The 144,179-nt window shown below is 40.6% G+C and overlaps 1 protein-coding gene across 4 annotated transcripts; it reads right to left on the bottom strand.

Annotated features, from left to right (window-relative positions):
- Positions 1-25,227: 25,227 nt before the first annotated feature.
- On the bottom strand, positions 25,228-105,375 carry LOC309666641 (uncharacterized protein). 4 transcript variants are annotated; one of them, XM_082474284.1, is made up of 8 exons: positions 104,918-105,375; positions 51,506-51,708; positions 36,738-36,955; positions 33,541-33,736; positions 32,883-32,988; positions 32,457-32,566; positions 27,079-27,201; positions 25,228-26,007 (listed from the first exon to the last, which is right to left on the bottom strand). In XM_082474284.1, exons 5-8 carry the CDS (start codon positions 32,927-32,929, stop codon positions 25,922-25,924), a joined length of 366 nt encoding a protein of 121 aa, XP_082330410.1. In that variant the 5' UTR covers positions 32,930-32,988; positions 33,541-33,736; positions 36,738-36,955; positions 51,506-51,708; positions 104,918-105,375; the 3' UTR covers positions 25,228-25,921. The 4 variants fall into 4 exon arrangements, with proteins under 4 accessions (XP_082330410.1, XP_082330409.1, XP_082330407.1 ...); XM_082474283.1 differs by lacking the exon at positions 33,541-33,736; XM_082474281.1 differs by lacking the exons at positions 32,883-32,988; positions 33,541-33,736.
- Between the last annotated feature and the right edge of the window lie 38,804 nt (positions 105,376-144,179).

Here is a 144,179-nt window from a genome sequence, read left to right as displayed (position 1 = left end):
AATAGACTTTAGAAAGCATGAAGTCCAACGTTGGCATTGACTCATGAAGAAACACGTTTAAAGAGTTTCTTCGATTTTGTGACAATTTGCTCTTTGGTTTAGCTCGAATCTAGCTCCCAGCCCCTAGCTCTGTGCTCTTTCCATGATGTGGTGTCACCTTTTCTGTATGTGTATTTTCCTAAGTAGATTCAGGTTGGAAGATCTGTTAAACTAAATGCTAAAGTCTCCCTTTTTATTCACCCTTTTGGTTGAATTAATTAAGTAAATATTTTAGTTTTGGAGTCATCTGTGTGATAAATGTTGGGTTCTGTGATTTGAATCCCATCTCCACGGTTGGCCATGTGGCCTTGGGGAAGGTCACTGATACTCCATGAGCTCCAGCTTCTTTGTCTGTAAAGTGGGGACAATAATATTCACCTTGGAGGAAACTGAAAGTTATAGAATTGCATTGTTTTTTCGTGACACAGAGCAGTTAATAAACCATAATTGTTGTTGGTATTTCTTAAATATTTGTGGCTTCTGAGTTTTTCTTTGAAAGGCCAAAATTTAAAAGAGAGAAAGATGGGGGTAAAGAAGAAAGGGAATAAAGAAAAACACAGAGCCAGATCTCTGTATAACATTTTAGATTGCTCTTTGCTTTGTCTTTAGGGTTGGGTTCCTGATTAGATAACACCTAATCCTTCTTTATCTAATTTGATGGTTAAGAGGAAAAATGGATATCACAGAAGAAGCACTGTGTAAGTTAATGTGTTATTATTAAATTTGTAATATAATTCTTTCAGGAATCTTGAATAATCTACTTTTTAAATGAAGGAAAATCTATAAACTACCCATCAGGGGATTTGGTGAGAGGAATAAATAATATAATATCTGATGGTTCAGAAAGTCAGTTTCCTCTTTATCATCAACATTTTTGTGTGCAAAGCAAAAAGATCAACGGGTAGTTACGGTTCCCAAAAGTGTTTTCAAGAGAATTTTGTGCATCTAGGTAAAACTCCGCTGATAAACATTTCTCGTAATCTTTAGGCTCCTACAAGTGCTCCGTAATTACACAAATGCTATTGCCGATTCAAACTAAAGTATGGGAATTCTGCGAAAAGAAATATCTAGACCTAGGAAAAAAATTTCTAAGTGTCCATTACCATGATAAATTAGATAATTTTTGAGTGGTAACTCCACATAGATCTGTAGATGGGGGAATCCATAAAAGAGCTGTTTTCAACTTTAAAGACCTAATTGTCTTAGTAAGTAGCTTCGTTATTGATACCGGCGAGACTTGTTCACGTCTGCAGTCTCCCTTGAATGGGGTGGAGTGAGTGTTTATCCAGAGATATCTTTTTCTAATACAGCAGGGAATTATCTTGTAACTTGAAATGCTTCCCACTGGGAATGACCCTTTCCCCATTACCACCCCTCCTCTACCATCAATTTGAAGAAATCATTATTCTGGGAATTAAGCTAATAAAACTAATAAATAATGGAAGATTGCTTTCTGCAGTAGACAACTTCTAAGGCAGGCTGTTTGAAGTACTGAGGGATAAATTTAACAAAACATGTGCAAGATACGTACATTGAAAACTACAAAAGATTGTTAAGAGAAATTTTAAAAGACAATAAAAAGGAAAGATATTCTGGGACTAGAAAACTCATTGTTAAGATGTCATTTTTTCCCAAACTGATCTATAAATACAATGGAAGCCCCAGGACTTCTTTGTAGAAACTGGCAAACTGATTCTAATGCGTATATGGAAATATAAAGGACCTAGAATTGCCAAAATAATGCTTAAAAACAAAAATAAATTTGGAGGACTTCCATTTCCTGATTCTAAAGCTTTACTTCAGAGCTAAAGAATCAAGACTGTGGCCTCGGTGTAAGGATAAACAAATAGGTCAATGGAATGCAAAAAGGGGTTCAGAAATAGACCACCATTTACAGAGTCAATTGATCTTTGACAAACGTGCCAAGGTAATTTGATGAGGAAATAATAGTACTGTCAGTAGGTAGTGCTGGGACATCTGGACATTGAAATAGAAAAAAAAAAAAAAAAAAAAGTGAACCTTGAATGTTACTCATACTGTGCACAAAAATAAACTCAAAGTGGGTCAGAGACCTAGAACAAAATCTAAGCGTATATAACCTCTAGAGGAAAACATAGGAATTTTTCAAGATTTGGGGGCAGGCAAAGATTTTGTAAAGAGAACATAACCCTATCCGTAAAAATTTATAAATTGGACTTTGTTAAAATTAAAACCTTCTGCACTTCCAAAGATACCACTAAGAAACTGAATGAAAAAGCAAGGCACAGATCAGAAGAAAATATCTGCAATACATATGTCTGAAAAAGGACATATCCAGACTATGTAAAGAACTCTCACAACTCAAAAATAAGACAAGTGACAATAAAAAGTGGGCAAAAGGTTTGAACAGACACTTCACACACACACACACACACATACACACCATATATATATATATATATATATGGTGAGGACAAGAAAATAAAGACATGAACACATCATTAATCATTAGTGAAATGCAAATTAGAGCCACAATGAGACACTACTACAAACCTACCAGAATGTTAAAATTGAAAAAGATTGACAATATCAAGTGTTGGAAAGGATGTGGAGCAACCAGAACTCTCCTACACTGCTGTTGGGAATGTAAAATACTATAATACTTTAGAAAACTTTTTGTCAGTTTCCTATAAAATCAAACATAAATTTCCATATGACTCAAGCTTAGGTATTTCCTTAAGAGAAATGAAAACCTATGTCCACAAAAAGTCTGTACATTAATGTTCGTAACAGCTTTATTCATAATAGCCCCAAAATGGAAACAACCCAAACATCCAGTTACAGATGAATGGATAAACAATTTGTGGAATATTCATACAATGTATCCAGTAAGTTACAAAGAAGAAACTATATATGTAACAACGTTGATGAATGTCAAAAACATTCTGAGCAAAAGAAGCCAGACACAAAAGAATGTGTGTGTATGATTGTATAATATTTCCATGAAGTTCTAGAACAGGCGAAACTAAATCCATAGTCTCAGGAGTCAGGTCAGCAGTTGCCTGAGGATGGGTTGGTGTTAGTTGCAGAGTTAGGAGGGAATTTGGGGGCCGGGTGGTAATAGGAGTGTTCTGTATCTTTTTTTAAAAATTAATTAATTAATTTATTTATTTATTTTTGGCTGCGTTGAGTCTTCATTGCAGTGCGGGGGCTTGTCATTGCGGTGGTTTCTCTTGTTGCAGAGCACGTGCTCTAGGTGCATGGGCTTCAGTAGTTGTGGCACACGGGCTCAGTATTTGTGGTTCACGGGCTCTAGAGCACAGGCTCAGTAGCTGTGGCACATGGGCTTACTTGCTCTGCGGCATGTGGGATCTTCCCAGACCATGGCTCGAACCCACGTCCCCTGCATTGGCAGGCAGATTCTTAACCACTGCGCCACCAGGGAAGTCCAAGGAGTGTTCTGTATCTTAATTATGGTGATGACTATACAGATGTATACATTGCCAAACGTATCAAACTGTACATTTAAAATAGGTGCATTTTATTATATGCAGAATATAGTTTGATAAAATAAAATAAATAAATAAATGGAATAGACTACCTCCCCATTTAAAATCAGGAACAGTAGTGCCTAGACGGTCCCTCTAACTTGGAATAAGTGTGAAGGACTGAGGAGTAGTTCTCTCTCTGTCTATATCCTCTTCATAAGCAGGAGGCTCCTGCCCCCTTCTCAGAGTTTCAGGTTACTGTCTGTTGCAGCTTACAAAATAGTTAAACACCTTTATAAACATCAAATCAAATGGCTAAAATTCAATGCATTTCTAGTCATTTTCAATTTCATTTTTTTGTTTTTGGCTGTGCCCTGCAAGGCTTGCGGGATCTTAGTTCCCCGACCAGGGATCGAACCCGCGCCCCCTGCAGTGAAAGCGCCAAGTCTTAACCACTGGGCCACCAGGGAGGTCCCCTCATTTTCAATTTCAAATGTTCTTTGTTCTGTCAACTTAAGTGTTATGTTTTGTTGCTTCATCATTTTTTCATGAATGGCATCTCCAATATAAGTGATTGGATCATGTTCAACACAGGGAAAAGAATTCCTTGAATTTGTTCCTTATTGGTAATCTCTTCCACATCTGTCTTGTCGTCCTAGCTTTCTAACTACTTTCTAACTAGTCTCCCTACCCGCACTCCAGTCTACAAACCACCGTGTGAGTAATCCTTCTGAAGTCTGTCCTTGATCAAATCACCCCCCTTCTCAGGACCCCTCACTTTGCTTACTGAATAACAGCAGACTAATTTGTTTTCCCAGTCTGGGACCTTACTATCTTTCCCAACTAACCTCTCACTGCTCCCCTGTGAGTGCCATATTCTAGCTGAGCCTGACACCCAGTCATTCCTTCGTTACATCCTTTCCTCCCTCCCCCCTTTGCTTATGCCCTCTTTCCACGTGGGATGCTTTTCCTCCGACCTGGCCTTTCCACCTCTCACCAACCTTCCACGCCAGCTGGCAGGTCATCTCCTCCGCCATCACTCACGGCTGATGTAGCTGCACCTGCCAGAGCATTTTCCTTCCTGCTGCAGCCTCTCCTGTGCTTGATTATAAACTCTTAGAGGCTGGGGCTCTGTCTCTGACATCGATCCAGTAGGAAGAACACACAAATTGAATGAATACGAGGAAAGAATCATGCAGGCGCTGGTGATTGAGAAGCAGAAGAGTGAAGACCAGACTTCTATCTCCCTATTCCTCACTCTATTACTTTTTACACCAGGGGTGTTGGGAAAATCCTCCACAGGACTTTGAATTGCCTCCAGGACAAGGACGAGGAGAGTGCATTGCTCCAGACATTCAGAATTGCATCCAAGAAGGCAGTGGAACTTTCTCAGGGAGCCATCCTAGCAGAAAGATTAGCTTAGATGCCTTTTCTTCTTCTAATCTCGCAACGTACTGGAGCAAATGGACTATAAAGTCCCCTATGGGAATTGTGACTATTCATTAGATCTTTTTATATACACTTTTTTTTTCTTTTTAAATGGAGCTTGGTTGGAGACTTATAGAATATTTTGCATGTGGTCTGTATATTTTAAATGGGTCTCAAACTCTTTTGTGTTCAAGGAATGGTTTCACAAAACAGAATTTTGGATGGCACCTTTTCCACCTGCAAGCTCACTGGCACACTCCCAAGGCCGCCCTTTGACACCACGATGCTGTTTGGGAAGAGCCATGTTCCGTCCTGACCAGCTTGCTTACACCCTTGCATGTCCCAGTAGAAACTCTGTCTGTCTTGGCTTTGGTTCTACATTCCCTAGAGCTACCCTACCTTGCACCAAATTGTACCTCATCAACCTTCTATCTGGCAGTCGATACTAGAAAGTGTATAGGCTTGGTTGTAGTAAAAATGCATTTCCTGTGTGGATAAAAGGTGGTCATTTGCCTATGATGTGACACACACGTGGATAGATGCTACTTTTAAATGATTAACGTTAAGGCAAATGGACAAAACGAACACCCCGTGTGATGGAGGCTGTTGGCTGTCTTCGAAACTCCTTCTCCCTTTGTTCCACTGGCAGCAAGTGGTAGCTGGACCCACGGTTCAGCCAGAGTCTCACGTCTCAGACTCTTTACCACCCCGTGAGTCCAGCAGGGACGGTGCAGCTCTGGGTGGGTGTGGGGCGTGGGGCGTGACCTTGTACTTGGGCGTGTGCTGTCTGCCTTTCACAAGCTGGAACTTCCACATGCCCACGACCCAGCTTCCATCACACAGCCAGGTCCACACCCCAGAGCAGAGGGGGGAAACATCTTATGTCAAGGGGTGAACAGTAAATATTTCCAGCTTTGCGGCCAGTCTTTGCCTCGTGTTGTGAAAGCACCCAAAGAAGACACATAAACAGATAGGCATGACTGGATTCTAATAAAATGTTCTCTACAAAACAGGTGGCGGGCCAGATTTGGCGCACAGGACTGCAGTTTTCTAACTCCTGCCCTCCGATGGACACTCTGTGGAAGGAAAGAGGTGGCTCGATGAGGGTCCGGAGCTGCCCACAGACCAGACCCCTCACCTCGGTGGCCATTTCCCCAACCAGCACGTGAGCAGACTTGCTGCCCTTCTTCAGAATCACTTCACAAGGAAGCTTCCGCTGGGCTCCAGCCTTCTGAGATGGACTGTCTCCACCTCTTACTTCTCCCAAGAAGCTCCTAAGTGATTCCTTCCTCTCTATTCATTTTACTTAAGGAAGAGAGACTAGTGTCCTCAGACACCACGTGTCCATTTGGCCTTTTGTCTCACACTTTCTTGAAACAGATGCACGGATTCCCAGGGGCTGTTCTCATGTCTCCCCAGCTGCCTGAGGAACAGGGTCACATCTGGACAGAACATGTGAAGGAGGTAAAATCTTGGGGGCGGGGGACACTTTCTGTTTGCTCCTCCATCCAAAGGCCTCTGCCCTCTCCTCGATGTCTCTTCTATATTCTTCCCTTGGAGCATTGCCTTCTCCTAGCTGTGAATTAAAGCGATGGCTCATAAAACTTCTCCCCGTTTGTTTTGTTTTGCTTTTTCTGATTATAAACTATGGCGTCTTTAGAGAAAATTCGGAAAATATTAAGTTTATGCACGGTACAAGTCCCACACATAATCATGGCTAACAATTCTGGCATAGTTTCTCTTCGTTTTTGGCTTGTATTTAGGCATAATTTAAAGAGACTCTTCAAAATCCAAAGGGATGAGATTCAGTTGTTAAGGCAAATGGGATTGGTGAATAACACCCAGCCTTGTCAGTTATTTCTGTCTGAGGGTCAGAGAGGGCTTGATGGAAGGGGTGATATTTCAGTTTGGTCTTAGATTTTAGAAAGCATTTTGAAGGACAGAGAATAAGGGGAAAAATCCTATGATAAAAGAAAAACATAGAAGCACTAAAGTATACATGTATATGAATAATTTAATGGCTGACTGTGGTCTTGAGGATATATTAAATTTTTGTGCTCCAGTTTGTTTATGCACTGGGGATAGTCATATTGCCTTTTCATCCTCCTAAAAATAGAATATCTTAAGATAATCCATTTTCAACTACTTCAAACTTCTCAAAGGAACGGCACCTAAAAATCCGCAGCATAATTAAGGTATCAGATTTTTGTCACTCTTTCTATTATGATTTTATTCACTATAATAATATAAAATAATCCTTCTCCTAGTCATTTCTATGAAAAATTTATAAGAAAAATGTATTGCAAGTTTTTAATAAATATTTGTTTTATTACCCAGACTTTATTCATAAGGAAAAGCTATTAGAAAATCATACTTATTCTAGGTTAAATGAGAATAACATTAACAATTTTTCTTTGTGTTTCTGGATGTTTCTGATTGTGATTGTAGTGCCTCACAATAACTTTGAAGTTAATTCTCATTTTCAATCATGATTAATTTGGGTCTCTCAAAATCAGGCTGTATATTATTCAACTACCACTCTTCAGTGTCATGAAAACACTTTACTGCTGTGTGTTCAAAAATAAACATTTCAGTTGCAGACACTTGCAGGTAGTTCAGAGTAAGTGCTAATGTGACAGCAGTTATATTTCTTTCAGGTATGTCTGCTTCTCACGTTAAAAAAAAAGAAAAAAAGAAAAACAAACACCAATCTAAAAAGCAGTGGAACAAAGAGAAACCATTGATTGACAAGTAATCTTCTTAAATACTCACGTGAATACTTGGAAATGTCAGATCTTTACTCATTATGATCTTGAATTCCCCATGTTTTATGTGATGAGAATTATAGCCTATTGTTAAGAACAATATCATATAAAAATGTACGGGATTACATTCAAATTTAAGATCGTATTCTAATGTTCACATGGGCTAAATAAAAATCTTGTTTGGACCTACACAGGAGTTACCTCACTGTCATTCTGCAAGTTCAATTTTATAGTTTCACTAATCAAAATAGGTTTATTTGGAAAAGGAACTTCATGTGTCAAAGGTGTGGGAAGTAAACTCAAGTGTACAAGAAACATCCCAGGTCTTACTGCCTTTAAGTCAAATGAAAAAGACTGACTCCAACCCTATCAGACTCCAGGAACCCCATCTCAGTCAGTGTCGGCGTCCCAGATGCTCCTCAGATCAAATCAGCATCCAGGGGTCACAGGGAGTGGGGTCAGGAAAGGGCCTCTAGTTGCCAGGCCACCGTGGTCCCGGCTGACATATCCTAGTTAACTTTCAAAACCGGTGCTGCCTTGAATGTTCCGGGCTCCGCTCCACAGCAGTGGGGCAGGGGGTCCAGTACCCGGGGTGCCTCCTCCCTCGGTGACCAGTGACGATCCCCAGATCCCGCTGCATCTTCCTGGGTCACTGGGCAGTGGTGCGCTTCGTGTCCATCTGCACAGAAGGCTGGAGGGAGGGCGAGGGGCGCAGGGCCTGCACGCTCACCAGGCCCCGACTGGGCGTGGGCTGGACAGAGACACATCTGCTCAGAAGCCTCTTCCTTTCTGCCCACATCTTTGTGGGGGGTTGGGGGGAGAGTGGGGATGGAAATGGGGGGGGGTGTGGAGCCATGGCTTTTCCTGCTGGAAAAAGGCTTCTGGTGCCGACTAGCTGCACTCTCTCCTCCCGGCCTTGCATCCTCCTGCACTTCCTCCTCCTCCCGCCCCTCCCCCTCCCGCCCCTCCCCCTCCCGCTCTTCCTCCCCCTCCCGCTCTTCCTCCTCCTCCCGCCCCTCCCCCTCCCCCTCTGCCTCCTCCTCCCACCCCTCCTCCTCCCACCCCTCCCCTCCCGCTCTTCCTCCTGCTCCCACCCCTCCTCCTCCTGCCCCTCCCGCTCCTGCTCTTTCTCCTCTTCCCGCCCCCCTCCTCCTCCCACCCCTCCCCTCCGACTCTTCCTCCCCCTCCTCCAGCTTCTCCTCCCCCCACCCCTCCTCCTCCTCCCACTTCTCCTCCCCCCGCCCCTTCTCCTCCTCCCGCCCCTCCCCTCCTCCTCCCGCCCCTCCTCCCCCCGCCCCTCCCCTCCTCCTCCCCCCGCCCCTCCCCTCCCTAATGGCAGCAGAGCCCAGCGCCAGGTGCCTCCCTGCAGGGCCCTCAGGACAGGTCCTCTCCCCCCTGCCCGGGAAGGGAGTCCCTTCTCTCAGCCCCACCACTTCTCACGGGCACTGTTCCTCTCTCCTTCTCTTCTGGGACCCCCAGGGCAATCTCCTTTGAGGATTTAGGACTTTGCAAAAGACTTAGAACTCCTTGGGGTAGGGGGTTTGGCTCTCTGGCCAAGTCGTCATGGAAAGTGGTCGCCAGGACAGGTCACCAGCTTGGAACAAGGGACAGGGGAAAACTAAGAGTGCAGCACGTTGAATCCCCACCACACAGGTAATACGGGGCAATGTCCAGGTATAATGTTTATGATCTGCAGCTCCTCCCACCTCGAGGGAGGAGGGACCGGATTTTGGCCAGACGGTCTGTCTTGGACTCGAGGGGTGCTGTCCAGGGTGAGGAGGAGGGGGAGAGAGCCCCGAAGTCAGAAAGGATGGGAGAAAGACAGGAGCCCAGCAGAGAGGAGAGCAGAGGTAGAGTCCTGAGGAAGAAGGGCTTGACAGCGGGGCTTGGGAGGGGCGGTCCTGAGTGTTCCTGCAGGACATCCTGCTGTGCATTGTGTGTCCTGATTCTCTACCTCCTTCTCGAGAGACTAGGTGGAGGCCGTGTTGCTTTTCCAGGCTTTTGGGGTGGGATTTGTTATTTTTCGGCCATGTCACTGTGCTGGGATTGTCCTCCAGGTGGCCTAGTGCAGTTGGGCAGCTGGTGATCCTGTACTGTCACCAGGGAACATGCTGTACCTTGCAGCCACGGAGAAAAGTGTTGGGTTTATCTTTATCAGAGATGAGCTAAAATCCCCTTATGAGAATGGCTACAATTTACAAAATGGAAAATGTCAAGTGTTGGTTTGGCTGTGGAAGAACTGGAAAGCTCCTTCACAAACAGTAGGGTGTAAACTGGTGTAACCACTTTGGAAAACCATTTGGCAGCAGCTGCTAATGCAGAACGTATGTATACCCTGTGGCCCAGCCCTTGAACTCCTAGGTGGATGCCCAACAGATGTGCACATATGTGCGCCAAAGGACATAGACTATTCATCACAGCCAGACCGCCCATCAAACTGCCATTAAAAGTTGTCAATAAATGGTAGTGTATTTAAGAATGGGATTCTATATGGTAATGATCAGGGACTGTTTACAACTGTACATGGCAATAGAGCTGATTCTCACAAACAGAAAGTTGAGTGAAGTAAGTCAGATGCAAAAGAGTTTATCCTCTGTGACGCTATCCCATAGAGACAAATACAGGCAGAATCATGTCAGTGGGGCTGCAGGTTGGGGTGGCGGTTACCATCGTGGAATGGCTGGTGACAGGAAGAAAGTACACAATGTTGCCCACGTTCTGTTTCTTTATCTGGGTGCTGTTTACAGTTTGTGAAAATACAGCAAGCCGTATAGTTATTACGTGTGCATTTTTTTCTTACGTTTCTCACACTTCAAATAAAAGGTAAAACCAGAAAAAAATGGGTTTAAACTTTGCTGTACTTTACATACTGGCTTTTAAAATAAGACAGCCTTTCTCATAAAAATGCTGAGTAGGAGCAGAATTGAATACAGAGTCATTTTGTATCCATCAGCCCCTGATACAAAGAACTGAAAAATATCATTAGTGGAGGAACTTGGGAAATGGAATTATCTGTTCTTAAAGAGTCAACATCAGATGTTGGCTGACATTTTTGTTTCTCCCACAGCAATGCAAAGATAAAGGCAAAGATGAAAGGAGATCGTATAAAGGATAAGCACAGTGCCTTGCATACAGTAGCTCTCAGAAAGTGGAGCTGTCTCTATTTCTAAGGGCTGTAACTCTGCGGTCCAAGCAGAGAGGGACACATTTACCAAGACATGTCTCATTTAGCCTGATTGCTGTTGCCCACCTGTACCTGAGGGCTTGGCCCTGTCACTAGTTCCAGTGTGTCTTGGGGCCCCAGGCACGGTATGTTGTAATGAATTTGCTTTTAAGGAATCTACATGAGCAGCTAATGTTTGTCCACATTTATCGAGTGTTTTGTGCCAGGCATTGGTCAGAGCAGAGCTGGTTGGAAGGAGGGAAAGCTGGTACAAATTACTAGGAGCTAGTGGTCTGCAAGGAGGCCTAGGGTGTGTGGATGTTGTTTATCAGTGCAAATCTTAGATACATTTTATTTTTAGTTGGATGACCCTGTTGATGGGGTCTTTGTTTTTGTTTGCTTGTTTTGGTTCCCAACGTTAGGTAGTACTGTATTTCACAGAGGAGAAGAAGTCACAGAAAGGTTAAATAATTTGCTCAATGTCACACAGCTAATAAGGGGCCTAGGATCTGAACCAAGAGTCTGACTCCAGGGTTTAAGATGTTGGCATCAAAACCATGCTGTTGAGTAATGGTTACTTGTTCATGTGTATGTCAACAAGTCCAAACAGAGCAGAATGGCCCAGCCACAATTCAAAGGCAGAAGGGTCCAGATGTTAGAGATTAATCCAGACAGGAAATGATGTCTAGCTCAAGGAGTCTTGGAAATCTCTGGTGAATGTTTTGCTGGAAGGTTTTGTAAAAAATAATTAATAAACAGAAACCTAAATTAGAGTGCGGAGACCAGTAGGGGGCGCTCTCGCACCCTTTGATGATGGCAGAGCCCAACAGGTGGGAGAAAGAGTCCTCTTCTTTCCTGACAAGGTCTCAGCCAATGAAAAGCCGTGGATGTTTTGTTTACTACAGCCCTCCCGCCTTCCTTTCCCCTCTATAAAAGCCTTCTCCTCCCCTTACCGTGCGGGGACTTCCACGTGGCTCACCACGGTTGCAGACCCCGAATTGCAATTCTCTGTTGATCCTGAATAAACCCATGTTCGCTGGAGAAATACCTGGCAGTTTATTTGTTTCAGGTCAACAGTTTTAAATATAATTGAAGTTTATTTCAAAGTCTAAAATAGTTTTACAAACAAAAAAGGCTCCATTCTCATCAACTGCATACATATTAATAGCAAAAAGTCACTTAAGCGATTCTGTCTTATTTGAACAGTTTAAAATCAATATAATATACTTAAGTTGCCATACTATTTCTTTTTGCGTTTTTTAGTAATTTAAAGTATTATTTTCCCTGTCAGCCAACATTTAAAATACATTTCTTTCCCATTAGAGGAATTTCCTGAGCCTGTTAAGTACCATGTGGAAATAATCAAGTCCCATTATGAACCCAACACCAATTTTCAAAGCAGCTTACCCACTTAGCACCAGCAGCTGTGCGCCTTTTTTTCAATTTATTTTTGGCTCCATTGGGTCTTCATTGCTGCACATCGGCTTTCTCTAGTTGTGCCGAGTGGGGGCTACTCTTTGTTGCGGTGCGCGGGCTTCTCATTGCGGTGGCTTCTCTTGTTGCAGAACACGGGCTCTAGGCATGTGAGCTTCAGTAGTTGTGGCACGTAGGCTCAGTAGTTGTGACACCCGGGCTCTAGAGCACAAGCTCAGTAGTTGTGGTGCACGGGCTCAATTGCTCTGCAGCATGTGGGATCTTCCTGGACCAGGGCTCGAACCCATGTCCCCTGCATTGGCAGGCGGATTCTTAACCACTGAGCCACCAGGGAACCCCAGCTGTGCACTTTTTAACTCACAGTTGAACTTTTGAAATCCCTTTGTTGTCATTTTGAGTCCACTTCTTTGATGTAAGTTAATTGCTTTGGCAGGATCTGGACCATGCTGGGGTTTGCACCACTGGGACCAGCACTCAGTCCACCAGGCAGCCGGCGGTGGATGGTGTGGACGGTGTCTGGGAGCAAAGCTTAGTGTTTCCTGGCAGACGACCAGCTTTCTCTCTTTACTTATGGGTCTCCCATGGACTTTTTCAGATCGCTCAGGCTCAGGTTGGGGAGTTATTTCAGTCACTTAGAGAATGACTGCAGATCTCACACTAGCCCCATTCTCTGGTGGAGCCCTAGCTGAGTGAACCTGGTTCCTTGACCGTGAGTACTGAGGTTGAACCTCATGGCAACCTCCAGCTTACTTTCTTTCTCCAATCCTGACACGGAGTCCAGGGCAAGGGACCCTGATTGCTGGCAAAGGCGACACTCATAAAGGGATACCAGAAGCCTGTCCAGGGCACCCACAGTGAGCCCACAGGGGCCTGAGTAATAACCCCGAGAAGGTCTGGACTCACCTGGCCTAGCCTCACCTAATGCCCTTAGTTGGGTGTTACCCAAAGAATTGACAGCAACAATTTCAATCTGGGACATCGCGGCCCAGACAAACCCAGACTACCTTCTGGAAAAGGGCTCCATCACTTCCTGGCTTGTTTTTGGAGCAGCTGACTTAACGTTTCTCTCACAGGGGAGGCTTGCCTGCCAGGGCGCCGGCCTCCAGCCCGCCTTGCTGACTCAGGTGCCTTCCTTCTTCATTCTGAGTTTAAGGAACGCTGTCCTCATTTACAAAGCCCTGTACCTGCATCGTCAGCATAAGGCTCTCCCCATTGTCCATGGCTCTCAGGCTGGAGGCCAGCTCCTTGTCTGCTGACATCTGGTCTCTGTGACTTTCCCCTCTGGACACCCACCCCGATGCTGTCCACCACAGCCAGCTGGCCTGCTGTGTGCTCTGTGCACTCTGCCTAGACTCTGGGCACACAACTTTGTCCTGCTCACAGTATGGTATTTTAGAAACTAGGTCTCATTTTGAAATCCAAAGGTTCCATAAAAGAACAATAGAGAAAGAAATTTTCCGAAGACTTAGTATTAGGACAGATGAATTTTTTTTAAAGGAATAACATTTCCTAGTTAACGAAAAAGTAGCTTTTTTTTTTTTTTTTTTTTTTTTTTTTGCCATTATAAAAGCAATTCACAATCTCTGTAGAAATCTCGGGAGATGCTGGGGGAAATGGTACTACACTCAGCACTGCACGTGGTCACTCACTCACTCATTCATTCATTCAGCACTGGGAGGAGAGCAGCAAACAAGTTAGGCAACGTCTCTGCTCTCCTGGATCTTGTATTCTAATGCAGTAAATAGGGAACAAACAAACAGATGGCTGTAGACAGTAAGTCAGTTGACCAAATTATACACCGTTAAGGAATAAAGAGTGAAGGTGTGGGCTCTGCTAAGGAAAGAGGTGAATTGTGAGAAGGCAGCACTCAGAGACCTGAGTGATAAGAAGCCGTGAGCCAGGCAAGGACCCCGGGTCAGAGCATTCCAGGCAGGGGAAGAGCAGGCAGGAGGCGCCTGAGGTAGGAATGGACCTGAGGTCTTCGAAGGGCAGAAGGAGGCCAGTGTGTGTTAGAGTTTAGACATGAGCTGGGGGCGAGGAGGATACGGGAAAGGCAGACCAAGGTCATGAGCGCCCGTGGACGGTGGCGATTAGAGGCCTCCGGGGAGTTTGAGCAGGGGGTGACGAGGTGCGTCATGCTGTAGAAGGTCACTTGGTGTGGTGTATAATGGGGCGTCTGGGGGCGTGGTGTATAGTGGGGCGTCTGGGGGCGTGGTGTAAAATGCGACGTCTAGGGTCGTGGTGGATAATGGGGCGTCTGGGGGTGTGGTGGATAATAGGGCGTGGTGTATAATGGGGCGTCAGGGGGCGTGGTGCATAATGGGGCGTCTGGGGGCGTTGTGGATAATGGGGCGTCTGGGGACGTGATGTATAATGGGGCATCTGGGGGCGTGTGTATAATGGGGCCTCTGGGGGAGTGGTGGATAATGGGGCGTCGTGTATAATGGGGCGTCTCGGGGCGCAGTGTATAATGGGCCTCTGGGGGCATGGTGGATAATGGGGCCTCTGGGGCCGTGGTGCATAGTGGGGCATCTGGGGGCGTCGTGCATAATGGGGCGTCTGGGGGCGTGGTGTAAAATGAGGCGTCTGGGGGCATGGTGTATAATGGGGCGTCTGGGGGGTTGGTGTAAAACGGGGCCTCTGGGGGCGTGGTGGATAATGGGGCGTCTGGGGGCATGGTGGATAATGGGGCATCTGGGGGTTTTGTGGATAATGGGGCGTCTGGGGGAGAGGGGTGATGGGGGCTTGGGTGTTAGCAGTAGAGGTGGAGGAGTGAGGGGTGCACGATACTCTGTGGAGGGCGAGGCCACAGGAATTGTGATGGGTCACATGCGGGAAGTGAGGGATGGAAGCCACGAACAGAGTGAAACCAGGGATGAGCAGCGCGGTGAGTAATAGCCAGATTCCTGCGATGAGAAAAACCTCCTGTGTTCCCCGCAGTGGCCCTTTGTGGTGGGTTCTGTTATCCCACCTAATCCCATTTTATCCCATCCTAGATCTCAGTGTATCTCTATATCTAACCCCTATCTATCCTATAATATTCCTATAGCGATTACAACACAGAGAGGAAAATTGAACCTGGAAGGGCTGGAAGGTAACTTGGCCCAGGACCTGCAATTAGAAAGCCGTGAGCGGGGTCTGAGCCTGTTCTGCCTGGATCTAGGCTCCGTACCTGTCTCCCCTCTAAGATTACTTTTCACTTACCAACCACCAACTGCCATTGTCAACATTTTTATTTCCTTTCAGCCTTAAGATGCATTTCTGTCTTTTAAAACAGACCTGTGACATATAATCTTATGATCTTTCCCATCAACCACTTTGAGAGGATTATTAAACATTCTCCATAACATCTTCCATGCAAACCATCATCTTTCAAATGTTTCTTTTCAAGAGAATAAGACTTTTGAGCAACAGTGTTTGGGGGAGAAACAGGTAAACGGCCTAAGAAAGTTTCCTCAAGGGCAGGAATAGCGGGGGAAAACAAATAAATGTTTTGTTTCCCCGATTAAATGTGTGTTTCTCTAAGATTTTCACTTGAATATATATACAGACATTTGAAAAATCTGTGATTTTACATAAAGCATCTTGTACATTATATATTAGTAAACTATTTTAAGATTTACAGTGTTGTGTTAGTTTCAGGTGTACAGCAAAGTGAATCAGTTATACATATGCATATATCCACTCTTTTTTTTTTTTTTAAGATTCTTTTCCCACATAGGCCATTGCAGAGTACTGAGTAAGGTTCCCTGTGCTGTACAGCAGGTTCTTGTTGGTTGTCTATTTTGTATATGGTAGTGTGTATATGGCATGTAGGATCCTAGCTCCCCTACCAGGGGTCGAGCCCACACCCCCTGTAGCGGAAGCTTGGAGTCCTGACCACTGGACCGCCAGGGAAGTCCCCAGCCTAGCCTACCTTAAACATGCTCAGAATCCTTACATTAACTTACAGCTGGGCAAAATCATCTTAACATAAAGCCTATTTTATAATAAAGTATTAACTACCTCATGTAAAAAAAAAAAGGGATCATTTACTTTAATTCTTCAAAATTACCTTCAAACTTCAAAACAAATCTTTAGGTCTGAGCTCTGAGCCATAGACTAATTCACCTATTTCTTAGCATCTAGTTTGAACTTATAACATGTACTCTGCCTCACTGTTTGATTCTGGATCCCATTGTTTCAGGTAATGGAGACCCAATCAAGCTAGTTCAATTAATAATAAATAGTAGCTGTCTTACACCGAGTTATCTAGAGATTGAAGCAAGCAGGAATTTTAAAACCTGAAGTTGATTTGGGAGGTGCAACCCCAGGGGCGCCAGAGTGGGGAAGAAGGAAGCTCTGCGGGGAATGGTGAAGGATGGGGTGTGAAACACTGCACCTTGGCTCCTGCTTCCTGGGAGCCTGACAGACACAGCAGGTCTTCTAGGGACCCCCCCCCCCCCGCCCCCAGACAGGTCCAGCGGAGAAGCTGCACCTCTGAGGGTCCAGGATGCAGGAAGGAGGGGTTTGTGTGCCTGGCTCCCCTCATCCTTTCCCACTGATCAGAGTCTGTCCCCCCAGGGCGCTGACTCTCTCTTTTGCAGGTTGTCAGGAGGCATCTTCAGCAACTGCTCAGGAAGTCTGGTGCAGCTGCCTGGGGTGTCGAGTTGGCAGGGCGGGCCCTGCATTCCCAGCAAAGCAGGCTGTGTGGTAGGGAGAATCTAAGAGGTTCATGAGGTTTGTGACTGATGCATCTGAATAGCATTGGGCTGAGCACTATTCCTGGATTATCTAACTGAAAGCTCATCAAACCCTCTGACGTAGCTAATCTGCACCTGAATTTATGGTTAGGGAAATTTAGAGTAAGAGGTGGAACTGGGATTTTCACGTACGAAGGCAGACCCTACAACTCACACCTTAACCACTGTTCTTTCCTTTTGAAAGCTCTGGAAGAGCACAGAGGGGCTTATTAAAATGATGGCATTCCAGGGAAGTAGTCAGTGGACTCTCCCGGGACAAAGGGTTGGGAGTTAGATCCCCACTGGGAGCCAGGCCAACTCAAGGGTGTCAGAGTCATGGACCTTTGTGGCACATCTGCTCCTTTCTGTGATTCTGTGATTCTGTAAGTCCTTGTTCTTACCCCGTGAGTCAGCTTCCTCTGCCCCTCCTTGCCTCTGACCAGTGCATAATCACCGCCTTCCTTCGCTTCTGTGCCTTCTCTGGCCCTTTTCTAACTCATGGCATCCTCTCAGACTTGACCCTCGCAGACACTATACTGTGTCCTGGTTTTCCATTTCTACGTCTTGGGGAAGCATTGGCCTGACATGGTTGTTAGAGTGTGTTGGTTGTAAACAACAGATGATTAAGTTCTATTTAAAATGAATTCATTAGAAACTATGGGTAGATCACAACAGCCCTGTTTGGAACTTACGGGATCTACGCATCTCCAGAGACCCTCCAGAGGGCCTCAGAAGCAGGAGCCAAAGGACACTCCATGCATATGCCAGCCCTGGAATGTTCTTTTTCTTTTTTTGCCTTTGCATAACATAGCCTGAAATTCAAAGTTCTTGAGAAGAGGCACTGATTGGCCAGGTGTAAGTGATGTACCAGCCCTTAGCTGTGCCAGGAAGTTTTACCAGGAAGTTAGTTGAAGGAGCTTCCAGTGATGCCTGGATTCAGTTTCCCTGCAGGATTGCACGTGAGAAGGGAGATAATTACCCAGGAGGATATTAGGATGCTATAAGGAAGCGGGGGATGAATGCTGGGTAGACAAAATATGACAGATGTTTCCCATGCCCAGTTCACGTTTTCACTCACCACAGCACACCACTCCTCATTTGTTGGCTGGTCTCTAATGGGCTGTTCTGTAAAGCTGTGGCCAGCCTTAATATTGAATTACTGAAGATTGAGTTATTGAATTATTTCTGCCACCACTTCCTTCCATTTGCACATCCTAGACCTGATTGTGGAAAATGACTCTGTTAGAACCATTTATGTCAGACAACACATTGGCACGGCATTTCTTCATTTACAAACACCTCTGCAGCATTGGTCTTTGATTCACTACTGCAGTGGGGTACTGTGAGAGACAGAGAGACACAGGATGCGTTGTGATTATTGCTTCCTGGGTGCTGAGAATTGGATATGAGAAACATAATACACAATAAATATATAACATGGTGATAATATAATGTAATATCAAGCAGTGCATAATCTAAGATAAAAATATGTGTGTATGGCGGTAGCAGGGTCGAGAGCTTAACTTGTACTAATGTAACAGGAGCTAGGTGTAATGTATAATATACATTACACCTGTATTACACTTCAAAGACACACTGTACACACTTGAAAGAATATATTTCACACTACTCTCTATAAAATAGATAACCAACAAGGGTCTACTGCGCAGCACCGGGAACTCTACTCAATATCTTGCAATAACCTATAATGGAAAAGAATCTGAAAAAGAATATATGTTGAACATATACGTGTAACTGAATCACTTTGCTGTACACTTGAAACTACCACAACGTGGCAAATTAACTATAATTCAATAAAAAAATAAACCAATCTTGAAAGAATACATTTGACCTGGGAAAGAGAGAAATTTGTGGTGTGGCAACTAGATGATCTATGTCCAGGCTAATTAATCTAAATTATAACTTTTGCTATGAATGTGTCCCAGAAGCTAGGCTGGAGATTGGTTTAGAGTCTGTCTCTCCTTCCGTGTGCTGGCGTACAGGTGTTGTCCCAGGTCGTCGCCTTGGCCGCAGGCCTGCTCTGCACCTAGCAGGGCGGCCACAGCACTGCCATTTGTAAACTTGCAGGCCCGGTCCACCTGCCTCCTGCTATCCTTCCACTGCTAATGTCACGAAACGCCTCTGGCAGGATAAGTAACTTTATTACTAAGCTGTAAAGTAGAGCAACTTATTAATATTGTATGAATTGCATTCTATCCCATTTTTCCCCCTCTAATGGGGAGAGGTCTCATTAAAACTGCTGAGTAGCATGTCTTGCATGCACTGAGTTAGGAAGCCCCATTGCTGCCGGAATTTTGATTGGAAGCTTGTTTTAATAAGTTCAGGTTTACTTCTGAGATGCTCATTTTCTTTCGGAATTCAATTGATTAAGGCATCCTGAGTCTCAGCGGTAACTACAAGAAATTAGATTTTGCTGGGAAGTGTAAACAGACCCGCGACTGATGATCCGACGCTGTGAGCGTTGTCAGGAGGCCGGTACACGGCTTTGTTGGGGGAGGTTATTGACACCGAAAGCTTTTGGAAATTAAGGTTTACAGGAGCAGGCCCAAGTCAGTGATGTTTGATTCATCCTAGGTTTTTGAATAAGACGTTAGTTGGCCTGTTCTGGTTACGAGGCCCAAGTTTAGCTAGAATACTAACCTCCCCAGCCACAGCAGAAGTTAAGTAAGAAAGAAGAAAAATAAAATGCCCTCCAGGTCAGTACGATTACTCTTTGAGGAACAGGGGAGAATGGGGTCTGCAGACACCACAGACTGAGCTCCGTGTAATACGGGTTTATTGCCCTTGGGCCACGCATAACTACGAGTTACATTTTCTCCTTTCTCCATGTTTAAAGATCGAGAGTCTATCCTATCCTTTTTCGTAAGTTGATTAAAAGACGAAACTCTCTGAAAAGCCTCAGGACGCAGGGGCGAGTCCTGGCTTTTCCACCAGCTCACGTGATTGTCAGCTTTGGGGCCCCAGTGACAGGAGGCACCTGACTTATGATATTGACGTGCGCAGTCCTTCCCCAGGCTGTGCCGGGGTGGGGGGGGGCCACGATTCCCCGCTCACCGGCAGGGAACAGGCTGACACCCTTCTCTCTCACTAGCCAAGTGTCACTGTTGTGTGTTACTGGTGACAAACTCCAGTGACACAGCGCCAACGGATGGTGATACACCGGGTATCTTCACCCTGCTGGGATCTGCCCCCCCAGGCAGTCTGGCTGACCATGAATGGATCACTGATTTCTCTGGGTTCTAGTTTCCTTACTCGTAGGCCTCTCCCAGATTAACAGCTCTACAGGCATTGTGGTAGCAGTGACCAAGCCAAACGTGGCCTCCGTATATTTATATCAGGCTAATGTAAGGAATTTCCATGCTTATTAAATCTCACGGTTCTTCCAACACCAAATTCTGCATTGGACAGTTGCCCGGGGATATGATTTAGAGCGTGTGGTTATTCTCTCTGGTATTCAACTATATACTACAATATATACTACAGAGTTATGGCTGCTCCCTTGAAAATATTCTTTCTTTAATGTCCATGTTGGATCTACCAGTCGTTAATGCATAATAAACACATCCATATTATGATACAAATATTAGTGTGGGCTAAATAAAAATGAACAGTTGCAATGCATGCCAGCCATCAGGGCACTAGCCTACGAATTCCATGAGAGAGTCTAGCCTTTGGTCTGGTTCGTTCACATCCTCAGAGCCTGGCACAGAGGGGATGTCCAGGAATATCTGTTGAGTCAACTAACAACTTCTATAGTAATGACTGTATATAAAGTAATGGTGTCTTTTATTTTCTGTTTGATCAGACTCTTTGTTTACGTGGGAAAAAAACCCCAACTTGAGTGAACTTAAGCAGAAGGAAAGGGTGCCATCATGTCACCAGTCGTGGGATGGAGGGTGGAGGTCTGGCCTCGGGAGAAATACTCAGGGACCCAAATCCACAGGCTTCCTATCTCCATCCCTCATCCCTGATTTGTTCTGCGTCCTCCACGAGGAGACTCAGGGCCACTGGCAGCACCTCAGGTCACATTTTAGGTTCACCGTCAGGGAGGGACCACCTCCTTAGCTTTAGTCTGGCTCACTTTTTACCCAAACTCATAGGGGCAGCGCAAGGTTCAGTAGAAGACCTTTTATCAAGAATTCGTTAGTTCATGTTTAAAAGCAGGTTAAAGAAGGGAAAACTTTAGAGGATATTTCTGAAACATTTCATTTTAACTTGAATTAATTTGCCGATCTTTTGATGTAAAGCCAAGACTTTTTTTTTTTTCCAGTCTGGAAATAGTCTAGATCTCTATCCTGTTCTTGAAAGCAACCAGACCTTCATGCATTATCCTGTTCAACTGTGATTTCTTTAAGATGGAGCAAAGACTTCAAGATACCTACAGTCGGTCTGAGGACAGAATCCTTCTAGATGTTTGAGTTCCCCTCAGCTGTGTAGAGTGGTATTTCCCATTATTTATCTGACAGCTCTGTGTGTGTGTGTGATTCACCTTCATCTACTTTTCCCCAAAACTTTCAGGATACATTTCACAAAAATAAAATTTTCATTTCTGCTGCACTCATTTTATATTTGCTTAGTGTTTAAAGAAATCACACACTTACAATAACTGTAAGCCTGGTGGGAATAAAAGAAACTGACTCTTGATTAGTATACAACACAGAAGGGGCGACAAGGGCGTAAACATTGTGAGCAATGCCAAGCAGCCACAGCGCATAGCAGGCCCTGGGTACCAGCAGATCTGAGGAAGGGAATGAAGAACATTGTTGAGTTTGACAAAGGTAACGTCCCTGCCTTTGAGTCCTCACAGCGAATGGAGGGACAGACACGCTCATATGAAACATGTAGTGCAGACTCTGACGGCATCTTAATAAAGAGCAAAGGGGAGGGGATCGCTAATTCTGCGGTGGGTGGGGGGAGGTCAGTTGGACCTGCTTCTTTAGGAACAGCAAAGGGAGGAAGGAACAGCAAGGACCAAAGCAGGATTCGGGTTGGGGTGTGTGAACGGACAGCAGAGAGCTCGTGGCCACGTCCAACTACTGAAGGTCCCAGATTATAAAAAACTGAGGAAATGCCAAAACAAATTTATGAAAATTGTGACGTATTTTGAATGTTTACATTTAACAAAACCATGAACACCCACACCCACAAAAAGTGCTATTCACTGGAGATCACAGGATTTATTTTTAAAAACCACCCAGGCCCAATGGGCCAGCAAATGGGGCATGTTTAAAATTGCGTGACCAAGAGTTGAATGATGAATACCCTGTCGGTGTATTTCTGTGACTCTGTGTATAGTGTCCTTTGGAGATAATCCCCACAGCCCAGCTTGGACATGGTTATGGATTTTCCACCATAATTAGAGGGCGCTCCTCTAGGCATGCCTTCTTGCTCATATGCACGTGGAGCGTGGCGTGTTAAGGTAACTGTTCCCCTCTCTGAAAAGAGCTCTTAGCAGTCACAAGCCAATCGTTGCATTTTCCCTTTCTTTATATCCTTTTCTTTATAAGACTGTGATCCTCTCCTAAAAATATCAAGTGGGTTCAGAATTAAATACTGAATTATTGTGGACCCATCAGACTAGATAACGAAATACTGAAAAATACCCTTAGTTGAGTCACTTGGTTTGTGGAATGATCTGGGCTTAAAGATAAAAGTTTGGCTTAGGTTGAATATGAAAAATGTTCAAGAAAACACTCAACACTTGAGCTTTGCACAAATTCTGATCTCGATAAAGCTTTGTAGAATCTCCCAGTTTCTGCTGTTCTCCACGCTTCCACCACCATCACTCACCCTGACATAACCTACAAGGGATTTGGCCGTCAACGCCTCTCCCTGTGGTGCCATAGCTTTACCCTAACAGGTACGTGGTGATAGATGTCATAAACACACGGAGACAGCACCAACATAAAAAGGCTGTGGTGTCTCAAAGAAAAAAATAGTGGGCTGAGTGATGCTAGCTGTCAAAGAATGTGATGATCAAATCTATTTTCTCTGTCCACACTTTCTTCTTTTTTATTGTATATTCCTGAGTTACTTTTTTTTTAATGTTTAAAACATTTATTTGTTTTATTTATTTATTTTTGGCTGCATTGGATCTTTGTTGCGTGCGCGGGCTTCTCATTGCGGTGGCCTCTCCTGCCGCAGAGCACGGGCCGTAGGCGCGTGGGCTTCAGCAGTCGTGGCTCGCGGGCTCCAGAGAGCAGGCCCGGCAGTCATGGCGCACTGGCCCAGCTGCCCCGCGGCATGTGGGATGCTCCCGGACCAGGGCTCGAACCCGCGTCCCCTGCATTGGCAGGCGGACTCCCAACCACTGCGCCACCAGGGAAGCCCCTCTATCCACACTTTTTAAAGAAAAGAGGAGCATCCTTTTGGAAACATTTTCAGGGAGAATAACCTTTAATTGAAGGAAGAATATCTGACAGTCATGGATGGATTTTTAAGAGGGATGGATGCTGTTATAATGAGGACCCATAAACTGGAAGGAATCACGAGGTACTTGACAGCTTTCCGTGCATTAGAACTTTCCTTTCAGCCTCCAGTCATAGAGTTTGTTTCTTTCAGGCCTGACCAGGCACTGACAGTGCTAACATGTTGACTCTCAACACGACTGACTGAATGGATTAAGGAAGATTTAAAAATCAATTTGACATTTCTAGGAGTCATGCAAATGTAAGATTGTTTGGAATTTTGATTTTTTTTACTTATCTTGACTAATTTTATTTTCCATAGGAATGAAAAAATCTAATAGAAATAACTCAATTATAGGATTTTACGTTTCAATTATTGATCAGTAACATGATAGGATTTTAAAAGCCAGGCAAAATGGTAGATGGGGTAGAGGCAATGACATGAAGGTCATACTTTGAGATCTTTGCGTTAATGACAGACTCAGATGTCTGAATGGGCTTAGAGGTGATACTCTGTTTGGCTTTGTTTAAGAGAGGCAGTTGTGAACCAAGGCCTGTGTGACCTGTCTGCATTTTTTTTTAAACTGAAACAACAGATTATTTTATTTTATCTTTTATTTATTTTTTTAAATTTTATTTATTTTTTGGCTGCGTTGGGTCTTTGTTGCTGTGCACGGGCTTTCTCTAGTTGCGGTGAGCGGGGGCTACTCTTTGTTGCGGAGCACGGGCTCTAGGCACGCAGGCTTCAGTAGTTGTGGCTCGTGGGCTCTAGAATGCAGGTTCAGTAGTTGTAGTGCATGGGCTTAGTTGCTCCACGGCATGTGGGATCTTCCCGGACCAGGGCTCCAACCCATGTCCCCTGCATTGGCAGGTGGATTCTTAACCACTGCGCCACCAGGAAAGTCTGACCTGTCTGCATTTACCACTTGTCCCTTTTGAGCTAAGGGTGTCCAGCTCTGCCCAGTTACAAAAGAAAGGATGTATCTATTTTGTCTGTTCGACTCATGATGAATGGATTGTGAATGGAATGGTGTGAATGGAATTGTAAATAAACATCTTGCTCTAGATGTTTCTCCTTTGCTTCTACCTCTTCTAAGTTGTTTTGATGGAGATAAACTTCACATTGTAGCATGTGTTGCTACTCCCTGCTTACCAACACTGGTTTTACAGATATTAATCTATTTTCAGGTGAATGTGGTAGTTCAGCAAGGGCAGTTGTTTTTACTATGACCCACAATAAGATATTTATTATATACCAATATATATAAATATAAATTTATAACAAACGTATTCCCATAAACATCTCTATATATTATATAAATATTTGTGTAATATAAATAATATTTATATAAATATATATACAAATTATATAAACATACGTATGAAACAAAAGTCTCACAAAACAAACTTTATTCTTACCACTAGTGATGCTCCCTGACAGGGACGGATAGCGTATGTAGGGCTCCCAAGTCAGTGTGTCAGCACCATCCCGGCAGCTCAGTCTCTTACAGTCCCATGAAAGAGATGCTGTGCTGTCCAGCAAGAGCAATTCCCACGCCAGCCCAACTTCCAGAACCAGGGTCCAGCCATGGGGCTCCTGGGTTACCCAGAGGCATGAGTCTTGGGGGCATGTGATCGACCCTCGGTGGGGTGGAGGGCTGTAGAATGGAGCACCCCATAGGGATGGGGGTGGGATGGGTCCCTGTGGTCCACAGCAGGCCCTGGCTGTGATGGTTGTAGGCTCGGTGAGGAATCCCCTCCAATGTGTGTGGGGAGGAGCTGAGAGTTTTAAAAGAACGCCTTACGACTCTCTAGATGGACAGTTTCCAATCTTTGTGTGCCTTTCCGTCTTTCCATGTGGTGTCCTGGAAGAAGAATTTAGTCAGCCCAGTTTGAATGACGTGTCTATGCCTGTACTGATCAGCTGTGGACAAGCACTTAGCCTCCTGCAGTCCAGAAATGACCATCTTCTATGACAAACCTCCTGCATCACAGGGGCTAGTTGGGGGATCCTGTGAGCTAGGCAGACACCCCAGGTGGCATCCATGAGAAATACGAATATCCTTGGGATTTTGGATCCCAGTGCTAAGCTTCTCAAGGGCTCTCCAGGGTGTATTGACAAGTAGGAAGTATTATCTGATTTTGCTGGAGGAGAATCCAAGAAATAAAAGGATGGGTGACTTACTCAGAGTGTCACGGGCTGTCCGTGGAAGGGCCAAGGCTAGATCCACGGTTCCATGTTGCTTGCTCAACACAGTGGACCCAGAAACCTTACTGGTATTAAAACTGCTTTGTTCATGTCATTAAAAAAGCACCCCTGCATAACCCTAGTTAGTATCATGTTCTCCAAGAAGTTATGTTCACAGCTACATGTACAGTATTGTAATGGCTTGTTTGATCATTCACTCTGGTATGCACAGAAGTCCAGCTGTCTCTAATTTCCTGGGATAGGGACTGCATTTCCCTTCTTTCATCCTCAGAGGTTTTTTGTGTGTCCTTTATAATTCCTCAGAAATCTAGCAGGGTGGCTCTGTAGTGACAACAGTACAGCAATTTGTGCTCCTTCAAAAAGATGCAGTACAAGTAAAAGTTATGACTCTGTGTTAACAGAATTACAGATGACACCTCATGTATTTTACTCTGACCCTCACGCCCACCACTCTGGCTTCTGCAGAATTATGTTTATAAAAGTAAATTTCTAAAATGTGCAATAGACATTGGTCAAACTGGAAGAAAAGATTTTTATGCTTTAAAAAAAATTAGAGTCAGTGGGGTTACGCCCATGGGCATTTGGGGAGCATTAACTGCTATTGGTTGAGGACGTTGGCAGCTCCAAGCTGCGAATTCTATAACCCTCTCTGGGTCGCTGTCCTGGTTTCTCAGTAAACAGACTTCTTAGTAAATAGATAAAACCCAAGACGAGAGCCCTCACTTGGTCTAAATCATTATGATGACCATCAGGATCTACTCCATTAGATCTCTACGGTGAAGAATATTGCTTGAAGAGTGTGTGTGTGTGTGTGCGTGCGTGTGTGTATTTCAGAACAGATGCCTTCACTCAGAATGAAGGTGAGTGCTCCTTTTAGAAAAAGAAGGTTCTGGTAGAGAAAGAAATATAAGTAAGGAACTCAGGTGGCCAGGAAAGAACTTTGCTAGAGGTAACAACTGTTTTGTCAGAAGTTAGTATCTGCTTGTCATCATTGCAGAGAAATCTCTGGTTTCTACTTCAAAAGTCTGAGCACAGTCTTTCACTCTCCTCTGTTGTTTATTACCCCTACCTGGCTCTCCATAGAAAGGGTTTCAAATGATCTAATATTTTCTAAAACTTACTGGATTTAATTCTCCCCTTGGTGGCTGAAAAGACAGCAGCCTATACGTCTGTTGCCCTCCCCAGTCCCCAACAAAATCTCTTCTCCAAGTTTTCCAAGGATGAACTTGAGCTGCTTCCTAAAATGATCATACAATACTACCAGCGACTGAGAAGTTGAGAGTACTGAGCAGGAGTTTTTCCATCAAAGTAAGAGCCAAATACATTCAAAGGACATTTACTGGCAGAGGGAGAGAGTTCTGTATGTGTCCTTAAGCCGTCTGATGTTCACGAGTCTACCCTTCCTTCCGGGGAACTTGCTTTACCTTGGAAGGGCCTGCCTGTTCCAGCATGACAGTGGGCTGGAGGGCTGGTCTGTGGATTGATCTGCTGGTTCTCTCCGCAGAAGCCTTTTTCACATTTAAATTGAACCTGGAAACAAGATCCACCTGCCGAGGGAAGAATTCAGAGTGCAGGGCTGAAGTTGGTGATAGCAGAGCACAGACGTCTGGGGGTGTCTAGACAAATTATCCCAACTCACCATAAATACTCCACTGGATTCAGGGGTAAAGTTTTTCCTTTCTGAGAATAGTTTCCTGTAAAGGGCAAGTCATGAGGGTTTGGCTTTTTACTGACAAATTCGATGGTCCCCCAGGTGGGATGGGAATGTCTCCTTAGGAAGACATTACATCCAGGTTGAGCTCTCAACAAACCGTTTCCTGTCTTTGGTCTAATTAAAATATACACATTTGGGGGAGTATAAAATAGAGATGCTGACATGCCAGCATTTATGCTGCTGACACAAAAGTTCTGAGCTCAACTGATGTAAGTGGTGCTGACATAAACCTTCTCCTTGAGAACAGCTGCTAGAGGTAATTTCCACAATCTTCCAGTGGATTAACTTGAAGCATCATCTGGGCTGAGAGTTGGAGCATCTACCAGGAGATTTGGCCCCCTGATATGAAAAAATAACCTATTGCTTGTTCGATGACTTACTTCTTTCATGGAATAACTCCTTAAATTAGAGCATGGCTTTTTAAAGTTCAGTATCAGATGAAGAATGCAGTACTGATTATCTTTGTACGAGAGGCTTAGTTTGCAGGGATCTAACAATGACTGAAGCCCCTTTAGTTTAGGGTGGAAAGTTTTATAACTTTGTATAAAATAAGTTAGTTCATGATACAGATTTCATGTTAACAACTGCTGAGTTCACTGACAATTAGTTGCCTCTGTTGATAATTCTGTAGATGAATGTGATGAAACCTATAGGTCTTCAGGCAGAATTGCACACACACTCAACATAATACGCATATACTTAACGGGTCTAGGACCTCCTGAAGTCACCTTGCAGCCCAGGTCAAGACCTTCCTTGACTGGTTCCATTACATAACCAGAGATGGCGTTTGCCACCTACATTTGGGGGTGCATTATCCCCAATCAGGCTTTTAGAAGCTATCGTCATCCATAGTAACTTTCTTTAACATTGATAATCAAGGACTGTGTGCTTACCAGGAACTACTGGCAATTGGAGGTATACTTATTCAAATCTTCCAAGAAGCTAATGCCAAGACAGGGTTAGACGGGCAAGAGAGTCACTGGAGGAGTGCCCATGAAGGAGAAACGAGAAGGGGGCAGGAGGGGGCAGGTGAACCTTCAGACCTGGAAGCAGATCTGATGCCTGTGAAAGCAGAGAGGGAGGGAAGGCTTGGACAGGAAGAGTCTCCACTGCAGTGCTTTCTAGAAAGTCTCAGCCAGCCAAATGGAGTCCTGGAGCGAAGGCTCTGTGTTAGAGGAGGTCCACGCTGAGCGAGCTGGCTGCCCTCTAGGAACCCCGCCTGCCCCATCTTCGCCTAGATACAGATAGCCACGAGTGCTGGGGCAGATTCCAAGATGCTGGAGGCTGTCAGTCAAACACGTTCCCCAGGCAGGGTTTCTTGGAAGGGGATCTAAGCAGTGGTCTCCACGGCCACCACGCTGGGATAAGAGGGTCTCTGTTGGTGCCAAAGTGCACGTCCTCCTTTTTTCTCCTGCTTCCTCACATTTTGAGAGCTGCTACTCTTTGGCTAGTGTGACTCTGCCCCACCAAAGCGTCACACAGGGACAGGTAATATGATATCGTAAATTTGTGGCTTAGTTTCCTGTCTCCCTATAATACTGTAACCACTTTAATTGTTCAATAAGGGGGTTGGGTGGAGTGAACATTATCCACAGAGGTTAAATACATGGCTTTTTACCATAACCTTTACCTTTTGTCTTGGGGCAATCGACAAGGTCATCATCAAGATGACAGCTTGCTGTTTAAGTGTAGAGCCCAGAATACTCAGCAACAGAAAGCAGGCTAATAGACCCAATGTCTCTCAGCTTGTGGTCTCAGTGGAATTATGTCGTAAGACTGGTGTCCAGGTTTGTTTTTGTTTTTTTAATCTCCCTCCCTGCCTCAACCAAGACCCTGTGGGCTATCAGCTCCTTTCTCTCGCTTCCACAAAAGGCAGGTGAAGGGTGCCCTTTCCTAAATGGTAGAGCAGGAGATGGACCACTCTCCTCAGGACTCTATTCTCTGGGGAATGAGATGCTTCAGATGTGTGCTGCCTGGGAGAAGAGAGGGGTTCTTAGAGGGGAACGTAGCCAGGATGGGGGATGCTGAAGAGGGCTTCTCTGTGGTAGGAAAGTGCAACTCTCCTGGGACTTGGGGATTTGTCGATTATTCATTTACACGTGCTACAGCTGTGGGGCAGTTAGTATGTGCCGGAACCTGTTCTGGGTGCTAGGGACCCATCAACGAACTAAATAAACATTCCTGCCCTTTTGTAGCCTACATTCTCTATTGGGGAGACACTAACGTGTACATAAGCAATAAACAAAATCTACCAGTAAATTATATATCTAAGTAAATATGTTACATATAAAATACAGCTTTTCTTTAAATTGGCTTTTAGCAGGAATTAGCAGAAGCAGAAGCCCCTTCCTTCTGTCTTCTTAGCCCCTTTTAGGGTCTTTCATCTTGGCTGCCTGCTTCTTTCCCTGGGAAGGAAATACTTCCTTTGTAAAAATTCATCAAGTGTAATTTCCAGGAAGTCACTGACAGAGTGAGACGACCCTGAATATATTATTTAGTTAATATCTTTGATCTCTGAAAATCCTGTTTTTTTTTTTTTTAAACATCTTTATTGAAGTATAATTGCCTTACAATGGTGTGTTAGCTTCTGCTTTATAACAAAGTGAATCAGTTATACATATACAGTATGTTCCCATTTCTCTTCCCTCTTGCATCTCCCTCCCTCCCACCCTCCCCATCCCACCCCTCTAGGTGGTCACAAAGCACTGAGCTGATCTCCCTGTGCTATGCGGCTAAAGCCTGGTTTTTAACCAGATCTTAATAAGTTTCCCAAAGTCAGTTCAGCAAATGTATTGAAAATATAATTGGCTAAACCCAAATTAAAACACCCAGGTCTTCATCCTAAATTCAGGAGAATAAACCTACCAAGATGGGCGTGGACTGGATACAGGTGGCCCCCGAGTCCCACTGATTATGATCTGAAATCCATCTAAACCTATGATCTCCTCTATAATAACTAGGCAATGAGACAAAAAAAAGTACTCAAACTGTGAGGAAGGCAGACATTTCAATCCTCCCTTTGCCACATTAAACAATACAGCCTGCAATCCAGAGTGACAGAAGGAGGAAGCCAAGTGAGAAATGATGGCTTCAAGAGTGTCGGACTCACAACGCAACCCTGACCCCATTTCAGGGTCCAGTTCCAGAGCAGTTAGGCGGATACCACAGCTGCTGGATATAATGGAAGCCTCTGTCTTTTCCTTTCCTTTTTTCTTTTCTTTTCTTTCTTTATTTATTTTTCCTTCCTTCCTTCCTTTCCTCCTTCCTTCCTTCCTTCTTTCCTTTCTTCCTTCCTTCCTTCCCTCCTTCCTTCCTTCTCTCTCTCCCTCTCTCTCTTTTTTGGAAGGGTCTTCTGGGTTCATCTTTTTAGCAAAAAACTAAAAAAATCAGTTGCTTCATTTTAGAATTAAATGATATACTTTAAAAGAGAGTATAAATTAATCATCAAACTATCAATACTTTTTCACTCCAACTTCAGGCCTATATATAGATTCTATTTTTAACTGCTTCAATTAAAAAAAGCAAAAATTATCTTGGTAGTAGTGGGCAATTGAAACTTTAATGAAACTTAAGTCAATATTCAATTAAAGGACAAAGGAGGTCACAATTAGAAATAATTTACGGAATGAATGGAAACAGCCCTCATCCCTGTTATGACTAAACCTGACATTTTGAAGAGCAGGTCACACTCAGTGCCCTGCCTCCCTCCCTCCACTGGCTCGATCTTCATCCTATCTAGTGAGGCTGCCGTCTCTGGGGCTACAATGACCACGGCTCCATCTTCACCCTGTCTGGTGAGGGTGCTGTCTCTGGGGTTACCCTGAGTGTCTCTCCTCAACATCCTGTACCTTTGGCCTCCTGCTCTCTTAGAATTGCTCTCCTTCCTTGGCTCCTATGACACTGTGTTTTCTTGGATACCTTCATCTGGCTTTTACCAGATTCTTTTACTGCCTTCTCTTCTTTTTCTCATTCTTAGAGACAGAACACCAAACTCAGTCATTGGTCCTTTTCTCTTTATAGGACCCACTCCATCGTTTCCACTGCTGTGCTTTAAGCTCTGAACCTTTCAAAGGCATCAGCTCTGAATACACACCTGTCTGTGAAGCATCTACCAGTGGATGGCCCCCTGGATATCAAGTTAAGCGTCTGAAAGAGAAATCACCTCCTACCCCATTCCTACTCTTCCTGTGTTTTCAATCAATATCCTGTTTATGTTCTCTCATCTCTTAGGTCAGAAAACTTGGTCAAATCATCTTCAGGTCCTTCTCTCTCATTCCCTACATTCAATCACCTATCTAATCTAATCTAATCTCTTCATAATTTATAATTTCCATTCCTAATGCCACTTTCATATTCAGGCTCACATGAGACCTTCACTGGATTCTTATTATAAAGGCCTTTAACTGGAATTCCTTTCTCTCTCTCCCTTTCTTTCTTTAAGAAATACTCATCTATTTCCTATTATGTTTCAGTATTGTGCTAGAATCTTGGGAAACCAAAGGAATTAGACCAGGCTCCTCGCTGGTCTAGGAGCCCCCTTGTGCAGGGGAAAGAAGGGCGTGACCGATGATCTGAGAGCTTCACACGGGTGAGCATGGTCCTAAGTGGCCCAGAGGGAAGGGCATTTGTTTAGTTTGCAGGACGTGGGCAGAGAGGGTTAGTGAGGGCTTAACGGACAAAGTGGCTCTGGGGCTGGGACTTGGGGATGGCCAGGACTTCACCGGGTGGAGAGTCATAGTGGGGGTGAGAAATGCGCAAACTCACGGGGACCTGGCGGTGTTGGTGTCACTGAGCACAGGCTGTGTGGTGGGCAGCTGGGGGCGGGAGGAGGGAAGGTGGGCTGGGCCAGACCACCAGGTGCCTCCAAGGAGGTGGAGGGTTTGTTCTGTAGATGGTTTGGACTTGCTGGGGCCGTGTCCTACATCTAACTAAATACCACCTTCTGAGTAAAATCAACAGACCGACGCGTGAATCCAACCTGTTTTCTCCAATTCCAAGACCCTGTCTGATTTCTGGCTCTATTCTTGGGGGCTGTTGGCCAAATCCCAAATTTATAAGAATAAGAACATCTCCGTATCCAATTCTTACCTTTAAATGAATGATCTTTTCCCTTTCTTATGGGAAACAAGATTTGGCAAAATGTGGTGGTATCAGGATCCTTGTGCAAACTTCCCCGAAGATGATCTATCGATCTATATCTATAATTTAATGAAATTAAATATATATTAAATTCATAAATAAATGAATATATAAATATATCCATTACACATGTACATAATGAAATATGAATTTTCATTAAATTTTCACTAAGGTTCTGTGAGAAGGCTTCCTGTGCAGAAGCTTTGCTTGCTTGTTTTGGCTGCTACAGAATGCAGAGGTGTTTCCATGTTGGTCCAGCCTCAAGTAATAGGATGAGTAACCCATCATCTCTGCCCTGAAGGATGGGATGAAGAGATCCAGAGCACCTGTCACTGGGCCTGGATGGGGTTGGGAAGCAAAGTCCTCTGGTCTTGCCTGTTCTGGAGGCAGGTGCCACATCCCCTCAGTGGACCCTGGGCCATTGAAGTCCCCCACGTTGGCAGAAAAACTCAAAAGCAGGCTGCTAGGGTCCACTCTTGCCCTGCGTAGAAAATAAACGGAGCTGCAGGACAATCCTTTATCTGGTTTCATAATGTCCCTTGGGGTTTGCAAATTTGTCTTATTATTTATGACACAGAATCACACTAGGCCTATCTTAGCAAAGGGGACATCCCTAATTTGGGGAAGGTCTTATTTTATTTTACTTTATTTACACTTTTAATTGAAGTATAGTTGATTTACAATGTTGGGTTAGTTTCAGGTGTACAGCAAAGTGATTCAGTTATACACATATATATAATCTATTCTTTTTCAGATTCTTTTCCATTATAGGTTATCACAAAATACTGAGTAGAGTTCCCTGTGCTATACAGTAGGTCCTTGTTGCTTATCTATTTTATATACAGTAGTGTGTATATGTTGATCCCAAACTCCTGATTTATCCCTCTCCCCCTTTCCCCTTGGTAACTGTGCCATTGGTTTTGTTTGTTTTTTAAGTCTGTGAGTCTGCTTCTGTTTCATAGATAAGTTCATTTTTTTAGATTCCACATGTAAGTGATATCATGTGATATTTGTCTTTCTCTGTCTGACTTACTTCACTTAGTGTGACCATCTCTAGGTCCAAAACAGGCTCTCACTAAGCGTCCCAGATGATTGTGCCGGCAGAGTCCCTGAGGCTCTCCCACTTTCTGTCTTTCTTCTGTTTATGTTGCATCCTTCTCTCCGATTTTGCTGTTAAGAAGGAGGCATCTCCCACCTCTCTGTTGCAGCACTCCTGTACTTCCCGTTGCCTCTGGGATAGAGTCAGACCTCGCTTGGTGTGGCACACCCCGCACCTCCAGCCTAATCCCCCATCTTCACCCAAAAACATGTAAAGTGTCTAAAGAACCTAGTGGCCAGACGGGAATAAAGACACAGACCTACTAGAGAATGGACTTGAGGATACGGGGTGGGGGAAGGGTAAGCTGTGACAAAGTGAGAGAGTGGCATGGATATATATACACTACCAAACGTATAATAGACAGCTAGTGGGAAGCAGCCACATAGCACAGGGAGATCAGCTCGGTGCTTTGTGACCCTCTAGAGGGGTGGGATAGGGAGGGTGGGAGGGAGGGAGATGCAAGAGGGAAGAGATATGGGAACATATGTATATGTATAACTGATTCACTTTGTTATAAAGCAGAAAGTAACACACCACTGTAAAGCAATTATACTCCAATAAAGATGTTAAAAAATAAATAAATAAAAAAGTGTCTAGTAATGACCCCCAAATATGTGGGAACTGTATAATTTGTGTCTCTTTACAGATTCTTGACACAGTTAAGAACTGTTATGCCCAACAATCCACAAGGGAACCTGTGGATTGATTTCTGAAGGTCCTTGAATCTCCTGAAAGAGTAAGACATACCTCAGAGCATTTTTCGGGGGGATAAGTTCCACCCCTCCTGTAAGATTGTCAAGTGGCACCTGACACCCCAAAAGGTTCAGAACCACCATAAAGCTGTTGAGAGCTTGGGCATTGGTTAATCAAATTTGATAGACCAATATACAAAATAAGAATGGATGATAGTGTTTTAGTCAGATCATCAAGTACAGAACCTCGTTATCAGATGTAAAAACTGAGGCCCTGGGAGTGAAATGACTTGCTTGGGGTCACTTACACACTAAACAACACAATTTAGATTTAATCATGCCTTGTCTTCTCTGTTGTTTGCTGTTTCGCATGTTAATTTTACCTTTTTCAGCTAGAATAGAGTGGAAGCAGCTTGAAAGCAGGGACCTTGCTTTGAAATGATGATGACGATAAAGATAATTTTGGAGGAAACTGATTAAGTGACATAACTAAAGCTAATTGTTAGTGGGTATAGGACCAAGATACAGGAAATAGACAGTTACACAGTGCTGCTTCTAACCTATTGAGAGCACTCAGGCTACCTCTTAAAAATCCTGGATAACGAGAATTTACTGATTTCAATCAGTACATTTAATAGATCAGGTGATTTCCAAATAAATGTGAGATTTTTAAATGAAGTACTCTTGAAATGATGGACTCATGAATTTGCAGATCTGAGAACACTTGTTTTTCATGTTATCCAGTTTATTTATGGATGGATTAAAGAAAGAAATCACTATTTATCTGAGTTATCTTTTATCAGGCTACGTGAAGCAGAGGAACTTGCTTCAGGTTTTTGTTTAACCTTTACCAGATATCAATAGTTCAAATCTCCCCATTGTCTATTTTCCTGATTTATACAAGGTTTTAGGAATAGTTTTATTTTGTTAGAGAACTAAAGTGCCCTCTACTGTTTCTTTTCCATCTTTACAGCCAAATATCTATTAAGACTTGATTTAATAGAAAAGTTGTTCTTAAAGAAATAAAAGCAAAAAATTAATTTCTGATAAAGCTAAATTAAAACTGTTATACTTATAAAAAAGGAAATTATCCTTGACTAAGCATTTTTGAAGTATTTACACCTTTTATAACTTGATTAGTAAATAAATTCCCAATTATTTGCCTTCATCATATTTTTGTCACTTGTATTTTATCTTAAAGATGCAAATTCTACTTTATACAGAGCACTTTCAACTTTTGATATTGGCTTCAATTCATTTTATGCAGCCTAAATGTTTTTGCTAGGTTGACTAATGTCTTTTTAAAAAGATGAATCCAGTAGATATATTTCCAATTTAAATATTCAGAGGCATAAAATAATTAAGGGCTAATCATGATCATATTAATGTAATTAATTAAGCTTGCTACTGAGAAAAAAAATCTCCTTCTTGTTAAGATGTCATGTGATTAACATTCTGAATAACTTAAAAATAGAATTATCTTAGAAGTTTACATTTTTGCTTGTTGCAGACTTAAATCTTGACTAATAATTATGCATATCCCTTCACAAAAATTTTCAAGTTAAGTCCTATTCCGTTCAACCACTACCACTATCACTAATAGCATCATTAAAAAATAAATGTCTCCAAGTCTTAGTATTTCAGTTATCTACATGCTTAGAGGCTTAGGATCTGTAGAGAACATTCTTTTATAAGTTCATAAATCGAAACATTTAAGAATGTTTCTCTCTTTCTCACTGTCTTTTTCGTAGGACTATTCCATCACTGCCAAGGTTTTAAAAATTTTCTAGCTGTTGGTAGCTATTCAGTTCCTGCACAAAGACACAGATCCTGGCTGCCAGCATTTTGGCATCTGCTAACATTTTCATAGACCTCAGCTGAACTTTCAGTTTGTTCGTGGAACTTCAGAGGCTGACAAAGAACCAGCTTCTATTTGTCTTTTTCACCCTTCACTTTTAATCCTTTGCATAAGCCACTTGAAAGGACTGTATGAGGCAGTTCAGGGATAAAAAGGGAAAAGAAGAAAATCTATGTTTCCTTTGCAAAGAAGAAAATCTATGTTTCCTCCCTTTTCTTTTCATCCAGAGAAAAGCAAATTAAACAAACCTCAAACCTGAGGACAATAGGGTGCCTGGAACTGAGATTAGCATTGGATGAGCCTCACACTTAAAACACAGCCATTTGAGCTCCCTTGCGTGCCAGAATTAATCAGCAAAAGCAGCCGTGAGAACACATGCAGAAAAGGAAAAGCAGGGCAGAAGCAAGAGGGGCCCGCCCAGGGGTAGTGAGCTCACACTTAGCAAAACCACAGCCCCCGAGTTTGCCGTAAGACACAGGTCCTTCTGGGGCCAGTCAGTTAGACCCTCTGGCCTTTCCTGAAGCCCTGGAAGAATCACCAACTCTTCTCCAAGGAACGAGACATGTGGTGACGGCACTTACCTGCTTCCCCAAGTCAGGGCATCCGGATCTGAGCACAGATCACCTCCGGTAGGTGGAAGGCCGGTCTTGGGGACCGCAGTTTGGGTAAGAGGGCGTCTTGTGCCTCCCTGTGTCTCCCTCTGATGGGCTGCCATGCATCCTAGGACACGAAGTCTCGGCTGCGGACAGAGCTGTGTCACCAATCCAATCTACTGGTGGTAAGTGTGCTGGGCGGGTACCTGAGACATGATAAAGGGCTGCTTTATGATGATGCGATTAGTCTCTGATGTACCTTCCCCCAGGCTCTCACAGCTGTGTTGTCAGCCAGTGGGCCTGTGGGTACATCCTCGGTCAACAAGTTTTGAGCACTGCAAACCCTCTCAGCCAATGAGATGTTTCTTTTTTCCCCTTAAAAAAAAAAAAAAAAAATCCATACTCTACTGAATGCCTTCTGCAATCTAATGTGTTTAACTTGCTGTGGCCGATCTTTCCAACCCTTGTATTCTGGTGAGACTTTTAGACCCATCATGTCAGACAAATCGTGTGGGCATAGAGATGTGGGATCAGGGGCAAATAAGGGAAGTTTACCATGATGCCAGTTAACATCCAAGTTAGATACCACCTTTAAAGAAGTGTTTGCAGGAACACAGAATAAAAATCAGTGACAATTTGGGATTGACGCAAGTTCTTTAAGGTCCTGAGGATTGTTATAAATTTCATGGCAGTCCAGGAAGGTGGACCGAAAATTCTATCAACGGTAGATGGAAGAAATCGTAGGATTTGGAGAACAGAGGAGCACAAGTGTGGGTGTCCCAGGCAGGCTGTCCCCTTAGGAGCCAGGCCTGGAGTCAGTGATTTCTCCTGGGAGCCTTAGCTCCTTTGAGTGGGGACCAAGGTCTGGGTGCTAGGTTTGTTACTCTGGTCTTTGCTCTGTCTCTTTTCATTAAAGAGAGCTAAGAAATCTAAATCTAAATCAAAATCTGTCTATCTATCATCTATCTATACATATACCTGCATACCAGTATCCTCACATACATATGCATGTCAGTGCATGTAAATATATGTGTACATAGGTATATATGAAGTCTTGAGTTCACACCAATACCCCCAGTTCTAACCTGCTCCCAAAGAGTTCTCTTCTGCATCCCAGCATCCCATATTTGTATGTCCTTCTTTCCGTAGTGAAAACTCTAGCTTCAACATCAACGCACTTACTCCTTTGTTCAACGCTTCCAGAATTGCTTTGCACATGCCATTACTATAAACAACCTACTCAGAAGAATTTGGGATTTGTTTGACGTTCTCTCTCCCCCTCTACCCCAAGACCGAGGGTACACAGTGGAATGTTGTGTTTATAAATTATGAGATTCTCTGTTCCTCCTCTCTCTCCTCCCCGCATGGCACTCCATTGTGTGTAGGTACCATGGTTTATTCAATCGGCTTCCTATGCTTAGACAGTGACGAACAACATTCTCTGAGTAACTCTGTGCGGGCAGTACGTGTTTTCATATTGTTGGGGATATGTGTTCAGGGTAAATTCATGGAGGGAATTCTGTGTTGAGGTTTGGCTACATATAGTTGATTAGACATTCTCAAATTCTCCTCCCTAGAGGTTGGACCACTCTTCTTCTTTTTTTTTTTTTAAACTGAGGGAGATTATTTATTTTTTCCTTCCAGTTTTATTGAGATATAATTGACACACAGCACTGTATGAGATTAAGGTGCACAGCATAATGATCTGACTTACACGCATCATGAAATCATGAACACGCTAAGTTTAGTGGGCACCCATCATCCCATACAGATACAACGTTAAATAAAAAGAAAAAATTTTCCCTTGTGAGGAGAACTCTTAGGAGTTAATCTCCTAATCACTTTCATACGTAACACACAGCAGTGTTCATTATATGTATCATGTTGTACATGATATCCCTAGCACTTATTTATCTTATAACTGGAAGTTTGCACCTTTTCACCCCCTTCATCCAATTTTCCATCTCCCCATACCCCACCTCCGGTGACCACAAACTTAATGTCATTTCCTTAGAGTTTGTATGTTTGTTTGTTTTTGTTTGTTTCTGAAGTATAATTGACCTACAACCCTGTGTTAGTTTTTAATAAAACTAAACATTTCATCAACACAAAGGTGGCTTTCACTATATCGTCATTAATAAGTCCTACTAATCTTGGATTGTGGGAACTGCTTTTGCAAACAAGGGGGAGTAATAGCCATTTTATTCCTGACTGTGAAAAATACTTCACCTATTTAATGTCTATAGGAGTTGAGTATAGAAGAAAATGATTTCAGTGTAATACCTCCTTGAAAAAGTTTATTTTATTGCCTTATTCCTAATATTTCCTCATTCTTCCTACTCTTCATCTCTCACCAATCCCTCACCCTACCCAGGGAAAGGAAAACCAGGCCACCACCGTGTTCTGCTTCATAGACATGGAATTTGCAGTTGAAAACAACCTTTTAGCTCAACACTCTTCGGATTAATAGAACCCTCAATTGTATATCTATGGCCCTAAAATAAACTCAAGACAGTTGTAGTCCACTGCTTCTGCCTTGGGTTTGGATCTGTACTGAAGAGCCCCAGAGAAGGCCAGAGACTAACCAACCTTGATTTCATCATGGTAATTCACATTAATTTACATCACAATAAGCTAAACTAAGGTCAATTTCACCTGCTTCACATCTGTGATTCAGAAGATCATAACTGCTGACCTTAGTGGTCCATGAGGGTCCATTAGGTCTTAAAATTCTGGATCCTATAAATCTTATGTTCATCATCATAGTACAGTTTCTTTTGTTTCTGGCATAAATTAACATTAAAAATTATATTCCCAATAGGATTTCCTAAAAGGCAGCCATTCTTTCCATTAATTCTGGAAAAAGTTTTGTAATCTCAAGGCCAATCACATATAATTGTTGATTAATAGAATTTTATACTCCACTGACATAGTCCAAAGCTTTAAAAAATGTATCTCAAGAGACATATCACATCACTTTACTCAATTTCCTGTGGCTATGATAAGCCAACAGACCATCTCATGAAGGCTTAACTTTTCAGTCAGAAGAGATTACCCTCAATGATAGAGCACTTTCATTTTAGAAACTTTCGTGATTATTTTTGCTGTTGAAACTTTTCAGCATTTTACCAGTCATTTTTATGTCCTCTTTTGTCACCTATCCTTTGATATATTTTCCTGTTTTTCTATTAAAATGTTTCACGTATTATGACTATTTATACTCTCACTGTCATAAGTTTTGTGGCTGTTTCATCCAATTATTATTTTTCATATTTTTGGCACATTTTTATATGTAAGGTCTTAATTATCTTTATATTGGTCTTTTATCTTGTGGATTTTTAAAAATGACTTAATTCTTGGAAGGTTTCCTCTCACCTTCAGATCATACAAATATTCACCTATTTGGCTTTTAAAAAATATTCAACTCTCTAATCCAGCTACAATTTATTTTGCTATACAATATGAGCTACCTTTTTTTTTTTTTCTGTTAACCAATTGTTCTAGTACTATTTATTAGGTAATTTATTCTGTCTCTATTGCTTTATAATGATCTTTATCATACACACAATTTTGTATGCAGGCTTTCTTTTCTATTTCATTATTATATTTGTCTATTTTTGAGATAGTACTATTGCATTTTAATTATCGTAGCTTTAAAAAAATTTCAATATCTGGGTAAGGCAAATCTCCCACAGTATACTTCTTTCGAAATCTTCTCGACTATTCTTACCTATGCTTTATAATAGATGAACTTTATTGTAATTTAATAAAATTTTTTGTCCCAAACTAACCACATTTGTTCATTTCATTTCATGTTCCTCAGCAGACTTTGTCATTTTCTTCATGCTGTTCTGCGTATAATATTTGCATGTTTCTGTAGGTCAGACCTTTGGTTGGCTTGGCTTGTCCTCTGCCCTGGTTTCTCAAGGTTGACATCAAGATGACACCAAGTCTGCATTCTTTTTTGGAGGCTCTGTGCATGAACTGGCTTCCAAGACCATCCATTCTGTTTATAGGACTTAGTTGCAGGTGGTCACAGGACTGAGCTCCTCACCTCCTTGCTGGCCGTAGGCTGGTGGTGGTTCTCTGCTGCTAAGATCTCTCTCTGTTCCTTCTCCAGTAACCCCCCTTCTCCATCCTCAAGACAGCGATGGCAGCAAAGCCATTGTCATGCTCTGAATCTCTCAGCCCTCCCCTTCCATCTCAGCTCTCCTCTGCTCCCTCTTCCCCTGCATCTCTCTGACCCTGTTGTGTTTATTTTGCATATGAAATTTAAGACCAGTGTATCTAGGTTTATAAAAAAGCCTGTTGGAATTGTTATTGGATTCAGATTATATTCTTAAATTAACTTAGGGAGAACTGACATCTTGATGATGCTGAGACACGCTAATAAAGAATAAGAAATGTCTTTCCATTTTTTCTTTTTTGTGTCTTACAGAAGTGTTTTAAAGTGTTTTACAGTTTTCTTCATATAAGTTCTGAGCATTTCTTATGAAGTTTGATCCTAAAAGTTTATCTTTTTTGTTACCTTGTGAATGGTTTTGTTCATTAATTATATCTTCTAGCTGGTTATTATTTGTGTATATGAATGCTACTGATGTTTACATATTAATTTTATATCCTACTACCTTACTAATTGCTTTATTGTTTGAGTTCATTTTATCACTCATTCTACAGGATTTTCCATGCATACTATAATGTCATCTGCATATAGAGATAGATTTCTTTTTATTCTAATGAAAGTTTATTTTATTTAAAAAATTTTTTATTGAAATATAGTTTATTTACAATGTTGTGATAGTTTCAGGTATAAATTCAAAGTGATTCATATATATATCTATATATCTATCTATATATATATATGTTCTTTTTTGGATTATTTTTCGCTATAGGTTATTACAAGCTATTGAGTATAGTTCCTGTGCTATATAGTAGTTCCTTGTTGATTATCTGTTTTATGTATAGGAGTGAGTATATTTTAATCACAAACCCCTAATTTATCCCTCTCCCCCTTTCCCCTTTGGTAACCATAAGCTTTTTTTCTATGTCTGTGGGTCTGTTTCTGTTTTGTAAATAAATTCATTTGTATCATATTTTTAGATTTCACATATAAGTGATAGCATATGATATTTGTCTTTCTCTGTCTGGCTTACTTCACTTAGTATGATAGTCTCTAGGTCCATCCATGTTGCTTCAAATGGCATTTTTTCATTTTTTTATGGCTGAGTAGTATTCCATTTTATAAATGTACCACATCTTCTTTATCCATTCATCTGTTGATGGATATTTAGGTTGCTTCCATGTTCTGGCTATTGTAAATAGTGCTGCAATGAACATTGGGGTGCAAGTATCTTTTTGAATTATATTTCTGTCTCTGTATGTGCCCAGGAATGGGATTGCTGGATCATATGGTAACTCTATTTTTAGTTTTTTAAGGAACCTCCATACTGTTCTCCATGATGGCTGCTCCAATTTACATTCCCACCAACAGTGTAGGAGGGTTCCCTTTTCTCCACACCCTCTCCAGCATCTACTGTTTGTAGATTTTTTTGATGATGGCCATTCTGACCAGTGTGAGGTGACACCTCATTATAGTTTTGATTTACATTTCTCTAGTAATTAGCGATGTTGAGCATCATTTCATTTGCTTGTTGGCCATCTGTATGTCTTCTCTGGAGAAATGTCTCTTTAGATCTTCTGCCCATTTTTTGAATGGGCTTTTTTTTTGTTTTGTTTTGTTTTGTTTTGTTTTGATATTGAGCTGTATGAGCTTGTTGTATATTTTGGAAATTAATCCCTTGTCGGTTGCATCATTTGCAAGCATTTTCTCCCATTCTGTAGTTTGTCTTTTCATTTTGTTTATGGTTTCCTTTGCTATGCAGAAGATTGTAAGTTTAATTAGGTCCCATTTGTTTATTTTTGTTTTTTTTCCATTTCTCTAGGAGGTGGGTCAAAATGGATCTCGCTGTGATTTATGTCATAGAGTGTTCTGCCTATGTTTTCCTCTACGAGTTTTATAGTGTCTGTAAATCCATTTAGGATTTATGCCTAAATGCCTTACATTTAGGTCTGTAATCCATTTTGAGTTTATTTTTGTGTATGGTGTTTGGGAGTGTTCTAAAATTTCATTCTTTTACATGTAGCTGTCCAGTTTTCCCAGCACCACTTATTGAAGAGGTTGTCTTTTCTCCATTGTATATTCTTGCCTCCTTTATCAAAAATAAGGTGACCATATGTGCGTGGGTTTATCTCTGGGCTTTCTATCCTGTTCCATTGATCTATATTTCTGTTTTTGTGTCAGTACCATACTGTCTTGATTACTGTAGCTTTGTAGTATAGTCTGCAGTCAGGGAGCCTGATTCCTCCAGCTCTGTTCTTCTTTCTCAAGATTTCTTTGGCTATTCGAGGTCTTTTGTGTTTCCATACAAATTTTAAACATTTTTTGTTCTAGCTCTGAGAAAAATGCCATTTGTAATTTGATAGGGATTGCATTAAATCTGTAGATTGCCTTGGGCAGTATCGTCATTTTAACAATATTGATTCTTCCTATCTGAGAACATGGTATATCTTTCCATCTGTTTGTGTTGACTTCAGTTTATTTAATCAGTGTCTTATAGTTTTCAGAGTACAGTTCTTTTACCTCCTCAGGTAGGTTTATTCCTAGGTATTTTATTCTTTTTGTTGTGATGGCAAGTGGTATTGTTTCCCTAATTTCTCTTTCTGATAGTTTGTTGTTAGTGAGATTTATTTCTTACTACTCCTGTTCCTCTGGTTGTCTAATTCCATTGACTATCACCACTAAAAATGCTGGATACCAGTGGAGTTAGTGGGCTTCCTAAACTTGTTACTGACGTGAGTTGGAATGCCTCTAGTGTTTCTCTGTTAAGTAAGGAAATATCCATTCATTACTATTTTCCTAAAAGTTTTTACTAGGAATGAGTATTGAATTTTGCCAAAGTCAATTTTCAACACCTCTAAAGAAATTCATATCATTTTCTTCATAGTTTTTAAAATATAAATATAAAAACTATACTAATTTGTTTCCTAATATTGACCACCTTTGCACTCCCAGTATAAACCTTATTTGGTTATGGTGTCTTAATACTTAATGTATTGTCTGAGTCAGTTCACTACTATTTTGTTTAAAATTTTTAATATAAATCTCCACAAATCATACTGGTCTATAATTTTTTTGTGCTATCTTTATCAGGTTTAGATATCGATGTTATACTTGCTTCACACAAAAAAAGTTGAAAGTTATTCTTGATTTCTTATCATCTGAGACAATTTATATAGCATTGGGATTGTCTGGTCTCTAAAGGTTTGGTAGAATTCTCTTGTGTGCTCAGCTGTGCCTGATGCTATCATATGGGGTCACTGGAAATATTTTTCTATTTCTATAAAATTTGGTGTAAGTTTTCTATCTCTACTGGGGTCAGTTTTGGTACACTGTATTTGCCTAAGAAATTATCCATTTCCTCTAGGTTTTCATATTTATTTGCATAAGGATATGCAAAAGTACATGTTAATGCCTTAAAAAAATTTTTTTGATCATAATTATTCCCAACTTGTAATTTCATTTTTTTATTTTTTACATCTTTATTGGAGTATAATTGCTTTACAGTGTTGTGTTAGTTTCTGTTGTACAAAAAAGTGAATCAGCTATATGTATACAAATATCCCCGTATCCCCTCCCTCTTGCATCTCCCTCCCACCCTCCTTATCCCACCCTTCTGGTCGTCACAAAGCACTGAGCTGATCTCCCTGCGCTATGCAGCTGCTTCCCACTAGCTATCTATTTTACATTTGGTAGTGTATATATGTCCATGCTACTCTCTCACTTTGTCCCAGCTTCCCCTTCCCCCTCCCGTGTCCTCAAGCCCGTTCGCTATGTCTGTGTCTTTATTCCTGCCCTGCCACTAGGTTCATCATTAGCATTTTTTTAGATTCCATATATATGCGTTAGCATACGGTATTTGTTTTTCTCTTTCTGACTTCACTCTGTGTGACAGACTCTAGGTCCATCCACCTCACTACAAATAACTCAATTTCATTCCTTTTATGGCTGAGTAATATTCCATTGTATATATGTGCCACATCTTCTTTATCCATTCATCTGTTGATGGACATTTAGGTTGCTTCCACATCCTGGCTATTGTAAATAGTGCTGCAATGAATATTGTGGTACATGTATCTTTTTGAATTATGGTTTTCTCAAGGTATATGCCCAGTAGTGGGATTGCTGGGTCATATGGTAGTTCTATTTTTAGTTTTTTAAGGAATCTTCATACTGTTCTCCATAGTGGCTCTATCAATTTATATTCCCACCAAGAGTGAAGGAGGAATCCCTTTTCTCAACACCCTCTCCAGCACTTATTGTTTGTAGATTTTTTAATGATGGCCATTCTAACTGGTGTGAGGTGATACCTCATTGTGGTTTTGATTGCATTTCTCTAATGATTAGTGATGTTGAACATCCTTTCATGTGTTTGTTGGCAATCTGTCTTCTTTGGAGAAATGTCTATTTAGCTCTTCTGCCCATTTTTGGATTGGGTTGTTTGTTTTTTTGATATTGAGCTGCATGAGCTGCTTATATATTTTGTAGATTAATCCTTTGTCAGTTGCTTCGTTTGCAAATATTTTCTCCCATTCTGAGGGTTGTCGTTTCGTCTTGTTTATGGTTTCCTTTGCTGTGCAAAAGCTTTTAAGTTTCATTAGGTCCTGTTTGTTTATTTTTGTTTTTATTTCCATTACTCTAGGAGATGGGTCAAAAAGGATCTTGCTGTGATTTATGTCATAGAGTGTTCTGCCTATGTTTTCTTCCAAGAGTTTTATAGTGTCTGGCCTTACATTTAGGTCTTTAATCCGTTTTGAGTTTATTTTTGCGTATGGTGTTAGGAAGCGTTCTAACTTCATTCTTTTACATGTAGCTGTCCAGTTTCCCCAGCACCACTTATTGAAGAGGCTGTCTCCAACCTGTAATTTCTTATTTTGTATACTTTGTGATTTCACCCAATTTTCTAGTGGTTTGTTTATTTTTGTTTATTTTTCCAAGGAACAAGGACTTTAATATGACCTACTGTTTTTGTGTTCTCTACTCATTAATTTCTTTTTTTACTTTATTATTTAAAATTTTCTCCTTTCAGTTTTATTGAGATATAATTGACATGCAGCATTGTATAAGTTTAAGATGTACAACATAATGATTTGACTTACATAATCATGAAATGATTCCCACAATAAGTTTAGTGAACATCCATCATCTCACATAGACAGAAAGAAAAAGAAAAAATATTTTCCTCGTGATGAGAACTCCTAGGATTTACTGTCTTAACAACTTTCACGTATAACATAGAGCAGTGTTAATTATATTAATCATGTTGTACATTACTTCCCTAGTGCTTATTTGTCTTATAACTGGAAGTTTGTACCTTTTGACCACCTTCATCCAACTCCCCCTCTGCCCATCCCCCACCCCTGGTAACCACACATCTGATCTCTTTTTCTATGAGTTTGTTTTGGTTTGTTTGTTTTTGAAGTATAATTGACCTACAGCATTATGTTAGTTCCTGGTGCACAACACAGTGATCTGATATTTCTATGCATTACAAAATGATCACCACGATAAGTTTATTTACCATCTGTCACCATACAAAGATATTACATAATTATTGACTATATTCCCACACTGTCTGTTTCATCCCAGTGACTCATTTATTGTAACTGGAAGTTTGTTCCTCTTAATCTCCCTCACCTATTTCTCGTCTTCTCTCGCCCACCTCCCCACTGGCAAACACCTGTTTGTTCTCTGTATCTATGACTCTGTTTCTGTTTTGTTTATTTGTTTCTTTTGTTTTTTAGGTTCCAAATATGAGTGATATCATATAGTATTTGTCTTTATATGTTTGACTTATTCCACCTAGCATAATGGCCTCAAGGTTCATCCATGTTGTCATAAATGACAAGCTTTCATTCTTTTTATGGCTGAGAAATATTCCATTATATATATGTTATATCTTCTTTATCCATTCATCTATCGATGGGCACTTAGGTTGTTTCCATATCTTGGCTATTGTTAAGTAATGCTACAATAAACATAAGGGTACATATACCTTTTTGAATTAGTGTTTTTGTTTTCTTCAGATAAATACTCAGGAGTGGAATTGCTAGACTGTATGGTAGTTCTCTTTTTAATTTTTTGAGGATCCTCCATACTGTTTTCCATAGTAGCTGTACCAATTTACTGTCTCACCAACAGTGCATGAGGGTTCCCTTTTCTCCACATCCTCATCAACACTTGTTATCTGTTCTTTTTTGGATAATAGCCATTTGAATAGTTGTGAGGTGATATCTCATTCTGGTTTTGATTTGCATTTCCCTGATGATTAGTGATGTTGAGCAGATTTCATGTACCTGTTGACCATCTGTATGTCTTCTTTGGAAAAATGTCTATTCAGGTCTTCTGCCCATTTTTTAATTGGGTTCTTTGTTGTTCTTCTATTGAGTTGTATGTGTTCTTTGTATATTTTTTGTATTAACCTTTTATCAGGTATATCATTTGCAAATATCTTCTCCCATTCAGTAGGTGGCATTTTCATTTGGGTGATAGTTTCTTTTCCTTTGAAAAAGCTTTTTAGTTTGATGTAGTCCCAGTTGTTTTGCTTTCTTTCCCCTTGCCTGAGGAGACATATCCAAAAAAATTATGCTAAGACCCGTGTCAAATGATGTACTGCCTATGTTTTCTTCTAGGAGTTTTATGGATTAATATAAGTTGTTCATCCATTTTGAGTTTATTTTTTTATATGGTGTGAGAAAGTAGTCCAGTATGATTCTTTTGCCTTAGCTGTCCAGTTTTCCCAACACCATTTACTGAAGAGGCTGTCTTTTTCCCCATTGTGTAGTCTTGCATTCTTTGTCATAGATTAATTGCCCATATAAGTGTGGGTTCATTTCTGGGCTCTCTCTTCTGATCCATTGATATATGTGTCTTTTTTTGTGCAAGCACCATCCTGTTTTCATTACTGCAGCTTTGTAGTATAGTTTGAAATCAGAGAGCACGATACCTCCAGCTTTGTTCTTCTTTCTTAAGATAGGTTGGACTGTTTGTTTCCATACAAATCTTAGAATTATTTGTTCTCATTCTATGAAAACTGCCTTTGGTATTTTGATAGGGATTGCACTGAATCTGTAGATTGTCTTGGGTAATATGGCCATTTTAACAATGTTAATTCTCCCAGTCCATGAGCATAAAATATCTTTACATTTATTTGTGTCTTCTCTATCTTTCCTCAATGTCGTATGGTTTTCAGTGTACAGATCTTTTACTTCCTTGTTTAAATTAATTCCTAGGTATTTTATTCTTTTTGATGTGATTGTAAATGGTATTGTTTTCTGGAATAAGTTTTTTAAAGTAGAACATTTTATTTTGAGATAATTGGAGATTCACATGAAGTCATAAGAAATAATACAGAGAGATCCCATGTACTCTTTCTGCAGTTTCTCCAAATGGTAGATCTTGCAAATCTATAAGCATAATAATAATAACGTTGATGCAATCAATCAATCTTATTCAACAAGATCTTTAATTTTCTCCTTTTCTTTCATTCTTTCTTTCCTTCCTCCACTTCATGCCTAAGGAATACAACCTCTTCTTCCTCTCTTGAATCCTCTCCTAGAAGTACTGCCTGTCTGAGGTGGCCACTTCAGGCCCTACACACTTTTAAGCCCCTTCCCTGTAGCCAGGGCTGTGAACTGCCAAATCCCAAACTGTGTTCACCATTTTTGTGTTTTACTTCCTCCTACTGGCTCCCTGGTCCTGACTGCCTGTACCCACAGGCTCGCTGGAAGGGCTTCAGGTATTGGAAGCTTTGTTAGAATTTGTTCCTTTTTTTCTCTCATAAGTGACTTGAAGGTTGCAGTGTTCTCTATCTCCTAACAATGCTTAAATCATGGGTCCTGTCTAGTTTAATTGTACTTGTTGATCTTACGGTTACTTTGGGAACGTGATGGGGAGATTTGGAATCAAGCTGCTGCTATTGTTCTTCAACCTCATTTAATGTCTCTAACAGCTTTATAAGTTATTGTCAACCCTCAGTCCTTTGAATAGGAGGAAACTGAGGCCCAGAGAAGTTAAGTGATACCAAGAAGCTGGTAAGTGGTGCGCCGGGAATTGCTGATACACGTTTAATAAAATTTGGGGATTGAAGTGAGGAGAACATTTCCGTTGCTTGGATCACTGCTATGACACAGAGCCACAGTGGCTACTGACACTTCTGCTTGAATATCTCCAGTAATAAGGGACTCGTTGCCTCCAATGAGCCTGCTCCATCTTTGGATTCTCTAATGTGGCTAAAAGTTCTTTCCTATGCTATGTTGAACTCTGCTTCTGTATATCTTTGGCTCTGGTACAAGTTGTGTCAATTTCGTGCAAGTAAAGCTCAAGTGTAAACCCTGCGCCTTGTTCTAGTTCTTTATCGTTGGAAGTCAGAAACACATCCTAGTCTTGTGTCTCCTTTACCAAGAAATGCCTGTGTTGTTATAGACACGTCCTAGTTTACTTACACCTCTACAGAAAGGAACACCGTCTTGGAAAAATCTGGCCAACGTAAGAGTACAACAATAATGTGCTGTCCTAGTCTGAACATTAGACCATATACCATGTAAATTGCATTGTGGGTTTTTTTTTTTTTGGACTGTCATGTTGCTCTTTGGGCCACAGAGGCAATGGTTAGGAAAAGCCCAAGTCTTCTCCGCATGTGCTGGTGACAAGTCATATGCCCTGTGTAGTCCTTGCTCAGTTAGCTGTCTGATTCCAGAGGCTGAAATTCTATCCATTCAATCCGTTGTATCCAACCTGGTGCATCTTTTTGCCTTACTCAGATTTCACCTGGACTTTGGTTCATCTACTGTAACACTCTTGCTTCCTTTAAAAAATTATTCACGACTCCAACAATGCCTTTATCTCAGTGAACATAAAAATGCAGTCGGACAGGACTGAAAACAGTCCTGTGGCCCCTCAAATTTTCCCTCTAAATTGGTGATTCTTAAAACAATTCTTTTTAAGATGTGTGACAAATTATAGGTAGAATACAACACTCTTCTTTAGCCATTTAATATTTTTTAATGTGTACCCACCTGAAAACGTAGCCAAATATTTGAAAATGTTGTAAAACAAAATTTTTAGTTTTGATTTCCGATAAATGGGTCAAATAATCTCCACTTTCAATAGGCCAAGTCTTCATTCTTCACCTTCTTTCTACCCCCATCCTAGCCCATTCCTCAAAGAATAAAATTCATACACGTTCTTTTAAATAGATACCATTGTTTCACTGATTTTGAGTATCACCGGTATAGGTAATGCCACATGCTCTCATGAGCTCTTTCTCAGCATGTATGGACATTTTGATTTTACCTCAGTGGTGTTTTTTTCTCCTCCTCAGGCAGGATGATAGTCCCTCGGCCAGTTGGCTGCATATATGTTCCTAACAAGAGACTGTGACCTAATCACAGTTTATTCACTGAACGGGAGGGATTATCACATATGGTGGGAATAAAAAGATTGTTTCTAACCTAGATAGCAATGAATATGTTTTATAGGGATTTATCTTCTGTAAAATTCCCCCACATAATACACATCCATGTAAGCTTAATACAGTGAATGCCCATGTTGTTCTAAATGGAAGATCAAGTTTTTTTAACGAAAGTTAAAAAATCCCCACTCCCATAACTAAACAACCCAAAGGCTCACAATAAGTAAAGAGGTCTTAGATCAGACCCAGGCCTATTAGAAGAGCCAATACAGCATGTAAGTTTTACCTAAACTTTATTTGCTAGTTGCTATTACCAACAGAAAATGCTGATGCTGTTTGAGTCATCAAGGAAGTCTTCATCCTCTAAAATATACAAAACATTTAATATGTATGTAGGTTATAGAAAAATGATCAAAAATGGTATTCCCAGACAAATCTGCATACTAATCATCATTGTTGAAAACGAATAATAATCTTGGTGTATTTGAGATCTGTCAGATTTCTAATGGTTTAAGTAACAGGAGAAATAACTTAAAAAGCTTTTTATGTTAAAAAATAATACTTTATAGAATGTCTTTGAAATGACAAAATTATAAGGATGAACAGGTTAGTGGTTGCCAGGAGTTATAAGGATGGCAGAGGGAGGGGAGGTGGGTGTGATCACAAAGAGAGAGATGTTTGTGATGATGGGATAGTCTGTGTATTAATAGCATTGGTGGTTACATGAATCTATGTACGTGTAATAAAATGGTAGAGAACTACACACATGCATTGTACCAATGTCAGTTTTCTAGTTTTGATAGGGCACTATAATTTTTAAGATGTAACTATTAGGGGAAACTGGGTGAAAGGTTATAGGATCACCCCATACTATTTTTACAACTTCTTAAAAATCTACAATTATTTCAAAATAAGAAATGAACAAACTATACATTCTATTCATTGTATAGATCATTCTGCAAGTTAGATATTTGCCAAGGTTAAACATATACACAATAATTTCTCTAACCATTTATGGAATGAGGCAGGATTATAAACAAATAAAATAGTTTAAAAGAGCTATTGAATGAAGGTTTAGGAATTTTGTGATTAAATAACTTTACAGGGTTAAAGTAACCAAACAGAATCAATTTTTGCAAATAAGAGAAAGAGAAAACCCCAAGCCTCTAAAAAGTCAACCCCGCTAATTTAGAGGGTGATGCTTCTTCTTTGTCTTTTCCACCTTACATGAACACCTGTTGCCCGTAGTCATTCAGGATCTCAAGTAATGCCTGGGTCCCTGGGGTCTTCCGTTCACTTGGGCTTCAGAGGAAGGAGCTCGAGAGGGAGGTTCAGAACCTCAGGCTGTTCTCGCTTGTTGGTTGTCATGGTGATCGGTGCTACTCAGCTGTGTAGTGTACTCCGCTGGTGGATTTGGAAGTCCCCAAACTCTGAATTTAAACATGAGAACCTGGATAAATTTGGGGATTGCATATAGAGAGAAAGCAATACATGCATGGGTGACGGTGTTACTTTACAGAGTCATAGTGCTCGAGTGACTATTAACATAAAGAAGGGTGAAGTCACGTACCAGCTCGCACCATAGAAACTACAAGTTCAAGTGAGAAACATGAGTAACACTCAGGACAGATGTGCATTCTTTAGCTAACATTGTTGCTGACAGTTTGTTGCCAGAACTTGAATCTCAGAATTAAGAAAGGCAGAAACATTTCTCAAGAGTCTGGCAGATCACGGCATTAAGCTCCAGACCAAACACATGGGCCAGAGAATGCGAGAATTTTCTTCCACGTGCTCGTAATCTTGGACTAACCACAGACAACAGACTGCACTTTAAAATCACTTTCATTTCTATAATAAAACTAGAAGGCAAGCGACAGAACTAAGTTCAGGTTCCTACAGACTTACAATACCAAAGGAGAGCTCATGAATGAAAAAAATCATGAACTGCTGGGTCAGAGAGACCTGGATTCGAGACATAAATCTGGCATCCACAAGCTATGGGAGGGCTTCCCTGGTGGCGCAGTGGTTGAGAATGTGCCTGCCAACGCAGGGGACACGGGTTCGAGCCCTGGTCTGGGAAGATCCCACATACCGTGGAGCAGCTAGGCCCGTGAGCCACAATTACTGAGTCTGCGCGTTTGGAACCTGTGCTCCGCAACAAGAGAGGCCGCGATAGTGAGAGGCCCGCGCACCGCGATGAGGAGTGGCCCCCGCTCGCCGCAACTAGAGGAAGCCCTCGCACAGAAACGAAAACCCAACACAGCCATAAATAAATAAATAAATAAATAATTCCCATTTTAAAAAAAAAAAAAAAAAAAAAAAACAAGCTATGGGAGTTGGGGCGAGTTATTTAAGCAAATTATTAAATTTAGGCCAGATTGTGTTATGGCTGGAAACACTCTCTCCATCCTCAACCCAAATCTCAGGAGTTTACCGGAACAAAAATTCCCTTTGTCTGAGTGTCCGTACTGGTCAGCAGAGCGATGCCGTCCGATAGTCGCTCAAGGATCTGGGGGGACAAAGGCTGCACTTTGATGAGCGTTTCACCAACACAGGGGAGAGGAACGTGGTGAATTGTCTGAAGGCTCTCGATGCTTCCCTGGCACTTCCGTCCACGTTTCACGGACCGAAGCTGGTCCCAGAGCCACACCCCACCTTTGAGGACGTGGAGAAGTGCTACTTTCCTGTGCACAGAAGGGAAGGAGATCTGGACCATCTGTAAACACCCCAGTGACCACCGCATTTTCTTAACTCTTTCCATTTCAGCTTCCTCCCCTGGAAAAACTGGGCCAATAATATTCGACTCAGAGGGTCTTGTGCTCGTGGCTGAATGGTTAGGGGTGATCTCTGGCACCACCCTGCCTAGACCCTGAATAGTCCCTGGTACACAGCAAGGACACTGGGTATTTGCTTTTGGCCCCAAACGTGGCTTCTGGAACAGAGGCTCGTCAGTGAGGGTTGGTGGTCCTCAGGATGCTGATGATACCAGAACAGAGGCCATGCTTGCCGTGTCCATCACTGACGTCATGAATGCTTGCGAAGAAAACGTCAGTCACATCTAACCAGATCCCACCTGGTAGCTGCAGTGGATTATGTGGAATGTGGAGAGGTTCACGGAAGCACACGTTTAGCAGTAAGTGCAGCAGGAACGGTGCCCCCAGACGAGCAGCTTCCTGAAGGGGTGTCATCTCTGTGTCTGCCCCGCTGCCCAGTGGCATCGCTGCGCTGGCATGTTCTGCAGACACGGGGGGTGGCGGGGGGGCGTCGTGGAGCAGGAGGGCGCGGGAGGGCCCAGCATCACTGCGGGTAACCTGACTGCGGGTAACCAGCACCGTCTAATCCGAGCTCCCAGGAGGAAAGCTGGGTCCCTCCAGCACCCTCACACGACCAGGCCAGCAACAGTAAGAAAAAGGCGAAGGTGGTGGTAAAGACATTGTTTTAGGAATGTTTTAGCCTAGGCGTTGAAAGCTTTTCAGTACATCTAGGAATTTACAGCTTTCCAGTGACTGAACCACACCTGAAGTCCTGGATATTGTCTGATCCTCGAGGGATGGGCGTCACCAAACTACAGAAATGACTTTTAGCCTATGACGCTTGGAGGTTAAAATAGGGTGTATTTTTCCCTCTGGGCCAAAAAGATAGCGCTTCAAGGCCATAATTGACTTTTTGGTGCCAAAGCAGGTGATGAACTCAACATTACAGAATGTTTGGCTGCCACTCCAAGATCACAGAGTATTTTTCTAGTTGGTCTGGAGGCAAATTTTCTTCTTTAATTATGATTATTTTTAGGATCATCCAGATCACATATTTATCTGTTTTAGCCCTGCAGGCTCCCAGGGAGAACACTACAGAGGTGTGTTAAACCAAAGACCCTAAGCTGTGTAGAGTTCAAATTTTCCTAAAAGTCAATCCTCTTTAACACTATGTCAGCTTATCTTCGGGCAAACTACTGTTATTTTGAGCAAAATTATTGTGTGTGTGTGTGTGTGTGTGTGTGTGTGTGTGTGTGTGTGCGAGAGAGACAGAGAGAGAGAGAGAGACTCTCCCAAGCCCCGTAAGAGTGGCATTTCCCAGTTATTGTGACAACAAGAAATGCGGGCACACGTTTCCAAACCCCCTGGTGAGGCTGTCCTGCTCCCAGATGAGAAGCATTACACCGAGCTAGTTAGCACACGTGACTTGATATATGAAGGAGTCGAGATTTTTCTAGTTTGGGCTGAATATAAAAGCTCCCTCAAGCTGGTGTTTGAACTTGAAAACTTTTTTTTTTCCTTAAAAAATAAATTTTAAAAGACAGTTTTAACAACCACAAAACATTCCTTCATTCAAAGAAAAGACAAAAATTCAATTACAATAACCGTTCTAAAGATGAAAATAAAACCGCCAAATTTACAGTCTATTTGTATTCTTGACCATGAGTGGTAGAGGGTTTCCATTTTTCTAGCCCAGTCCTGGGAACTACTTTGAGGTATCAGGGTCCAGCTAGCAGCACCTCCTTCCGTTCTTTTGTGGCGACAGATGCCTGTGGGACCCTGGGTGAGTCAATTAATATTTTGATGCCTTGACTGCTTCCCTGAAACACGCATCATAGCTGAAGGCATGTGGCAACATGGCCATAGATGGAAGCCTTTCATCATCAGCTGTTTCACCCTGATCTTTCAGGACGTTGGAAAGTGGGGATTGAATTAGTCCAGTGAGCTTTTGAGAGGAGTGGCGTTCTGTGAAACAGAACAGAATCTCTAAGAAAAGAGGATGTTTGCTTAAAAGTCAACTTGCCATGTGAACTTCTGGATGGTGGAAGTTTGTGCCAGTTTCAGAGAATGTTCCTCAAGATGTGTGCTGTCGCTGTGTGTTGAAAGATGCTCTGAGAGAAAGAATTTCTCCTATGACTGCTTGACCAAGAGCTCCACCTGCCTGATTTAAGATCAGGTGATACAGCTTTAATTTTTAAATGTTTAACTCTTTAAAACTTTTCACTGAAGTATAACACACAATCGGAAAAGTGAGAAAATAAATTTTGGCTTGGAGACTTTTCATGCTATCACACCTGTGTCACCAGTGCTTAGACAAGAATGGACAGGCCACGCCCATTTCCAGGCACTGGTCCCCATGCCCTAAGGTAACATTCTGTTATCACCATAGATGTAGAGGTGCCTGTGCTTGAAATTGGTATAAATAGAAACATATAGCATGCCCTCTTCTGTGTCCCGCTTATTTCATTCAATTTTATGCTTGTGAGATTTACTGATAATTTCAGGTGAAGTCGTAGATCATTCATTTTCACTGCCGAGTGGTATTCTGTTGTAAGTATGCACCACAATTTAGAAATCCTACTGTTAATGGGCATTTTGGGTAGTTCCCCACTTGGGGCTGTTACGAATTGTGCTGCAATGAACATTCTTACTCATATCTTTTGAGGGATGTTCTACACGTTTCTGTGGGACAGACAAGAGCTGGGACATAGGGCGTGGATGCATGAAGTTCAAGTGGATGCCCCAAACAGCTTTCTAAAGTGGGTGTCCAAACTAATGCAGCTATTTGCAGTTTTTCCACATCCTTGCCAACGTTAGATTTTTTTTTCTTTTTAGTTTTACCCAATCTAGTAAGTGTGCCTTGACATCGAGCTGCGATTTCAATTTGCATTTACTTGCTAACTGATGGGGCTAAGCAACTCTTTTTGTTAACGGGTCATTTGCATATCCTCTTTTTGTTCAAGTCAGCTCATTTTTCTAGTGGGTTGTCTGTCATTAATTTGTAGGAAATTTTTAATATACTCTGGGTGCAAGTTGTTTGTTATATTTGCTGCAAATATCTTCTACCCTATACATTGTCTTTTCATTTTATTAATGATGTCTTTGGATGGACAGAGATTCTTGATATTATTATTTTCCAAATTATCATGTTTTCCCCTTCTGGTTAGTGTTGTCTTGGACCCTTTTAAAGGAAATTTTGCCCACTCCAAGGTCATAAAGATGTTCTGTGTTTTTTCTTAGAAGCTTTATTGTTTTATCTTTCATATTTAGGTCTACAGTCCATCTGGAATTGGCTTTTATGCATGGTGTGAGTGGGAGACCAAAAAGTCATTGTTTTCAATAAGAGTATTAAATTAACCCAGCACTGCTTATTGAAAAGAGCATCCCTTCTCCAATGCACTCGGTGTCACCTTTATCACAAAGTTGTCTTTATTCCACTTGTATGTCTATTGTCTATCTGTTTGTTGCTACACAAATACCATACTATGACTTTATAATAGGTCTTGATTTGGTAGGGTAATTTATCCATCTCTTCTTCAAGATTGCCTTTGTCATTGAAATTATACATTTTAAAATTAGCTTATCAGTTTACACACACACACACACACACACACACACACACACACTCTCTTTCTCTCTCTCTCTCTCCTGCTCCGATTCTGTTGGGGACTACATTGCATCTACTTCACCCACCTGGGGAGAATTAGCCACTTAACAATCCTGAATCCTGTTCTCCATGGCCACGGTATATCTCTCCATCTTATTCAAGTCTTTAATTTCATGCAGCAATATTTAATTTGCAGTGTAGAGGGCTTATAAAACTTCTGTCAGATATATCTTAGGGGTATTTGATAGTTTTTGTTGCTATTTAAAATTTCATTTTAGTTTGTTGCTGACATACAGAAATATCACTGATTTTTGGATATTATTCACCTAGCTTTTCAGTGACAGAGTCAACCAAAATAACACCCAAAAGCCACTGTCGTGGATTGATAACTCGCTCTCTGCACTTTTAAAATGAAGAGGTGAGGAGAACTATATTTAAATCCAGAGAAATCTAAGCCTGAGTTTTATAGAAATAGATCACCACTAGGCATAAACATTTATATTATAAAGACTTACTAATTTAAACAAATAGGGACAAGGAGACCGTACATTCATAAACAAATAATAGACATATTAGACTTTTATTTCTGTTGAGTGTTTATAACACAATTAAGCTTTCAAAGAATGATCAGTTAAAGCTTATATTTTTTTTCAAATATAAATGGATGTTTACCTTTAAAAATAGTTTTTAAAAAGGTATTTATAACATTTGCTTATCAAACAATAAACATACAAATGTAATATAAAGATAAATCATCCTTATCAGTACCTGGAGAACTGTAGACTTGCAAAGAGTGAAGTTCAAATTAATAAAATTTACTTGTACTATATACAATGATAATTTGAATATATATAATATACTTAATAAATACACATACAAACATGCATATAAACACAGATACCTTTAGCCTTTTAGTTATATAACTGCTTGGCAATATCTTCTCAGTAAAGATATATACATATATAACATGACCTCTCAAGCATGTTTATTAATACTACTTATTCATGTCACAAAACAGACCAGGAACAATGAGAATATACATGGAAGAATAATGCAAAAGCGAACAATATTATGTAGAGTTGTACCTAGATGTTTTTCATAGGCAGTGAAATAGATGTTCCAGGATATTTAAATTCATTTAATTTTGAAAGACTGAAAAAGGCAATGAATGATACCATTGAATAAAATTAGATACTTTAGACACAGAATAAACAAGATGTTTATAGCCTGACACATTATACATATTTATTTGTGGGTTCATGTGATAAGATTTTGTTTCTGTTCACTGATTTATCCTCAGTGTCTGGAGCTGGCACAGAGTAGGTGCTCAATAAACACTTCTTGGATGATGGAATGAGTATCAGCACGTATTTCAATAAGCTTTGGAACAGCTACATTCATGACTGAAAGTCAAAAATCAAGCGACATCCTGAATATTTACGCAGAATAACTAAAAAGCTATGGAAAAGCACATAGGTCATTCTCTTCCTGCTTTGAGCTGGTTTTGTACTTACTCATGTGATCTGCACCTCCTGGCAGAAAGCGCAATTTCAAACCTTCACAATAACTATTTCTTTGAGAAGACTGGAGAACACTGTCTCAGAGGGCTTCCTGGGGCCTGGAGGCAAGGCCTGAAAAGGTTGATGACTCGCCCGGGCTGGAGCTGTGCGGCCAGCACTTCAGCTGTGCCGTCCACTGCTCCAAGGCCAGCTCATGCAGACACTTCCTTGATATCACACGCTAAAGCAATCGTATTCATACACCATTTTTTTGGTTACACTTACATGAAACAATTGTTCCTATTGTCTTAGAGTCTGCACTCAGCAAGAAGGTGGAATTAAAAAGTCCTCTAATACCTTTAAAGCAGTAGAGTATCTTTTAGCTTAAACAACCGGCATTGTTGACACACCAAGACAATATATGCAAGTAACTGTGTCTAGATTTGTGTAATAGCAAAGCAGGCATTAAGTTAATTATTTTACCCTTTTAGGGGCTTGCTCTATTAGAATATGCCTTCTTATTTAAATACGCTCCTTACAAAGAAAACTCATCTAATATTGATAAAAGAGGGACACAAAGTTGGGTTAAGTCAAACTCTAGACTAGCTGTTCAATCAATCTTTGATTTAAACTATTTACAGACAACAAGGAATATAAGAGTTATGGGTTTTCTGGTGAAGGCTGAACCTAGGAGTCAGTTCTGTAGATTTCTCTTAAAATTCTCTTTTGGCATCCCACCTGCCTCTCCCAAAATCCAGTCTTTGCTCAGAATGTGTAACTATATTCCGGCCTTAAACAGCAGGCCCTATTTCATACTGTTCATCATTATCACTCTTTAAGCCAAACTGGGGCTCCGAACTGCATCTGATCCTTGACAAAATAGCAAGTCCCAGGACTCCAGAACTTCTGCTTCAATAAAAGCTAAACTCAGTGTAGAAATGCTGTTCTGGTTCAGTGTGCAGCCATGTAATGTTTTGTTGCTTTTTGCGACCAGGCGACAGCAACTGACATAATGTGGCCTCAGTCACCTAAGTAAGTTAGCAGAACCTTCACTTCTCGCGTTTATGGTAATCTTGTTTTTTTCTTTCCCCCAAATGATGTCAAAGAAAAATCTTACAAATTACTTTATATTTGTTAGCATGATTCAGTCAATTTACTTCTTTCTTTTTAGGGGTGACCTCATAAATAAAGAGTGGGTAGGATCAATTACAAGACGCATATAAAGATACTCCCAGTCCGCTTCTCTCTAGTTGATTTCCAAGGCAGAGAGAGTAAACAGCCTTCTCCCAGCTTTCTCACTATCCACAGCTGAGAGTGTAGGGTGTTTACAGTATCTGTCCCTCAGTGCTCTCTGGGGCGGGGCTGGTGGGCAGCAGTGCAAGCCTTGGGAAACCCAGCATCATTTCAACATACCAGAAAGAAGTGTCACGGGAAAGGACCAGAAAACATTCTTGGGACTAAATTATGGTTCTCTTAGGACTGGTGTCCTCTTCCTGTTCTGCACATCCTAGGATTCTCCTGAGGTGTGCAGCTTTGGCCTTTGTACACTCGTGGATTCTGTAAACATGGGATTTTCAATATGCTAGGATTTACCAAAATGGTCTCACTCACCCCTTAAATGGCACACATTTCCTTTCTGGGTGTAGAATCCAGCGGCTCACTCTCTGAGCCGTGCAACTTTGTTTCCACTCACTCCTGCATATAACTGAGAACAACGGACTTGCAGACAGAAGACCACCTGTCAGTTTAATTACTGAAAGTTAGTTACTTTACGTAGCCATAAGTTCAGTCAAATGAGCAGAAAGTAAATATGATTGGATGCAAGTTATATGCATAAAAATGGTGTATGGGAAATTCCTAACATAATGTTGAAACTTAAAAAATCTTACATTTGGAAGGAAGCAAATCTCTAATTAGAGGCATATACATGAATGGAGTTACTTGATACCTAAAGTTCTTTCCAAAGAAAGATTTATCCAAATGGTTCTTGGACTTCATTTACTAGATTGATCTATGGTGCACAAAATGCTTGTGTGAAAGTCATCAATACTATACATTACAAAACAATCCTCGGTGATAGAAGAACACCACACCGTAAACCAAAGTGGCATCGGATATCAGACTCTTACTTGACACTGTTCATTCATTCATTCAACAAACACGTGTGAGTGCCTACCATAAATCAGCAATGTTTTAAATTCTGAGTGGTGAGAAATGAATGGGGTCATCCCTGCCCTCACACAGCCTGGTCTTCAGGACAGACGCGTAAACCATTGTCGTTAAGCATGACAGGTGCCGCGGTCGGTCAAAAGACACTTCCCAGTTGGCTGACACCTGGGCTGAGTCTTAAAGATGGAACAAATGTAGCCAAGTGGAGATGGTGCCAATGGGGGTTTGGACGGGGTGGGCAGGGAAGGAGATGGGGGGCTGCAAGTGTACCAGAAGAACAGCCACACAACGGGGACTTTCAAGAATCCAGCAGAGTGGGAGCCCAATGTGGATGAGGGTGAAGGGAGGTAAGGCGACGGGGTGGGGCAGAAGGGGGATGCCGCGGGGCCCCCACAAGCCCGGCGAAGACGTTCGGGCATCATCTCCAAACTAGGGAGACACGTGGCACGGCCACGCCTGCCCCTGGGAGGGGACTCCAGCGGCGAGGCTGCGGGGAAGGCAGAGATGCCTGCAACCGGGTGGGGGAGCGCTTGGGAGCCAAACTCAGGGTAGCAGCAGTGAGGACACGTAGGCAGCGGATCTGAGAGCTGAGAAAGAGCGAGAGAGCGGAGCTCCCGGAGCGGCTGGCTGAGCGGAGGCGGGAGTCGTGGGCGATTCCCGAGCCCGGCCCGGGGTGGGGGTGGGGGGGGACAAGGCTTCTCCTCGGGGAGAGGAGGAACACGAAGCAGGTGAAGCGAGGCGGTGAAGGAAAGGGCTGGGAAGCCTTCCAACCAGCGCCTTCGTGGATCTGGGCTGGGAGTTTAGGGAGCTACGTCCAAGGCCTGTTTAATTCCGTCCTGACCGAAGGGATGGAGGCATTTTGAAAGGTCTAACCCAGACAGGCTGTTCTTTATTCTGCTGGTTCTGCACTTTGCCGACAGACCCTCTAGCTGGCGAGGGTCCTCGCCCTCTGCAACCTCCGGGTCAAGGCCACCCCGAAGGGCTGCCCCGGCGCCCCCAGCCTGGGGAGCAAGGTCCGCTCCCCTCCGACCACCCGGGGACCCTATATACGCCTCTACCACAGAGCTTACACTTTATCGCAAGTACTGTAGTTGCTTACTTGTCTGTCTCTGGATTAAACACCATGTTTCATGTCACTTCATTAAAAAATTTCAAAACCATGTAGCCAGAGTTTGGCACGATGGGAGGTTCCCAGTAAATGTTTGGTGAATGAAGCAATGCGTGAATGTATAATGCCATGTGCCATCTGGCAATTCGTTAATACTTTGGGGATAATTACTTAGGTTTTAAGTATTTAAATAAGTATTTACCAGTTCCTGAAATTTTGTTTTGAAACTCCCAAATGGTCCCCCAGGGATTGGTTCCAGGACCGCCTCAAGTACCAAAATCTACGGATGCTCAAGTCCCTTATAAAAATGGTGAAGTACAGGCTGACCTCTGTGTCGGTGGGTTCCACATCTGCGGATTCAACCAACAGCGGTTTGAAATCCGCGCATGGGGAACCCGCGGATACCGAGGGCCGACTGGAATTCAAGGTTAGGCTGTTTTACTTTTCCAAGGAACTCATGGCTAAGAACAGAAGTTACTGCATCACAAGCAATCTTTCCTTAAATGACAGTGAAATCTTTTGGAAAGTTAACTTTTCAGGAGGAATGCGTGATTTACTTATTTTTTTGTGATGGATTCCAAATGAAGGAAAATCAGGGTACAAAATAAGTGCAGAGCAGAAGTGCATGTAAACAGTTTATAAATGGACAAGTAAGAAAGGAAATGGCCCTAATAGTTGTGTCTGGCTATTGGATAATCACTTAAGAGTTTAAAATGTTCTAACTGGAAAGAACAACACCCCAACTAAATACAGTGATTAAAGTAATTTTAGTTACATAAAATGATGATTTTTTAGTTACATAAAATGATGATTTTAACCATTCAAAGACAAGTCCAAGACGTTCCTGTTATAACATGAAATCTACTTCTTTTGTTCAAGTAGGGTTTCTGATTTAATATGCATTTTAGTTACATAAAACCAATCTCTGATAATGTAGTAATTTGCTAAAAGTGACCAAAAGTAAATATTTATATGTTTATTAAAAATATATATAAGAATATATTTATTTCAAGTGTATATTAGATCTGATCATATTTGGCACACTTTGTATTAAAAAATATTTTAATCCATTATCTGATTAAAAAAATAAATTCTGCAATAGTACATCTTTTAGGATACACAGTAGCTTTCTCCAAGTCTCATTTTTAAGTTAAAATATAGCTGCTTTATAGTAGCCACGACTGACTGACTGGCGAAAAACCACCGGTACCACTTTGGAAGCTTCACGTGTCTCTTGTAGGCAGGCTTTTCTTGCCCCATCATGGGTGTTACTACTGTTTAGTCAGGCTCCAGATCTCCTGCCATTGCTGCATTGTAGAGCTGCTACAGATTCCCTGGTGAGCGTGCCAGCTTGCATCTTATTCTACAGGCATGTCTCCATAAGCTGCTCGCCACCCACTGCCTTCTCTTTCCTGGGCCACACATTTGCCATGTCACCTGCCATTCATTCGCTTTCATTTTGCCCATTGTGTGAGATGAACATTTAACAGGCAACTGTCACACCCTTCCCCCTCAGTTGAAAACAAAATCCAAACCTCCCACGGTCTGACAAACATACTCTCAACAAATAACGAGCTATATGGAAATTTCCAGAGAACGACTCTGCAAAAATCACAATGCAAATGTGACAATACGTGCTCCTTCATTTATAGGAGTAACTTGAAAGGTTCTTACCTTAGTTTGTATTTACCCCAGATCCTAAAGGAAAACTGTAAGCATAGAATGCCTCATTACAGGGTTACAATACATGGATAATCAACAACAATGTGACTTTGAAATAGATCTAAGTACAGAATATGTTCACAAAATTCATGGAGATTTATCCAACTCAAAAATTCCACATTTTCAAATCATTTGTTCTGAGAAGTCCACTGGCTGTTTAATTAACGTTCTTATGTTTATCCTGTGGAAAAAGCTCTCCTCCCTGACCCCAAAGCGCTGTACTTCGGATCTGGGTGATTCTGTCTCAAGTTCTCACTGTAGCTCGAATCACCTGTTTAAACCTAAAATCTAGTAAATTCTATAGTGTGAGGGAATAGCCAGAAGTTCGTGTCATCTTTGCGTAGAACACTGTGACTAAACTCAGAGAGTTAGGAGCTCGGTCAGCGTGATGTAACCTACTCAGTCAGGCTTGCCTGACAAATTCTTTGGGCTCTTGACTCCTCTAATTTTTTTTTTTTTTCATTTACGCTTACGATTTCATTTAAGTTATTGTGCCTGGAAGGGGAAAAAAGAGAATGTGGATGGATTAATATTTTTACTGCCTATCATTCTAATTAGTTTCTTTTTAATTATTCAAATTTCAAGGTTTTTTTAAATTAAAAAACATTATCAAATTTTAAAAAAACCTTTAAAAAAGTATACATGTAGATTTTCAATGAGAGTGGTAAAAAAAGCTGGATTCAAACAAAAACAATTAAACACAATTATGGGAGTCCTCTCTCCATATATTCCGTGAGCAAGGGTACAAACGACAGATCGTTCTGGCGATCTTAGCCTCAATAAACAATCATGGGTTCACTTAAATAACACAGAAATAAAAGTGTGTTCATTTTGGGTCCAGCCATGGTGGTGGGAGTGTCACACTGACACCGCATTCGGGCAGTGTCGCCACACTGGGACATTCGTTAGGAGACTCGATGGTGTTCCAGCCAATATTCTACTTAAATCTTGACTATTTACTAGAGACATCTGAAATAACTTCAGAAATAACTATCAGTGCTATAGAGGTTCAACTTATTATGATAATACTTAGTGGCACAAATTCATATTTTGATGAGGCTAGTCCCTTCACTTTGGCCAAATACTCTCTTTTATGTACCAAACACACAAGAAAGTAACCGCCTATCTCTATATTAAATATAAAGTGTGTGTATGTGTGTGTTTGTGTGTGATGGTTCTGGAAAGCTACACACCAAACTGAGAGCGGTAGTTATCTCTGGGGAAAGAAGGAGGGGACTTGGGATGGGTAGCAAAGACTTCAACCTTATTGGAAATAATTCAATTTCTTAAAAAAAGAAGGTAGTCATGCAATACATATACTTTTTAAATTAAAATTAAAATTCTTTCTCAAAATTAGAACTAGTATTCAGTCAAAACTGAAGTTCTGGGGCTTCCCTGGTGGCGCAGTGGTTGAGAATCTGCCTGCCAATGCAGGGGACACGGGTTCGAGCCCTGGTCCGGGAAGATCCCACATGCCGCGGAGCAACTAGGCCCGTGAGCCACAATTGCTGAGCCTGCGCGTCTGGAGCCTGTGCTCCGCAACAAGAGAGGCCGCGATAATGAGAGGCCCGCGCACCGCGATGAAGAGTGGCCCCCACTTGCCGCAACTAGAGAAAGCCCTCGCACAGAAACGAAGACCCAACACAGCCATAAATAAATAAATAAATAAATAAATAAACCCAAAGTTTAAAAAACAAAAAACAAGCAACAAATCCTTACACCACCCCAGTCTAAGGGGCTGGTGAAAAGGTACATTTGAAAAAAAAAAAAAAAAAACTGAAGTTCTGGCTTCTCCAGAGACTTAATCAAGCTGGTTAACTTTGTGACCTTGGGTATTCTCCAGAATCCCCTCTATAAAATGATACAATAATATGGTATGTACTGCATGGGTATGCCAGGTGCATTCTCAATACATACACATCCTCAGAAGCATTTCATAACATGTTGTTAGTCATACTATTCCCAGTTTTAGCATTAACAGTGTCTATTCGTCCCACCGTAATGAGATCTCTTTCTCAAGCCCAAGGTAGAAACGTGAAGGCCGCTGGCTGCTCTTACCAGTAGGGCTTCTGGCCCAAGGACCCTGCCACGGAAAGGGATGTTGGTCAGGAAGGGAAGGGCCTCTTAAGGCACATCCTAGCTGATAAAATGATTACTTAATAAAAATTCTAGACAGATCAAATCAGAAAATGTTCTTAAAAAAAAAAAAAAAACAAGCAAAAAAAAAACAGTACCACCAGGTGTCACTATAACCTAAAGTTCTGCTAGTCGTTTCTCTTCATTTGGAAAGAAAGGTATACATTACAAACCAACAAATACCATCTTACAAGGCTTTCCATGTCTGTAATTTATACTGTCATAGTTACTAAACTACAGTTACTGAACTCTAAATAAATGGATTACCGCAAGCTTCAATTTTTAAAAAATTATAAATTGCGACAATAAATGCTAAATGATTTAAAATGCAGTAAGTAGACCTTTGGAGGTCAAGGATTTAATATTTTCAGTTTTTCCTTTTGAGAGGCAATCTTGAAGTCATGACTGTGTTGATCTGTCATTTGACTGAGACAGATTTATTCAGGGAGCAATGAGTCCAGCTGACCGCCCAGCACTTTTCTTGTTCTCGGCTTGATATTGTGTACACATCTCAAAGCAGTAAAAAATAACAATTGGAAATTCTCATAACTAATCAAATTAAAATGGTGAATTATAATATTTATTTTAGAGACATAATTTATTTTAACGACTACCCAGGGATTTAAACATCATTTTTATACTTTTCATCTCTTCTTAAAGATATATGACCACTTAAAACAAAACTAATTACACTGTATTTTGGGTTTTAAAGTACAGGCATTTTGTTTCATTGTTTCATTGTACTTCACTGTATGGTGCTTTGCAGATACTGCTTTTTTTTTTTTTTTTTTTTTACACAAATTGAAGGTTTGTGCACTCCTCTGTGGAGCAAGTCTATTGGTGCCATTTTTCAACAGCATTGGCTCACTTCTTGTCTCCCTGTCACATTTTGGGAATTCTCTCAATATTTCAAACTTTTTCATTATTATTATATTTGTTATGGTGATCTGTGATCAGTGATCTTTGATGTTACTATTGCAAAAAGATTACAACTCGCTGAGGGCTCAGATGATGGTTAGCAATTTTTAGCAATAAAATATTTTTAAATGAAGTTATGTACATTGTTTTTAGACATAATGCTATCGCACACTTAATAGACTACAGTATAGTATAAACGTAACTTTTATATGCACTGAGAAACCAAAATATTCATGTGACTTGCTTTATTGCGACATTTGCTTTATTGCAGTGGTCTGGAACCAAAGCTGCAATATCTTCGAGGTGTGCCTGTTTATAGATGTAATATGTATATTGCAGTAATAGCACCAAGGTTGGAGGGAAGGTAAATGGAGCTATAGAGTTGCAAGATATCTATATCTATACCTATATCTCTATATCTAATTTCCATATATATGTCTCCAAAGTTAATCAATAATAATTTTAAGTTGATTGTGATAAATTAAAGAAGCATATTGTAATCCCTGTAGTAATCATTAGAAGAATGATGCAAAGGAATATAGCTATAAAAAGCCAACAGAATTAAAATGTACTATACTATGAAATATTTAACACAAAGAAGGCAGAAAAGGAACATGAAATACATGAGACAAATAGAAAACAAACAGCAAAGGGCAGACCTAAATTCGACTACATCACTAATTACATTAAATGTAAATTGACTAAATACTCTAACCAACGGGCAAATGTTTTGGGGCCAAGCTGTATAAAAAAGCTAGACTCAACCATATGCTACCTGCAATACTTTAAATATAAAAATACAGGGCTTCCCTGGTGGCGCAGTGGTTGAGAATCTGCCTGCCAATGCAGGGGACGTGGGTTCAAGCCCTGGTCTGGGAAGATCCCACATGCCGCGGAGCGGTTGGGCCCGTGAGCCACAATTGCTGAGCCTGCGCATCTGGAGCCTGTGCTCCGCAACAAGAGAGGCCGCGATAGTGAGAGGCCCATGCACCGTGATGAAAAGTGGTCCCCGCTTGCCGCAACTAGAGAAAGCCCTCGCACAGAAACGAACACCCAACACAGCCATGAATAGATAAATAAAATAATAAATAATAAAAAAACAAATTAAAAAAATACAAATAGGTTGAAAGTAAAAGGTTGGAAAATGTATACAATATGCATAAGCAAGCTTCAGTGGTTATATTAGGGTCAGACAAAATAGAATTTAAGGCAAGAAGTATTACCAAAGTCAAAGATATTTCATAATGATAAAAGAGTCAATACAGCAGGGATTTGTAACAATTATAAACATATATGTGTCCAATAATAGAACTCAAAATACTTGAAGCAAAAAACTTTCAGACTTCAAAGGAGAAAGAGACAATTACAAATATAGTTAAGTTGATGACTTAAATATTCTTTCAGTAACAGAATGAGTAGACAGAAAATCAGTCATTAATGACAGAGTTGTACAACAGTCTGAACCAAATTGGTTTAATTCATATTTATAGAGCATGCCACCAAACAACAGCAGCACTCACATTCTTTGCAAGTACACACAGAACATCAATCAAAACAGACTATATGTTGAACCATAGAACAAGTCTCAATATAGTTAAAAGGACTGAATTTATATAGGACATGTTCTCTGATCACAAATAAACTAAATTAAAAATAGTAACCAAGATATCTACAAAATTCTCAAAAATTGTATTACATTAAACAACATATGTGTAAATAACCCTCAAGTCATAAAAGTAGTGATAAGGGAAATAAAATATTTTGAACTGAATGAAAATGAAAATGCAACATCACAATTTGTGGGATGCAGTGAAGACATGCTTAGAGGGAAATTATAGCTTTAAATGCTCATATTAAAAAAGAAGAAAAGTCATTTCTCTTAAATGAGCTTCCAAATTTCATAACTCCAGTTCTCTTATATTCTGCTAGATGATGATGTTGAAGGAGTTACTGCCGGTTTTCAAATGCGTTATGGTCGGTATGTATTTCGTTTACTTTTGTGAATAATAGAGGGAGATAAGAAGCAAAGAAGTATGTACTAAGTGCCTACTGAGTAACAAATAGTGCACTTAAATGAAACACCTTTTTTTCTTTTTTTTTCGTTCTGAGATTCAGTGAGGTTTTGCAGAGTCACAGAGCTAGTGAGGGATGGAGAAGTTCAGACTTGGGTCTGTGTGACTTCACAGCTCATGCTCCCACTCGACAGCAGGATGCCTGAGCTCCTGATAGCTGTTCAACCTGTGGTCCACCGTGGATCCTACATTTCCTCTTGAGTAAGCTTTAATCTGTTCGTTTATCTTCCATTGTGACAGATTGTTTCTTATTAAGTGGAGTCTCCTACAATTTATCCATTGTCAATTTATGAAGGATACAGCGACTGTCTCTGTCTTTGTCACTGTGTTGCCTTTTAGGTTGTAAAGTCTTCGTGGGCCGCACTCATATTTACTGCATTACACTCCTCCAGGTTTCACATGCACTGCACAATCACAACACGCTTTTGTCACTTGGATATGCTTTAGGAAACAGATCTGGTACAACATGTTTCCAGCTATAACGCTGTCAGTTACTGTTAACACTGACTACTATAAATTCCCCAAATAGGTCAAACAAGAAAATGCATTTATTAAAATTAATTCCATTAAATTACCTGAATAAGCCACATGCTATAACGGTTCTGAGTTAACATGATTGATCAGACTTTAATAATGATAGCTAACATATTTGAATGCTTTCCATGTTCCAAGCTCTGTGCTACATGTTATTTACCTTACTGCTGTAAATAAACCCAGATGGATGAGGAAATTGAGGCTTAAACTTGCTCAAAATCACACAGGAGTTCAGATTTATGCTCAGATTTACTTCTTTCAGCATCTATATAAACATGCACACCGTAAACAGAGAAAGTGTGAAAGAACGGAAGTACACTCTGGTTCTAAAAGCTTTATATGAATATCTTTTGATATTAGAAAAGTACCAGAGGCTCAGATGTATCTGGAGGCTTTATAGTCTCTTACAACTACATGGGGTGCTATATAACATTTCGAATTAATTATCTGGGGATTATGCAATGTCTTTATCATTCCTTGCCTATCAGTGTTCCAGTATGCAATAATGAAATTATTGATGAGCATATAACTCCCCAAAGAATAAATACAAATAATAAAATAGAGAGATCACTACTTTTTGTGATTAAAAAATTCAAGTAAATTAATTTTCTGAGTTAGCATTTTGCAACTACTAAATTACCAATATTCAAACATACACAGTATAGGCATGGCTGTAGCAAATCTGTTATACTCACATGTAGCTAAAAAGAAAGTGTTTTTGACTTGGTGCTATTACTCAAGGGAATTTATCATGAGAAAATAAAATGATAGAACCAAAAACTGTATGAAAATATTAGTTGTCAAAATGAAAACAATTCAAACAATCAATTGGTACAATGTGATATCAACATAATATAGTCATGTAAGTAATTAAATATCTCAGTATAATATAATATTTTTTAAAAGCCACCTGATTTTCATCTGCATAAAAATGGGCAGGCACTACAAGGTAATAACTAAAGGCAAAACCTAAAATATTTGGGTGTGAATAGTAGGATTATGAATCCTTTTTTTTTTGAGGACTTTTTGGTTACTGTTTTCTCAATGCTTCAACAATTTTTAAGGAGACAGAGAAGGACACAAGAGCACCTTTGCCTCCCAATGGTGAAACTTGGGTAAATAATGTAATGCTCTTTTTAGGTACTTCAAATAAAAGATGTTTGTTCACCACACAATAATTGACTGTACTTTTAAAATAGTAGCCAAAATATAAGAACTTTTCTGGTGGCTGATTATATTCAGTAAAATCTGAAGAAGGGACTCCTTATATTTGAAGAAAACTTTTGAAAATTATTTCTTTTCAGCAGCACTGAGGGTGGTATCCTTGTGCAGCTTTTTGCTGCTATTGTATATTAACATGACAGAATGTTTTCTTTTGATAGAAAACAGAACCCAGTAGAGTTGAGCGAAAAGGAAAATGTGCTGAAATTTTTAAGGCTAATTAGTATTAAAATATTTGGGGGCTTTGTCACAGTTAGTACTTAATCTTTATGTGCTTCTAATTGTGTTTATACACAAAGATTAAATTTATCATAGCTATTTTTCCCATTATATTAAAATTGAAAGTACGTTTCAGATAAAAAAAATAAACAGGATAAAAAGTCTTACGATAAAAGAATATGTTATCTTGTTACCTTTGCAAAATAAAAACTTCCAGCCTCGTGCACTCTATTTCCTCCCCATCAAGAAAATCTTTGAACAAAGATGAAATCCCATTACCCAAAAATTCATCTGAGAACTGTACATTTCCTTTCTAACTCAGCTGAAGCCTGAGGAGTTTGCAAGGGAAGCAAGAATGCGTTCAAATGCCTCAACAGAAGTCTGACTTGGCTCCAAATCTATTTGCTTAACCACCAATGCCCAAGTGTCTCTGGGGAAGCAAGAGCCATCTGTGGGGATGAAAGGAGGCTAATTTATAAACTTGAAAGATGTGTCTCCCCACCATCTCTCCTCTCTCCAAAAGGGAGGAAAATAAAGCAACACCAGGTTGATCTTGAGCAATGAGCGGTCACTTTAGAATTAGGCAAAAGAAATGAAAAGGAAAATCGAATCGGCCATGTCTTTTTCCTCAACATTCCATGTTAAAACTTCATGGGGAAAAACTGGGGCCCTTGATTGATATGCAGCCTTCAGATGAATTGTCATTGATATTCTGGCCTCATTCATTCTGATAAGCCGTTGCTTGTGATAAAGTTTAATGCATGGCCCTTTATGTTCATTATGCTTTCTCTATGAAGACATACCAATAAATATTTATAAAATTAATTTATCTCTATTTGGAGGCATTTTATAGAGTCACCTGAATAAACAGAGTCAGCAGATGTGGGTGTGGATCTTGGTTCCACTCACCACTTACGCGACCTTGGGCAAGCTCTGAACTTCGATAGCCTAAGCTTTAAAACAAAGATGATGATCACAGACGCTCCCTCATTAAGATAAACCTCAAGGTTCTGAATTGTCAAAAGAGGTACTTCATTCTAAAAACTGGAAGGGTTTACTATGTACCAGGCACTGTTCTAAACCATAGAGATGAATCAGCGAGTCCCTGATCTCACAGTGTGCACGAAGAGACAAATGAAACCTATTAAGAAATTAACCTGTAATTCGACAGGCGTGATAGATGCTTCAAGGGAATGCATAGCAGCTGAAGTGCTCAGCTGGGCGGGATAACTATTTTAGGCGGAGGTAGGGGTCAGGTAAGGCCCTTCTTACTAAAGTGACATTTGACCAGGAAACTAAATGAAGCAAGGGAGTGAGTCACGTGTATCTCTGGCGCCACCTGTCCGCCTAATTGCATTTAGGCAAGTTTCCACATCTGCGTGTGATACACATTTGTAGAGGAAGCTGCTGTACAGAGAAACAGGGGTGTGAAAGAAGCCTGGGAAGTTAAGAGACTCGCAGGAAAATATTTAAAGAAAGAGGGAAGAAAACGGCGATAGTGAGAAAAGGAAATCTTCCTTTCCCTTTGGCCAACTGGAAAGGTCTCACGTGTAGCTTCTGGTGTGGATCACAAACACCCTGGCCTATAGGATCCCAGGTGGAAGGATAGCCGGGCACCTGGGTGGGCTCCTGTGAGGAGTGGACTGCAAAGGAGGAATGGATATTGTGTTTTTGCAGCCTCTTATAGTGAGGCTACTAAACTTCAGACCCAGGGATAAGCTGCCCTGGAAAAGGGGAAAAGGAACCGAGTTAGAGTTCAATAGGGGTCTTGGGCTGATTATCTCTTGTTTCTCCACCTACAGTCCTTTTGAGGTGAGTGCATGGGGTATGGTTAATTTAGAAGTCTGTGTAAGAGTCAGCCCAGGTGTAGCGCACACCTAAACAAAGGATGACTTTCAGAAAACGATGACACTGAGCCCTCGGGATCCACAGTGGGAGAGATGGGTATTGCATAAGTAATTCTCTGAAAACTCTCCGAAGAACATTAGACTTAGGCAATGTAGTAAAAAATTGATTCATTGTTCTGCTAGGGCTTCACCGCCCCCCTGCCCCACCCCACCCCATGGCAAAAGAATCAAAATTCTTATACGACAGTTTTAAGTTCAAAGACACTGGCTTCCGATGACAGGGCCATTTGTATAGCATGTTAACCAGTGTGTGTGAGTGCCATCGCTCGTATGCACTTGAATTACCAGCATGAAAAATCTGTTAACCCCAGATGCTTTAGAAAACAAGTTGCTCCACATTTCAGCTTCTTAGGCTTTACGTGTTGCATGGTCCAAATAGTTTCCCAGTCCATCTAGATATTTTATGGTACAATATCAGTAACTTGAAAAGCTTCTGCTTCTGCACACGCCGGTGCCTGGCCCTGGTCTGTCGACCACTTACCACAGATGCTCTGCCCTCCAGCTCCACCCTTCAGCCCCGCTGAGGGCAGCCGGGCAATAATGGACATTTCTGGGGAGACAGGACGATGTCTGGCTTGTTCTCAGCTGCATCCTAATCTCTTAGCACAGGGTTCGCTTCAGAGTAACTGCTTAATAAATATTTATTAAATGAATAAACGGACATCTGAAATCCTCTGTCTTAGACACAGTTATCTTTCATCCTCTCTGAGAAGGATCCGGGAGAGAAGGCAGGCAGGTATTTATACGAAACGGGTGTTGATTTTTATTTCCTCCCTTTTTGATAGGATTACTGGACGGGCAGACAGAGAAAACAAAACAGAACAAAAAATTGGAGGCTTGAGGTCACTTGACAGGCATAGTTCATTGCTATTTAGAACCACGGCCCCAAGGCATCCTGAACCTGCTGTAAATAAGGTCCATTACTCTCTGTAGAGACCAAGTCGTAGGACTACACCGTAGAAATGGCCTTTTTTTGTTTAGTTTTAAATGGGATGTAATTCACTTATCTGGAAACTTCAGTTAGGAGGATCAGCTCACTCCTTAATGGGGTCAAATAAATCAGATACAACTGTATATAGTTAAGCGCTGAGGTATACAGGTCAATCCATGATGCTGGAGAAGAGACGGGAATATGCACGAGAAATCAGGGAAACGATGAATCCCACCCCAAACTCTCTACGAGCCAGGCCAGATCCGTGGGCTCTGAGGACTTTGAGGTCAAGGCCTAAGCAAAGACTCTGGAGTGCTCATAGGAGGAGAGGGAGAAACAGCTGCTTTTCGATAAGTCAAGGATATAATTTCCCAAAATACCCCAAAGTTGCACATATTCTTTACAGCGACAGTGCACCACACACCCAGCGGGGTCGCAGCGCACAATATTCTCCCTCCTTGGTGCCTACGTGTAGACTTGTCATTTAAGGCTGGAAAAAGTCACACCACCAAGCGGGTCCCTGCCTCTCCAAGGAGCGTGTGGCCTCTGCTCTCAGCTGGACCCTCAATGGCACACAGAGAGTCAGCTTTTTCTGTGCTCACGGCAGCTTTTCCAGACCACCCCCTCTTCCCTATTTTCATCCCTCGCAGGCGTGACTTACCCACCTCACTTCCTATTTCATGCAATACATTCTGCCCCCACGTGACTGCTCCCCAGCTCAAATCTGTTCTACGGCCACCCGTCCTGCCTTCTCCACAGAGAGACGGCTCCCCTGTTCCAGGCTGGCTCCTTCATCCCTTCGCAGCGTTGATGCCGTGGACTCCCCCTCCTGGAACCCTCTGCCCCTCACACCTCCAGCCGAGGTTCCCTCCTCCTCTCCCGCCCCTTTCCAGCATCCTCCTCTCGCCTACCTTTAACTGTCCCGTGCCTCGATTCTGTCCGTGGTCCTGCCCTCACACCTCCTTGGGCAGCCCGACCCACTAGCTGCTCTCCCTGAGCAAGCTGTGCTGTCCACACTTTCATCCTCTGTACAAGCTCTTTATCTTTCTGGTGTGTCTGCTCCACTGGTTCACTTGCCCAGGGTCCATTTGTCCTTCAATATATTCAATTTTTTGGGAACTGTTTCCTGATTCTCACCCTAAGCTAAATAGAACTTCTCTGTGCACACCTTCTCCTAAAATTCTCAACAGGCCTTTTACCATAGGTTCTCTCATGCAATCACTGCTTTCCAGGTTTCTATCTTCTTTTAAATAGCCAACTCCTTGAAATAAGAAGCTGCATTGTTCCCTGCCATACCTCTGTGTGGGAAGGGCTCAATAAACATCTATCGAGTGAATGGATAAACTTTATGTGTGCAAAATAGGATGCCAGTAATGAGGTCCTTGACTCAGGCTGCCATTGGTAGGGATGTGGACCAACGGACTTAATGCCCCTGCCAAGAGGAAGAGACTGTGATATTATGATGCTTCTGTACCAAGCAAATCTTCTTCAAATTGCTTTTTTTTTTTAAAGACTAGAAATTAACAGAGTCTAAATAGACCATACAATAAATTAAAAAGTACATCGGTGGTATTGTTTTGCCCTTCCTCTTCTCAGCAGACATAAACACTCCTGGGTAGCTATTGTTCTGTGTTATGGTGGCAAGGGTCACTGGTTGATGAAGACCTAAGCCATCCTTGTATCCTAGACCTGTACACCTGGTAGGTCTTTCTTCCTCAGAAGATGGCCTCTAACTTTCTACTGTGACTGCTAACCCACCACTTGAGCTCGTCTGAATCCAGCAAGCTCCCTTGGAGACTTCACGTGGTTAGAAGCAAACAGGGAACGATGACAAGAACATCTTTTCCTCTGCTTTGTGCAATTTTTATTTTTAGCATAAAGCTCTTTGTGTCTAAGGCTTTAAAAAACACCAGGTCTTGTGGCGAGTGTGTGAAGGAAAATCACTTCTCAGTTTCTGGCATATCGTTGGAGACATTCAAAGAGCTCTGGATGTTGAACGGAATCACAGTTTTAAACCTTCCTGAGAGACTGTTATTTCCTCACTAATTCCCCTTAAGCAAAATGTTTAAGATCAGTATGGAGGTAAGAGACTTCAGTTTTTTCTTCTGAGGATTACCTTTCATGGAAATGATAAAATGGAAAAATAATTTTTCTACAAAGTCCAATAAAAGAGCCAAATCCTCCCAGCAAATCCAGAGATACCGTTACCCTTAAATACCCTCTACTTATCAGGGGGAGAGAAAGAACACGTCCTTAGATCCATTCAAATCTAAAACCATTCTTTACTACATTGAATTTCATAAAATCCCATTGTTAAATACTTCCTCTCGGACTCCTGCCAAATGGGAGGATGACTGCTGAAACAGACAAGGAATCTGTGACCTCCTCCATCTCCCCTGATGAACATTAGGGTTCCACTCTGGCACACGTACAGATCTATTTTCTACAAAGGATGCAGCTTTTCAGAGATGTGAAGGATCTGGAATGAGAACACTGGCCCTCATCAACCCACTTCCTCTATTGGAAGGGAGTGTCCCAAATAGCCCTCCAAAGGAAATGCTGGGAGGAAGTCACCCATGTTTAGTCAAGTAACAGTAGCCCGATGGTGGGATCGTCTCAGAAGGGATCCAGGGCACAACAGTGGGACCCAGAGTTCACTGGGACTTTTCATAATGCAATTTTAGATAAATATTTGCACAGATGCACACACATATTTATTTGTTCTACTTCGACGGGGCTCATCCAAGTGCTGGTTTTAAAATATAAACAGTGGGAAACTGCTGTAGCAATGACTAGCAAAAGACAGCAATTATTCGCAAGGGCTGAAAAGGGTTCATCTAATAAAAAGTAGGAAGCTGTGTGGGAGAAAGAGGAGTGAAATTCTCTAGCAAGTGAGGCCGGTTGGAATTTAATAATTCACTTTGGCAATCATATTTGTTTAGTCAGCGGGCCAGCGTTCTTGCTGGGCTGCACAATGCCAGGGACGGTCTTCATGTAAAACACCCAGCATGTTAAGAGAGTGACTGTTTCTAGCCAAGCTGCATAAATACTCTCACGGCAGCTGTCCTCGATATATACCATTTATTGTGTATCTCTGAGCATATATGTAAATCCAGAAAGGACTCCTGTTAGTCAGAGATTAATTTGGCTGAGATGGCATCAGATTATTTGAAAGTGGGTTATGAAGCAGTATTTCAGAAGTGGCCTATGTGTCAGCAGATAGCTATGCTCCAGTTATAGACTATAAGATAGTCTCTCCAGACTATATTTTTAACATCTCCTTAGTAATATAAACAGAGTCCAGGACATGGAAAGCTCTCTTTTTATTAAACACTGTTTTTACTCTTCAAGAATATTTTCCTCAGCACTGTTCATTGAGATTAACTTTCTTTTTCAAAGGTGAAGAGATGCAAAAGTGAAGAGGTTACAGAGTGTGTATACACTGCTGTAGTACTAGAAGCAGATGAATGTAACTGATGATCAGAATAGTGTAATTAGATGAGTGCAACTCCTATTATGCAAACAGCTCAAATTTATGAATAACAAGTGCCACCAGTGGGAGGTCCATAAGGGAGGAGGAGATGCAAAGAAATGGAGAGTCCAAGAAAACGCAGCTAGCTGCCCATATGTCTGCGTTCATCTACCGGTACACATATCTTTGTTTCTTTCCTGTGCTTATTTGTGAGTTCTCTTATGTTTGACTCTTAAACGTCATTTAATTGGTTAGCACTTCACCAGGATGAACTCTGCATTCATTATCTGTGGTAACCCAGAAACCACGGACCTGGTGTTTCATGTGGCAGGTAGTCAGATATTGCCTAGAAGTTTTTTTTTTTTTTTTTTTTCCTACGGCAAATACATGATGGAAACGTTTGGAGAGAAATCTACATATTCTTTCGGTGGAGGAGGAGAGAGGATTAGGCCTTTGGGAAGAGGGCCATTCATGAAGGAGCACAGGTTTTCATAACTCCCGGGTCATGAGAGACTCTGGCCCTCAGTCCCAAGCTGAGTTACTTCCTCTGCACCAAAGCGCCGGGCTGTAAGCAGTCCCACCCCAGCCGGGGCAGGCCCCCGCTGAGCAGGGCCCAGGAGCAGCTGCGGTCTGCACCTCAGAGCCAGAGGGAGCCTGGCGGCCCCAGGACGAGGAGTGCCACCCTGGCGGCACCCGGGGAGCTGGTATTTTTGGGGAGTGCGCAAGAGGCAAGGGATCACCGCGGGGAAACAGCTGAGGGACACTAGAGGTCAAGGTCTGAATTTAGAGCAATAGGAGATTGGGAGATTGAAAAATCTTCCAAGTTATACTGAACAGACCCGACCAGGGAGCTCCAGTACCGACAGGCGTGGAAGAGGCGAGGAACTAGGCGGACGCAGCTCCCTCAGCCTTGGCCGGCTGCGGACTTGGTCAAGGGCCGCCCCTGGAGGACTGAAAGTTAGTGTCCGGGTATAACTGGACGGATAATAATTTTTCTTTAATAAAAAACCCTTTTTAGAAAACGGTGACCAGTTCTCCTCCAGCATTCCTCACAGTCCTTGCTGAAGAGGGCAGCTGTGGTATAGAAAAACAGCACCCTTCTCCGGCCCCCTTTGCCCCAACAGCCTCTCCTTCTGCAGGCCCGCCTGACCCAGACCTCAGAGCCTCCCGGACCAAGATCAGCTCAGGCCGCTGTGCCGTCCAAGCATCCCGGGCCGGAGCACACACCGAGCCCCCCGAGACAATGGCAGCACGAGGGCCTCGTGGAACAGAATGTATAATTGCATTCAACAGCTGCGGAAGCTCATTAACCACGCCGGCAGGAATGATTCTTCCCAACGACAAAAAGAAAAACAGCAGCCTATTTAGAGATGCAGCGGGAGCCGGCCCTTGTTTTCTAGCTTTCAAGGGAAACAAAACATTTCTGCATAATAACTTCATCCTATAATTCAGCACTATTTACAAGCGGAGCTTGCCATCAGCTTACAGAGATATCCTTGGTCCCCATTTCAGGACCTCCACCACGTCCCAGCGCGGCTTCTGACGGCGGGTCCCCGAGCCCCTGGGACCCGTGGAGGCCGGGGAGGCGGCGGCGGCCCGCGGCCCTGTACCCTCCTGACTCGGACCCTGTCCCCAGACACACACCGCCTTACTCCTTGTCCTCAGTGTGAGGGAAGTATAGCTCAGGTGCCTTCCGCAATCCTTCCAGCTTCAACTGGCTGTTCTTTCTAAGGTGACGGTCAGCACTTTTTATTCTTACTTTCGGTTCCCGCCGCTTCCTGAGCGACCTTGAGCAGGTCCCTGAGCCCTGCTGTGGCTCAGTTTCCTCACCTGTAAACTTACGACAGCGCCTACCTCATAGGGCTCCTGCCAGGGTTAAACTGAGTCAGTACAAAGCACATAGAACACGCCTGGCACAAAGCACACAATAAGCAAATGCCAGCCCGTATTTCATTGTTCCTGCAGCTACTCAGGGCATCACGCACCACTGTTAATGTATTTTACATGTATGTAGTCAACTCCACCTGAATACACATTGTTGGAGGGCACGTATTGGCATCTAGGGGGAGTAAGGTGCCTGCTGGAACCCTTTCTCTCCCTCCTCCCTATTCCGCGGCCCTGCCCTGCCCAGATACGCAGGCAGAGTGGGATGCTGCTGTGGCCCCGCCCAGACACACGGGTAGAGTGGGATGCTGCTGTGGCCCCGCCCAGACACGCGGGTAGAGTGGGATGCCGCTGTGGCCCCGCCCAGACACGCGGGTAGAGTGGGATGCCGCTGTGGCCCCGCCCAGACACGCAGGCAGAGTGGGATGGCTGGCCCTGGGCTCAGCTGAAGGTGCACCAAGAAAGGGCCATAGTCTGCCCCATCGGACAAACTTTCTTCTGGATGTCCTTCCTCCCAAGAGTAAGGGGTAAGGGGTCCTCTGGGAGAGGTCCCTATATTTATTTCTCGTCCATGTTCTCAGATACTGTCTTCTTCATATATCCCACATGGGGCCGTAGGCTGAAGGAGTGTGAAATAAATGACTCCTTAGTGCAGCCTGGCTCATTAACATTCTCTATTGGGGTTGGAGGGAATGCTCTACTTAGTGACATTATTCTGTTTGTTTTCCCTTTAATTAGCATGCACAGTTGAACAATGCGGTGGTTAGGGGCTCCATGCAGTCAAAAATCCACATCGAAGTTTGACTTCCCCCCAAACTTAACTACTAATAGCCTTACCTATAACATAAACAATTAACACCCATTTTGTATGTTACATGTATTATATACTGTATTCTTACAATAAAGTAAGCTTAGAGAAAAGAAAATGCTATTAAGAAAATCATAAAAGAAAATATATTTACAGTGCTGTACTGTATTTATCGATACTGTAAATTTACATTATCTGTTTCTAAGATGAATCATCTGTCAATACCAACATCAATATTGTCTTATATGATACAAAACACTGCAGATGTTATATGTATTACTAACACCAGACAGCAAAAATGAAAAGATAATGTGAAAAATAAATTCATATTTATTTACAGGTATAAAGATTCATGCATTGATAACAAAGCAGCAGCAGTAAGATTGCTTTATGGCAGCCTCCTGTAATCGATATGATTGCTTCATGGTAGCTTAGCTTATACCCTAACGAATGGTTATTAAAAATTTTATGGCATACAGTATTACAGTCATATTCATAATACAGAATTGGAAACCTTTTTTTTTTGAAAAACTTACCAGTGATGATAGGCTGATACATAGTTCTTCCAATTCTGAGAGAGGCACACTGTATAGTAATGTAATTCTTTGAGAGCAGAATTATAAAGCAGTGAGAAAACTAACACATTATTAATTTTATATTAAATATCACTCACCTTATGCCTATGTAAGGATAGACTATCCACTTCAGTACAGGTCTTGCACACGATGTGCTACACGATCAATAGTGGTGATGATGACACAAAAATATCTATACAGTTCTTGCTATACAGTTCTTAGACTTTCACGCGACGGCACGCACACACATACCACAGGTAAGTTTATCAACTGTGTGGCATGATGATGATTTACTGCTCATTAAGTGGAGGTGGGTCATCATAGAGGTCTCCATCCGTGTTGTCTTCGTGTTGAGTGGGCCGAGGAGGAGGAGGAGGGAGAGGAGGGGCTGGTCCTGCTGTCTCAGTGGTGGCAGAGTGGGAGGAGGAGGAAGGGAAGGCACGGCACGAGAGGCAGGCGCACTTGGAGTAACTTTACATAAATACATCATAATTTCTGACTTTTTTGCTTTATATTTCTCTAAAAATGTTTCTAAACAGTACCAATCCTTCCTCCACTGTCTGCTTTTCTTTCAGTGCCCATATCATAGGAGGTCTACTTTGTAAGTCAAAGGCAGTCTTGAATGATCAGAACCCTTCTGCCAGATCATATGATGTCAGTTTGTTTTCTGGCGCTGCTTCTTCCTCATCCTCTGGCAGTGGTTGGAAGCACTCATCTCCATAGGATCATGTTCTGTTAATTCCGTGGACGTGGTGTCTAAGAGCTCTTGAATTCCTCCAAGGTCCATATCTTGAAACCCTTCAACCTCCACCTTTACGCCATATCCACAATCTCTTTTATGATTTCCTTGATTGGCTCTGTCGTAAATCCTGTGAAGTCATGCTCAACATCTGGAGAGTTTTCTCCAGCAGGAATGTATTGTTTTGGGCTTGATGGCTTTCATGGCTTTTTCTATAATAAGGATGGCATCTTCAGTGGTGTGATCCTTCCAGACTTTCATGATGTTCTATCGGGATTCTCTTGCATAGTGCTGACAATCCTTTCCATAGAGTACCATGTGCGATGAGCCTTAAAGTTCCTTATGACCCCTTGATCTAGAGACTGAATTAGAGATGTGTTTTGGGGGCAAGTAGACCACTTTGACACCTTCAGTGTTGAACTCATGGGGTTCTCTGTGGCCAGGGGCATTGCCCAATATCAAAAGAACTTTAAAAGGCAGTCCCTTACTGGCAAGGTACTTCCTGACTTCACGGACAAAGCATCGATGGAACCAATCCAGAAAAAGTGTTCTCGTCTAGGCCCTCTTGATGTCCAACCAAAAGGCTAGCAGCTGGTGTTTATCTTTGCCTTTTAAGGCTCCGGAGTTAGCAGCTTTATAGATGAGGGCAGTCCTGACCATAAACCTGACTGCATTTGCACAGGACAGTAGAGTTAGGCTATCCTGTCCTGCCTTAAATCCTGGTGCTTGCTTCTCTTCCTTACTGATAAATGTCCTTTATGACACTTTTTTTTTCCAGAATAGGGCACTTTTGTCTGCATTAAAACCTGTCAGGCAGATGTCCTTTCTCCTCAATGACTTTCTTATGTGTCTGGGAGCTTGTCTGCTTCCTCTGGGAGCTTGTCTGCTTCCTCTTGGTCGGCAGGAGCTGCTTCTCCTGTTCTCCTGACATTGTCAAAGCCAAACTTCTTTCTAAAGTTATCAGACCATCCTTTGCTGGCACTGAATTCTCCGGCTTTAGCTCCTTCACCTTCCTTTTGCTTTAAGTTGTCATATAATGACTTTGCATTTTTTGAATCTTATTAGAGTCTACAGATACGCCTTTCTTATAGCAATCATCTACCCACATAAGAGCTGCATTTTCAATACATGATAGAAAAGGTTTTCCCCCCAAAATGCAAGGTTTTCGCACCTGCTGGTATAGCTGCATTGACAGCTTCATGAATTTCCTTTTCTTTTCTTACACTGGTCCCTTCGCTGGATTCATTTATCTTAAATGGTGGCAACCACAGCTGCAGACCTCAATCTACGGTACATAGCAGGCAGTTCAACTGTTTCTCGTACGTCATGACTTTTCTCTGGGGATTGGGGGTACTTCCAGCATCACTAGTGGGTCCCACGGTGTTATTCAAGGTTTATGGTGTTGCACTAACATGATGGAAGATACACGAGAACCGCGAGAGATCACTTTTTATTTCGATACACAGTTTACTGAAGAGACAGGCTGCTCATGCGGAGATGATTAGTGTCACATGGCACTTTAAGCAGAGACTTCCCACATGTGAGCTCAGCGCATTAGCAACAGGAGGTGGCCACGAAATTAATTTTATGCCATTATGATTTAATACTGCCTCTGTACATTTGTTTACACTGTTTACATTTACATGCACGCAAATGGCTCCATGTACAGTCTGCAAGTGCCTGTGTGCATAAGTTTTGGTAAATTTTAACTTTTTATAATAAATTCATGTATATTTTATGGTAGTAAAGGATAAAATAGACAAGTATCTACATATATTTTACAAATTCATGACATATCTAACTTTTTCTTAATTTTTATTGATATTTCTAGGCTATGTTGTTCATCTGTTTTTTCAAATTTTTACAAATCTCCAAAAAATTTTCTAATATATTTGGAAAAAATCTATGTATAAGTGGACCTATGCAGTTCAAACGTGTGTTGTTCAAGGGCCACCTGTGTTTCCTACGAGACTTTGCAGGGAGGGGTGGCTGGTCTCAGGTGAGATTTGGGTAATCCTGCATCTGTGGTCCACATGACATCTTATATCCCACCCTTACTAGCAATCACAGGGAGCAAGTCTTTTTCAAGTTTGTATCCTTCAGTCCCTAACATTCACTATTCTTTACAGTAGTAGGCCTCCAATATTTATTGAAATGAGTTGTTATTCATCTTAAAAAAAAGGTTACCCACATTCTGCTAGGGTCACTATGACTGAGGTCTTATCATCTAATTAAACTAAATTTAAAATTCAGAGAACTTTTCATGATAACAGTACTAATCCAATGTTTATCAGTAAAATTCAAACTTGTCACTATGATCTAATGGGCCTACATTGCCCACCCCTTTTTTACCTCTCCTACTCTGTCCTGCTTGCTCTGAACCAGAACACTTCCTAAGTTTTGCCTGATCCAACTCATTTGCCCTTGCTGTTCCCTCTGCCTGGAATTATTTTCCACCCAGAATTTCACATGATGGGCTGCCTCTCAAGATTTCCATCTCAGGACAAAGAAGGAGCCCACAGCATGAAGAAAAGGGAAGAATAAGCCTTCCTCTGAAGAAATGACATTAAGCATGAGACCTAAAGTAGAGTGTGAGTGTGTATGTGTGTGCGTGGCCGAATGTATTTGGGGGTAGATGTGGGTAATGTGAGAGTACTCAGTCTATGCAGAGGGAAGGGCTAAGGCCTTTAAAGGCTTTGGGGTGCAAAGGAATAGAGCAAAGTTGTTTGAAGAATTAAAAGTCAGTGTGGCTGGAGGTTAGAAAGCTGGGGGACAGCAGAAGAGGGGGCATGAACCAAACCATGAAGCCTCCTTTAGAAGAGGCTCCAAAAGGGGGTGGTGCAGCACTTATGCACTGTAGCCCTTTAGTAATATCTTAATATCAGATATAGATCATTCTTCATGAGAAAACAATCCTTCTGCCCTCACTGTTATTCTCCTAGGCCTCCCTAACCTAAAAATAATCAGCAGTGCTAGGTGTAAGTCACCCCAGGGGCTTTTATGTTTCCTTCAGGAAGAGTGAGCTACCATGTCCAGATTCAGGGGATAGGACTGCTCACCAGCCCCTGGAGCTGGTTCTCCAACCCTAAGCATGACCCTAACCCTAACTTCTCCCAGCACTACTCCTGGTGCTATCCCAGGTGGGAAACTGAGTGAACTTTTAAAGTCAGCTTTAATTAGCTATTAGCACATCACACACATTCAATGAGAAGTAAACTTGTACCAACAATATCAATGGATTCCTTTCTATACCAAAAAAGAGATCAGTTATATTTCAGTAAATTACATTTTGACAAATCGAATTTATACTATTAAAACAACCTTAGATTTTTAGAATTTCTAATAACTCATGACGATTTATTTTTAGTTACTCAGAGATTTAGGAGCAAGTTACAAGAAATCAATCACATCAGCGCAGAAAACAGATAGCTAGTGGGAAGCAGCCACACGGCACAGGGAGATCAGCTCGGTGCTTTGTGACCACCTAGAGGGGTGGGATAGGGAGGGTGGGAGCGAGACGCAAGAGGGAGGGGATATGGAGATATATGTATACGTATAGCTGATTCACTTTGTTATAAAGCAGAAACTAAAACACCATTGTAAAGCAATTATACTCCAATAAAGATGTTAAAAAAAAAAAGAGTAGAAAGATTAGAGGATTAGGTCAAGATACTGCTGAACTTTATTCTGAACAAACAGTGTGCAAAGTTCCTAATTTCTTATTCAATATCTGACTGTCACAACTTATTTTAAGTGAAATATTTACTTACTTACTGGGGTAAGAGAGTAGAATGAGGACTGGAATAAGACAACTATATATCTGATATGGCCAAGAAGACCCCTGAGAGTACGTGAAAAAGAGTAACTTTCAAAATTAAATTTTCCAGATGGGCATTCCATAGTTGAAAGACTGTAGTTCCAAAGATCATTTTAATCTAACAAGATCATTAATCAGTAAGGAATTTAGCAAAACCACTTCCTTAATATGCACTTAGAAAGATCTGTTTTGCGCAAGACATGAATACTCGAAGCTGAATTTCTGAACTTGCAACTTCTAGCAATTCTCTGGCTCATCTGGCAGCATGCTTACACTCAGTGCAAATCTTCATGTCAACAGGGCCATAATGTTTCTACTCATCAACATCACACATGCTGCAAATCAATGTATTTCTACCGCGGGAATCTTGACTGCAAGTGCCACTCTTTCATGGCGTTGAGACATTTATTTACATACTTAACTGCAGGCATCTCTTTAGCTTTTACACACGTTTTCCTTCACTGGTATAAGCATTTGCTCTTTTCAAGAGTTTAACTCTTTAGCTTAAAAACACTGAATCCAAAATGCAGAAATGGTAGTTCAGTCCCTGCAAGGAAGCACACTGCCACTAACAAGCTTATGACGCATTATCACACGGTATAACGTTTAACGTTTTCCAACACACTTTCCAGTAAGGTATCGCATATCCTGAGAGCTCATGCTGTCACTTTTGAAATGGGAGCTGGGGAGAGATTCTGATTTTACTCAGAGTTATTAGGGTACTTGAAGGAGTTCATTAAGTTCTCCAACCATGTAGGGCCCTGAATTGGGGACAGTAAGTTCACATTTAGTGTTTGTGCTGATGAATCCCCAATCTACTTTGTTTTAATTTACATTAAAAAGCCTCTACTCTCAAAGTACTGCATCATCAAGTTTATATAATAATTAGATACACCAGTTAGGAAAGGCAGACTGAGTTCCCCTCGGCGACATTAACTTCTCCACCACATTCACGCTTAAGATCGAAAGTGCACATCAGTGAGAGAGGTATTTGCGTAAGACTGAAGAAGTCTATTAAAGAATTTTGAATTCATTGACTATTATTTTTAATAATAAGCACATCCAGAGGATGAGATTTTTTTTCATTTTATTTACTGGCTTCTTGCCATTAAGAGGAGTAAGAGCGAAAGGGAAAACCAATAATCAGAAAAACCCCAGTCTCTTGAATGATTTAACAGCTTAGTTTGTGCACACAGACAACCACAGTACACACTATCAAATTTACCTTCCTGATCTATTTAAGAGTCCTCATTCTGATAAAGGACCAGACGAAGAAAGTCTTCTGCATCACTGAAGTGAGACTCTAAGACAGTTCACTAAGAGCCATCTTTAAGATTTCAATAAGTCACTTCAAAAATTAAGAGAAATTGGCTTCCCTGGTGGCGCAGTGGTTGAGAATCTGCCTGCCAATGCAGGGGGCACGGGTTCGGGCCCTGGTCTGGGAAGATCCCACATGCCGTGGAGCAACTGGGCCCGTGCGCCACAACTGCTGAGCCTGCGCGTCTGGAGCCTGTGCTCCGCAACAAGAGAGGCCGCGACAGTGAGAGGCCCGTGCACCGCGATGAAGAGTGGCCCCCGCTCGCCGCAACTAGAGAAAGCCCTTGCACAGAAACGAAGCCCCAACACAGCCAAAACAAAAAAATTAAAAAAAATAAAAAATAAATAATAATTTAAAAACTGGCTAAAATATAGTTTAAAAAAATTAAGAGAAATTATTCATTTTTGGTTACTCTTCTGATATAGAAAAACAACTGGTATGTTTGCATCATTATTTTTAAGCCACCTCAAACTGACACCAGTCAAGAAAGATTTTTTTTTCCTCCAGTGGTAACTCAGCTACAACTTTAGTGAAAGAAAACAAGGCACTTCTGATGGCAATGCGTTTGGGCGGAACCGGGTTTCAGAGGCAGAGCGCCGATTCCCCACGCGGGACGGCCTTCTGAGGAGTCTCCCTTGTCTCCAGAGTCCTCGCCCCTGGTTTTAATTCTTCAGCAGAGGAATGGTTCCGCACGTGTAGCATTTACAGATGGCAGCACTACAAAATGGAGTGTGGGTTCAAATCTGAGTTTTAAGGTCAGGAAAAGTAAGTGTCATTTAAATGAGTCACCACTGCCACTTTTAGAACCTCATACACTTCCATTAGAAATCTCCCTTTCAGGGATGTTCCAACTTTTGTTCTGGCAAATCATCATAAATAAAAACTAAACATAAAATAGTTGTGGTGATTGCTCAGTGTGGTGTCTTTTTGTTTTGTTTTGTTTTGTTTTTCAGCATTACAAACTTCACAGCAACACAGGTTACATTTATCCAACACATATTTCGACAGCGTTTTAATCTCTGTAACTGACCTACTGTGGTCCGGTTCCAGAATTGTATTTTCTAGATCATATATGGTATTTTATTATGCTGTTATGAACAAGGAATTAAAAAACATTATCTTACATGCATGACAACTTTGTCTATGTAGTTGTAGAAGTGTAATACTGTAAATTATTTTTAAATGTGCACGTTTGTTTTATTAATTTTTATTGGAGTATAGTAGCTTTACGATGTTGTGTTAGTTTCTGCTGTACAGCAAAGTGAATCAGCTATACGTATCCATATATCCCCTCTTTTTTGGATTTCCTTCCCATTTAGGTCACCACAGAGCACTGAGTAGAGTTCCCTATACAGCTATACAGTAGGTTCTCATTAGTTATCTATTTTACACATAGTAGTGTGTAATACTGTAAATTTTTAAAGTTGGATATTTTTGTGAAATTAAAACAAATTGTATCTAGATCTTACTCCAAATGTAAATAGCACACCTTTTATACTATCTTAACATAGTATTTTAGATTGTTACTATGGAAATCGGGGACACATGACATAATGAATAATAGGCATTAATTTCAGAGTTACCCAGAAGGTTTTCTGGAGGTCTGTAGTTGGTTTAAGAGTATGCAAGAAGGTTGTAATTTTTACATATTAAAATATTCCAACAAGTAATTACTTAAATGAAGAAAATAACCAAATAGAAGTGGGAAATGGAAAATTTAGAGGGCAGTGAGGCAAGGGGGGGAGGGTGGAATGTGAACTAACAGGGGAGGAGAGCCTAAAGGGAGTGAAGGTCAAAGAGCCAGGGAGGGTTCACCCCTCCTCCAGACCTGCGGTCAGCTCCCTGGGGAATAGTTCCCTGAAACAGGGCTGAGGTATTTGCCCGAAGTGTTTCAAGTTTACCTATTAAAGAACAGGCCACATTCTCAATTCCACACCCCAGGGCCCTGCAGACAGAAGCCCCGCCCTCCTGCCCCAGCTCAGCGGCATCTAATCTACTGACCTCTTGTGGCCAGTGTGACCGATGGGGTTTTTTCTCTTAAAGGCTTTACGTATGTGGAAAATTTAACGCATTTCTATATAGATCTCCCTCCATCCCAGTTAATCAGAATGTTCAACTGTAATTTGGCCACATTTTAAGTAGTGGTACAGTCCCACTGTTTCAATAACAACTCTTATCGACAACATCAGCAGGCGCTGAACAGGGAACAGAAACGATAATTTCTACATGACCACAATACTGTGTGTGTGGAAGATACTACATTTTAGAGGGCAAAGTATGCCACCTTCATCTCCTCTTAAAGTGTCTCCATTCTACAATTTAAATGTCTCATATTAAACAGATCTGCCATAAGACAAATACAGATTTACAAAAAGGACAAGTTTGAAATCAGGTCCTTCATAGAGATCCACAACAGGAATCTTGTAAACATCTTAGGCTGCCTTCCTACATTTAGGATAAAATTTGATTCATGTATTATTTTTAAGAGATATATGCTATTACATAAAGCAAAGTTAACAGTTCAATTGAATGGAGACAGCATCAACAAATGCCTAAAATACTATTCTCATCAGTTAAAACAAGAACAAATAGATTTCTGAAATAAGAGTTAGTTCAGTTAATGTCAGTTTATTTTAGGCACTTGGTTAAATTGAAAACTACTTTATTGCTTAAAGGCTGAACCTATAAAATATAAAAGAGGTTTAATCCAAATAATGTGAAAGTGAATTAACTCTTCACTCTGGCCTTTACTTTTTTTCTTTTCAAGTAATTTAGATTTATTGATAGAAATATTTGCAAATGGCTGTAAAAAACACTTATTTTGAAATTACAGGTAAATATAAACAGCAGGACAAAGCAAATCCCTTTTGAGAATGATTTGTGGAAATACTGCCCTAGTACACTTTTTTTTCTAAGAACAAAAAATACTATAATACATTCCCTCACTTCTCTTGGGAATACTTTGACTTTTTCTTTTTCTTTTTTTTTTCTTTTGATATTGCAAAATCTCTACCCACACAGAGCACCTCTCCTCCTGCCCTGCTGAAAATGCAGAGATGGTTTAAAAGTTACTGAGGCAAGGGGGGGGAGGGTGGAATGTGAACTAACAGGGGAGGTGCTAGGGAATGTGAACTCCCTTCTCACGCAAGCTTTGGACCATGCATCCCAGGGAGAGCAAGGTGTCCAGTGGAGTCAAGGCAGCTTCTGCCCCTAAGGCGGCCAGGCGGCTCCAGACGCAAGAGGGCAGTCGGCGGCTGCAAACATCCGACTGAAAGCCCGTCTGCAGACTCACAGCTTCCAGTCGAGGATGTTTACAGCCGCTCACTGTCACAGGGACACTCCTGCTGGCTGTCCGGTTACCTGGAGGGTCCCTAAGACGGACAGGACACAATTCTGCACATCACTAAAGTATCACCCCAAACCAGAAACATTCTAGGGAATGTCTCCAGTTCAAAGCCCAAAGCTTCATGCATGTCTGTTATTCAGCTACCAGATTCCTATAAAATCCTGTGATAATCCAGGACAACATATGCCAATGGCGTTCATCCGTCACTGTTAGAGACAAGGAACACACAGGCGATAGCAAGCTTACTTGACATGCGTGATGTAATTAAAATCCTTCTTTGAGTGAAGTGACCAAACATACAAGTTAAATTATGCTAACAAGATAAAGTGCACCTTTAACATTAAATACTACATTTACGTGACCTTAGACTCTCAATGAAAATATAAAAGGTTTATTTCAAACACTATAACTTCTGACCAAAAAAAAAAAAAGACTTACACACTGCTTTCATATATCACTTTTGCTCTGAAATCTGCTCCCAGAGACAACTTGTACAGTCAGCTGGTTTTTGAAAGAGTAAGCATCAGGAGAGAAATAGAAGGAATAGCAAGGTCTGTAACAGGCATATATCAGTTTGTGGGTCAAAGTTTCCCACTGGAAAAACACAGAACCTATCACTTGCCGACAGGGTGACGTACATTAACTCCAGATCTGAATGTTTTGAATTCCACTCCCATTCTCTTATGAAAATAAATGAGGAAAACTGAAGGGTAAGCTCTATCAGTCACTGCTTTCCTGAAGTAATTCAAAACCCTTCCGCGCCTAGTGAAACATTAAGTTGATACAAAGAAGTGGGTGTGCCTTTCCCCGAGATTTGTTTTTAGATGATGTTACCAGAAGGTTCTTAAGTTGCAGAAGTCTTAGTTTGTGATACCAAACCCCAAACAAAAACAAAATCCACACAAACAGTGTCATGTTTACTGAAACGAACAAACGTGAGGAGCTCCATAAACGACTTTTTCAAAGCAAAGGGTAACTCTATCCCATTAAGGTTAAGAAAGTTAATCTTTGAGGCAGCAGGTGAAAACAAGCTGAATTATGTTGTGGCCTTTTGCTTTATTAACTAAGGACTTTGAACTATTAAAACTTCCTAGGGAACCACATTTTCTCAATGGGTCAAGTCACATAGGGGAACAAAGCAAACTTTATCAGTGCTGTGCGATTCTACATTCCAGAAATTCTTAGTACTTGGCATTCATATACCACTGCTGACTAGGGCTTGAGTCGGTTCAGCAAACGCAGCTACAGCTTCCAACCTTGTGAACTTCTCACCAAGACACCCTCTTCTTATGAGCTGGTCACAAATAGACAGGCAGGATACTCTTTAATTAAAACAGATGAATACCAAGCCTTACACCCTGTGAAGACATTGTAGAGCAGTAACTGTTTACAAAAAGAATATTTTTACTCCCATAAATTTTTCTCCAAGTGACAGATCCCCTACTTGCCTTGGAATCTTACCACTTTTCAGTAATGGCTTTAAATTAAAAACGACCAGCACAAACTAGGCAAGCCACCTCACATAACAATTCAGTGAACGATGAAAGAGATAGTAAACCCTCACACGGCTGTGAAAATCCAGCCTTTGCTCAGAGCTCTATGAATAAACATTAAAAAAATCCTCCAGATAAAGCACGAAAGATCACAAGATCTTAGTTACAAGGAGTTGTAAATGGAAGGGCGTTTAACAGGCATTGACAGAGCACTTCACTGCCTGTATATACAGGCTTCCTTTTTAGCAAGGTACCAGCTCGAGGAAATCTATGTGAAAGGTAAAGCAGATTTAGCCCAACAAAGTGCTGAACAATTTTGCCAGTTTAAATGAGACTCAAAGTTGTTTAGTTTAAACTATTTCCTTGTTTTCTGGTTATTAAGCAGCATCGGTTCCACTTGGAACAGCAGTTCTTAAAATGAGAGGGTGGTAACAGGCTTATCAGGACAGATTCTTCTAACCCCACGTACCCGGCCTGCTTCTTGCCCCAAACACTCTGCAGTTCTTATTCAGGTGGGGAGGTCGCTGAGTGCATTTGGCAAAAGCTATAAAATGATTCTGCTGTACCTTCCTGGCAGAGAACCACTGATCTAGAAGGATGGAACTAAGTAAATTTACTCAAGACTAAAATATCTTGCCATTACCTGAGAAATGTGACCGATCAATCCACCAAAAAATCATGAATTAATAACAAATATGGTGGAGTAAGATTCAATTGTGTCCAGTACGACAGGCCCTCATTTGTCTTCTATAACCTGGAAATACTCACAGAAGACTACGTAATTTAAAACCACTGGAATCAGGAAGACAAAGCTCCTAAAAGTTTCCCCACCCAAACGTGCAGCTCTGGATGTCTATACCTTGGTTACATTTTATAATCTCTTCACATTAGTTTTAACTACTTGAAGCATTAATTTCTTCTGATGGTGGACAGTACAGCACTGGCCCCGGATAAACTTTACAATTTTTTCTTAGCTACCCTATACCATTCAGTCTTGAATCCTCTTATTGACTCTACAACCATGATTTTTTTAAGCTATGCATAACTGAGAACAGCTTAAAATATTACAGTCACTCAAGCTCCCTCACCTCCTAAACCCAATTCTCTGGATTTTGAATCAGAGTATTTATTTATTTATTTATTTAACATCTTTATTGGAGTATAATTGCTTTACAGTGGTGTGTTAGTTTCTGCTTTATAACAAAGTGAGTCAGCTCTACATATACATATATCCCGAAGAGTATTTAAATTAAATGGCCCAACCTCGATGGTGAGATTTCAGGCACTTATCAGCAGGTGGCAGATGTTACCATTGCTTTATTTGTTGATTGACTGATTGATACTAGGACTCTCCTTTGGCCATGGAAATGCAGAGGTGCAATGTGGGTGGCCTACTCCACTGTAGAAGGATGCTTCACCCCCTGGCTTTCCCTTTCTCCCCAGGTCCATCCACCTCCACCACTCTGGTCCCTGAGCGTTTGCAGTGGTACTCTCGGAAAAGGGAGCGTTCCACGTCAGCACAGAACCCAGCATCCAGGCTCTGCGCTGCATCCTTTCACCCACCATCTCTCTGGGGGCCAAGGGCCCAGACAACAGCATCAACGGTACTGGCATCGGCCCCATCCCTTCCTTCAGAAAACCCATATAAAGACAAGAAACACAAGTGCTCTCCGCTTCCTTCTGTAGAAAGCATACATAGAACTAATCTGAAATGGAAGTAAAATAAATGTACCAACAAAATTCTGCCCTTTAAAATTCATCTTCATCTTCTAGTTATACTTTATATTTAGTAGTCCACACTGTTTCTAGGCTAATTCAAAGGCTTCTAATGCTCATTATATTTCTTGCTAATAACAGCAATGATGAATTTTCCCTTGCTATTTTCTTTTTGTAATTAATAGGAACACAGACCTGCCAGCTCCCTGCCTCTTGAAAATGGCTGAAGGCTGTAGGAATTGACTGGGAACAATTTCCCATGGATTGTACCCACATGGAAAATTAAGAAACTCAAATTCTAGGAAGGAAAGCATTGCCTGGAACAGTAGAGAGCTTACAGAGTTATAAAGAGTAAAGTCTCTTCTACTCCAGAAATTAATATAAATATTTTTTGTTCAGTTAACATTCTCTAAGAATTAAGCTAGATAAACCATGTGTTCTCAAGTTTATAGCCTTATTTTATTTTATTTTTTTGGCTGCATGGCTTGCAGGATCTTAGTTCCCTGACTGGGGATCGAATCCGGACCCTCAGCAGTGAAAGCGTGGAGTCCTAACCACTGGACCACCAGGGAATTCCCATACCCTTAACTTTAACACGACCTTTCTGTTGTATTCCGAGCAATGTCTACGCACAACCTCGTTTTGACCCTGCCCTGGTACGATGAAGCATTTACTGTCATCATCATTACACAGGCAGGGACACCAGGCTTGGAGAGCTGGAATCACAACTATCACTCACTCTCCCATTCTGATGTTTTGCTTATTGTAAGCTCCTCTGAATCATTTGTGGAGTCGGGGAGGGTGTGGGTTTGAATAAATATGAGCTAGTTAATTATTATTCAATAAAAATTGTTTTCATTGTAAATTGGGCATAAAAAATTAATGAAGAAAACTTCTAAGAGTAGAAACAAATATCTAGATCCTTTGGGAGAAAACAATTCGTTTAGTCACTAATTTGTTCACCATATATTTATGCATTTGCCAGACTCTCTTTTACTTATTCATTTTTTTATGCATCCATGTTTAGTTTAATATCAATACAGGTGGAGATACACACACATATTATTAGATCGATAGATAATGTGTACACTCATGGGTCGATATATACACATATATATATATTTTTTCTGTCAGTTAAGAGGGCCTAGAATCTATGGCCCCAGTAATAATGAGCACATCTATTCTCCAGATCTGTCTTTTTTATCTTTTAAAAATTAAAAAAAAATTTTTAATTTTTATTTTTTATTGAAGTATAGTTGATTTACAACGTTGTGTTTGTTTTTTTCAAAAGGTACTTCTTTCTTTCTTTTTAATTTTTATTGGCGTATAGTTGACTTAAAATGTTGTGTTGCCAAACTCTCCTTTAAAATGACAGTGATTTCCAGTGCAGGCCAGGGTTCCCCAGACAGGGGCTCTCCAGGCTTATGAGAGAGTTTTGGGCTGTTCTTCCCCCGCACCCCGCGGGCCCCCATCTGCCTGAGCCCCTCCTCTCCTACTTGGGCTGCGTCCTCACTAGGGAGGGGGATTCCCGAGAGCCAGGGTATCCCAGCCTCCAGGCTCACCGGGGACTTTCCGTCCCACTCCTCCCGTCCCTGGTCACTGTCAGCAGTTCCCAGGCCGCAGCCCTCAGGCCGCCTGCTGGCCCAGCTCCCCGCCCTTCAGGGGCTCCTGCTCCTTAGACACCCCACAAAGAGCAACTCTCACCTGGGAACACGGTCCCACTCCTGCTGAAACAGAAGATCTATTTCTAAACGGTCATTAGGGGAATTTAAGATGAATTTCACTGTAATAACCACATGGCAGAATTCAGAATTCCAACCAGTCCTTGTTTTTTTTAAAAAATCAAACCTATTAGATTACGTAATCTTTAAAACGTATTTACAAAGCTATGCAATGATACAGAACATTAGCTATCCCGGCAAGTTAAGGAAAAGCCAAGAAAGAACTATACGTATGATATAAATGTTATCATGTTAAAAATTCAGAATATACACATACGATTTTGTTCCTTCTGCTTTTCTGTATTTTACAAGTTTTCTTTAATGTGAATACTTTTAGTACAAATATTTAGAAAATATTGATCCATTTCAGACAGAGGAATTAGTATCTCTTGCATCTCAAGAGTAATGTAGGCAGTACCAGACACTTTTCAAAAACGGTTTTCTGTCTAGATAAATCTTTGAAGGGAGAGAAGACTGCGTACACCTCTTCCCTGTCACTGCTGAGGCTACTGGAGCGGCCCGTCAGTGCCTTACACATGGTAGGTGATCAATATATTCTGGCTAAATGTTTGAAATGTTGATTAGCAGATTCTCAAAACACACCTTATTCATAATTATCCAGGATCTTTCTTTTGAAAAGTTTATGAGCTCCCAGCTCTTTAAAATGTGTCTTTTCCACCTTTAAAAGTGATGAAATAGACAAAAGTTAATGACCGATCCAAGTTTAGCGCCGGAGCTATAACATGAAGATGGGACTCCCCATCCTGTGGTCTAGGGGACCTGTCTTGAGACCAGCTGATGCTTTTGCCGAGGTGGGAAGACGGGGAGGCCTGGGCCCTTTTGGTGGATGACCGCCCTGGACAGGCCTCTGCCCATCACGCAGCCCATTTTCTCTGTGGATGGAGACTAACGGTAGTTTAGCTCTCCACCTTGCAGAGCTCTTCTGAGAAGTGACTGAGAGCTGTATGAGAGAGTACCATCCACGTGTTAGTTGTTTTCCTTCTTATTGCCTTGTGACTGTGAACGTGTTAGGGCAGATTCATCAGAACAGTGGTTACTAACGGAGGTAAACCTCTAATGTCACCTGGGCCTTTAAACTAGTTGCGTGTTGGCGTTTGACCTCACTGGATATCCATTTCCTCAACTGTAATGAGAGGGTAAGTCAGACCCTAAAACTCTTCTAGCTCTAACACCCTATGACTCTAATTCCTTCATTGCTTGAATTTATGAGGTAGGGGTGGGGACTGGAGTTGGAGAGGCTCGGAAGGATGTTTTAAAAACTGAACATACGCAAATCATGGAAGCCGACTTCCCTTAACTAGTGTGAGTTTTCTTAGTACAAAGGAGCACCAATAACCCTGACTTCATCCACCATCACTTCCCACAGCCACACACTCTAAAATAGCAGACTGCAAAATGGTTGAGAGAGTATACTGACAGACACGGTAGTTAGCAGCTGACTTAGGAAGCTTTCTACGGAAAGTCTTAATTGTCTCCAATACTATCTGGCCTGGCAACTGGGCTATAAGTCACAAAAGAAAAGAGGCTCATATACCTTATACTTGTGGCACACGGTGACAAAAAATGTCTATTCAGGGTCCAGCCTCCTCACCATTCCATATGGAGAACGGGCAGCTTCACCTGACATAGCTCACTGCATCTCAAAATCAAAGACACTTTCAACAGGGTTTTACTGCAAGTTAATGTTTGACTTACACTGTTCTGGGCTAACAGCGGCTTAGCTGTTCATGGAAGGATTTTCTAGATTTTCAACAAAATAGCTGTAAACTCATAAGAACCACACTTGAACTCAAAGAAGAAGAGTTATTAAAAAGCTCATGTTATAATTTCATCCTATTACATTCACCTAATTAATACGTACTCACAGCAGGTTTGTGCTAAATTTGAACCACAAGGGATAGCAGATGATGGAAACACAGTGTGACTGGCCCTAATTCCATTTGTGGATGTAAGTATTAAGTATGGAGGTGCAAATGCTTAGGTCAACCAAACAGCCACAGAAGCAGCAGTGACTAACCACCAACTACTGTTTTGCTCCTCTTGCTTCCGGGAGGAGAGGGAGTCTGAGAAAGCGTACGACGGTTTCCATTACCTTCCGGAGACTCAGGTTCCTAATTCTAAGAAAACCTGGTGTGGCCGTAATCTAGGACATACAAATGCAGAACATTTGATGAACCGTGGAGAAAAATAAAAATTTCCATGATTATAGGAAAGATGGACAAGTGGGGGAAAAATGGATAAATGAAAAAAGAACAAACGAGAGAGAAAAGCTCCCTTCCCCCCTTTCTACTTCCTAAGGGTAATTCATTAGTGATTCTTGAAATGTTTGTTATTTCAAGAATTTATGCTACTGCCATGCAATGATCAAAAAAAAAAAAATTAGTTTGTCTTACTGAGAGGGATCTAATTAAACCTGTTAAGACCAGGACCCTCTATCCGGGAAATGAATAACTATTTAAAACTAATTTCTTCAAATCAACACTTTTATCATTTAGATTAGCTCAACATTTTTTATTTAAACCAGGTGTTTTTCATAAATGCTACTGAATAGTGTACCTTTCTACAGGAGCAGGATACAGAGAGACTTCAGGGGACGTATCAGAAACGAAGCATCAGAAAGTTTAAGGGTAAAATTAACCATATACTTTGGATTTTCTGGAAGCGTCACAATTACAATGATTCTGTCCCAATACAATCAGAAATCCACAGGAAATACCTTCAGACCTATGATCTGACCAAGTAAAGTCATTAGAGATGATTTAAACAGCATCCAAAAAATCCTAGGTTCCCAAAAGAATTAACCTCGGTTTTACATCTATGGAACAAAAGAGCCACGCTTTGACTTTACCTAAACTATTAAGAGGATTTATATACAAGAAGAGTACTTTACAGCCACTTTTAAAAAAATAACTGATGAGTCTGATTTAGTCTTTGAAAACATGAATTTTTTAAAAACCTAACACATTGGTTGGCATTCCAGAGCCTGAAAGTCCTAACTTTTCTTACTTTTTCTTTCTAAAGCACTTCTTAAAATTGCCTCTGGTATTTTAAAAATATGCTCGGAACTCTTAGGGCTCCAGCAGTTTTTTAACTAATAAAATAAACACAGCAATTGAGTACCTGCAGTTCTGCTAACAGTATTGTTTGTATTCTAAGCCCCATCCACAGAGGCTACAGAAAAAAATATCCAGTATAAACAAATATTACTTAGATCCCAGTGGCATCTCAAAGCAGCACACCCAAGTCTCAAAATGCAAAAAGGAGAAATTTTCCACTCCCACTGTGATTAACTCCCTGGCAAAACTCAGGTCAGGCAAAAGGGAGTGAAACCGCCTCTGTTTTGGTGAAGGTGGGGAGGGGATGTGGGTATGAAGCAAAGCAGTGATTCTTTTTCTTCGTTTCTTCACCCTCTTTTTTCCCCTCAATGCATCTGTTCTTTTCCCTGTCCCTCTCCTGTCTCTGCATTCCCCACTTTTAGCTGTTCTCTCCTCCTCTTCCATCCCCAGTTCCTACAGAACAGCCAGCTTTGTCCTTCAGTTTCCTTGCTCACCACCAGTCTCTGAACTTCAGACGACCACCCCCGCACACATCACTGAATAACGTTTTCAAAGTACTACACACAGTAGGGCAAAGAGCGAGAACGAAGTGGGCCGGCGTTAAGACTGGGGAGAAATGTCTCCACCAGTATCTGTAACACCCAAACTTCCAGCTGAGAAAGCGGCTGAGGCGTCTGGGGGAAAAGAAGCTGGAGGCCCAGAAATGCTAGGAGGAGTGGGGCACAGAGGCGCTGCAGCGTGAGAGCATATCCCGGGGAGCCAGCCCGGCCTCCCCCAGGCTGAGGGCGGGCTGAGGCCCGAGGCGAGGACTGTTCAGACAGGACCACCACTTCCCAGGCCTGCGGTGGCTCCTCTCTCTGCCTGGCCTTTGTCTCCACAGCCCAAGGCAGACATGGACGTGGAGGAAGGAAGCCGGGCTCCTCGGTGCGGCTGGGCCCAGCTGAGCGCCCGATCCTCTCCACGTACACTCATCTTCCGCCAACTCTGCCACATCTCTCTGCTGATTCTTAGCACTGCTGTCAAGTTATCCACTCCGCCTACACTTACGCGTCACCCTCAACTCAAGGCCTGGCCCTACGATAAAACTCTGCGCCTTAGCTTTCTCAATGGTAAAAGGCTAAAGACTAACTGCACATAATGACTGCAGGGTCAAGAGGACCACACAAACGCATCCTTGTGAAGTGTTGAGAAGAGTGTCTGGCACATGAAAGTATGACATAAGAACTGGTTAACTAAAATGAAAATAAAATAAATTATCTGCGAACACATGTGTCTGGATTCAAAGGACAGAAAGCTCTTCACGATGACAAAACAGACTTCAAACAGAAAAGAAGAGCAAATATATTGATTTTGTCACTGTGGGTCACCAGGCCAGGAGGATTACCAAGAGGGATGGCCCAAGGAGCCAGGCTTTATCTTCATGTTCTGTGTTAAACCACTGCCAGCCTGGTCCTGAGACACTCCTATAGCGAGGAAGGAATTCAATCTGTTGAAACCACACATGCCAAAATGGAAGTGTGAGAGTTCACACTTAGTCTGGGATATCCTGTATCTGACCACTCAGCACTGCAGTCATTTGCACTCTTTATGTATTATTTAGATAATATTATTTAAGAGGCTTCATTGTATATTCTTAAAAATGATAGAGTTGGAAGTTAAATGTTTCCGGGAAAAGGACTTTTTTTCTTTTGGAGGTGGGGCTATAATGATACGAAAAGGACAGCTGTAGGTTGTAAAACTAAGGACAGAAAAGGGCAGAAAAAAAAAAAAAGATAGGGCAATATGGAAGGAAGGGGAGACAGTGATGAGAAATAAGGTCAGCTTCATGGAACAGGACTATCTCCCGTGCTTGCAATGTGTGACTGAATAAATGTTATAATGACTCCAAAGCTTAGTATAAACAGGGAACAAAATGCATTCCAAATATGGAGCTCCATATTTGAAAAGTATAAAATTACCTCATGAACATAAAAGCTCTGGTTTTAATTTGATCTTCCCTATTTAAAAATTGCTTTTAAGACAGAAATATTTGAAAAAAATGTCTGCAGTCTCAAAGGTAAGTTACCCCAAATTGGCAATTCCATGATTTAGTTTTTCTATCGACACTTAGCAAAAAGTGTAGCTACCTTTCCATGATCATTAGAAATGTTAATTTAGAAACCTGTAAGACAGCTAACAATATTAAAAATTTCCATAGATTGATTTCATAAATTTAATACTCAAATGTTTAAACGTTTCAGCTGACGTTCTCTTGGTGATAGTAATAAAACATTAAGCTTTAGCAAAGAAATATATTTGACTTTTTTTAAACAAATACATCATTTATAATAAAACAAAATACTACTCAGAGCAATTCAAGGAATATAATTAGAGTTTGCTATAAAAATAAATCCTTTGAATCCTTGTTTAATAAAAAGTATTAGCACTGACAGTTTTAATCTACAGAAACGGACTTGAAAGATTTTCAAAGTTTATTATGTTAAAAATATGTAGTGTAGCAGTGTTAAGCATCTCTAAATTTTAGCATTATACCTCGAAGAGTTCTAACTTCTGCTAGAAGGAAAAGTATGCCTCGACTAAGCAAGAAATTTCCATTACTCCTGTCTTAAGAAGTCACACCCCATACAACTAATGACAGGAAAACATTTCAATTCAAACCTCTGACACTCTCAAGCCTGAAGCAAAATTTAAAAAAAATACAAAAATAAAACACAACTCACATTTTCAGGGAAGAAAGGAAACTCTTGCTAAATAAGTGGCAATTATGCTGAAGAATTTATATGCTAAGCACGACTGAATGTAAAAACACCAGAGCAGTCAACCATAGCTTTAGCACTTTGAGTATGATTAACAGAATGAACTTTCAAAGGTCAATTAAATGTCAACACGCTTTAAAAAGATACTCTTCTTAAGTCTGGTCAGTGTATAACAGTACCTCACAACTTAGGGGTACCCTTCTTAATTTAAGGGTAATGTGCATGTGATATATGCACATACGTGCAGACTTACACGTCACCAGCCAGATTACTACAGAAAGTCATCCAGCATCTATCCTAGATTTGACTATGTTAATGCTTTTCAAGTTCCCAAACGATTAAAAAGTAAACCGAACTCTGTTTGTTATACAGCATTATCCAATGAAGATGAAACGCAAAGCAAATCATAAATGTTAAGACTAAGGCATATCCAACAGCTTATCCTATTTATTCCATCAGAGGAAGTCATTCACGAGCTCACCCTTTATCGTCCCTAATATACCATCCTGCGAATTCTTCGCCCACTAACCTTTCCTGAGTGCTTGTGGTTAAAAAGCTTACCCCAAAAGCTACCTGGCATTCAAAAATTGCCCACTTCAGCATCTGTGGGACACAACAAGACCTGAAGGCATCCAGCGCCCATTCCTGACATTTTCATCCAGGAACTCAGTAAGAGCCCCCATCCCACACCCGTAAGGAAGGCCAAGTTGTCACAGGACCTCAGAAGGAGCAGGGATCGTCAGCGTCATCTGGCCCAAACCTCTCCACATTCACAGCTCAGGAAACGTGCAGCCACAAAGTTCCCAGGGCTCCTCAGCAGACGGCAAGTCCAGTCTTACTTTTAGTCCAGGGTTTCTCGTTTGCATCAGATCTATCATAGACTTGTTCTCCATTAGGACTTTGAGACCACGTTATAACTGACCAAATAGCTGTGGCTACCTAATGATCTGGGAAGGCTCCCAGGGGAGCTGGAAATTGAAGATGAGTAGGATGCGGAGGGTTGGAGAGGAGGCATCACTAAGGAGGGAAGCAGGGTGAGCTAAGGCACCCTGGTGACTGAGGCCACTATGTGGAGTAGGATGGAGACCCTTGTTTTAGGAACAGGCAGAGGAGGGACAGACAAAAGTGATGAAAGGATTTCGACTTTAGAAACCTGACACGAAGACAGCAAAGGCTAACCTAGCAACAGGTTTGCCAGAGGGAATGGAGGTGGGGAGAGAGAAAGATCTGAAGTGCCTCTTAGGGGTGTAGTAACATTCATAATATTTTACAGGGCTGTTGTTAGGAACTAGTGAGCTGATGTGAGAAAAAGCACTTTGAAAAGTCGAAAAGCTCTAGAAAGTAAAGATGTTTTGAAAAGTCAGGGGACAACAGCCTCTCTAATCACGGCCCCATGGCTTGACAGCACGCGCTTCTCTGCAAAGGCAAACTTGGAGCTGTGCTCTGGATCTTCTCCTATGGGATCAGAGATAGAAATCTCTTCCTTCAATAATTCCAAAAGCTGGATCCCAAGGGGAGAGACGGCCTCCACCCTGACGTCCCTGTAGGCTGAGGATCCCTGATACTAAAATCCGAGGCCAGGGTTACAATTTTGAGGCAGACCGCCGCGTGATCCATGTTTTCCCTCACTGAGTCAAAGCAGCATATGAAGTGCCCAGTTAAGTGGTACAAAAAGGGGGCAGGAGAAGAGACAGCACCGGAGTAGCCAGGCTGTGAGCGGGCGTCAGGGCCCGCACGCCACCCTCCCCGGTCCCACCGTGGGCCCCACTCTGGCTACTCAGCAGGTGACCTTCCGTGTCCACTTCTCTGTGCCGACTTCCTCTCGTCTACAGCGATGCCCCAGGGCTAAAAAAAGGAATTCTGAAAAGTTACCATAATAAATTAAAAGGTGCGCATGCGGCGTAGATACTGAGTGACAGTTATTACTGTCACTAATTTGTACCTTACATAATTTATAATCTTACCTAATTCCCCAAACAACTCCCAGGAGGCAAGTACCATTATCCTCATTTTTCAAGTAAGGAAACCGAAGCTCACGGGGTCACCTAGGTCGTAAACGGCAAAGCCAGGATTTGAATCGGGTGTGCCGGACTCCGCCTAGGCTTTGAACCTTCCTCCTAAACTCTTCCCCTTTTCCTTCAATAAACGTGAAAACCCTGGCTTCCGTGCCAGGGATTTTAGGGATACAGAAGTTACAGGAGCCAAGATACAGGCTTGCAGATGTGAGTTTTGACAACACAGGGCAAAGGGCCTGGGCTCAGGCACACCCGTGCCTGCCGGCTGTCAGCCTCTGGACTAAAGTCTCCCCAGTGAGTGCGGCATTGTGTCCAGGGGACCGCTTTCCACTCGGCATTCTTGCGCTGATCTCTCCCAGGCCTCCCGTCCCTTGGGGTCTTTTCCCAATTATCAGCTTGAAACCTTATCTGGACAGTTGAAGAAGAGGCAGCTGGGACTGGGACCCCCGCAGATCTCACACAGGCTGGAGGAGGGGGGGGTCCCATAGCGGGAGGGGTCTCTAGGGCCTTGCGTCCCGAGGCACCCTTAAGTCTGCTTGCAGTGGGTTTGCTCGCAGGAGCAGTTCCTGGGGGCTCTGTGGCCCCGGGGCCCCACTGAGAGATGAAGCCAACATGCCTAGGGCGGGAGGGGAAGCGATCAGAGCAGGCAGCATGCCGGGAGGCTGGTTCAATGTTCCTAGGGAAAAGCAACAGTTGCCACTAAACACCGGCAAGAAAACTAACACTAATCCTCAAAATTTAGTGTGATCAACTCTCTCTGGGAGGTTCCAGTTGAGAATACAGATTCCAGGTTCTGCTCACAGACATTCTGGCTCTTCAAGGGTTGAAAGGTGCCTGGGAGTCTGAAGTTTTGCAAGAACTACAGAAGGTCCTGATACGGGGGTCTAAGGATCTCAATCTCTGATACACAGCCCTGACCCCTTACAGGGCTGCCCAACCAACAAACCTGCTCTCAGGAGGACACATGTTCTACAAAGACAGCTTGTTCGCATAGCAATGCGAGGTTCTGGGTGGAGTGGTCACTTTTAAATAAGGCCACTAGGCTTTCCGGAAGTTTCCACACTCACAAATGTTGGGGACTTATTTTCCTGCTGTCACCAAATAAACTATCACACAGGCCCTTTAGGAAAAACAGAGTATCTCACACACGATTCAGTCCCCAAAGGACCTCTCCACACACACGCATGCGCGCGCGCGCACACAAACACACACACACACACACACACACACACACACACACACACACACACACACACACACACACACGGCACCTGTCTGGAGTGAAGACCGTCTCAGCAAGATGCTATTGCCAGTGCATACTTTCTATTTGGTGTAAGACTGGAGATGACTTTCTCACTGCAGATTTAGGTGATTTCAAAAGGTACACTTTTCTTCATGCAACTGAACTGCCCTGAAAGGTTTACTTCATGCTATTTAAAAAATGAGTTTAAAAAGCAGACAGCACTCAAGTGAAATATTAAGGACACGATTAGGGCATTTAGACATTCAGTCACAAGGCAAGCAGCTACTGATTATTTAAGAAACATACTTTTTCACAGGTTTGTGTTCTTCAAAGACAGCTACGTCATAAAATGTATTATGTTACATCAATATTGTTATCTTTCTCCTAGAAACCCTATCGATGTTCTTTGTCTCTTTCCAAATCTGTATCCTTGTTTTAAGCTCTACACTTTCGGGCTACATACTGGAATTAAGCTCAGTCTTTCTGCCAGATCTTCTTTCTTTCCCCTAAAGCACGGTAATACTTTTCTTTAAGGATGGGCAAGAAGAATTTTTAATTATTTTTATCTGAGTGCCTGGCATTTTATTCAGCAAATATTTGTTGAGTATCAGCATTTATGCATTCACATTTTTAAAAAATGGACTTTTGTTATTACAAACTCCATGAGCAGAAAAAATGCCCAGCGGAGCACCTGGCCTCTAGAAGGCACTGCTTGAATGGTAAGAAAACTGGGGGAATTTATCACTGAGAGAACAAAATAATTTCTCCTGTATTCAGTACTGATAAGTCTACATTTCATAGTGGAAAGAATTCTGGTTAGGGAAAATGTTTGATTTCACTTTGTATGGAAAAAACGCAGGTTATCAAGATAACCGAAAGTTCACACTGCACTGTATTGCAACACAACCGGTCAAGACGTTATTTCAATACCATTGCCAGACCAAACCTTTAACATTAATCATTTATCAAAATTATACATGCCACTAACACATCCCAACAAAGAAGATTATGTAAGTGAGCCGTTTTGGCGTCAGTGATACTGAACACAGCAGCTATTTTCAATCCTTCATTAAAATTAGATCAAGATGTACTTGCATTGTGTGTTACTGTTCCTGTAAGGGAGATTTACATTAGTTTAAGATTTACTTTGGTTGTAAGTGACAATTTCTTTTCCTTCTCTGTCAGAAACTAGAATTCCCTCCCCCTGGGACCCCACAAGGAAGTTTTCAGCAGAAAGAAGAAGCAATACAGGAAAACAACAAAAAGCAGCTGTCCTGTTTACTCTCTCCCATGTATAACCGAAGCCCTGGTTTCCCCCTAAACTGAGTCCGGAGGGCATGAAGGGGCTGCTGGGGCACCTGCCACTTCATCTTGAGCCTGGCTCTGTACCCAGCCTGGCCCTACAACTTCTAGTGGTGCCGCCAAGCTGGCCAGTCGTAAGGCGCTTTAAATAGAAGTGATGGGTAATGGATTTTTCACTGAGAGCGACCTTCACATATGGATGTCTGAAAGCATGCGGCTGACAAGTTCCTTCTCGGGGGGCTGAAGGGTGGCTCCGGGCGCACCTCAAGGTCCCCGCCCGGCGCTTCGTGATCTGGCCCCGCGCGCTGAGGCCCAGGCAGAACCGCGAACCGAGCCCGGTTCGGAATCGGGAGGGCGCGATGGTCGCGCAGCTGCAGCCCCTGCAGGGGATGCGGGTGCGAAGTCGCTCGTCCCGGGTCGGGCCTGCCCTTCCCGGGCGGGGGCGCCACCTTCCACTCCGCCTGGGCCCCGGACCCCCGCCCCGCGTTCCCCCGGGCGCGGCCCCCGCCCCCCACCCCTTCCTCGCCCCCTCCCGGCCCCCGCGGCCCGAAGCCAACTCACCGCGGTCCCGCCGACGACGCGCCCCGGAGTCCCCGCGGGTCGGGCCGCCCCGCGGACGCGCCGCAAACTTTTCCCGGCCCCGCGGCCGCGGACGACGAGCTCCCGGGCGGGCGCGGGGCCGCGGGGCCGTCGGGTCGGGACCGGTTGGCGGGCGGGCGCGGCCGGGAGGCGCAGTCGTCCCGCACCGGCCGCCCGCGCGCTCTTTGTGTCCCGCGCAGCCCGCCGCCCCCTGACAGCTGACGGGCCGCGGCGCCGGGTGCGCGGCCCCGCCGAGGAGGACGAGGAGCGCTGACAGACGCCGTCCCGGAGCGGCCGCCCCGGGGGAGCCGGCACTGCCCGGGAGCGGCCGCCCCCCCGCCGGCACGGCCCCCCTCAGGCCCCGCGGCGCCCGGCCCTCCGCCGCCTGCGACGCCCGCGCCTCCCGCGCCGCCCGCGCCGGCCGCAGCCCGGGTCGGGCGCCCGCTCCGCTCGGCTCCGCCGCCGGCGCGCTCCGTCAGGACCCGGGCCCGCCCCGCCCCTGCCCCGCCCCTGCCCCGCCCCCAGCCCACTCCCTCCAATGAGCGCGTCCTGCAGTGGGCGGTTCCGCCCAATCGGGTGCCGGGAAGCGCGGCCCGTCCCCGGAGGGGAGCCAATAGAAGGCGACTCCGGCAACACACCCGCCCTGATCCCCGGGAGCCTAGCGCTCCGAGCGCAGCTGGGGAACCGGACCGCGTCCGGAGCGAGTGGGTCCGGCCGGGCGGAGCAGCCGAGAGCGGATCTGTTGGGGGACTACAGGACTGTACTGTAATATAAGGTGTAGACGAAAGTGGGGACGCTAGACGCCCCTCCTTGTAGGTCATCTGACTCCCCACCCCGAACTTGCACTCATTTTCTGGCGAAAGTTTACGCAGGAGAGAAAGCTGCACAAACACGCTGCAGCCGGTGACTGTCCAAGTTCAGGCCTTTCCTTCCCTTTAGGGCTTTGCTCTAAGGGGCCCTCCGGGCAGCGCTCGAGGTGCTGCATCGCAGTCCTGAGCTCTTGTTTGTGTCCATAATAAAATCGCCAGGACGCCAGGGATCTGCAGCGAGGCGTCAGTTTCCATTCTGCTCCAAAACGCAGGCGCTCATGGCACTGCCAGCTCTTTTTCCTTTCTAAAAGAAAATTGCAATGAAAAATAATATAGGAGTTTTGTATGCAAGTCGTCTTTACTGTGAGCTTTATTTCTGTAAGAAAGTCACACACTATCTTCAATGGAGGTTAAATGATATGGCTGAGTAGAATATTATATGTGTGTATATATATATATATATATATATATATATATATATATATATATATATAATATTAACACAGAGAAAGAGGAGAGACCTGAGTAAACCACGGGTTACAAAAGACTGGAGCTGGTAATCATAAAACCTTGCAAATAATAGGCACTGTATTGTTGTTTATTTGCTATGAATAAGATTGCCCATTTGTTGTTGGTCATATAATGTTTGTAAACTTTACTGAGCTCTTTACTGAAAGTGTACTACACATGATAAAAACAGTGCTGGTAACACATATTTGCAAATGTTAAAATCTAATCACATTTATTTGTACTTCAAATAGCTGTCATGTTCAGTTGATTTCTTCTGGCAATAAACTTTGCATCTAAACGTTTTTGTACAGATGTGACCTGTTCCTTCTGCATAAATTATTTTGGTGACCAGATTTCTTTTTTTAATGATGATCTGTGAGATGAACTAAAAGAAGAAAGAGATAGGTGGCGAGAGAGAGAGAGAGAGAGAGGGATCAAACCAGTAAAGAATGGCTTATGTTACCATCTTGCTTTTATGATTGCATCTTACCACACCTTATTAGCTTCGAGGGATAGCATAGACCCAAGACTAAGATTTGTCAGATGATTCAGCTTCTGGATTGACCCTGAGCAAATCTCTTAATGACTAACTCTGTTATGAAAGGTCAATATTCTGGACTCTGCCTGCCTCATGGAGGGGCTGCGAGATCCAACCAAAGTAGCATTTTGTCAACAGTGTGTTTTCTGTAGGATGTTGTACAAAGTGCATGGCAGCCTTAAATGTGCTAGTCTCCTTCTCTGCTTTTCTACAAGCAGGTGTCAAGGTACTTGCCCAATAGCAGCCTATTAATATTTCCTCTGACCGCACATTTTTTCAATCCGAAATATTTTTTGATCCCAACAGGTTTTTTTTTTAAGTTTTTATTTTATATTGGGGTGTAGTTGATTAACAATGTTGTGATAGTTTCAGGTGTACAACAAAGTGATTCAGTTAGTTATACATACACATATATCTATTCTTTGAAACCCATCAGTTTTCCTTCAAACTGGATGTGAATGAAATTCCTGCCTCTTGATTTGTAGAACAAAGTAGTACTTCCAGGGTTTTTCCTCCCTCCCTCCCTTCCTTCCTTCCTTTTTTTCTTTCTTTCTTTCTTCTCTCTTTTTTCATGGAGAAGGTGTTAGGAGAAAATTTTAATGTATCCTATGACTGTCAGTGTGCATAATTTTATTCAATACATGGAAGTTGTTAATGGCTGGGTCAAATTTATACCCATATAATCAAATAACTTTTCAGGCATTTATTAGGGATTCACTTAAGGCATTTTTGCTAAATTTTCAAAGAGGAAATCAAATGCCTATTTTTAGAGATAGTTCCATGTGTCATAATGTAATTTGTTTACTTTGTTCCAAAATATGCAGTCTAGTACAGAAGTTTAATTATTACTTCAAACAAATGTACATATGGTAACACTACAATGTGAAATTTGCTAAATTTAATTGAACCAGCAGTTGTTATTTTCAACTAATTAACTGCACAGATTTAATTTTCTGACTGAAAATCATGGAAGAATTGATGAATATGAATCCAATAGGCTTGACATAGTAAGTGTAACTCAAAACCAGTATTTGGTAATAGCAATCTATTACAGGGAATGAGTATTTTATCAATTCTCTACATAATATTCATGACTCTACCATGGTAATATTTCATTCACTAATGTTTAGAAGATTTTCCTCAGTCAGTTGTCCAATATAGAACAGGAGAGCTGTCACTGATTTAGACAGCTATCAGTTTTAACACATATTTAAATGTTTACTAGAGAAGCTGTGACTTTGGGGGGTCATTTAACATTTGTAAAGATAATTTTTTTAATACACAGACATTAGGTCTTTTATAAGTTGCATCGCATGATCAGTGGTAATATGACCAATGACAATATTATTTTCTCTGGATTTTCACATTTAAGATACTGTCATCTTAATATTGTTCAATCAATGAGTATAACAAATAACCAGATTCCCGTCTTCTGGATTCTGGTCATTGATTTGCCTCTGGATTTCTGTGTGTCTTGGACAAATCAGATTCCCATGTGACTTCTCTTCAATTCACTGAATCCAGTTCAGTGGTTTGAAAATGTTGTTATTAGGAATGGTGAAATAACATCTATAGAGAGAGAATGGAAAAATAATTTGCTCGTTTTCCTTTCTATTTTGGACACGGATGGGGGGACCACCATCCTTTTGTGAACCACAACATCAGATGCTTTTAACTCCCTTTTTACAAAACTTACATTTTTCTTATTTCTTGAACCTGACCTTGGTGCGTTTCCTTGTTGTGGGATACACTTATGGCAAGAATCTTTTATAAACATATGGAGGAACAGAGAGAAAATTCCAGAAAACACTGGTGATGGGCACACTAGACTTCCCTCCCCGTTTTATCTTGGGCCGCAGTCCCTAAGGAAATTTTTTTATAGTTTAGTATTAAGAGAGATTGTTTTTCCTCTGAATTAAATCTTTTTAACTTCTCCTTCTTATTTGAGCCATCAGGATGCTCTGAACTAAATTTACAGCTCAATTTAGGAAAGTATTATGGCCTACTTCATTGTGGTTTTTCTTTTATAAACATAATATTTACCCTGTCTTGGTTTATTATTTTTCACCCTATACATTAATAGCTTATATTTGTATGTATGTGTTTTATTTAAGCTATGTAAAATACTTTCTGAAATGAGGTGAAGTATAAATGCATTATAACATGTTTCGAACCACACATAAACCCTGGGTCTCATGAGCTGACCTCACTTAAGCAGAATGTGTGGTGAGGAAAACAAGAAGGAGATTCTGTGGTCCATTCACAGAGGAAGCAGAATCTGATTCACCAGGTATCACATCTCAAAACCTTTTTCAGAGAGGCAGAAAAATACAGCGGGACAAGACGGGAAAAATTTATTACGCTTAGTTTTAAAAGTTAAAGTTATAGGAAGCACACATTTATGGATGTTTTCTGCAAAATCAGGGGTTTAATTAAAAAATAGAATATTTGACTTAAATATAAACTGAAATGCATATTATAAATTATGCTCAAATCATGGTCACTTCCCGTGTTACCCATCAGTAGCCTTTATGCTTAAGACAATAACCCTTAGAATACGTTTCAAATGCAATAAACCTTTCCACTAGGATTAGTATACACCTATTTCCTTCAATTTTTGTAGTTTCTTTTAGAAAATAAACAAGGCATCCCCTTGTTTTCCAATAATATTCTATGATGGTTTTATTTTCAAAAGGTTTTCCTAGTAAGATATTTTCTTAGAACCATTGCAGAACTTCATCTTATCACTTTGTTTTGTTTCATGAGCTATATTTTAATTAACTCTAACTTGCAGGTTAAAGGACACACATCCTTTTGAAATCGACTGATTTACACAAAGTCAATGGTAGCACCCTCTTTCCTGGCCAGCAGTTCGACACGTAGGAGGCGCTCAATGAAGAAAACTCAACTCAGCCTGACTTAAATATAAAAACACTTCTATTAGCTCGCATAATTAACAGTGTACTTTACAAACGTGACAAAATAAACGTACAGCTCGCTGACAGGAGGTGGAAGATGAGAGAAGGGAAGAAAAGTGGGGAGATGGGTAGATGGGTAGATGCTTTAACAGCCTTATTTTCCCCAGATGGGTATCAAGAAACTGACTAAAATTTACTGGACGAGAAACAGCAGTGTCAGTAGATATTTCTAAATTACAAGAAACAAAATTTAAAATAAGAATGGAATTATCCAAGAGGTATTGAGGAAAGGACGAGAGTAAAGGAACTAAAATCTCATTTTACACAACCAAGGGTCAAGCACATAGAAGGACATAAAAGACAAATAACACATATATTATTTCATTCTTTAAATTTCATATTTTTTCAAATAAGGTTATTATTCCATTTACCAAAAGCAGACATGCTTGAAAGACTTTTTCTTTTGGGCGGTGTTGCCATTGGGTGTCGCCGTTGGGTGTGAGGTGGAATACTGTCTTATTTGATATATATTTTTTTAAGTGTGAGTAGTGTTTCTTTTTTTAAAAAATAATTTTTATTGGAGTATAGTTGATTTACGATATTGTGTTAGTTCCAGGTGTACAACAAAATGAATCAGTTATACATATACATATGTCCACTCTTTTTTAGATTCTTTCCCTATATAGGTCATTACAGAGTATTGAGTAGAGTTCCCTGTGCTATACAGCAGGTTCTTATTAGTTATCTATTTTATATATAGTTGTGTGTATATGTTTATCCCAAACTCCTAATTTATCCCTCCCTTTCCGTTTTGGTACCCATAAGTTTGTTTTCTACATCTGTGACTCTATTTCTGTTTAGTAAATAAGTTCATTTGTACCATTTTTTTTAATGAAAATTTTCAATGTTACAGAAAAGGCTTAGCATGAAATTTATTAAAAAATAAATGGAGGGAATTAATATGTGTTGGGAAACCACAGTTGTAAAGTATTTAGGGTAGGATAAATACCGGGTTTAGGACCCCAGGGTGCTTAAATACAAGCATTAATCAGGAATGTATTAATATATGGTAGTTTTAAGAAAGCAAATATAATGGATACATCATGAAAACATACTATGTTTTCTTCACAAGCGATTCATAATGTAGCAGATTATCTTTTTTTGTGCTTGAGAATAACTGTGCCTCCGGAGCCCACAGACTGGTTATGGGAGGGAGTTTGTTAAATGCCTGTTTGTTTTTTGATGAAGTAATTGCATCGTTTGAAACCATTTGACTCAGCACACAGGAAGACTCAATAGAAAATGTGTTCAATTGTGAGCTCCGTAGCTTGAGAAATGAATGAAAATTATGCAGAAGATTCCGTGGAAAGTTACAGAAGGAATTAGAAATCTGGAACATAGAATAATTGAGGAATTGACGTTTCTGAGTTTGGGGGGGGGGTTCCAGAGTTTTCAGATATAATTCATTACTAATTTTCTGTGCCAGTGAAGGAGAATATCAGAGCCATTGTGAGATGCTCCAGGGGGGTCTCTTAGAATCGGTTCATCTTGGATAAGAAGAAATCAGTCTGCTGGACTGGCAGTCTGCATTGTAAATATTCAAAGGCAAGAAAAAAACTCATTACCGGAAACCATAGAGGAAGAAAATGTGTGTGTGTGTGTGTGTGTGTGTGTGTGTGTGAGGGACTAAGCTGAATAAATGCTTGGATCACCAAATATTTCTATCATCTGCCAGTTGATAAGGAGCAGGATAAATCTAAAAAGCAAGTTCAGAAGACATTAAAGAATCATGATGGGAGTAAAAATTACTGTCAGAGTGTAATGCTTTTTAATTCTACTACGTAAACTTTTATTTTATAATGTGCTGTGCCATTTGGAGAGAATATTTGTGGAAACTACCTGAACTCCAACCAAAGCATTGTCTTGTCGGTGGCATCTTCCCAAAATTGTCTGAAAATAAATACAAAGTTGTCTGAAAGTAAGTGTTGCATTTTCATTGTTTTTTTTTTCCATTTGGAAAGAACCTTCACATATGTACTGTCATTAAATCCTCATAACTTTCCCTCCAGATGAGGAGAAGACAGCTTGGTGTAGTACTTGGGTTCAAATGAGGAGAAGACAGCTTGGTGTAGTAATTGGGTTCAAAGACATTTTTGAGCTCTGCTATTTCCATGGGTCTCAACGAGGCCACTAATTCCTCTGGACCTATACAGAGGATAATAATAATAATAGATGCTGTATCTCTCTCCCTGTATTGTTTTGAGAGTGGAAGAGGCCAATTTGTTTGAATATGCTATGGAGACCATTATGTGGGTCACCAATGTTCTTTTTTTTTTTTAATCCAAAAGAATTTTAATGTGAGGGACCATGAAAGAGCGAATCCTTAAGGGTCCAATACCATCAGGGTCGCTAATGTTCTTCTTGGCATCTCCCACTTTATGGAGAATGGAGAGGAGAGACAGATAAGGTTGGGTCCATGGCCCCAGTGCCCAGGCCTCCTGATTAATCACAAGTACTCACAAGACCTGGAGGGTCACAGGAAGCCAGGGTCGTGGGTAGAGAGCCCTGTGTAGAAAACAGAGGAATTTTCCTTGCTCCTGGGAGAAAAGAAAGGGTGCAGAGAACCAGGGAGATGGTGTGAACTGGGAACTACAAAAGATGAAAGAGTTCCTGAAGATTTCAAGACTGGGGGACCCAGGTCCCTTCTGTCCTCCAGGGACAGGATTTCTAAGGTTAAAGGGCAAATGTTCAGTGACATCTTCTAAACACATAAACAGCTTTGTTATTGTTGTTGTAACTTGTTTGTTTTGTTTCAATGGATCCCCTTAGAGCGAAGGAACATAAGAGGTGACCATGAAAATGTAAGACCCTCTTTTTCTTCCCTCAGAATTTTCAGAAAAATTGGCAGGGCTTTGGACATCTGTATCTAGATGACACATAGAATAGAATGGAAAAAAAAAAGACAAGCTCTATTCGTATTTGAGGGCCCACTTCCGACTAACCACTGCTAAAGCCTATGGGGTAGAGAAACAGAAAGGAAAATTGTAGCATGTGGAGATTATTGCTGAAAGTAGGTAATCCATCGCTGTGTGCTTTGAAAGCTGAGTATATTTATCATTGCAAATTTTGCTCTTAACATCAAGTAAACATCGTGTTTAATTTACAGAGGGGGATATAAATTGCAATCTGTTAAGGATACAGTATAGGATATACTTATATGAGTAAAATACAATCTAGAATGATCAACACTTACGTGATCCTGTTATGTAGGATTATAGTGAAATACATACCTTTCTGTATTTTCTGAAAAATTTCCAATAAACATGTTTCAATTAAAATCCTAAAAATCTCTTTAAAAGGTATGTCACTGATACAGAAACTCTCACCTCTCCACTGCTACATTAGTTATAAAGTTTATGAATAAAAAAGTATGGATTATATGAATTCTATTAAATTATCATCTTCTTATTGAAAAATCTCTTTATTTGGACTTTTGAAACAACAGTTTGAATATTCAGTATTTAGATGACTTTTATGACCAAGTCAAAACAAGGAAATAATATAAAGAGAAGTGAAATGAATTTTCAGTGCGACAGTTACCTCTAAAATCTAAATTTCAGTTTTTTGGTCAGCTGCTTTGCTTTGAAGAATATGGAAAATCTTACTTGCTTATTCACTTTAGGTAGAATATTTAAGGATAACAAAATACAGAGTAGCAAGTAGTCCCAACATTTGAAAGACAGAAATTTTCACTTTTTGAAGATTTTGTAGTACACAAAGAAGATAGGTAATACAGCTCTCTGTGGGTGATATAATTTAGAGCAGAATTCTCAACCAGGGAAGACTTTGCCCCCCAAGGGACTTTGGCAATGTCTGCAGACATTTATGGTGGTTACAACTCGGGGAGGTGTTACTGCCATCTACTGGTTAAAGGCCCGGGATGCTGCTATACTTGCTACAGTGTACCTTCGGGACACCCCCCTCGCCCCCCATAAAAGATCTGCCCCAAATGTCACCAGTGCACAGGCTGAGAAATCCTGCTTTGGACTCCTTTTTATTTACATAGGAACCAAATGGCACCATCAACTTAAAAACTTTAAAAAAGAAAACAATCCTTGTTTATATGTTTTCTTTCAAGCAATGGAAAATAGAAGTGATATTTTCCTTCCCCAAAAGTCAAAAGTAGAAATATTTCCAGTTCACTTTTGTGTTATAATATAATATTTAAAAATTAAGGTTCCTAAGGTAGCTTTCTACAGGGGTTTGAGACAGCAGAATTGAAATGATCTAGCTCAGGGAAAACAAATGTGTTCCAGCAAGTTAGTTGAGAAAGATTTTTTTTTTTTCTTTTTTTTAAACATTCCTCAAAAGAATATTTTAGGTAGTAATTCAAAACAGTTGGGAATGGGAATCCAATGATATGTCAAGAACATACATTAATAATGATTGCTCTTCTCCCAAGAAATAAATGAAAACACAAAGTGCACTTCTGACGATGTTTTATGTGCCCTTCAGAACCATGAGTTATTAGGAAGGCAGTTCTGGGACCAGATCCATCGATGCAGGCAGAAGCCTTCCTCCCCGCCATCCCAACGCGAGATTTGTGTTCTCCTAGGAAGATTCTTGGGTTAACAAAACAACAACAATAACAGGAAATGTGGCCACACTTTGTATTGTGTTAACCCCACAACCCTGAAACATTTTTTTTAGGGCATTTAAAAATATGCTTTTAGCTGGTTAGAGCATGAAGTCCAGTGAAGGTCACTGTGTGTTTTTTTATTTTTCTCCCTAGAGAGGGCATTAACTTGGTTCCATGTAAATAAGAATGAAGAGTGTTAGCTAAAGTATACCCATTTGTTCTTTACTACTTACACCTTTCCTCAAAGAACAGGGTATGTTTTCACACAGGGTGAAGTGATATGTCATGATTATATTTTGGTTTAGTTTTTAATTAAATGTTTATGCTTCAAGAGCCACAAAACTGTCTTTGGCAGGTTAGATGAAGACATGTTGAAGATCAAGTTACTTCATGCTTCAGAGGCTCTCTTTCTAGTATGGGATAGAATTGATTCTAGGAGGTTAATTAGAAAGGCATAAATCCTGTTCTGTAAATATGTGTTATACGTTTTAATTGGTGTAGGGATCAGGAGGGAAAGAGGATTACAGGATTACTTTGTAAACGTACTTCTTTATTTTACAATATTGTTTGTTAACAATAAATTCTTCCTGCTCATAAAAGTAATACCTGCTCACTATTTCAAATTTGGAAGATTCAGGAAAGTGTAAAAAGAAAAGATATCCCAGAAGCCACCGCTTCTGACACAGGACAACTTCCTTCTGGTTCTTCCGTGAAACGGAGGTCACTGTGCCCAAGGCTGCCTCTGCTTCCAACATAGACTGACCAGTTACGCAGCTCACCAAACTTCTTCCAAGCAAGGTTATGGTGTCTCTATCGTATATTTTATTTTTTTAATTAATTTATTTTTAAAAATAAATAAATAAATTAATTAATTTTTGGCTGCATTGGGCCTTTGTTGCTGCACGCGGGCTTTCTCTAGTTGCAGCGAGCGGGGGCTACTCTTCGTTGCGGTGCGTGGGCTTCTCATTGTGGTGACTTCTCTTGTTGCGGAGCACGGGCTCTAGGCGCGTGGGCTTCAGTAGTTGTAGCACGTGGGCTCAGTAGTTGTGGCTCGTGAGCTCTAGAGCGCAGGCTCAGTAGTTGTAGGCTCGCGGGCTTCAGTAGTTGTGGCCTATGAGCTCTAGCGCGCAGGTTCAGTAGTTGTGGCTCACGGGCTTCAGTAGTTGTGGCATGTGGGCTCTAGAGTGCAGGCTCAGTAGTTGTGGTGCACGGGCTTAGTTGCTCTGCAGCATGTGGGATCTTCCTGGACCAGGGCTCGAACCTGTGCCCCCTGCATTGGCAGGAGGATTCTTAACCACTGTGCCACCAGGGAAGCCCTCTATTGTGTATTTTAAATGCCACACCTAACACAATTCTGTAAGTGGTTCTGCTTTTTTCTCCTCTGTGACACAAACAGGTGAGTTCTGATGTGCCCATAACTAAGAAAGGCTCTAGTTTATGCCAATTTCCCAGGCATTTGGCATTGCTCTGTCTTTAATTTCCACTCATACAGTGTATTGTGATACCAGCAAGAGTAACATTGCAGAGATAATGACTGGACTCTAATTCATCAGCTACTGTTTAAACTTTGGTACTTCTAATACTAGTAGTAACAAATTGTGACACCCTTCACAACTGATGTTGGATATTTTATGACATCTCACGTGATTAACACTAAATTCAAGTAAAGACAAGTGAATTCAGCAATGAAGGTCCTCAAAAGTTCCCTAATTATTTCTGTAACGCAAATGGCTAAAAGTAGAGCTATTAAATCTAAGGACATTATTTCTTGATTTAGATCATCAAAATTACTTTCCAGAAAAGTTGTTCCAATGTCTATTCTCACATTCAACAATACTGGACTTTACAATTAACCTTCACTTATTTGATAACTAAAAAATAGCCTTTAAAATAAAAGTATCTGAAATTGAGTAATCTTTTCACTCATGTTTAATTTTTCTTTTTTTCCTTCCCTTTTCTTCCTTCCCTCTTTTTCTTCCCCTCTCCATCTCTTCCTTCTTTTTTTTCTTTCCTGGAGTAGATACTTTACAGTCTTTGCCAAGTTTTTAAAGTTTTTAAGGTTAACATGAGCTCTTTCTATATTAACTATATTAAACTTCTGTATATATATTTGTGTCAAGTATTTTTCCCAGTTGTGTGCTTTTAAAATTATGTTTATTTTTTTCATGATGATGGAGGTTTCATTTCAGTTTTTGATGTTCTTGCTTATTGTAGGGAAATTTCTAATTTTATTCTCCATAATCAAGTGTATACTACTTTTTACATGATTTTTTTCAGTGCTTTAACTAGTTAGAAAACACTTTCCCATCCTGAGATCTGGTAAGTGCCCACATTTTCTTTTAGATTTGTGTGTGTGTGTGTCTTCAGTTTTTAACATTAAAATATTTAATCAGTCTACAGTTTATTTTGTTTTATGGTTCAAAGTGAGAACCTAACTTTATTTTATTTCAGTTTGTTAAATCATTGTCACACTCAATAAACCGTCTTTAATATCTTCACGAACTTGTGATGTCACCCTTATCTCACACAGGGTTTTTTATTCTTGTCATTATTTTATTTTTTAATATACTGGAGTTGGCTGGTTATCTGTCTATTGATATTTAATTCCATTGTTATACTTATTTTCACATCCCACTACAATCTAGTGGGACAAACTTTCTCCATTAAACTTTTTTTTTAGTTTCTCCCTCTTATTTCTGATAAACTTTGGAACTATTTTGAAAAGATACTCTTTCTGACTGGTACTCCAAAAATATTTATTGGAATTTTGATGGATTACATTAAACCTATTTTCTCCCCATTCAGTCACAAGGTGTGCTCTTCTATTATGAAAGTCTTTTTATTCTTTTCACACCCTCTTGTAATTTTCACTGTACAGGTCCTATACAATTCTTTTTTTAAGATTATTTTTTGTAATTGTGTATTATGATATTTGGTTATTATTGTGAACAGATATTTTTCTTTATATTTTGATTGTATAATATTAACATGAGAAATATGATTGATTTTGTATATTTATTTTGCATTTAATCACTTTACTGAAGTATGTTATTAGTTCCAATACTTTTTTCAGCTGATTCCCTTAGATTACTTAGGTACTCATATTACCTATAAATAAATGTATCTGTTCCCCAATTTTTTTAAATTGACAAATACGCCTTATGTTTATGCTTTTTGTTTGTTTTGGCTATCATTTCTAGAACAGTTGGAAAGATGGTGGTAATAATAGATATTCTTGACTTGTTTATGATTCCACATGTGTGTTGTTATAAAATATGGTGTTGGCTGTATGTTAAAGATAATTATTCTTTACTATGTCCATGAATTATCACTTTTTTCTGACCTTATTAAGCAAGTTTCAAAACCCAAGAGAGCTCATTAAATTTTAACAAATTATTTTCCAGATCTATTGCGATGTTTATTTTGCAACGTATTGATGTGATCTATTCATTCGGAATTATATTCATGCATTCCTAGGACAATCCTCAAATATTCAGGGTTTTAAAATATAATCTGAATTAAGTATGCTAATCTTTTATCAAACTTTTGCATCTATACTAAGCATTTTTAGGTTTTGCTATAAAGGTCATCTTGGCTTTGTAAAATGAGTTAGAACATTTTTCCTACTTTTTAAAAAATATGGACAAGAAGAGTATACATCACAGGAGTAATTTATTTCTAATGTTGAAAAGTAACCATTGATAAAACTCTTGACTCTGCAGCTGCCTTGAAGGTAGTTGCTGAACACGTTTTCAATTTCAATTCTTTAATAGATAGTGGTCTTTTTAGGTTCAGCTCACAACCATTTTCCTTCATTACCTTTGAATTCTCATCATTAAGATTTTCAGCTTTACTAAGCTAATTCATGTATGCTAATACTTTTAAAATCATGTTTTAAAATTATCCTTGGATCTGTTATAAGTTCTTTAAATATTATATATTCTTCCTTCTGATTTTATTTATTTGTACATTCTTTTATTCTTGATTAGATTTGTTAGCACATTCAGATTGTTGTTCGTTCTTGTTCTTTAGGAGTTCAATACGGAAGTTTATATGACAGATTTACTGTTTTTCTATTTTCTCATGCATTAATTTATACATTTGTTTAATTTCTTACACCATTTTGTTTTAATTTCTTGAATTGAAGTTACATTCAAGTTTATTAATTTTTTTTTGTTTTAGTTAGAACATAAAGTACTTCAGGCCACATATTTGCCTTTGGACACTTTCTATAATGTTTGAAAAAGCATAGTTATATTTTCACTATTTTAAACAGTTTGTAAATTTACCTTTAATTTTTCTTTCCTAAACAGCACTTTAGGAAGGCATTTGAAACTTGCAAATTGTTTGAGGTTTTGATTGTTTATATTTTAAAAAATATATCGTTTTATTGCATTATGGTTGGAGAATATAGCCTCCATAATTTCTGATTTGGGTGGCTATGGAACATTTTCTTTGTGGCAGTATTTGTTGTATATTTATTAAAGTTATATTAGTCTTGAAAATAATATACATGTATATTTATATTTTTCTCTTCTTAGGATTCTCTAAAAAACAACTTAACTTTACACCTCAAAAAACTAGAAAAAGGGGGCTTCCCTGGTGGCGCAGTGGTTGAGAATCTGCCTGCTAATGCAGGGGACACGGGTTCAAGCCCTGGTCTGGGAAGACCCCACATGTCGCGGAGCAACTAGGCCCGTGAGCCACAACTACTGAGCCTGCGTGTCTGGAGCCTGTGCTCCACAACAAGAGAGGCCGCGATAGTGAGAGGCCCGCGCACCGCGATGAAGAGTGGCCTCCGCTTGCCACAACTAGAGAAAGCCCTCGCACAGAAATGAAAACCCAACACAGCCAAAAATAAATAAATAAATAAATAATAAGTAAAAATTAAAAAAAAACTAGAAAAAGAAGAACAAGCAAAACTCAAAGTCAGGAGAAGGAAGGAAATAACAAATATTAGAGCAGAAATAAATGACATGTGACTAAAAAGACAATAGAAAATATCTATGAAACTAAAGCTGGTTCTTTGAAAGATAAACAAAATTGACAAATCTTTATCTAGACTCACCAAGAAAATAAGAGAGAAAACTGAAATTAATACAATCAAAAATCAAAGAGAAGGTATTACAACTGACACCACAGAAACACAAATGATCAAAAGAGACTAATATGAACAATTATATTAACAAATTGGACAATCTACTTATGTTTCTAGGATAAATTTCTAGAATCATACAACCTACCAAGACTGAATCATGATGAAATAGAAAATATGAACAGAGCAGTTACTACTAAGGAGATTGAATCAGTTATCAAACACCTCCCAACAAACAAAAATCCAGGACCAGATGGCTTTACTGGTGTATTCTATCAACATGCCAAGAAGAATTAATACCAGTCCTTCTCAAATTCTTCCAAAAAATAGAAAAGGGGAGATCTCTTCCAAACTCATTTTACAAGGCCAGCATTAACCTGATACCAATACCAGACATGGAAGACACAAGAAAAGAAAGTTGCAGGCCAATATACCTGATGAACATAGATGCAAAATCCTCAACAAAATATTAATAAATGGAATTCAACAATACCTTAACAATATCGTACACTGTGATAAACACCATGATCAAGTGGGATTTATCCCAGGGATACAAGGATGGTTCAACATCTGAAAATCAGTCAGTGTGATACAACAATTAACAAAATGAAGGATAAAAATAATATGATCATCTCAATAGATGCAGAAAAACATTTGACAAAAGCCAACATCCATTTATGATAAAAAATCTCAACAAAGCGTATATAAAAGGAATGTACTTCTACATAATAAAGACCATATTTGAGAAACCCACAGCTAACATTATATTCAACAGTGAAAAAGTGAAAGATTTTCCACTAAAATCAGGAACAAGAGAAGGATGTCCACTCTTGCCACTTTTATTCACCATAGTATTGTAAGTCTTAGACAGAGCAATTAGGCACAAAAAAGAAATAAAAGACATCCAAATTAGAAAGGATGAAGTAAAACTGTCACTATATGCAGATGACATGATATTATATACAGAAAACCTTAAAGACTACATTAAAAAACTGTTAGAACTAGTATGAATTCAGCGAAGTTGCAGGATACAAAATCAATATGCAAAAATCCCTTGCATTATTACACATGAATAATGAACTATCACAAAGAGAAATTAAGTAAACAGTCCCATTTAGAATTTCATCAAAAAGAAGAAAATAGGAATAAATTTAACTAAGGAGGTGAAAGACATGTACATTGAAAACTACAAGACATTAATGAAAGAAATTGAAGAAGACATAAAGAAATGGAAAGATTTTTTTTGTGCTCATGGTTAAGAAGAATTAATATTTTTAAAATGTCTATACTGTCCAAGCAATCTACAGATTCAGTGAAATCCCTGTCAAAATACCAATGGCATTTTTTACAGAAATAGAACAAGCAATTCTAATATTTGTATGGTATCATAAAAGACCCCAAATAGCCAAACCAATCTTGAGGAAGAAGAAAAAGCTGGAGGCATTATGTGCCCTGATTTCAAATTATATTACAAAGCTACAGTAATTAAATCAGTATGGTACTGGCATAAAACAGACACATAGATCAATGGCCCTGAACAAATAACCCAGAAATAAACCCACATATATTGTTGATTAATTTACTACAAAGCAGTCAGGAATATAAAATGGGGAAAGGAGAGTCTCTCTCTCTCTCTCTCTCTCTCTCTCTCTCTTTTCTTTTTAGCAAGAAATAAACCTGATTCTTAAAAAATGGACAGAATATCTGAATAGACAGCTTTCTGAGGAAGACATGCAGATGGCCACAGGTGCATGAAAAGATGCTCAACATCACTAATCATCAGGGAAATGCACATAGAAAGCACTATGAGATATCAGCACACACCTGTTACAATGGCTATTATCAAAAAGACTAGAAATAAAAATGTAGGTGAGGATGTTGAGGAAAAAGAACCCTCCTACACTGTTGGTGGGAACGTAAATTGGTGTAGCCACTATGGAAAACCGTATGGAGTTTCCTCAAAAAATGAAAAATAGAACTACCGTGTGATCCAAATTATCCAGCAATTCCACTTCTGGGTATTTATCTGAAGGAAATGAAAGCATTAACTTGAAAAGATATATGCACCCCCATGTACATTGCAGCATTATTTACAATAGCCAAGATATGGAAACAACCTAAGTGTCCATCAGTAGATAAATGAATAAAGAAATTGTAGGATAAAGTCTGCCCTCAATTCCATTAGTTTGACATCTTGGATTCAACAAATTTCAGTCCGTGGTTGGTTGGGTCTGAGGGGCATCCAACGATATGGAGGGCCAACTGTATTCATTGTACTGTGCCACTTTACATGCGACTTGAGCATCCAGGGGATTTTGGTGTGGGGTGTCCTGGAACCAGTCCCCTGGGAACACTGAAGGACAACTATATATACATTGTACAATTAAATATTATTCAGTCATAAAAAAAGAATGAAATCTTGCCTTTTGCTACAGCATGATGGAACTCGAGGGCATTATGCTAAGTGAAATATGTCAGACAGAGAAAGACAAATACCAGTTGATTTATCCTACATGTGGATGTGGAATCTAAAAAATATATATGTTAAAATAAAACCAGGCTCATAGATACAAAGAACAGATTGGTGGTTCTCAGAGGTGAGGAGTGGGAGGTGGGAGAAATGGGTGAACTATTTTTGTTTCTGTTTTCAGTTTAAACAAGTAGATTTTTTTTTTTTTAAAGGAGATTATCCTGAGTGGACCTGACCTAATCAGGTGAGTCTTTTAAAAGAGGGTCTAGAGATCAGAGATGAATGAAGTTGAGATTGATAGCAACAGCACACTTCTGTTGTCCTGAAAAAAGCAAGCTGCCATGAGTTCTACAGTTGCAAGATAATGAATTCTGCCAACAAAGACATGAGCTGGGGAGAGGACCCTGAGCCCCCAGTGAGACCCCAGCCCCAGTAATAACACCTTGGATGTAGCCTTGTGAGTCCCTGAGCAGAGGACCCAGATAAGATGGGCCTGGAATCCTGACCCACAAAAGCAGTGAGATAATAAATCTGAGATAGTAAAAGGGTTCTGTTTATACATACACACATACATATACATATACATATACATATATATACATGGCATATTTATTTATTTATCAAGGGCTAAGACAGATGTGTTGAAGTCTCCCATAAATAAGGACATGGTTTCCTTTCCACATTTCAAATACTTGCTCTCTCTGTAGAGATATTATCTCATTCCACTTATAAAATTGAATGATTATTGTTTTCTTGAGATACGTATCTCTATTAATATGTGATGACCCTTTGGTCACCATTAATATCATTTGCCTTTTCTGAAATTATTGTCTCCTGTTTTCTTTTGTGAAAGCCTGATGTATACTTGCAGATTCTTTTAACTTGTCTGTGCCAGTTTGTTTCAGAGTTTCTCTCATAAGTATCATGTGATTCATGGTTTTGAAACTAGATCTGAATTGTTTTTGCCTTCTATTACAGAGTTCTCAGTTACTCCAATTATTATGGTAACTGATATGTTTACTCATTTCTTTTTTCTTGATTGGTGACTTTCCTCATGTTTTCTTAGTAATATCACTATGTCATAAGCTTTTACACTCTCTAGTATTTGTTTTGTATAAAGATTACCTTTGGATTTTTCAAAATTGTACTTTTACTCATATTTTTAATTATCAGGATAATAAAAGACAAGATAGATTTTGACTACCTTCATACACAATGAGGAATTTTGCTCATTTTCCTTCTCAGCTTTGACCTTTCCTCACTTTTGTATTTCCCTTACAATAATGTATAATTATAGACCTAGATAATTACACTAAATACTTGATATGTTTGCCTTCTGTTCTGTAACAATATTAGCAACAGTTCTTGAGATTACCTTTCTGTTGAACAGGTCTGATGGATGCCCTAACTTCCTTTGTTTGAGGTCTTTGTTAGGATTTATCTCTTGGTTGATAGGAGTACAACTTTGACCTTTTCACATGGATATTTCATTTTCTGAGCTCTTGCAAACCTGAGACTATCTGTTTCCTTCCTACCTGAAGGTCAAATTCTCTGGGAACACAATTTTTGAAACTTCTACTCTCACAATTTTTCCCTTAAGAGATGTTGTTACATTGATTTCCATAATTTTGTTTGTGGAAAATAAAGTCTTATAAATAGCATGTGGTTCAATTTTATTAGAAGTCATTAATTCTTTTCCTTCCTGAATGCTTAAAATAAACTTTCTTAATCATTGAATTCGAAGTTTTTTTTTTTTCCAGAACATAATTCAGTGTGGTTCTATTTCTTGTTTGTCATGAATTTTTGCCTTGAATATGGTGAACACTTTTGATCTTAATACTCAGATCATTTAGTGCAGTTATTCATTGATTCCCCCCCCCCCGGAATATTTTTATGATCACATCTATTCCAGTAGTTTTCTTTTTCTTGAGATTACCTATAACTCTTGGGTTGTGTTTTGGTTCTCTGTCTTCCATGACTATAGTCTTATTTCTTAGAATTTTCATTTTTTCTTCATTTTCCTCTGCGTTCTGAGAAAACTACTCAAGTTTGTCCTTAAGATCTCTGATTTGATTTTCCATAATGCAAATTCTGGGGCTTATTGCTTTTGTTGTGGATTTAATTCAACTATTAAATATTTAAAATGTTTAAAAATTATTTATTTATTCTTTATTTTCCTGATGGACATTAGGGTTTTTGTCAGATTTTGCTATGATAAATTACCACATGATAAGCATCCCTACTTATAACCCCTCACACACCTGTGTAAGAATGTTTCCAGGGTTAGGTGCCCACCCAGGAGTGGAATTTCTGAGTTACAACTGCATTTTTAGTTTTCGTGTATGTCTTTTGGTCATCACTCATGTCTCATAATCTTATCTGACTTTCTTTTCTTTCATTCTCTTCATAACTTTCTCTCCTATTTCATACAGGAAATATTTTCTCACATCCTTTAGAGGATGACAAACATCATTCTAAAGTAGTTTAAGTAATTTCAAGGGGTCTGTTTTTAATATAGGAGTTAAGAATTATGTTCCTTTACCCCTTTCCTTTAATTGCACCATTTTCAATTTATTGTAGGTTTTGAAGTTTTTGTCTCTACCCTCACTTAAATAAATAGCCTATTTTTTCTATGCAAATGGTATGTCAGTAGACCTTAGCACCACTATTTTTCTACTGTTAGACAAGCTAATATACCACCTTTTAGCCCGATTATTACTGTTATGTTCTACCTGACAATTCCATTGGCTTATGATGGAGTCTTTTTTTCCTGAATCTCCATTCCTGACTTTCTGCCCATCTGGAAAGTTGTTGTCTGTGAACAACTAAAACACCGAGCGCACCCTGCTCTCAGGGCTCTTCTCTCTGCCCAGTAGTTTGACGTTCCTGGAAATCCCTCCCAGATTCTGGCTGAGGTTTGCCCAAGAGTCTTAATTTCCTTGCATTGTATTTTCAACTGTTTCTTTAATTTTAAACAAATTTGGGTGAGAAGCTGTGAAAAGGTTCCTTATGTCCTCCTAGCCAGGTTCCCTTTTAAAACAGAGCCCTTTGTATATTTCAGATAGATTCTTCCAAGCTGGAAAGACTTGCTATATCTTGAGTTCCAGAGGGTGCTTTGGAGTTTTGTACCTATACGACTCAATTAAGCAATCAGTGATGAAAATGAATAATTCAAAGAATTGTTCATCACACACATGCTAGTATTTTTTGTTGTTCTTGTTGGTATATGTGGTTTTTGTTTTTTGGTAGCTTGATGCTTCCTGCTGACCTACTTCCTCATAAAATAACAATTAGCTGGTCCTGAATATCTTACTGAAACTAACAGAGTGCCATCTGTCGATATGGGTGATACTCTCTAGTATCTGTCCTTGATTGCTTTGTGGAACTCAAAGCACTTCACAGTTTTATTTTGTTTTTCACCTGGTTAAATGTCTCAGAGTCACTGTAAGGAAAACATAACATCTTACAGATGACCCCCTTGAAGCAAAAAGCAAGGGAATTGTGCTGTAGTTGAACAGAAAGGCACTCCCCAAATCAATAGTGCAATCCAAGTCACATGATTTCTGGGTAGATGGTTTTTCCCATTTCTCAGCATCTGTGTGAACTTCCCATCTTTAATGGGTGTTTATAACTGTAAAGTTCATCCCTAACCATTGTTGCTCTCTCTGGAAAGGTTCTCTCTGCAAAGCACATCTTTGCAAGCACACTTTGAGGAGTGGTGAGGAGGAGAGGGTTACTTGTTCAGCCAGATGACACACCCTCGCAATTACTCTTTTAGGAATAATCAATAATATTGATTAAACATTTTCATCCAGTAAGCTAGCAGGTATTTTAATGATCTTATCTTAGATTAGTTGTTTTCATTCAGAGAACCCTGGCTTGTCCAGATAATTAGAAAGAGGGCTTTACAGAGACCTACCATTTCAGAGGAAAATGTATGCAAAAACCTCTGAGTTTCTATTACATTTCTAAAAGTTTTAGTATTTCTTTTAGTGACTTATGGTTTGGAGAGATACATGCATCTTTAGGAGTTTGTGGTAATAGATAGCTAGGCTTCATTAACAAAGGGGTAGCTATAATTTCTTATTGAGGAATAGAAAGAGACATAGGAAAACACAGAATCTTAATACTTATAATAGAAACAACTCACATTTTGTGTGCTTACTATATGTCAAGTTCTTTTCTACACATATTGTAACTCATTTAATCTTCGGTACTCCACACGAGGTAGTTCACATCATCATCTTCATTTTACAGATGACAAAAATGACCGTAAGAAACCCTCCCAAGACCTTAGAGCAGGTGTGTTGTGTAGCCCAAAGTCACACCCAAAGGAGTCTCAGACAGGTGCTCACACTTGTCTCTACCATGCCATCCTCCCTGCAGAGAGAGCCAAGAGATTTTCAACCCTGTTTTATAAACCAAGCTGATGCACTTAGGCAACTAATCCTTGGTGGATGAAACGGCGCTCAGTTCATATGGGAAGAATTAACAAACCATTTCCCAAAAGGACAGATTCAAGAAAAAATAAGAGTGCTAAAGGGGACATGCTTATGGAGGTTAATTCAAAAGAAGTGTCTCTTTGAGATCTCTTTCCCCATTCCTTTGCTTGTTTCACTCCACTGGGACGGGCCCAGCCCCCAGCTTAACCTTTGCTTCCTTGGCTTACTTAGTAGCTTCAAAAGTGGGAAACATTGTGAAAAGGAGCACAAGTGTCAGAGCGGCAAGCTGGCTGCGGGACATTCCAGTTGCTTTGTGCGTCCGTTTGTGCTGTTTTCATTTCAGTTGTTCTTTGGCACACACAAGTCAAAGACTCAGCTGGCTGTTGGCTTCTCGAGGGATAACAGCTCTGCAATATTCCAAATGTCCAAACAGAGCTCACCAGATCTGCTCTGTGTGGGCTTTGAGCAAGCTGTAGTGAGTGGAAAAATTCTAGGGTCATGGGTTGTTGAGAAATAGTCACAAGAATAGGAAAGAACAATCCTCTTTATTCTGTGGCTTTGGGTCTCCAGTAGGCTAAAGGGCTGAGAAACAAGGCCCAAAACATAGCCCTGTTGTAGCTTAAGCATGGGCAGGGCTGCTCTGTGGCTCCGTGGGGCTTAGAGAATAAAGTCAAGGCACGTTACTCGGCATCCGAGGTGTTCCCTGCTCTGGCCACAGCCTCCCGTCCAGTCCCATCCCTCAGACACATCAGGCTGCTATTCAGGGGCTACCCAACTGGTCAGCCATGCCTTTGTCTGCACCTGAAATGCACCCTAATTGACCAGTGTTTATGCCTTCATAGGTGTTAAACCTTTTTAATATCACCCCTTTTTCACATATGTTTCATATACCATACTTTTCAAAATGAAATCCTATTTCTTCTCTTAGACTGTATGCTTCTTAAGGTCATTGATTCTGTCTTATTCCATTTTATATTTACCATAATGCTTAGCACTTTCTGGGCCCATAGTAAGTGCTAAGTAAATTTGTGATATGAATAAGAGAGTGATAAATACTGGGAGAATATACATTTATGCTTCTTATCTTGCCGTGAGATGGGAAAACAGCTGTGAGTAGGCTGTCCTAAGAAGGAAGAACATGTAGACCTCCCAATTCTGCTGGCACAGAATCTCCCAACGCGTATGAGAAAGCAGGGAGAAATTGTGAAACCATTGGGTGGGGAGCAGAGAGAACCTCCTTAGAAGCTCAGTTTCTGTGGAAAGGAAAAAAGTTAGGCGAATACACAGGAGCCAAGGAAAGAAAAATAAAAAGTTCCTATGACTAGGGAATATCCCAGAGTTTCACACAAGGTGGATGCCCTGGACTCTGTCTAACCCCTATTGTCTCCCCAGGTGCCAAGAAATGAAGGCAACTAATAATTATTCAATATGTATTTATGTTTATTAGATATATTTTAAAAAGTCAATCTCAGACTTCAGTGCCAGGCTGCCTGGATTCAAATTCTGGTTTTCCAGAATCTTGTGCTATCTTAATTCCTCAGAAGTTAAATTGGAATAATAATAGTAGCAACCTCAAAAGATGGTCAAGAGCATCATAAAATAAATAAATACTTATAAAGTAGTGAGAGCATGGGCTAGTGTGTAGCAAATAACAAGTAAGCATTTAGTAAATTGAAAATGTAAACATATTGTTTCCCAAGAAACATTGCTTTATGCGGTAGCTCACTGTGGTTTTACAGCACTAGAATGTTCATAGTAGTACTTATCATAGTAGCTCCAAAATGAAAAGCACTCAAATGGCCTTAACATTAGCATGGAAAAAGAAATTGTGGTACATTCACATAACATCATGCCATTTGGCAATGAAAGCAAAAGACCTACCCCTACTTGCAGTGGTATGGATGAACCTCACAAATGTTATATTAAGTGAAAAAAGTCAGACACACAAAAGAATACACACCGTATGACTGCATTTATATAAAGTGTAAAAACTGGCAAAACTAATCTGGGTTGTTAGAAGTCAGGATAACTGTTACCCTCCTCTACAGAAGGCTTCTGGGGTGCTGGCAATGTTCTGAATTTTTGTCTGGGCTCTACTTACCCAGCTGTGTTCATTGTGTGAAAATCCATCAAGTAGTACATTTAGGATACATGTGCTTTTTGTATGAGTATTGAACTTAAATTAAAAGTTCCAAAAATGATGTGATAGTCAAATAAAAGTAGAACCTATTGTAATAATGGGTTAGTAAATGATCAGTGATTAATATATCAACTAGGAAAGCAGTTAGAACGATAATCTGTGAAATTTTTGGAGTAGGCAGATGGAGACCTGTTGGTGGTGAGAACCAACCAAAGAAAGATTTGCAAGGATTTTGGCTGCTGAATTATAACAAAACCTATAGTTGACCCAATAGGTGAGTTTTCTTTCACTCCTTTGTGGCCATCTCAAATTTGTATCACTTTTATTTCCTTCGAATATTTTAATTTTACTTAACACGAGTTCAAGTGATTTAATGGCACGGAAGAAGGGGTCATCCCATCACAATTTCCTTCTAGGTCATCCCGTTATCCCCGCGAAGCACCGTCACACACCCCCCTCCAAGGGTTCACAGTTAAATCTCCCTGCTCTCCTGAAACTGTCTCCCCTGACTTGTTCTAGCTCTTAAAAGCAAGCGATCCCTGTGTCCAACCCATAGTCATTCTATATTCTTATAATAACTATTGCCTTCAACGGGAAAAGAAATACAGCTAAGGAGTTAGTATTTATGATCACAAAGGAACTAGATAACTTTTGTGTGACAGCCTTGTTTATCTTACAAGGCGCAAGTTAATCAGTAATCTCTTTCCTTTCTAAAAATACCATTGATATCAGTGCAAATAACACAGATACCTAGAAAATACTGAATGAGTTGGTGAGTTATACTGGTCATTGCACAACTTATTAATGTGTCTATGAAGGAGGGACTTCAGGGATTCCCGAGGGTTGTGTGATTAAATACAGGAGTGTCAAGGAGAGTGTGCAGATTTGCATGAAGTTTGATTTCTGGGAGGAATTGGTAATTCTGAAGAGGCTTAAATGGAAGAAGGCAGTTGGGTGATGAACCGCTATGGAGATGGAAGATCCTGGAGTGTGAGCTACTTGTTTCTCTAGGGGCCAAATAGAAGCGTAATTACAATCTAGTTGCCTCTTGGTAATTACTTCTTGATTGAATAAATCGATAAATAACTGAATGAACAAAAGAAATGGGGTCGTCTAAAGCAAAGGCTTTCAATCTATTGATGAAGATCTTACAGTCTAATCTATTGTGTGTGGATTTTAGATTAAGCCTTCTGAAATTAAAACTAAGAACCTTTTATTTTCTGGATTCTAGATTTTCAATCAAGAACATGCTCAATATTTCACAAGACTCAGAAGATCCCTGTGAAGTGCAGTAGTATGTTCTAGTTGATAGATGTGGCTATATCTAGGTAGAAATTCATATAAACAGCCTTTAAACCAGTTTAAAAGATTCGGTAAATTTTAATTGTGATGAGCACAAACTTTAAGTGTAACAAGAACAAAATAGTTAATTATATTTTAAGGAATTTTCTTTCATGTGGTTAATAGCTAATTGTAGACATATTTCAGTACCTTCAGAAAATAACATTTCCCAAAAGATTTAAAAGGCTGGTAAGAATACTAAGGAACTGGCAGTCCATTATCAGTTTGCCCCACCAGTAGAGAAGACAATTTTTTATTGTGTTATGTTATTATTATACTTTATGTATTTAAGCAATCCTTTCTTTTAACTAATGTCTGGTAGGTATTATAATTTCTATTTTACAGGTAAGAAAACTGAGATTCACTAAGTAACTTGTCTAGGTCACAATACGTACTTGGAGGAAGTAGGATTCAACCTAGGATCATCTGATTCCAAAATCTGCTTGATTTCTACTGTGAATCCTGTCTGTAGAGACAGCCAGATGAACGAACACACACACACACACACACACACACACACACACACACACACACACAAATAGCAAATTTCTCCCCTTCTATCCTAATCCAAAATCTTGTCATGGCATCAAAAGCATACAGGTGCTATAATAATTATATAGGCAATCAAAAATGCAACAAAAGCGTATTCTGAATTGGACAGAACATGGTTTATTCTTCTAATCACTTAACTGAATGTAGTCACTCCATTGACTCGGGTTGTAATTGAAGCGCAGTGGAAGGTGAGAAATTTTATGGTTAATGATTCTTTTCATTTACCTCTTTCCTTGTAAATGTCACTGGGTGCTGTGACTCTCTTCACTCTGAGGGAATCCCTTGTCTCCATGTCTCCGTTTCTCTGACACCATGTTTCTTCCTATGGTGACAGTGGGAGGTGCTGGAACTGCCCCCTTTTGCACCGGTGTGTCTGCAGAATTTAATAGAACAACTTAATTCAGCTTTCTTTAAATGCTGCCTCTCCATTTCAAACTGCTACCAAGTATGTCACTACTAAATCGAAATTTCTAGGGAGAGAAATAAACCATCTGCTGCTTTTCCCTTCAGCATATTTCAACCATATGGTACTAGGGATGGGAGGGTAACAGGGCTAGTAATTTAGACTTCCCAAGCTCCGAACACCACCATTCTCCAGCGGATTAAAAAAGTCCTTACTACTGGCCTGGAAAAATTGTCTATGCCGAATAATTAAGGAGCAGGGTTAGGAAAGAAAATGTAACTAGAAGGTACATTTTGGATGATGTGGGCCTGGGCTGAGACTGTAGCTCACAGAACACACACTGAACTCCCGTGAGGATTCTGTTTGACTTGATTCTGTGTGGAACAGAACTCCTGCACTGTCACTGATGCACTGACACCATAAAAGCTAAGCCCTGGCATTTCATCTGATTTACATTTGCTGCGCATTTCAGAAGTGACAGGAGTTACTCTGGGTAACGCTATATAAACGTTTTCAACAGTGGAAGCATGACAACAAATATCTTTGACATAAAAGTAATTAGAATTTTAAGTTTTTTAAATGTTTATTAGAGCTTAGAAATTAGAAAATTAGTCATGCAGAGATGCAATGTCCACTGGTCAAATACAGCTATTCATTTAAATAAAAAAAGATCATTAAGTGTCATTTAAGAAATTCTCCCCTTCTTCAAGCTCACAGGTTTTTTTTTTTTTACATTTTTTCTTCTTAAAGTTTTAATTTTCACTTTTAGGTATGTACTGAACTTGAAATTTATTTTTGTGTATAGTAGGGGTAGATACCTGATGTTTCCCACATAAGGAAAACCAACCGTCCCTGTACCATTTGTTGGATAATTCGTGGTTTCTGACTAATTTGTAAGGATACTTGTATTACACAATACTTTTTTGATGTATGTCTGGGTCTGTTTCCGATCTTTGTATTCTGTATGATTTGTCAATTTGCCTATCCTTGGCTTAATACATCACTGTTTTAATTACAATAATATAGGAAGTTCTATCTCATAGAACAAGTCCCTCTTTAATGCTCATTCTCAGAATTGTCTAGACTATTCCTGGCCTTTTAATTTTCCAAGTAAATTTTAGGATAAGTATGCCAAATTCCTTAAAAATGTGTTAGAGTTTTTATTGTAATCACATTGAATTTATAGATGAATTTGGGGGAAATTGAAACTTCATATTTTTGAGTCTCCCCATCCATATTTTGTTGGGTAGAACCCTAACATCTACAGGTTTTGAAGCTATTTTGAATGGAATCTTGTTTGCTTTTATATTTTCTAAGTGGTTATTGTTAGAGTATTGAACTGCTATTGATTTTGTGCACTGATAACACAACCAGTGAACTTTTTTGACTTGTCAATATTTTAAATAATTTGTATATTTTATGGATTTTCCATGCAATTGGGTCATCTCTAAATAAAGATAGTCACGTCTTTTTAATACTTGTATCTTTTACTTTTTACTTATCTTAGTGCAGTAGCTAGAATTTCCAATAAAATGTTAAATAAAATGGTAATGATAGTCATCTTTATCTTATTTTTTTTTTATAGCTACTCTATTTATTTATTTATTTATTTATTTATTTATTTTATTTTTAGCTGTGTTGGGTCTTCGTTTCGTGCGAGGGCTTTCTCTAGTTGCGGCAAGCGGGGGCCACTCTTCATCGTGGTGCGCGGGCCTCTCACTATCGCGGCCCCTCCCGTTGTGGGGCACAGGCTCCAGACGCGCAGGCTCAGCAGTTGTGGCTCACGGGCCCAGTTGCTCCGCGGCATGTGGGATCTTCCCAGACCAGGGCTCGCACCCGTGTCCCCTGCATTAGCAGGCAGATTCTCAACCACTGCGCCACCAGGGAAGCCCTTTATCTTATTTTTGATTTAAAATAATGCGTTTAAGTCTTTACAATTAAAGATAATGCTTGCTTTAGGTTTTTCACAGATATTCTTCATTGACTAAGGAAATAACCTTCTTTTCCAAGTTTACTAAAAATTTTAAATTATAAGCATAATTTTAAACAATTTATTATATTTTCAGCACCTACTTTGATGATTGTACCATTTTTCTCTTTCACTTGTTACTATGATGTATAAATAATAGATTTTCTGATGTTGAACCATCTTGACACCTGAGATAAATTTTTCTTGTTCATGATATATTAATTTTTAATAGCTTACTTGTACTTGCTTGCATTTCATTTTGTGTTTTAGCATCTATGTTTATATGTGAGATTGGTTACACTTTTCTTGTATATTCCTTGGTGGTGTTGACTGTTGCTTCGTTGTTATTGTTCCTGTGGTTTTCTGTAACAGTTTATATAAAACAATAATTTTTTCCTTGGAGTCAAGGTTACCTTGAAAGCCAGCTGGGCCTTGGATCATTTGTGGAATCTAACAAATAATCTAACTATTAATAATCCAATTTCTGTAAGGTTCATTGCTTTATTGTGGTTTTCCATTTCATCTTGAGTTTTAGTGATTTATATTTTTCTAAATATTGTCCATTTCATCAAAATTATAAATTTTTTTATTGCCAAAAAATTGTCCTAGTACGTCCTATGACTTTTTAGAATCTTTCAAGTATCTGTGGTTGGTCCTCTTTTAATTTAACATTGTTTGGCATATCATCTCTCTTTCTTTGTTTCTTGAATAGTCTTTCTGGAGGTTCAACCTGGTTTTCTTAATCCACTCCATGTTTCTTAGCTTTGCATTTATTAGTTGTCCCCTTATTTTTATTATTTCCTTCCTTCTACTTTCTTTAGTAAAAAAAAATAAAGTAAACCATTCTTTTTTAGTTTTTTTTAGCTGAATACTTGGTGCATATTTTAAAATTCATTTTCATTTTGTTTTGTTTTTAAGACATGCACTTAATTTTACAAACTTGCTGTAAATGTACTTTAGCTTTACCACACACATTTTTATACATAGCATGTAGAAAAATCATTCTAAATATTTTGTAATTTCCATCGTTGTTTCCTCTTTGGTTCAAAGATTAGTTAGCAGTTTTTAGTTTCCACACACACATAAATGTTTTACTATATTTTTATTGATAGTTTCTAACTTAGTTTAATTATGATCTGAAAACATGTCGTATATAATATAATTTCTTTACAGTTTATTGAAACATTTTGTGGACAATATTCTTTGTGTACAAAATTTTTTTTTTTTATTTTCTGGGCATATATATATACCTAATACATGTATAAAATATATTATATTATATATATTTAACATGTATAAACATTTTTATACATGTTAAATCAATATTGTTAATATTGTTGTTCAGATCTTTTATATATTTACTATTTTTTTGTCTGCTTGATATTTCAGTTTCTAATAGAAGTGTGTTAAATTCTACCACGACTGTGTTTTTTTGAGTTTCTCTTTGTTATCCCTCTTAATCATCCCATTGTCTTTGATGATTCTTCTCTATCAGTTAGGGCAAGGTCAGAGAATCAGACCGTCTGTGCGGAATGTTGAAGGAGGGATTCAGTACAGGAGTTTGACCGAATGTGACCGTGGACTCTGATTAAACTGTCTGTGTCTCCTCTGGTGCTGGGCCTGAGGGCAGCGGGGCAAGAGCCAGGAAGGAAATGGCCATGAAGTGGGCAGAGCAAGAATAAATAGGAACATGGTGGGCACAAGCTGGAACCTGTGTCTGTATCTCACTGCCTGCAAGCCTTGACCTTGTTGTGATGCAGCTGACCTGCAGAAGAAGCTGGTGCCCTTTGCCCCAGCTGTCCAACTGTGGACATTGGTGCAGAATTCAGAGAAGCTCTGGGCCCAGGAGCTGTCCCAGGTGCTGTAGCAGCTGAGCTGAGCACAAAGGTGACTATTACAACTTCTGCCTTCCCAATTTCATGCGAATTTCTATTGACACCACCCCTCATCTCGAAACAAACGTGGAAAGGAATTCTGAGAAGCCAAGCTCCAGTTTAGCTGGGCTGACACAGTGTTAAGCCACCATGGGTTCCTTTTGGAACTATTGAGACAGGAGGGAAGAGGGTAGAACACAACCTTTAAAAGAATGACACAGCTTTTGAGGATACAACATAAACTGGTTAGAACCAACTAGGTCCAAGACAGCAGAAGATTTGACTTCCAGTGGACCTTGAGCCTCATTATACACTCATTGTAATACATTAGCCACATGACACACCCACCAGCACCATGACAGTTCTGAAGCTGCCCATAATAGGCCAAAAAGTGGGCAGTGGCCCAGTTCCCCGGCAATCCCCACCTCTTCCCCAAAATAGTTGGGATAATCCTCCCACTCATTAGCCTATGAAATTACCCCGCACAGCCTGGGCCTCGTCTCACTTTCTGAGACGAACCACATTCTATCTATGGAGTGTGTAGCTCTCTAAATAAACCTGCTTTCACTTTGCTCATGGCTCACTCTTGAATTCCTTCCTGCGTGAAGCTGAAGACCCTCACTTGGTGGCCCATCCCAGGGACTCACCTGAGACCTGGGACATGACCATCCTCTCTCGCCCCATTTTTTCCCCTGCAACACCATTATTTAGTTTCTTTCTTTAGTCCTTTAGATGTTTTTAGCCTTTAACTATTTTGTCTAATATCAATATTCTTATGCTGCTTTCCTTTGTTAAGGTTTTGTTTGATAGAAATTTCCCTTCCCTTTATATGTAACTTTCTGGTTTTGGTAGCCATGGAAACGTGTGGCTCAGGTCTCCTGATCAGGAAGCATAATTGACCAGGTGCCCCAGCAGCTGCTCCTCTGGATCCACCACCATGTTCATGATGAGCCAGGTTTTCCACTGGCCACTCAAGCAGAAGACTGAGCAGATCAGTGGAACTAATGCAGGTGTACTTCTCTGGCATGTAGAGCTCTTAAAACAGGTGACTGACTCAGGGACTCTCAATTAGTGTCACAAATTCCTGGAACTGCACTGCAATCCAGACCCTCCTGATGGGTCCTTCCTGCCTCCTGTCCTGCACAGGGTTCAGACCTGCATCACAGTTAGAAGGCTCCCCACATTCTGCACCTTTCCCTTTTGTCTGCACAGGTGTTCATGCAATAAATTTCCTACACATTGAATCCTGTCTTTGTGTCTGCTTCTTAGAAAATTTGAGCTAATGCACAGTGTTTGGGTGTGTTTTTAAAGCCTGTTATTAAGAAGCATATAATTTTAATTTCTGTCCAAGTCTTTCTCTTAATAGATGAGTTTAATCTACTTAGATTTTATTGTGATTTATTGGGTTGGCCAAAAGGTTCATTAGGTTTTTTTTCCCATAAGATGGCTCTAGTAGCACTTAGTTGTCTTTAACTTCATTCGAAACAATTTTGTTAGATTGTATGCGACAGCTGTCATATCAGCGTGCATTTAATAGAAGACTTATCTGGCTTCCCTGGTGGCTCAGTGGTTAAGAATCCGCCTGCCAATGCAGGGGACATGGGTTTGAGCTCTGGTCTGGGAAGATCCCACATGCCACGGAGCAACTAAGACCGTGTGCCACAACTACTGAGCCTGCCACTCTGGCGCCCACGAGCCACAACTACTGAGTCTGTGTGCCACAACTACTGAAGCCCGCACACCTAGAGCCTGTGCTCCGCAACAAGAGAAGCCACCGCAATAAGAAGCCCATGCACCGCAACGAAGAGTAGCCCCTGCTCGCCGCAACTAGAGAAAGCCTGTGAATAGCAACGAAGACCCAACGCAGCCAAAAATAAAATAAATAAATAAACTTTAAAAAAAGACATTAAAATTGGTGAATTTTTGTGTACCCATTTTAATATTGAAGATGGAAGATTAAAAGCAACATTTTCGGCATATTATGCTTTATTATTTCAAGAAAGGTAAAAACGCAACTGAAATACAAAAAACAATTTGTGCAGTGTATGGAGAAGGTGCTGTGACTGATCCCAAGTGTCAAAAGTGGTTTGTGAATTCTGTGTTGGAGATTTCTCACTGGAGGATGCTCCACGGTCCGGTAGACCAGTTGAAGTTGATAGCGACCAAATTGAGACATTAGTTGAGAACAATCAATGTTATACCAGGTAGGAGATAGCCGACATACTCAAAATATCCAAATCAAGCATTGAAAATCATTTGCACCAGCTTCGTTATGTTCATCACTTTGATGTTTGGGTTCCACATAAGTTAAGCGGAAAAAAACCTTCTTGACTATATTTCTGCATGAGATTCTCTACTTAAACATAATGAAAATGTTCCATTTTTAAAACAAATTGTGACGGGTGATGAAAAGTGGATACTGTACAATAATGTGGAATGGAAGAGATCGTGGAGCAAGTGAGATGAACCACCACAAACCACACCAAATGCTGGTCTTCAAACAAGGAAGGTGGTGTTGTGTATATGGTGGGATTGGAAAGGAGTCCTCTATTATGAGCTCATTCCGGAAAAACAAACGATTAATTCCCACAAGTACTGCTCCCAATTAGCCAAAGTGAAAGCAGCACTCGACGAAAAGCATTCAGAATTAGTCAACAGAAAACGTATAATCTTCCATCAGGATAACACAAGACTGCATGTTTGTTTGATGACCAGGCAAAAACTGTTACAGCTTGGCTGGGAACAGTCTGATTCATCCGCCTTATTCACCAGGCATTGCACCTTCAGGTTTCCATTTATTTCGGTCTTTACAGAATTCTCTTAATGGAAAAAAATTTCAATTCTCTGGAAGACTGTAAAAGGCACCGGGAACAGTTGTTTGTTCAAAAAGATAAAAAGTTTTGGGAAGATGGAATTATGAAGTTGCCTGAAAAATGGAAGAACGTAGTGGAACAAAAGGGTGAATACATTGTTCAATAAAGTTCTTGGTGAAAATGAAAAATGTGTCTTTTATTTTTACTTAAAAACTGAAGACACTTTTTGGCCAACCCAATATAATGTATTTAGTCTTACTATTGCATTGTTTTCTGTTCACCACCTTTTTTCTTTACCTTGAACTTTCTCCTTTCATGATTTCAATTGGACTGCTAAAGCCTATCACTCAGAAAAATCTTGGGATACTGGAATAACAAAACCCAAACTTTTGTTGCTTCAAATCGAGGTTATTTTTTACTCATTCTACAAGATCATTCTGGGCTGGCTCATTCACTCACAGAAACTCAAACTGATGCAGGCTCCATCTGGACACGTGCTTCTGTAGGAGAGGCAGAGAAAAGAGAATATGCCCAACACCACATCTCTTCAGGCTGTCACCTACAAGTGACACTGGCCACTTCCACCCCCATCTCACTGACCAAAAGAAGTTGGTCACTGTTGAATTCAAATGGGCAGGGAAATGCAATGCTATTGTGTGTCTACATAGAACAAGATGTTTGTACCTGGTCATACTGACTCTATTCCTTTTGTTCCCCTCTGCTGGGATGGAAGCTATAAAATGTATTATTATTTTAATGGTTTTCCTTAAATATGTTTTAAACATAACCAGTTAATTATACTTTTTTTCCTAATAAACTCTAAAATGCATGTAATGTTTTTATCTTCTACCCAAGTTCAACAGAAACCCTAATGGTCTTTAGAACTATATCTTTTTTTTTTTTTTGCTTTGTTTTTTAAAAACAATTTGTCAATTCTTTTTTTGACCATAGTTCTATATTAATGATCATATCTTTTATTTCAAGATTTCTCATTATTTTTCTTTTTTATATCTACCAGTTCCTATCACAGTTCTGCCTATTTTTGTTTCATAATTTTATGTTTCTTTAAATCAGGAGCCTGTAACCATGGTTCAGTCCCTATCTGGCTCACTGACGTTTCTATAAATGCAGTCTTATTGGAACACAGCCTCACCCATTCATTTATGCATTATGTACGGCTGCTTTCTTGCTATAACAACAGAGTTGAGTAGTTACGGAAGAGACAGAATGGCCAGCAAAGCCAAAAAATATTTACTACCTGTCACTTTACCCGGAAAATGTGTAGACCCCTGCTTTAAATGAATAATAGGACCTCATCATTTTTTCCTTTGGGTCATCTTAAACATACTTTTAAAAAGTCTTTGTCAGGGCTTCCCTGGTGGCACAGTGGTTAAGAATCTGCCTGCCAATGCAGGGGACACGGGTTCGAGCCCTGGTCCGGGAAGATCCCACATGTCGCGGAACAACTAAGCCCGTGCGCCACAACTACTGAGCCTGCGCTCTAGAGCCCACTAGCCACAGCTATTGAGGCTGTGAGCCACAACTACTGAAGCCCTTGAGCCTAGAGCCTGTGCTCCGCAACAAGAGAAGCCCCTGCAATGAGAAGTCCACACACCACAAGGAAAAGTTGCCCGGCTCACCGCAACCAGAGAAAGCCCGCACGCAGCAATGAAGACCCAATGCAGCCAAAACTAACTAACTAACTAAATAAATAAAAATAGAAAGACTGGAAAGAATACAGCCACAATTATATTAAAAAAAAGTTTGTCAGACTGTTTTACAAAATTAATTTCATCTGGAGGGCTTTCTTAGAATTGAATTTCTTCATATATTTTCAAACTGTGGATTACAGGCTCATTTTGAGTGGAAACATTTTTGTTTGATGTGTTGTTCTTACTTTTTTTCCCTCTCTCACTGTTTACCCTCCCTTCCGGCTGTTTTGTAGTTACCAACGTTGGGTCCCAGCTCTGCTGTACAGAAACCAGTCTTACAGTGCAGTCTAGGCTGATGATTCTTTCCCTCCTGGTGACTGTGGAGGTGCTTGTGCATCCAGACATCAAAAGACAAGATGAGTTCTTCTAATCCCAATGCCCTTCCCATCTTTAGGCTCCCTAGACTCGTGGTGTTAATGCTTAGCCATAGATGAAGATTAGGAGTATGTTCTGAGCCTCTATTTTATCAGAGAAGGCAGAATCATCATAGCCACTACCTTCATTTAATGCCTGGTCCAGATCCCTGTTATTGATATCATTCAGGAGCAAACTCTTACTGAACACTGCCTGCTTCTAAACTAGGAAACCACCAGGCCTGTAGCTTTGCCTTGCTCATTGATTTGTATTTCTGCTATTTATGAACCACAGAATTGTTTATCATATCATATTTTTAAACCTGGGTATTATTTTTCTTTAAAATTTCTTAAACCATATTATTGGCATGTGTTTGGAGCAGAATAGTGTATCAGAGTGTAAAGTTATGGCACTATCTTGACCAAAAATTTCCATTATATATTGTATGCAATGATATAATGGTATCCGTTTATTTGTAATTAAAGTCATAAGCATTGAATTAAGATGAATTTACCTGAGTGATTGTGATGGAGTCATTTATAAGACATAATTCAAGTTAATTTTCTCATGGGATGCATCACATTTTGAAAACTCTAAGTTTTAAATGGAATTATTAAAAAGTAAATCAAATCTTTAATTCAGAAGAAAATAACATTTCATAGAACACAATAAAAATTGATTTCAACAGAGAATCTTAATTCTGCCTTTGAAAATGGCAAAAGAAAAATACAATCTGTTACTTAGTAGAGCTATAAGTTTTTCATCAAGGCAGAGATGCAAAGACTATTATATGGACAATTATATGGCAGCTCATGAACTATGCTGCCTTTAATATCCATTAACAGTTTTTCATTTCATCCAAAAATCTTTAAATTTAGAGCTCTAATGGTTAATGTTTAGTTTATTGCTTATTGGCTGAGGGAACAAAAGAACTGATAATCCATTTTTTAAAAGATTGGATTGATTGTCTTATGTAATCTTTTTTGTTCTCTTCTTGATTTCCAGACGAACCTTGAGAGTCATATGTTGAAGGTGGAAGGAGGCTGAGCCCCTGGGTCACTGAGACTAGAAACATCCACAATGAGTTGTTGGATGAGTGAGAAATAAACTGCATTACACCACTAAGTGTTGGTGGTTAATCTGTGACTGTAGCTAGTGTTACCTAAACTAACACAATGCTGGAGGGTAAGCTGCCATCTCACACCCATTGTCCCAGTAATGATCTTTTTAAAATGTGTTTTTAGCTTAAAGACATGATTTTCTGCAGCTCTAATTCATGTATGTTAGAGGAAAGCAGGAAAAATTTGCCTTCTATTCATGAAAGCTATTTCCACATAACCCACTCATGAGTTTTTACGACTGAAAACAAGCTATATTTAGGTAACAAAATTCTATTTTTATTTTCCATTAAAGCAAAATAAAGACAGTTTATTTATTAAATGGTATCTCAGTGATCTCTTTCTATTGAATGGCTGCTTATTTAATTATTTAAACTTAAACTTATTTTCAAAAACTGAAACGGGGGATTTGAATAGAGTGTATAAAAATTTGAAAGTTATCATTTGGATGGGTATGCTGCGTGGTGTACTAAATCCTAGATAACCAAGGACAGGGCTTGCCTAGTAAAGCTCGAGAAAGACTAATTTAGAACCAATAAAATAAAAGAGTTTCAATACTTATGGAAACCATTTGCACTACACTTACTTGGAATTGCTTATCTATTTCTTCAACAGGTATTTACTGAGTCATTGAAATGTATAAACTGCCACACTGGACCCTGTAAGCAATGAGAAAGAAATAGGAGTCACTGTCTTACAGCCTGTGTCCTCCAGGTTCTTAATTTTAGAGGCAAGATGTACTCAAATACATCATGTGAAATAGTGTATGATAAATACCAAGAGCTGTAGAGCAGTAAATGATGCAGGGACTAAGTCCAGAGAAGGGATACAGAGCCTCCAGCTGCAGCAATTACAGGAGGTTTAGCAGTGAAGGCAAGACTTGACATACAACTTGATAAAAGGAAAGATTTGGTGTATTTGAGACAAGTTGAACATCCAGAGCCAAAACCAACAAAACAAGGCAAGTTGATTTATGACAAGAGGGTCTCCAGACCCTCCCACAATTGTAATAGTGAGGTTGAAGCATTCTTATCTAATTTTAGAATGACATGATTCTGGGATTGCATGACAAATTCATTATCCATAAAAAATAGAGATTTAGAGTTCCTAGTACACATTGAGCCTGAAATAGAAATCTTTTGCCTTCATTATAATGAAGATAATAACAAATCTAGATTTGGTATTGGAAAAGTTAAAGTCAGGTTCTGACATCATAGGATAAGCTGAGATAGTCGATATCTCTGAACCTCAGTTTCTTATATAAACTGGGGATAAATATTTCTATCCTTTCTACATGAATGGCAGGTGTGAAAATCAAATGAGAAACATATGAGAAAGTTTTGTAAACTATCAAGTGTTATGAAGATGTAAAGGGTAGAGGATGGATTAAAGGGTAATTGGTGGCTTAAAGATAATCTTGGATTTCTTTGGCACTTTTCCCCTTAAAAGGTGAAACTTTTGCCCTGTCCCTTAACTCTGGGTGGATTTGTTGACTTTTTGAGCAATAGAACACAGCGCGAGTGATGCTGTGACTGTTTCCAGGACCAGATTTTAGGAGATGGGAGACTTCCATGTTCTGTATTATGGGAATTTTTGCTCTTGGAATTGAGCTACCAGGCTGTGAGGGAGCCCAAGCAGCCACACGGAGAGGCTCAGAGTAGAGGAATGGAGGCCCCCAAACAACTGCCTCAACTAAGTCTCCAGCCAACAGCTGTCACCAGCTTAACAGTTGTGAGCTTGAACCACCTTGGACATACATTATTTAGCACTAAATAATCTACTCTAGCTGACATTGTGTGGAGCAAATATAAGCTGTCCCTGTCTCACAAGGACATGAAAAATTGCAAATCTGTGAGTAAAGTAAATGATGGTTGCAGTTTTAAACTACTAAACTTCGGGGTGGTTTGTCACTCAGCAATAAATGATTGGAACAGGATGTTTAGCAAATGAATTACTATACTATTTCAGAGGATGCTATAACTCATCATACATGTTTTATTTGCTTCAACTATAATTTTCATGATACATTTTGAGATATCTTTGCAAGAAATATGTTCCAGAGCAAAGAAAAGAGTCTTTACCTAAGTCTGGCTTCTTTGAATCAGCTCCACCATTTGACTCAGGGCCAGTGGATCCAATGATACTCGAAATGTTTATGGCAGATCAGGATGGGATATGGAGTGTGTGTAAAGAGCTCACAGAAAAATCAGAACAGCAAGGCTGGAGAAAAGTCACACCCTCTTCCTCAGTGTACTCTTCTTCTTTTGAAAAAACAACTCTTGGTTTGCTACTGAGACTTTGCAGACACTGAACACCTGAACAGAGACCAAGAGATGACCACGTGACCTGAGCTGTGTAACCTATTTTTCACTGGGGTATTGTCTGATATATCTAGACTGAAGAACCTCTTATAGCATTTTAAAAAAAGATTCATTATTTATTTATTTATTTAATTTATTTTTGGCTGTGTAGGGTCTTAGTTGCAGCACGCGGGATCTTGGTTGCGGCATGAGGGATCTTTCGTTGTGGCGCGTGGGCTTCTCTCTAGTTGTGACATGCAGGTTTTCTCTCTCTAGTTGTGGTGTGCAGGCTCCAGGGCATGTGGACTCTGCAGTTTGTGGCACGCAGGCTCTCTAGTTGAGGTGCACGAGCTCAGTAGTGGCACGCAGGCTTAGTTGCCCCACGGCATGTGAGATCTTAGCTTCCTGACCAGGGATCAAACTCCAGTCCCCTGCATTGTAAGGTGGATTCTTTACCACTGGACCACCAGGGAAGGCCCTCTTATAGCATTTTTTAAATGCACTTCTGCTAGAGCCAAATTCTCTCAAGTTTCAAACTTTATTTCACCTTATTTTTTTGAAGGCTATTCTCATAAGGTATAGAGTTCTAAACTGGCAATTTTCTTTTTTCTTCAGCATTTTAAAGAGTTATGCCATTGTCATATGGCTTTTATTTCTGATGAGAAGTCTACTACAATTATTATTGTTTTTTTCACCTGAATGTATTGTGTGTGTTATCTGCTTTTAAGATATTTTCTTTATCTTTGGTGTTCAGATGTTTGACTTTGTATTTATCCTGTTTGAGATTCATTACATTTTTAATCTTGGATTTGTGAGTTGATCTCTTTCATCAGTTTTGGACACTTCTTGGCCATCTCTTCAAACATTTCTTTGGCTCCATTTTCTTCCTAATATACTTCTAGGAATCCGACACATGTACGTTTGATGCTTTGGGATGCTTTTCTCAGTTATTTAAACATTTTTTTTCTCCTTTCATTTTAGTTTGTATAATTCCAATTCATTTGACTCTGAATTTACTGATCATTTCTTCTGCTTTTCTAGGTTCCTGTTAAGTAAGGTGAATGAATCAATATTTATGATATTGTATTTATAAATCCTAGAATTTCTTTCTTTTTTAAAAAATTTGGTAAGAGCTGCTAGTACTAGACTGAAATGAAATTTCCCATCTCTCTCCACATGTCGGCCACCTTTTCCATTAGTTTTAAAAAGATATTTATATTGAAATTCTTATTTGCTAATTCCAACAT

The sequence above is a fragment of the Balaenoptera physalus genome (genome assembly GCF_965194825.1).
Source record: "Balaenoptera physalus genome assembly, chromosome: 9".
Classification (NCBI taxonomy): Eukaryota; Metazoa; Chordata; class Mammalia; order Artiodactyla; family Balaenopteridae; genus Balaenoptera; species Balaenoptera physalus.
Note: the sequence above shows the minus strand (reverse complement) of the source record. Positions and strands in the feature narration are given on the sequence as shown.

Excerpts from the sequence above, each read along its gene's own strand:
- LOC309666641 (XM_082474281.1), bottom strand. The coding sequence starts at position 36,871 with ATGGCAGCCCATCAGAGGGAGACACAGGGAGGCACAAGACGCCCTCTT. Across the intron at positions 32,567-36,737 it reads GCCCTGACTTGGGGAAGCAG|ATATAGATCGATAGATCATC; the intron begins GTAAGTGCCGTC and ends ATTAAATTATAG. Across the intron at positions 26,008-27,078 it reads AACAGGCAGGCCCTTCCAAG|GAGCACAAATTGCTGTACTG; the intron begins GTAAAGCAAGTT and ends ATCTTTTTGAAG.